This window comes from Conger conger, chromosome 13 (assembly GCF_963514075.1).
Source record: "Conger conger chromosome 13, fConCon1.1, whole genome shotgun sequence".
In the NCBI taxonomy this organism is placed as follows: domain Eukaryota; kingdom Metazoa; phylum Chordata; class Actinopteri; order Anguilliformes; family Congridae; genus Conger; species Conger conger.
In genome coordinates, this window is record NC_083772.1 from 12,233,549 (window position 1) to 12,355,444 (window position 121,896).

The 121,896-nt window shown below is 42.7% G+C and overlaps 9 protein-coding genes and 1 pseudogene across 10 annotated transcripts; 9 read left to right on the forward strand and 1 right to left on the reverse strand.

Moving 5' to 3' along the window:
• The first annotated feature begins 1,959 nt into the window (after positions 1 to 1,959).
• On the forward strand, positions 1,960 to 2,922 carry LOC133107340 (odorant receptor 131-2-like). Its single transcript, XM_061216329.1, has one exon. It carries the CDS (start codon positions 1,960 to 1,962, stop codon positions 2,920 to 2,922), a length of 963 nt encoding a protein of 320 aa, XP_061072313.1.
• Positions 2,923 to 7,771: 4,849 nt separating this feature from the next.
• LOC133107341 (odorant receptor 131-2-like) lies at positions 7,772 to 8,734 on the forward strand. The gene has a single exon (XM_061216330.1). It carries the CDS (start codon positions 7,772 to 7,774, stop codon positions 8,732 to 8,734), a length of 963 nt encoding a protein of 320 aa, XP_061072314.1.
• A 3,512-nt stretch (positions 8,735 to 12,246) lies between these two features.
• On the forward strand, positions 12,247 to 13,209 carry LOC133107342 (odorant receptor 131-2-like). Its single transcript, XM_061216331.1, has one exon. It carries the CDS (start codon positions 12,247 to 12,249, stop codon positions 13,207 to 13,209), a length of 963 nt encoding a protein of 320 aa, XP_061072315.1.
• Positions 13,210 to 14,825: 1,616 nt separating this feature from the next.
• On the forward strand, positions 14,826 to 16,977 carry LOC133107343 (odorant receptor 131-2-like; annotated as a pseudogene).
• A 3,080-nt stretch (positions 16,978 to 20,057) lies between these two features.
• LOC133107344 (odorant receptor 131-2-like) lies at positions 20,058 to 26,786 on the forward strand. Its single transcript, XM_061216333.1, has 3 exons — positions 20,058 to 20,967; positions 23,462 to 23,484; positions 26,661 to 26,786. Exons 1-3 carry the CDS (start codon positions 20,058 to 20,060, stop codon positions 26,784 to 26,786), a joined length of 1,059 nt encoding a protein of 352 aa, XP_061072317.1.
• Positions 26,787 to 30,966: 4,180 nt separating this feature from the next.
• Positions 30,967 to 31,929, forward strand: LOC133107345 (odorant receptor 131-2-like). The gene has a single exon (XM_061216334.1). The coding sequence runs from the start codon at positions 30,967 to 30,969 to the stop codon at positions 31,927 to 31,929; it is 963 nt and encodes a 320-aa protein (XP_061072318.1).
• A 17,419-nt stretch (positions 31,930 to 49,348) lies between these two features.
• p4ha3 (prolyl 4-hydroxylase, alpha polypeptide III) lies at positions 49,349 to 62,018 on the forward strand. The gene is made up of 13 exons (XM_061217658.1): positions 49,349 to 49,580; positions 50,243 to 50,397; positions 50,530 to 50,753; positions 52,342 to 52,491; positions 52,713 to 52,764; positions 53,172 to 53,335; positions 53,928 to 54,104; positions 56,576 to 56,640; positions 57,904 to 58,063; positions 58,367 to 58,429; positions 58,759 to 58,827; positions 59,948 to 60,044; positions 61,948 to 62,018. The coding sequence occupies exons 1-13, from the start codon at positions 49,363 to 49,365 to the stop codon at positions 62,016 to 62,018; spliced, it is 1,665 nt and encodes a 554-aa protein (XP_061073642.1). The 5' UTR covers positions 49,349 to 49,362.
• A 6,258-nt stretch (positions 62,019 to 68,276) lies between these two features.
• On the reverse strand, positions 68,277 to 79,027 carry ppme1 (protein phosphatase methylesterase 1). Its single transcript, XM_061216745.1, has 14 exons — positions 78,760 to 79,027; positions 76,339 to 76,433; positions 75,518 to 75,609; positions 74,630 to 74,687; positions 74,240 to 74,291; positions 73,651 to 73,805; positions 73,272 to 73,362; positions 72,927 to 72,992; positions 72,713 to 72,842; positions 71,922 to 72,051; positions 71,537 to 71,581; positions 70,095 to 70,159; positions 69,943 to 70,010; positions 68,277 to 69,113 (listed from the first exon to the last, which is right to left on the reverse strand). Exons 1-14 carry the CDS (start codon positions 78,843 to 78,845, stop codon positions 69,095 to 69,097), a joined length of 1,152 nt encoding a protein of 383 aa, XP_061072729.1. The 5' UTR covers positions 78,846 to 79,027; the 3' UTR covers positions 68,277 to 69,094.
• Positions 79,028 to 80,114: 1,087 nt separating this feature from the next.
• Positions 80,115 to 110,774, forward strand: c2cd3 (C2 domain containing 3 centriole elongation regulator). Its single transcript, XM_061216744.1, has 33 exons — positions 80,115 to 80,343; positions 81,105 to 81,374; positions 81,473 to 81,630; positions 82,006 to 82,220; positions 82,997 to 83,190; positions 83,587 to 83,722; positions 83,920 to 84,075; positions 84,328 to 84,469; positions 85,135 to 85,277; positions 85,569 to 85,775; positions 85,908 to 86,020; positions 86,158 to 86,276; positions 87,350 to 87,481; positions 87,586 to 88,140; positions 88,920 to 89,068; positions 89,552 to 89,795; positions 90,163 to 90,346; positions 90,742 to 90,925; positions 91,112 to 91,284; positions 92,077 to 92,212; positions 93,332 to 93,600; positions 94,138 to 94,218; positions 95,037 to 95,639; positions 95,896 to 96,258; positions 97,473 to 97,611; positions 97,781 to 97,845; positions 97,989 to 98,194; positions 99,429 to 99,562; positions 100,081 to 100,224; positions 102,210 to 102,400; positions 102,769 to 103,624; positions 105,399 to 105,507; positions 110,372 to 110,774. Exons 1-33 carry the CDS (start codon positions 80,292 to 80,294, stop codon positions 110,513 to 110,515), a joined length of 6,966 nt encoding a protein of 2,321 aa, XP_061072728.1. The 5' UTR covers positions 80,115 to 80,291; the 3' UTR covers positions 110,516 to 110,774.
• Positions 110,775 to 113,261: 2,487 nt separating this feature from the next.
• On the forward strand, positions 113,262 to 118,200 carry LOC133108110 (mitochondrial uncoupling protein 2-like). 2 transcript variants are annotated; one of them, XM_061217535.1, is made up of 8 exons: positions 113,262 to 113,412; positions 113,690 to 113,877; positions 113,982 to 114,134; positions 115,051 to 115,258; positions 115,509 to 115,706; positions 115,917 to 116,018; positions 116,375 to 116,555; positions 116,665 to 118,200. In XM_061217535.1, the coding sequence occupies exons 2-8, from the start codon at positions 113,872 to 113,874 to the stop codon at positions 116,777 to 116,779; spliced, it is 963 nt and encodes a 320-aa protein (XP_061073519.1). In that variant the 5' UTR covers positions 113,262 to 113,412; positions 113,690 to 113,871; the 3' UTR covers positions 116,780 to 118,200. The 2 variants fall into 2 exon arrangements, with proteins under 2 accessions (XP_061073519.1, XP_061073520.1); XM_061217536.1 differs by lacking the exon at positions 113,982 to 114,134.
• The last annotated feature ends 3,696 nt before the right edge of the window (positions 118,201 to 121,896 follow it).

Consider the following 121,896-nt stretch of genomic DNA (forward strand, 5'->3'; position numbering starts at 1 on the left):
ACAGCCACTTTACGTTTGTTTCTTCATTGTGAGGGATTTCTTTTTGTCACTTTATTCAAAACATAGTGTTTTCGTTCTCACCATAGATTAGTGTCGGTTATTGTACGTATTGCACTAAGGCTATACACCAGGGGTGTCAAACTGAATTCCCAGGGGGCCGCAGAGTCTGCAGGTTTTTGGGATTTCCTTCCAATCAGCTGTCAATGAAGGCCTTGAGAACAAGGTGTGTGGATTCTGTAGCCAATCAGTGAATGAACCACAGGTGCCGAGAACATCCCAAAAACCAGCAGACACTGCGGCCCTCCAGGACTCAAGTTTGACACCTGTACTATACATCATTGCCTCAGCGGGTCCTCCAGATGAGGGACCCGTGCAGCCTATTATGCCCAGCATCATCTGTGTGCTGGAGCCACCAACGCCAGGAAGCCTGGTGTTTGACCCTGGGGGTGGCTTCCATGGAACATAACTCCCTTCCTGCAATTAATTATCGCTTCCTCCCAGAGCTCAAAGCTAGGGGGGTAATATTAAGGTGCTGTCCACCAGGTGGCCTACAGACAGGTATAGCCACAGCTGTGATTGATTGTAATCACCGTAGCTGTGGCCAATTATCTCATTATAGGGCTTTAAGAGGCTTGGGTTTTTCAGTTGAGACCGGTTCGGGTTTGGAAGAATTGGGGTTGTATGGACTGCTGCATGAGCTGACTTTTGGGGCGATTACTTTTGTAATTTCTTTGGTTTGGGTTGCTGGTGTTTGCCGTGCTTTGTTTTATTAACTTTTTACAAAAAAAGGCTTCAAGTCAACCCTTCTTCTGAGCATTTTAATGTAGCTGAGCTGTCCTAACCCCTCATCTCTGCGATGGGTCTGGTTGCCCGGCCTGCAAAAAAAAAAAAAACACCTGTGATGATGCACACTGCCTGCATCAGAAGCCAGAACATTTGGGAACTTGTGTCATGGCCTATCTTGTTTTGGTTTGGTTTGTTCTCTTTGGCCTTTTAAACACCTGATTAAATGAGCTTCTTGTACTTTGTGTACTATTAGATCAGCAGTTTCTTGAGATGTTCAAACCACCCTGTCTGGCACAAACAACCATTCTGCGGTCACTTAGATCAAATTTTTTCCCCATTCTGATGGTTTATGTGAACATTAAGTGAAGCTCCTGCTGCCAAACAATTGGTTGGATTAGATAATCGCATGAATAAGTAGGCGTAATATGTGATAAGGCGACAAGGCATGCCAACATCAATTTGCATTTGCTCTTTATTCAGCCATATTGGCAGCCAAATACCATCAAATCTTCTCCTTCCATAATGGGGTTAGTGTAAAAAAAGTGCATCACATTGGAACTTCCAAGCAGCTGTTAAATTAAGTTCCTTCTGTGGGAATTACAGAACAACTTGAGAATTACAGAACAACCTTAAAAAAAAAAGAGAAAATCCCTCTGAGAACTAATGAATGAAAGTCTAATGGCAAACAATTATATAAAAGCAACAATTCCTTCTGCAACAAAGCATTAGTCAATTGACTCTGACAGGGTAAGTGCATTATGATTTACATGTTTACATGCAATATGATTCTTTTAAACTGAATGAAGATTTATTATTGTGTTTTTTTAATTAATAGATTTTCAATATTTCACAAAACATTGTGCTTAGGCTCTCTAAATACCATTATTTTTAAATCAAAAGCCTTTACTTTATTTTTCTAATTGTCTCTTCTACTTCAGAAATTCTTCTACAAGGTGATAGATAATGTTTACAATGATATTGAACTACTGGTTAAAAGAAAGATTAAAAACTGTTATTTTTTTATCTACTTTATGATATGTCTTGGTTAGCACATTCAAATTTAATTTACTGTGTGAATTAAGATGTTTGCATTTTACATTTGATTTGTTTTTATTGTTTTTATTTTATAAGGTTCCTTCAAGTGCTTCCAATTTCTCACTGCCCCACTAAATGATGCAAAATCTGACAGAGTATCCAGGAAACTCAACATTCAACATGGTCCAAATAACAGCAATGAAAATATGTCTTCTCATCCCACTTTTTTGCATCTTCCTCTACTTCATTGTCCTGATGCTGCACACCCTGGCATCACACAGGCAGTTCTGGGAGAACCCACGCTACATCCTTTTTGGCTACATGCTGATCAACGATACCCTGCTGGTGGTGTGCTCCGTCCTGCTTTATGTTTTCTTCAAGGCCCAGTTACACCTTTCCATCATCCTCTGCATGTCCATTATCTTCATCACCACCGTCACCTTCCTCAACACTCCGTTTATTCTGGCGACCATGTCACTTGAGCGCTACGTTGCCATATTCTACCCCCTGCGTCGGCCCGCTGCCTGGCGTGCAGATTGCATTTGGGCCGTCATCCTGCCCACACTGCTGATCAGCCTGGCGTTCCCCACCATCGAGCTGGGCCTGGGGAGCCGGTACCCTGGCTCCAGTGCCTTCACCACCATGGTGATCTGCAGGAGCAAAGACCTCCACAACTCGCCTCTCATGACACTGGTCAAGGTCTGCCTGTACGGAATGTTCTTTGTGGCGACGGCCCTCACCATCCTCTTCACTTATGGTCGCATCCTGCAGAAGGCGCGGACGATGCGTCGGGACGAGGCGGTGGGCAAGGCCCTGTACACGGTGCTGCTGCACGGGCTGCAGCTCTTGCTCTGCGTCATGTCCTTCACCCAACCTGTCACAGAACAACTCATCGTAGTGCACTCACGGTGGCTCGAGGAGGAGATTCCCTTCTTAAACTATTTATTTTTCGCCCTGCTACCCCGCTTCCTCAGCCCGCTCATCTACGGGGTGCGGGATGAGGGTCTCAGGGCCCATTTGAAGAGGGCCATCCTGTGCTGCTCCCCCAAAATGACCCCTCAGCAAATGGGTAAACCTCTAAGATCAGTGAGGGCAGGGTAAATTAAATTTCCTGAAGGGCCTCATCAGCTTACCTCGAACTGGAGGTCTTTTACCACCCTTCTGTAACATTTTGAGAATTCACTGCCGTGAAGGATTAATATTTTTACATACTTGACTTGCATATACACTCAGTGAGCCCTTCATAAGGTACATCAGCTTGTTAAGGCAATCATGCGGCAGCAACTAAATGCATAAAAGCATGCAGACATGGTCAAGAGGTTCAGCTGTTTTTCAAAATGGGAAAGGAATGGGATCTAAGTGACTTTGACCATGTTATGATTATTGGTGCCAGACAGGGTGGTTTGAGTATCTCAGTAACCGCTGATCACCTGGGATTTTCACGCACAACAGTCTCTAGAGTTCGCAGTGAATGGTGCGAAAAACAAAAAACATTCAGTGAGCAGCAGTTCTGCGGGCAAAAACATGTTATTAATGCGAGAGGTCAGAGGAGAAGGACCAGACTGGTCAATGCCCACAGGTATATAGTATGTCTATATACCTACATATACCTATATATACCTATATACCACCAGATATAAAATACTAGATTCATGACAGTCCAAGTTAATGTTAATCAATTAAAAATAAAATTAGTTTTATCTTTTCTCCTCAAAACTGACATCAGCAATAAGGAATTCCATAAAACAAATATGGTTGTATAATCTACAGATTAACCAGAAAATGTTGTTTGGAGATGTTAAAATTTGTAATTAATGAAATAATATGTATGTCAAACGTAAAATACTCTTTCTTTGCATATGTCACACAAATATGTCACAAAATTGCCTCAGAGGAGACTGGGTACCATTATTTAGCATTTTCATCTAATTTACTTATGATGACTGGACCTCTGGATTCCCTTGGCAATAGTGCTCCCTAGGTGTGAATGTACATCCATCTTTGCAGGAATTGGTCAATATGCTGTAGGAATCTTTCATTAATAACAGTGAACAGGAAAATACAAATGTATTGTTGCATATGCCTGTAAACTACAAAAAATGTTTGAATAGAAATTTTTGGGTTTAAATTTACAAAAATATTACATTCTCCACATTGTAAATAGCTATATTGTAAATATTACAGTTTTGGAAAATACAGAAAGTTGACTCCCAGGAATTGGTTGTGTTAAACATGTATTGAAGCATTTCAGAAGAGAATAAATAGTTTAATAGGGGGAATAATGCTATGTTCAAATGTTAGTATGTTCTAATTATAGGTGGAGAGACAAAGCAGGAGAATTAAAAATAACATCTGTTTGTAGGACGGTGATTTGATTCTGTGTATTGTTTTTTAATTATTGGAAATTGTTCATCATAACCGATGATGCAGTATCAACTTTGGGGATCATACTGTATATCATCCAACTGATTATGCTTTTATGCAAAAACAAAAAAAAATTGCTAGCAAATGTCAAGAAAATAACATGGGCAATATAGAAGATAAAATGCTGTCATGCAAAATCATTAATAAATTAAATTACAGTAATAAATAATGTTTAATGAATTCTGCATTTTTGCAGGAAGGCCGTTTTTTTCTCCTAAACATCTTGTGTGAAAACCTTACTTGTCAAATAGAGCAGCCTAGACCAGTTTAGACCAGTTTGCAGATAAATGTCTACACCTTTCTCAGCAGAGAGCTTGGTGTGCAGCAGAAGCTGCATAAGAGGAGGTGACCTGGAACGTGAGCAGTGCTAGGATTTCACACTCAGGGCATGAATCTTAAATATTCCAGACAGAGAGAACATGAGAGACACACTTTAATATTGTGAGTTGTGACTGAGACGACCGCAACCACTGACATCCAATGACATAAACCTGGAACTAAATTCCTTGCTTAGTGTGTGCTTATTCTTATTCTCATGGGTCTGCCCTCTTAAGTACTAGACAAATAATGGCCCTTATTATATAGTGCAGGGCAGTGGGCGGGACATCTCACAAACCAGACATGATGTTGTGAATGAGACGCAACAAGCTGTTTCTGTGCTGCACTGTCCATTATTCAATAATTAATAAATTAAGGGGAGCCAATGAAAACTCAAAAATAAAAAAAAACAAAAAAACTATTTCAGCGATGTGCACAAACACACACAAACACAGCAATTGTCTCCTGTACACTGAGCCTTCATCAGTAGCCACTACGCAATGATATTTTTACTCATTTAAAACATCTGAAAAAGCATCCATCTGTGACATACAGTAGCAAGAGAGGAGAAAAGTTTCCTGGTCAATAGCTTTTCATATCAGCAGAAAAATGTATTTCTTTTGTACTATATTATTTTTCTATATTACTATATTACTAACAAGAAAAGTGACATACTCTGAATGCATACCAAAGGTCATTGAAACAAAGACAAACAGATCAATTCTGAAAAGATATCAGCTATCCATAGCCATGAACACCACATCTAGCTAACTCAGTAAAGCTATACCTAAGTCTAGTTTGAAGTGAGGCATGATTAGAAGAAATATGATAAAATAACTACTGGGTCAAGTTTAAGACACAGGTGCAACATGAAAGTACAAGAATACCAAGATATAAGATACAAGTGTGGGCCTATGTGAAAGGGATACTACTTCATAGAAGTGAGTAGAGCCTGATAGTGGAGTGGATAACAGAAAAATCTGCCCGATTGGCCACTTGAAAATCCAAAATGGCAGCCATTTTTCAAGATGGCCACTAAATTGGCCTACCGAAGTTGTTCTTTTTCACAGAAATGCGTGTAGTTGGCCGATATTAATGATTTTGGTGTCAATTTTTATGTTTTAAGAGATAGATCGATAGATAAATACATCAAAAACAACAAAAAAGATTGCCAATATAACTCGCCAAGTAACAAAAACGAACACCAACATAACAGTATTGATCTGATCTGATATGAAGAGACATATCACCACAGAAAATGGGCAGTTGTTAGTTGTCCTCCATTCTCATATCCTAAATAAAGCCTCAATGTTACAGTGATGTTCCAAAAATAGTATAAAATTATTTTTTTACCTTAATGATAGTTTATAGCTTTGGATTTTTTGTTTATTTGATTTGTATTTGTTTTTTGGGGGGATGGGGCGTTACTGTTTCATCTAAAATCTGAAGATCTGAAACAGCAACATACAACAGCAGTTCAGCAATTATTCAGTGGAGACATTACAGCAATATGGAGATCAAAAATAAAAGATAAATTAAAGAATTAACAGAGTTTGGCATTTCCATGAATTAAGTTTTTCAGTTGAGACCGGTTCGGGTTTGGAAGAATTGGGGTTGTATGGACTGCTGCATGAGCTGACTTTTGGGGCGATTACTTTTGTAATTTCTTTTGGGTTTGGGTTGCTGGTGTTTGCCGTGCTTTGTTTTATTAACTTTTTACAAAAAAAGGCTTCAAGTCAACCCTTCTTTTGAGCATTTTAATGTAGCTGAGCTGTCCTAACCCCTCATCTCTGCGATGGGTCTGGTTGCCCGGCCTGCAAAAAAAAGAAACACCTGTGATGATGCACACTGCCTGCATCAGAATCCAGAACATTTGGGAACTTGTGTCATGACCTATCTTGTTTTGGTTTGGTTTGTTCTCTTTGGCCTTTTAAACACCTGATTAAATGAGCTTCTTGTACTTTGTGTACTCTATTAGATCAGCAGTTTCTTGAGATGTTCAAACCACCCTGTCTGGCACAAACAACCATTCCGCGGTCAAAGTCACTTAGATCAAATTTTTTCCCCATTCTGATGGTTTATGTGAACATTAAGTGAAGCTCCTGACCCGTATACATGATTGTATACATTACACTGCTGCCAAACAATTGGTTGGATTAGATAATCGCATGAATAAGTAGGCGTAATAAAGAAAAAATGTTCCTAATACAGTGCTTGGTAAGTGTATAGTTTAATAAGAATCCAACTTTGCTCTCGGATGTTATTTGCCTTTATGTGATAAGGCGACAAGGCATGCCAACATCAATTTGCATTTGCTCTTTATTCAGCCATATTGGCAGCCAAATACCATCAAATCTTCTCCTTCCATAATGGGGTTAGTGTAAAAAAAGTGCATCACATTGGAACTTCCAAGCAGCTGTTAAATTAAGTTCCTTCTGTGGGAATTACAGAACAACCTTAAAAAAAAGAGAAAATCCCTCTGAGAACTAATGAATGAAAGTCTAATGGCAAACAATTATATAAAAGCAACAATTCCTTCTGCAACAAAGCATTAGTCAACTGACTCTGACAGGGTAAGTGCATTATGATTTACATGTTTACATGCAATATGATTTTTTTAAACTGCATGAAGATTTATTATTGTGTGTTTTTTTAATTAATAGATTTTCAATATTTCACAAAACATTGTGCTTAGGCTCTCTAAATACCATTACTCTCTTTTTAAATCAAAAGCCATTACTTTATTTTTCTAATTGTCTCTTCTACTTCAGAAATTCTTCTACAAGGTGATAGATAATGTTTGCAATGATATTGAACTGCTGGTTAAAAGAAAGATTCAAGGGGTGTCTCGGTGGCGCAGCCTGTAGAGCACTGACCGCATGCTCATTGCGAGCCGAATCCGACCGTCCGACATTTGTTGCATGTCTTCCCCTCTCTCTCGCTCCAATTCTTCCTGTCTCTCTATACTATATACTGTCCAATAAAGCTGAAAAAGGCCTAAAAAATATCTTAAAAAAAAAAAAGAAAGATTCAAAACAGTTATTTTTTTATTTTTTTTATCTACTTTATGATATGTCTTGGTTAGCACATTCAAATTTAATTTACTGTGTGAATTAAGATGTTTGTTTTTACATTTGATTTGTTTTTATTGTTTTTATTTCATAAGGTTCCTTCAAGTGCTTCCAATTTCTCACTGCCCCACTAAATGATGCAAAATCTGACAGAGTATCCAGGAAACTCAACATTCAACATGGTCCAAATAACAGCAATGAAAATATGTCTTCTCATCCCACTTTTTTGCATCTTCCTCTACTTCATTGTCCTGATGCTGCACACCCTGGCATCACACAGGCAGTTCTGGGAGAACCCACGCTACATCCTTTTTGGCTACATGCTGATCAATGATGCCCTGCTGGTGGTGTGCTCCGTCCTGCTTTATGTTTTCTTCAAGGCCCAGTTACACCTTTCCATCATCCTCTGCATGTCCATGATCTTCGTCTCCACCGCCACCTTCCTCAACACTCCGTTTATTCTGGCAACCATGTCACTTGAGCGCTACGTTGCCATATTCTACCCCCTACACCGGCCCGCTGCCTGGCGTGCAGACTGCATTTGGGCCGCCATCCTGCCCACACTGCTGATCAGCCTGGCGATCCCCACCATCGAGCTGTGCCTGGGGAGGCAGTACCCTGGCTCCAGTGCCTTCACCACCATGGTGCTCTGCAGGAGCAAAGACCTCCACAACTCGCCTCTCATGACACTGGTCAAGGTCTCCCTGTACGGGATGTTCTTTGTGGCGACGGCCCTCACCATCCTCTTCACTTATGGTCGCATCCTGCAGAAGGCGCGGACGATGCGTCGGGACGAGGCGGTGGGCAAGGCCCTGTACACGGTGCTGCTGCACGGGCTGCAGCTCTTGCTCTGCATCATGACCTTCACGCAACCTGTCACAGAACAACTCATCGTAGTGCACTCACGGTGGCTCGAGGAGCAGATTCCCTTCTTAAACTATTTATTTTTCGCCCTGCTACCCCGCTTCCTCAGCCCCCTCATTTACGGGGTGCGGGATGAGAGTCTCAGGGCCCATTTGAAGACGGCCATCCTGTGCTGCTCTCCGAACATTACACCTCAGCAAATGGGTAAACCTCCAAGATCAGTGAAGGCAGGATAAATTTTACTTCCTGAAGGCCCCCAACAGAGTTTGTTTGATTTTAGACGACATCTATCTTTGCAGGAATTGGTCAATATTCTGTTTGAATCTTGATTTAATACTGGTGAACAGGAAAAGAAGAATATATGATAAATGTCTGCATTGTTGCTTATGTCCATATTAAACTGCAAACATTTTTAGCAAAGACATTTTTGCATTTATATTTTCTTTTCAAAATGTTTATCATGATCCTATTAATGTACATACAGGCATAAACTGTACACTCAGTTAGCACTTAATTAAGTATTAGACTTATTTTTTAGAGCTGCTGCTGCCCCACGGTTGGCTGATCAAATATTTGCATTAACAAGCAGGTGTACAGATCTACCTAATAGTGGTCACAGAGTATACATTGTAAATAACTACGATTTCATTTCAAATGTTAAGCAGGAGAATAAAAACGGACTTCTGTACGTAGGCCAGTGATTGCATTTCTTTTTTTCTTTTCTTTTTGGGGGGGGGGGGGGGGGGATTGTTCATTGTTACCACTAAAGTCACTGCATTTGTTTTATTCATTAAACCCTATTCCACATCAGTGATTCTGTAGCATTATTGTCCAAGACAAAAAAGCTTTGGGGATCATATTTTCTCCTTGATTGTGCTTTTACGCAAAAACACCGAAAATGGCTTGTAAATGTCAAGGAAAATATATAGTACTTAGAAGATAAAAATGTATCAATAACCTAAATTACAGTAATGAATAATAAAAAAGTAAAATGAATTCTGCATTTTTGCAGAAAGTCTGTTTTTTTTCTCATCTTTTGCAAAACACTACACAGCCTCTATTCCTCTTCTAATTAATCTGCATAAGAGGAGGTGACATGGCACATGAGCAGTGCTATGATATCACTGCATGAATCCTAAAGATCCAATAAAGAGACAACACTAGAGACACAATTTATTTTCTTAGTAGTTCTGCCTGAGACAACCATAATCACTGACATCTAATGAGGTAGACCTGGAACTAAATACCTTGCTTAGTGTGTGCTCTAAGATTCATGCTGGGAAATCCAGGATATTCTTACTCGTGGGTCTGCCCTCTTAAGTACTAGACAATGAATTCCTCTGTTAATGTATAGTTAATGTATAGACCTCTCACAGGCTTAATGTTATGAATGAGCCAAAATCAATCAATTTTTATTTGTATAGCACTTTTAACAAAGGGGCTTTGTCATAAAGCAGCTTTACAGAGAACCGGCCCCCAAGAGTACGCCTAGGACAACAGAGGAAAGGAAAAACTCCCTGGCTAAGAGGAAGAAACCTTGAGCAAAACCTGACTCAGTAGCAGAACACATCTGCCTCTGGATGACAAATATGACCAGAGGCATATCGGGCTGTAAATATAAACAGAATTGTTTATATTGTTTCCAAGGCTGACAGCCACTTTACGTTTGTTTCTTCATTGTGAGGGATTTCTTTTTGTCACTTTATTCAAAACATAGTGTTTTCGTTCTCACCATAGATTAGTGTCGGTTATTGTACGTATTGCACTAAGGCTATACACCAGGGTTGTCAAACTGAATTCCCAGGGGGCCGCAGTGTCTGCAGGTTTTTGGGATTTCCTTCCAATCAGCTGTCAATGAAGGCCTTGAGAACAAGGTGTGTGGATTCTGTAGCCAATCGGTGAATTAACCACAGGTGCCGAGAACATCCCAAAAACCAGCAGACACTGCGGCCCTCCAGGACTCGAGTTTGACACCTGTGCTATACATCATTGCCTCAGCGGGCCCTCCAGATGAGGGACCCGTGCAGCCTATTATGCCCAGCATCATCTGTGTGCTGGAGCCACTAACACCAGGAAGCCTGGTGTTTGACCCTGGGGGTGGCTTCCATGGAACATAACTCCCTTCCTGCAATTAATTATCACTTGCTCCCAGAGCCCAAAGCTAGGGGGGTAATATTAAGGTGCTGTCCACCAGGTGGCCTACAGACAGGTATGGCCACAGCTGTGATTGATTGTAATCACCGTAGCTGTGGCCAATTACCTCATTATAGGGTAATGGTTTGGGTAGGCTTGGGTTTTTCAGTTGAGACCGGTTCGGGTTTGGAAGAATTGGGGTTGTATGGACTGCTGCATGAGCTGACTTTTGGGGCGATTACTTTTGTAATTTCTTCGGTTTGGGTTGCTGGTGTTTGCCGTGCTTTGTTTTATTAACCTTTTACAAAAAAAGGCTTCAAGTCAACCCTTCTTTTGAGCATTTTAATGTAGCTGAGCTGTCCTAACCCCTCATCTCTGCGATGGGTCTGGTTGCCCGGCCTGCAAAAAAAAAAAACACCTGTGATGATGCACACTGCCTGCATCAGAAGCCAGAACATTTGGGAACTTGTGTCATGGCCTATCTTGTTTTGGTTTGGTTTGTTCTCTTTGGCCTTTTAAACACCTGATTAAATGAGCTTCTTGTACTTTGTGTACTCTATTAGATCAGCAGTTTCTTGAGATGTTCAAACCACCCTGTCTGGCACAAACAACCATTCCGCGGTCAAAGTCACTTAGATCAAATTTTTTCCACATTCTGATGGTTTATGTGAACATTAAGTGAAGCTCCTGACCCGTATACATGATTGTAGACATTACACAGCTGCCAAACAATTGGTTGGATTAGATAATCGCATGAATAAGTAGGCGTAATAAAGAAAAAATGTTCCTAATACAGTGCTTGGTAAGTGTATAGTCTAATAAGAATCCAACTTGGTTGGTTGCTCTCGGATGTTATTTGCCTTTATGTGATAAGGCGACAAGGCATGCCAACATCAATTTGCATTTGCTCTTTATTCAGCCATATTGGCAGCCAAATACCATCAAATCTTCTCCTTCCATAATGGGGTTAGTGTAAAAAAAGTGCATCACATTGGAACTTCCAAGCAGCTGTTAAATTAAGTTCCTTCTGTGGGAATTACAGAACAACTTGAGAATTACAGAACCTTAAAAAAAAAAAGAGAAAATCCCTCTGAGAACTAATGAATGAAAGTCTAATGGCAAACAATTATATAAAAGCAACAATTCCTTCTGCAACAAAGCATTAGTCAACTGACTCTGACAGGGTAAGTGCATTATGATTTACATGTTTACATGCAATATGATTTTTTTAAACTGAATGAAGATTTATTATTGTGTTTTTTTAATTAATAGATTTTCAATATTTCACAAAACATTGTGCTTAGGCTCTCTAAATACCATTACTCTCTTTTTAAATCAAAAGCCATTACTTTATTTTTCTAATTGTCTCTTCGACTTCAGAAATTCTTCTACAAGGTGATAGATAATGTTTACAATGATATTGAACTGCTGGTTAAAAGAAAGATTCAAAACTGTTATTTTTTTATCTACTTTATGATATGTCTTGGTTAGCACATTCAAATTTAATTTACTGTGTGAATTAAGATGTTTGCATTTTACATTTGATTTGTTTTTATTGTTTTTATTTCATAAGGTTCCTTCAAGTGCTTCCAATTTCTCACTGCCCCACTAAATGATGCAAAATCTGACAGAGTATCCAGGAAACTCAACATTCAACATGGTCCAAATAACAGCAATGAAAATATGTCTTCTCATCCCACTTTTTTGCATCTTCCTCTACTTCATTGTCCTGATGCTGCACACCCTGGCATCACACAGGCAGTTCTGGGAGAACCCACGCTACATCCTTTTTGGCTACATGCTGATCAACGATACCCTGCTGGTGGTGTGCTCCGCCCTGCTTTATGTTTTCTTCAAGGCCCAGTTACACCTTTCCATCATCCTCTGCATGTCCATGATCTTCATCACCACCGTCACCTTCCTCAACACTCCGTTTATTCTGGCGACCATGTCACTTGAGCGCTACGTTGCCATATTCTACCCCCTGCGTCGGCCCGCTGCCTGGCGTGCAGACTGCATTTGGGCCGTCATCCTGCCCACGCTGCTGATCAGCCTGGCGTTCCCCACCATCGAGATGGGCCTGGGGAGGCAGTACCCCGGCTCCAGTGCCTTCACCACCATGGTGATCTGCAGGGGTAAAGACCTCCACAACTCGCCTCTCATGACACTGGTCAAGGTCTCCCTGTACGGGATGTTCTTTGTGGCGACGGCCCTCACCATCCTCTTCACTTATGGTCGCATCCTGCAGAAGGCGCGGACGATGCGTCGGGATGAGGCGGTGGGCAAGGCCCTGTACACGGTGCTGCTGCACGGGCTGCAGCTCTTGCTCTGCGTCATGTCCTTCACCCAACCTGTCACAGAACAACTCATTGTGGTGCACTCGCGGTGGCTCAAGGAGCAGATTCCCTTCTTAAACTATTTATTTTTCGCCCTGCTACCCCGCTTCCTCAGCCCGCTCATCTACGGGGTGCGGGATGAGGGTCTCAGGGCCCATTTGAAGAGGGCCATCCTGTGCTGCTCCCCCAAAATGACCCCTCAGCAAATGGGTAAACCTCTAAGATCAGTGAGGGCAGGGTAAATTACATTTCCTGAAGGGCCTCATCAGCTTACCTCGAACTGGAGGTCTTTTACCACCCTTCTGTAACATTTTGAGAATTCACTGCCGTGAAGGATTAATATTTTTACATACTTGACTTGCATATACACTCAGTGAGCCCTTCATAAGGTACATCACCTTGTTAAGGCAATCATGCCAATCATGTGGCAGCAACTAAATGCATAAAAGCATGCAGACATGGTCAAGAGGTTCAGCTGTTTTTCAGAATGGGGAAGGAATGGGATCTAAGTGACTTTGACCATGTTATGATTATTGGTGCCAGACAGGGTGGTTTGAGTATCTCAGAAACCGCTGATCACCTGGGATTTTCACGCACAACAGTCTCTAGAGTTTGCAGTGAATGGTGCGAAAAACAAAAAACATTCAGTGAGCAGCAGTTCTGCGGGCAAAAACATGTTATTAATGCGAGAGGTCAGAGGAGAAGGACCAGACTGGTCAATGCCCACAGGTATATAGTATGTCTATATACCTACATATACCTATATATATCTATATACCACCAGATATAAAATACTAGATTCATGACAGTCCAAGTTAATGTTAATCAATTAAAAATAAAATTAGTTTTATCTTTTCTCCTCAAAACTGACATCAGCAATAAGGAATTCCATAAAACAAATATGGTTATATAATCTACAGATTAACCAGAAAATGTTGTTTGGAGATGTTAAAATTTGTAATTAATGAAATAATATGTATGTCAAACGCAAAATACTCTTTGTTTGCGTATGTCACACAAATATGTCACAAAATTGCCTCAGAGGAGACTGGGTACCATTATTTAGCATTTTCATCTAATTTACTTGTGATGACTGGACCTCCGGATTCCCTTGGCAATAGTGCTCCCTAGGTGTGAATGTACATCCATCTTTGCAGGAATTGGTCAATATGCTGTAGGAATCTTTCATTAATAACAGTGAACAGGAAAATACAAACGTATTGTTGCATATGCCTGTAAACTACAAAAATTGTTTGAATAGAAATTTTTGGGTTTAAATTTACAAAAATATTACATTCTCCACATTGTCAATAGCTATATTGTAAATATTAGTTTTGGAAAATACAGAAAGTTGACTCCCAGGAATTGGTTGTGTTAAACATGTATTGAAGCATTTCAGAAGAGAATAAATAGTTTAATAGGGGGAATAATGCTATGTTCAAATGTTAGTATGTTCTAATTATAGGTGGAGAGACAAAGCAGGAGAATAAAAAATAACATCTGTTTGTAGGACGGTGATTTGATTCTGTGTATTGTTTTTTAATTATTGGAAATTGTTCATCATAACCGATGATGCAGTATCAACTTTGGGGATCATACTGTATATCATCCAACTGATTATGCTTTTATGCAAAAACAAAAAAAATTGCTAGCAAATGTCAAGAAAATAACATGGGCAATATAGAAGATAAAATGCTGTCATGCAAAATCATTAATAAATTAAATTACAGTAATAAATAATGTTTAATGAATTCTGCATTTTTGCAGGAAGGCCGTTTTTTTCTCCTAAACATCTTGTGTGAAAACCCGACTTGTCAAATAGAGCAGCCTAGACCAGTTTAGACCAGTTTGCAGATAAATGTCTACACCTTTCTCAGCAGAGAGCTTGGTGTGCAGCAGAAGCTGCATAAGAGGAGGTGACCTGGAACGTGAGCAGTGCTAGGATTTCACACTCAGGGCATGAATCTTAAATATTCCAGACAGAGAGAACATGAGAGACACACTTTAATATTGTGAGTTGTGACTGAGACGACCGCAACCACTGACATCCAATGACATAAACCTGGAACTAAATTCCTTGCTTAGTGTGTGCTTATTCTTATTCTCATGGGTCTGCCCTCTTAAGTACTAGACAAATAATGGCCCTTATTATATAGTTTGAGCACTGCAGGGCAGTGGGCAGGACATCTCACAAACCAGACATGATGTTGTGAATGAGACGCAACAAGCTGTTTCTGTGCTGCACTGTCCATTATTCAATAATTAATAAATTAAGGGGAGCCAATGAAAACTCAAAAATTAAAAAAAACGAAAAAAACTATTTCAGCGATGTGCACAAACACACACAAACACACAGCAATTGTCTCCTGTACACTGAGCCTTCATCAGTAGCCACTATGCAATGATATTTTTACTCATTTAAAACATCTGAAAAAGCATCCATCTGTTACATACAGTAGCAAGAGAAGAGAAAAGTTTCCTGGTCAATAGCTTTTCATATCAGCAGAAAATTTTATTTATTTTGTACTATATTATTTTTCTATATTACTATATTACTAACAAGAAAAGTGACATACTCTGAATGCATACCAAAGGTCATTGAAACAAAGACAAACAGATCAATTCTGAAAAGATATCAGCTATCCCTAGCCATCCACACCACATCTAGCTAACTCAGTAAAGCTATACCTAAGTCTAAAGTTTGAAGTGAGGGATAAAGGGATACTACTTCATAGAAGTGAGTAGAGCCTGATAGTGGAGTGGATGACAGAAAAATCTGCCCGATTGGCCACTTGAAAATCCAATATGGCAGCCATTTTTCAAGATGGCCACTAAATTGGCCTCCCGAAGTTGTTCTTTTTCACAGAAATGCGTGTAGTTGGCCGATTTTAATGATCTTGGTGTCAATTTTTATGTTTTAAGAGATAGATCGATAGATAAATACATCAAAAACAACAAAAAAGATTGCCAATATAACTCGCTAAGTAACAAAAACGAACACCAACATAACAGTATTGATCTGATCTGATATGAAGAGACATATCACCACAGAAAATGGGCAGTTGTTAGTTGTCCTCCATTCTCATATCCTAAATAAAGCTTCAATATTACAGTGATGTTCCAAAAATAGTATAAAATTATTTTTTTACCTTAATGATATAGTTTATAGCTTTGGATTTTTTGTTTATTTTATTTGTATTTGTTTTTTGGGGGGATGGGGGCGCTACCGTTTCATCTAAAATCTGAAGATCTGAAACAGCAACATACAACAGCAGTTCAGCAATTATTCAGTGGAGACATTACAGCAATATGGAGATCAGAAATAAAAGATAAATTAAAGAATTAACAGAGTTTGGCATTTCCATGAATTGTTATACTTCTAAGTGGCGACCATGTCACTTGAGCGCTACGTTGCCATATTCTACCCCCCTGCGTCGGCCCGCTGCCTGGCGTGCAGACTGCATTTGGGCCGTCATCCTGCCCACACTGCTGATCAGCCTGGCGAGCTGGGCCTGGGGAGGCAGTACCCCGGCTCCAGTGGCTTCACCACCATGGTGCTCTGCAGGAGCAAAGACCTCCACAACTCGCCTCTCATGACACTGGTCAAGGTCTGCCTGTACGGAATGTTCTTTGTGGCGACGGCCCTCACCATCCTCTTCACCTACGGTCGCATCCTGCAGAAGGCGCGGACGATGCGTCGGGATGAGGCGGTGGGCAAGGCCCTGTACACGGTGCTGCTGCACGGGCTGCAGCTCTTGCTCTGCATCATGTCCTTCACCCAACCTGTCACAGAACAACTCATCGTGGTGCAGTCGCGTTTGCTCAAGGAGCAGATTCCCTTCTTAAACTATTTATTTTTTGCCCTCCTACCCCGCTCCCTCAGCCCCCTCATCTACGGGGTGCGGGATGAGAGTCTCAGGGCCCATTTGAAGAGGGCCATCCTGTGCTGCTCCTCCAAAATGACCCCTCAGGAAATGGGTAAACCTCAAAGATCAGTGAAGGCAGGGTAAATTACACTTCCTGAAGGCCCCCAACAAAGTTTTATTTTGGCTGTACCCCCTAGGTGTGAATGTACATTTATCTTTGCAGGAATTGTTCAATATGCTGTTTGAATCTTGATTTAATAGGCTACCAGTTAACAGGAAAAGAAGAATGTATGATAAATGTCTGCATTGTGGCCTATGTCCATATTAAACTACAAACATTTTTAGCAAAGACATTTTTGCATTTATATTTTCTTTTTAAATCATGATCCTATTAACAATGTACATACAGACTTAAACTGTACACTAAAGTTAGCACTTTAAAAAAAAAAAACTGTACACTAAAGTTAGCACTTTCTAATAAATACTTGAGTTATTGGTCTTCTACTGCTGCTGCCCCACGATTATTAATCGTTAATATTTCCATTAACAAGCAGGTGTACAGCTCTACCTAATAGTTGTCACAGAGTATACATTGTAAATAACTACTATTGTAACAATTCCACTAATTCCAATTTTGGAAATGACAGAAACTAGACTCCCAAGAATTTTATGATTTTATACTGTATTGACACATTTCAGAAGATAATAAATTATTTAATGGGAGAATCATTGTTATATTGGCGGCACGGATGGTGCAGTGGGTAGCACTGCCACCTCACAGCAAGGAGGTCCTGGGTTCGAATCCTGGTCGGCCGGGGCCTCTCTGTGTGGAGTTTGTGTGGGTTTCCTCCGGGTACTCCGGTTTCCTCCCACAGTCCAAAGACATGCAGGTTAGGCTGATTGGAGAGTCTAAATTGCCCGTGGGTATGAGTGTGTGAGTGAATGGTGTGTGTGCCCTGTGATGGACTGGCGACCTGTCCAGGGTGTACTCCTGCCTTTCTCCCAATGTATGCTGGGATAGCCTCCAGCCCCCCTGCGACCCTGTTCAGAATAAGCGGGTTAAGATAATGGATGGTTGGATAATTGGTATATTCAAATATTAGTCATTTCTCATGAAAGATGGAGAAACAAAGCAGGAGAATAAAAAAATGAAATCTGTATGTAGGCCACTGATTTGATTCTATTGTCTTTCAAAGTGTATTCTTTCTTATTTTTATTGATTGAATTTTTTTGGGGAAAATTGTTCATTGTTACCACTAATGTCACTGCATTTGTTTTTATTCATTAAACCCTATTCCACATCAGTGATTCTGTCGCATTATTGTCCAAGAAAAAAAAAATGTGGGGATCATATTTTCTACTTGATTGTGCTTTCATGCAAAAACACTGAAAATTGCATGTAAATGTCAAGAAATAATATAAGGGCAATATGTAGTATTAGGAGAAAAATGTATTGATAAATTAAATTATTATGAGCCAGAACTAGCTATTTCTAATTGCAAAGTTCACATCAGAAACCAGCTACAACGTGGAAGGTGTCATTAGCCTTAGTTAATGGGATATTCGAAATAGCACTTTTATGGCAGTTAGAGAGAAAAAGCTTTTTTAAAAAAGGTAATTCATTGTGACTAAAGCCATTCCAGCTTTTAGCTTAGACACTTGGTCACAAAGCAGCTTTGCAGAAAACTGGCCCCCAAAAGTATGCCGAGGGCAACAGTGGCAAGGGAAAACAAACCTTGAGCAGAACCTGACTCAGTGGGGGAACCCATCTGCCTCTGGTTGACACTGGTTTGTGATAAAAATGATGGTAAATATAAACAGATGAATTTTAGCATATAAATGTCCAGTCTGAATTAATTAAGTCCAAGCGTGTTGCAGGCAGTCCCTGCAATGTCCATTATGAATCAATTCTCGCTTTTGGAATTTTTTCCACCTCACAGAACTAGCTCTTCACTCAACCTGAACTGGTCTGTCCTCTAAAACATTCCCCCTGTGACCACCTCAGACAAAATGACCCACCAAAATAACTCATAGCATTCTTCCGCGAAAGCGGCATCTCCCTCATAAAACCTTCAGTAACACAATACGTAGAGCTTATAGACCTAGCTAGTGATCTAATTATAATTCAGAAAAGTTCATGTGTGGATATGTTTGTAATGGGTTACCTTGCTGATTTGGGCATAATTACATTACATTACATTACAAGGCATTTAGCAGACGCTCTGATCCAGAGTTACGTACAAGTGCAGATCGAACACAGGAACAAGTGACTGAAGACCCCAGAATACCTCAATGCTACCAGGAGAAAAAGTTCTGGTGTGGCAGTGTGGGGCGCGGGACTGGGGTTGGCAAACTATTGGAAAGTTAAGCCATATTTTATAGTTAGCCAACCAAACATAGACCTTCCAGTGTATGTGATGAGGCCAGAATAGGGGAGGGCCCAGAGACATGGAGGGTTATTTAGGCACATTTGTCCTCCAGGCAGAGACACAAATCGTGATATAAAGATCGACAGCAGTTCAAAGACAGTGAGCGATACATGTGTTTAAGTACTCAAAAGTTTATACTTTACTGTAGTGCCTTCTACTGGCCTATTCTCACTTTCTGTTCTGTTTCTTTTCTTAAAGTTCTTTCTGTAGCTCAGAGATTGTTCAAAGCATGCGTTGTGACAATGCTATATTAATTTACCCCTTGAGAGTTACAAAACAACCTTTAGAATAAGGAGCAAAACAGAAAATCCCTCCGAGAACTAATTAATAAAATTCTAATGGCAAACAATTATATAAAAGCAACAATTCCTTCTGCAACAAAGCATTAGTCAACTGACTCTGACAGGGTAAGTAAGTGACAGCTTACATGAAATATGATTTTTTTAAACTGCATGGAGATTTACTATTGTGTGTTTTTAAAATTAATCGATTTCTTATAATTCACTAAACATTGTGCTTGGGCTTTACTTTAAAACCAATTACTTTATTTTTCTAATTGTCTACTTTCTACTTCAGAAATTATTCTACAAGGTGATAATGTTTACAATGATATTCATATGTTGGTTACAAGACAGATTTAAATATTTTTTGGGGGGGTTTCAACTTATGACTTCTTGTTTTGCACGTTCAAATTTAATTTACTGTGTGCATTCAGATGTTTGTATTTTACACTTTATTTATTTTTATTGCAAGGTTGCTTCAAGTGCTTACAATTTTTCACTGCCCCACTGAATGATGCAGAATCTGACAGACTATCCAGGAAACTCAACATCCAACACGGGCCCGATAATAGCACTGAAAATATGTATTGTCGTCCCACTTTTTTGCATCTTCCTCTACTTCATTGTCCTGATGCTGCACACCCTGGCATCACATAGGCAGTTCTGGGAGAACCCACGCTACATCCTTTTTGGCTACATGCTGATCAACGACTCCCTTCTGGTGGGGTGCTCCGTCCTGCTTTTCGTCTTCTTTTTGACCCAGTTCTGGCTTTCTGTCATCCTCTGCATGTCCATGATTTTTGTCTCCACCTTCACCTTCCTCAACACTCCGTTTATTCTGGCGACCATGTCACTTGAGCGCTACGTTGCCATATTCTACCCCCTACACCGGCCCGCTGCCTGGCGTGCAGACTGCATTTGGGCCGTCATGCTGCCCACACTGCTGATCAGCCTGGCGTTCCCCACCATCGAGCTGTGCCTGGGGAGGCAGTACCCCGGCTCCAGTGCCTTCACCACCATGGTGCTCTGCAGGAGCAAAGACTTCCACAATTCACCTCTCATGACGCTGGTCAAGGTCTCCCTGTATGGGATGTTCTTTGTGGCGACGGCCCTCACCATCCTCTTCACTTATGTTCGCATCCTGCAGAAGGCGCGGACGATGCGTCGGGATGAGGCGGTGGGCAAGGCCCTGTACACGGTGCTGCTGCACGGGCTGCAGCTCTTGCTCTGCATCATGTCCTTCACCCAACCTGTCACAGAACAACTCATCGTAGTGCACTCACATTGGCTCAAGGAGCAGATTCCCTTCTTAAACTATTTCTTTTTTGCCCTCCTACCCCGCTTCCTCAGCCCCCTCATTTACGGGGTGCGGGATGAGAGTCTCAGGGCCCATTTGAAGAGAGCCATCCTGTGCTGCTCCCCCAACATTACACCTCAGCAAATGGGTAAACCTCTCAGATCAGTGAAGGCAGGGTAAATTAAACATCCTGAAGGTCCCTACCTGGAGCTCTTTCATAACCGTTCTGTAACATTCCAAGAATATACTGCTGTCAAGGATCAATATGCACTTGGTTAATATCCTACTCATACTTGTAGGATTAATAAATATTTGAATGTACTAAATGTACATACTATATCTACGCATGTCTGACATTGACCTAACTGCACCAGATTAAAATACTAGATGTATTACAGAGAGGCAAAACACTTCAAGTTAATGTTAATGTTTTTTGTTCATTTAATTATTTTCTCCTCCAAAGTGACCTGAGGAACAGGGTTATCCATGAAGCAAACATGATTTTAGTATACAATGTGCAGATGAACCAGAAAATGTTGTTTGGAGATGAAGTTAATATCACCCAATAAATCAGATATACACTCACCGAGCACTTTATTAGGAACATTTTTACTTTATTACACCTATTTATTTATTCATTCATTCATTCCTTCATTCATGCATTATCCTAACCCGCTTATCCTGAACAGGGTCACAGGGAGGCTGGAGCCTATCCCAGCATACATTGGGCAAAAGGCAGGAATACACCATGGACAGGTTGCCAGTCCATCGCAGGGCACACACACAATTCACTCACACACTCATACCTATGGGCAATTTAGACTCTCCAATCAGCCTAACCTGCATGTCTTTGGACTGTGGGAGGAAACCCACGCAGACACGGGGAGAACATGCAAACTCTGCACAGAGAGGCCCCGGCCGACGGGGATTCGAACCCACAACCTCCTTGCTGTGAGGCGCCAGTGCTACAATCATGTAGATACTGGCCAGGAGCTTCAGTTAATGCTCACATCAACCATCAGAATCATCAAATGTAATCTAAGTGGACTTTGACCGTGGAATGATTGTTGGTGGCAGGGTGGTTTGAGTATCTGCTGATCTCCTGGTATTTTCACGCAGTCTCTAGAGTTTGCATAGAATGGTGCAAAAAACATTCCCATGAACAATGCATACAGGGATATAGATTGTAAATAGCTAAATTGTAAATATTCCACTAATTATAGTGTTGAAAATGACAGAAAGTAGACTCCAGATAATTGGTTGTGTTTATCCTGTATTGAAGCATTTCAGAAGAAACAAAGCTGGAGAATAAAAAATAATATGTTCTGTAGGCTGGTAATTTCATTCTGTTGTCTTTTTCTGTGTATTATTTTTCTTTTTTATGAATACATTTTGGGAAATTGGTCATCATTACCACAAATGTCACCTAATTTGTTTTTATTCAATAATCCCTATTCCACATCAGTGATTCTGAAGCATTATTTTCCAAGACATAAAAGCTTTGGGGATGATATACTTTCCAAACACAGAAGATTGCTTGCAAATGTCAAGAAAATAACAAGGGCAATGTAGTACATAGAAGATAAAATGCTGTCTGGCTAAATCATCAATAAATAAAATTACAGTAATAAACTAGAGATGTGAAGAAAATGAGGAGTGCAATTGTGGCAAATTGGTGGACTACTACTGCTAATACTGTGGTGATTAAATACTACCATTTACAAGCTGGTGTACAGGTGCCCCTAATAAAGTGGTCACTGAGTGTATTTGAACGGTGCTAGAGGGCAGAGGCTATTGTGACATCACAGTAAATCGGTGGACTATAGCCAGTACGGCTAATACTATGGTTTAAATATTTGGATTTACAAGCTGGTGTAAAGGTGTACCTAATAAAGTGGTCACTGATTTTAAATGAACATTTTGATGTATAATATATTTATGTTGTGCAACAATTGCGAGAGTAAGGGCAGTTTAAACAACGTTTCAAAAAAATATGAATTCTAACTGCCACCACGGTAGAAACTGAATTCCTCCATTCATTCCTACGGGACCTGAAAAACCTTAAATATTTCAGAAATTAATTGGAATATCAAAAAAAAATAAACAAGCACACCTTTCGGAACCAAGCCAGACATTTTCCAGTGAGTTTGGTATCGATAGCTCAAAAAAAAATTTTTTTTTCTACTAACATCTCTTGCAAAAACACAAATAAAGCAGCCTCTATCAAGTTTAGATAAATGTCTACACTTTCCCAGCAGAGAGCTTGGTGCGCAGCAGAAGCTGCATAAGAGGAGATGACCTGGCATGTGAGCAGTGCTAGGATTTCACACTCATGACATGAATCATAAAGATCCCAAACAGAGAGAACACAAGAGACACTTTTTTCTTGGCAGTTGTGACTGAGATGACCGTAACGGCTGACATCCAATGAGGGGGAGCTAAATGCGTTGCTTATTATTGCACAGCAGGACCTCTCACAGACAAGGTGTGGTGTTGTGATGAGCCAAAGCGAGCAATTTCTGTATTAATTGCTGAGTTTAATCAGAAACCAGCAACAATTGGAAGGTGCCATTCGGCATAGTTAATGGCATGTTAGAAATAGCACTTTTATGGCAGTTAGTGAGAAAAGCCATTTTTTAAAAAGGTAATTAAATTAGACTAAACCATTACAGTGTCAAGCATGCTATATAGGCAGTCCCTGTCCATTGGTCCTCTGTCAATTATTCAATAATTAAGTCGAGCCAATGAAAATTTGTCTTTAAAAAACCATTTCACGAACCCTTATTGGCCAATTCGTGATGGGCTGTCCTATGAAAGCTGGAATGAAAGTGGTGGTTTAAGGCAGGAAAAAAAATATATATTCTTAAACCGGTTGATCCAACTCCGGTTGATCCCCCCCAACTGTACAAGTAGAAATGGTCCCGACTGTGGAAGTAGCCAGAGCAGAAGCGGAGGAAGCTTCTGAGGCTGAGATGACCCTAGTGCAGGATCCAGAGGATCCTAAAGCCTTATCGCTCCAAGAGCATAAAGAGTTGCTTCAATTTCCGACAGATGCAAGAGCTTGTGAAAATACGGTTGCGAGCTGAACAGACTTGTGAAGAGAAGAAATTGGACAGTGCCTTAGAGCATGATAGATTTCTTGAAACTAAGGGAGATTGGGACTAAGGGGTATCGGGACACTGTAAACGGAAGGATGCTACGGGGCGGCCCGTAGTGTAGTGGTTAAGGTAAATGACTGGGACACGCAAGGTTGGTGGTTCTAATCCCGGTGTAGCCACAATAAGATCTGCACAGCCGTTGGGCCCTTGAGCAAGGCCCTTAACCCTGCATTGCTCCAGGGGAGGATTGTCTCCTGCTTAGTCTAATCAACTGTACGTCGCTCTGGATAAGAGCGTCTGCCAAATGCCAGTAATGTAATGTAATGTAATGTAATACTAAAAATGCTTGTGAGTTAGAAGCTCAACTGAAGCAAGAACTAGCTCAAGAGGCTAAAAAGCTTGAGTTAGACGCTAAACTAGGGGATAGGTTCAATGAAGCTAAAACTGCTCGTGAAGAGAAGCTAGCTCAGGAGAATAAAAAACTTGAAGATGCTAAATTAGCTCACGAGTTAGCCAATAAATTAGGGCATGCTAAACTTGAAGATGCTAAACACGCTAGTGAATTAGAAGATAACCTAGGACAGGGCTGCCCAATCCAGTTCCTGGAGATCTACCATCTTCTATGTTTTCTCTTCAACCCTAATGTGACACAACTGATTCTACTAATAAGGAGCTCAACAAGCTGGTGAATATGATGTGCTTTATTATGGTTGGAATGAAAACCTACAGGACGGTAGATCTCCAGAAATGGGGTTGGGCAGCCCTGGTATAAATGATATCTGATTGACTGTCAAAATAAGTAAGATTATGATTACTGATTCATATTTATATTTTAGCAGGGACTGTGATTGGACTTTTTAATCCTAATGTTTGGACAATTCACACAGATAATTATAATAATGAGGATTAGGATTATGACAACAACAACAATAATAATAATTATAATAATAATAATTATAATAATAATAATAATAATAATAATAATAATACAGCATAACTGCCCAACCCCATTTCTGGAGATCTACCGTCCTGTAGGTTTTCATTCCAACCCTCATAAAGCACATCATATTCACCAGCTTGTTAAGCTCCTAATTAGTAGAATCAGGTGTGTCACATTAGGGTTGAAGTGAAAACATAGAGGATGGTAGATCTCCAGGAACTGGATTGGGCAGCCCTGACCTAGAACGTGATAAACTAGCTTGATAAACTAGCTTAAACTAGCGTGATTTTGAGGATAGACAACTCGTTGTTGAACACGAGAAACTAGCCCTTGAAAGGCTGAAACTAGACATAAGTACATGCCAAATAACACTGGACAAGGAAAACGCCCAGTTTATGAGCCAACGACTTCAATCTAGTGATGAAGCTCCTGGGGGAGATGAATTCGCAAAACTTACTTGTGATCGTCGCCTGTTACCTAAGTTTACTGAACGAGACCCTGAGTTGTTCTTTGTCCTTTTCGAGTGAGCCACAAGAACTTGTTTTGTGGCTGGTCAGAAAAATCCCAGGTGCTTATGCTTCAAACGGTGTGGACTGGTAAAGCGCAGGAAGCATATTCTGTGCTAACCGAGGAACAGACAAGTTCCTACAAAACTGTCAAAGCCGCCAGATTGAAGGTTTACGAGCATGTACCTGAGTTTTATAGAAATAGATTCCGTACTTGGAAGCGACTGGAAAGTAAGACTCATGTCGACTTCGGTCGCAAGATGCTACTTCACTTTGACCGGTGGTGTCAATCTCTGGGGGTCGCAACGTTTGAGACCATGTGTGATTTGGTAACCCTCGAACTATTTTTCATTTATCCGTCTCGGAAGACATTTCTGTCTAAATCGATGAACATAAAGTTTGTACGGTTTCCAAGGCCACGGTGCTGGCGGACAAGCTTGCGTTGATTCACAGAAAGGGAACAAGTTCTGGTCTGCGTTCTAACTTTCGCTGGAGTACAGTTCAAAGTAAAGGGGAAGGCAAATCTTCCCCATTTCCTGATAAACCTGTGATTACTAGCCCAGGTACTCAGCGAAAGGGAGCGCCTATCATTGACAGAAAGTCCTCATTTTGTAGTATATGCAACAGTAAGGGTCATTGGCGGCGTTACTGCCTTCATTAATGTAATCGATAATGAAATTGAGAACACCGGTCGGGTTCCCGAAGTCTCTGATGCCGAAAGTGAAACTTCCGAAACAGACAACTTTTTCTCCTTTCATCACTAAGGGGGTAGTTTCCATAGGAAACACTAAGAAATCAGTAAAAGTGTTACGGGATACCGGCTCCTCCCAGAGCCTAATTCTAGAAGGCATGTTGCCCTTCTCAGCTGACACGTATACCGGCCGTAACATCATCATTAAGACTGTGGTGGGGTGTACGGTTATTCCCCTGCATAGCTTCTCGTTGTCTTCAGATGCAATCAAGGGGAAAGTTATCATGGGGGTTTGTTCTAGTATCCCCGTGTTTTGAGAGTGACAGCACTCCTAGCAGGGCGGCGAGTAGGTAATGAGTGTGTACCAATAATTACCAAAAACCCTCACCAGGGCTATTACCAAGTGGGTGAGCAGTTCCCTGCTGTATTTACTTTGTGTGCAGTTACGCGATCCATGACTCAACAGGCAGTCCTAAAGGACGCCTCTATCAGTTATGCCTAAAATGGATAGCTTTGGCAATTTATATTTTGATAAAATAGAGCAGGATGCCTCTATTACACTGATTCGCCTGTCTGTCTCGGCAGCAGCAAAAAAGACCGGTGGTTGTCGAACTTGACATGGGTAATGAAAGCCAGCTTTCTGATACCAAGGTAGTGTCCCTGCTGGGAATCTCACGGGACAAGTTCCTGCAGGAGCAGATTCCGGTTTAAAACCCTTGTTTGAGCAGGCGGCGAACTATGGTGCCTTGGAAAACGTGTGGATGGGTTATTTTGTACGAGATGAGTTACTATGCCGAAAATGGGCTATACGTTCAGATACGTTCAAGGGTGATCAAGTGTCACAAATTGTGCTTCCCGGTGCTTAAACTGGCCCACAATGAAAAACCTCTGGACATATAGGCATTCACAAAACCTATGACAGAGTGATGCGTAGGTTCTTCTGGCCTCGTTTGAAAAGTGATGTGGTACATTACATCAAAACGTGTCACACATGTCAGGTCAAGGGTAAGCCCAATCAGAGCTTGCCTATGGCTCTGCTGTACCCTATTCCCACTGTGTCTACGCCCTGGCAGACCATGTGGGTCCTTTGCCCGGTTCTAAAGCAGGACATGAGTACCTTTTGACTCTGATGTGCCAGAGTACCCATTACCCTGAGGCCTATCCGCTACGTATGATTACCACATGCTCAATATTAAAGGCTTTGACCACCTTCATGTCCCAGGAGTCATTCAGATAAACCAAGGGTCTAACTTTATGTCTCGACATTTCAGCTTGCCTTGAAACAACTGAAAATACAGCACAATATATCCTCAGCTTATCACCCACAGAGCCAAGGAGCCCTGGAGTTGCGTTCGTATTGTATCGAGCTAGGTGCTGATTGGGAGGAAGGTTTGCCGTGGTTATTGTTGGCTATTCATGAGGGGACGCAAGAGAGCTTAGGGTTTTGTCCCAATGAGCTCGTTTTCAGACATGAAGTGACATGAGGTCCCATTGCGATCTTGGCCGAAACTTGGTCCGCCAAGGAACCTCATGACAATGTATTGAACTACTACGCCGGTTTCCAGTATCAGTTGTACCAAGCGGGTGTAGCGGCCTTGAATACTAAACAGACCAAAATGAAGCGACTGTTTCATTGAAGAGCCAAGGTTCGCAGCTTCTAACCGGGTGACTACGTCTTGGCATTGTTGCCTTTGCCTGGTAACACTTTCAAAGCAAAGTTCATGGGTCCGAACAAGGTCAAAGAGCGAATCTTGAATCTTAACTACCTAATTATAACTCCTGATCGGCGAAAGCCAGTACAAGTTTGTCATGGCAACTAGCTTAAAAAATACCACTCTTCAGAAGGTCCATCTAGCAGACTTCCCGTACTGACCGTCACTGACCAGCCTGAAGCTGTGGTTTCAGAGCTGTCTGAAGAAAGCGAGGAGATCGAGGAGGACGTAGAGGAATGTCTTACTCAGCGACGCCTTAATAATTTTGCTTATTTACAATGTCTAGACGAATGTCTAGACCATCTGCCTAAGGAAAAAAGTTCCAGAGTGAAACGACTTATTTGTAAGTACGTTCGCCTGTTTCCTGATACTCCTGGCAGAACAAACTAACTCAGGACACAGACGTCGGAGAGGCGGAGCCTATTAAGCAACGGTGCCCCTGCCAAACTCAACCGCGAGATAGATTACATGATAGAGAACGTCATAGCCCGGACCTCTTATTCAGAGTGGTCACAGTGTATCCTAGTGATGATGGGTTGCTTCAACTTTGTACCAACTTTCGCAAAGTAAGTGCTGTAACCAAGACCGTCAGCTTCCCTTTGCCGTGCATTGAGGATTGTATTGACCAAATAGGTTCCGCCTACTCCGAACGGCCTGTTGTCGTACTCGGTGATGCCCATTGGGCTAAAAAAATGTTCCTTGTACTTTTCAGATTAATGAATCGGGGACTGTATGGGCTACCGGGTTGCACGGCCTATATGGATGACGTGGTGGTGTGTTTGCACACCTGGCCTCAGCATTTGCGTTGGCTGAAAGCCCTGTTTGATCGCTTAGCCTAGGCCAACCTAACTGTCAACCTGGCTAAGTGTGAGTTCGCCAGAGGGACAATTACGTACCTTGGGAAAATAGTCGGACAAGGGAAAGTACTCCCCTGTGGCTGCCAAAGTCTCCACTATCAGGCTTTTTCTACTCCTACTACACGTAAAGACGTCATGTGCTTCCTTGGTATGGTGGGGTACTACTGGGGTTTTTGTGAAAACCTCCCCATACTGGTCAGGCTATTGACTGATTTACTCAAGAAAAAAGTACCCTCTATTTGGACTGATTTCTGTACGAAATCCTTTGAGCAGGCTAAAGCATTGCTTTGCAATGCCCCCATACTGGCCGCCCCAAACTGCTACACAATTATACATATTTTTTGTTCAAAACATCTGGAAAAGCATCCAACTGTGACATAGCAAGAAAGTAGAAAAGTTCCCTTTTCAATAATGATAGTAAAATTGTATTTCTTTTGAACTATATTATTTGTCTTAGTTCTCCATTAAACTACATTTTATTTGGCATAATAAGTCTAGAAGTGAGGTATGATTATAAGAGATATGATGAAATATGAAGTGCAAGATCAAGATAAGATACAAGTTTGGCCTATATGAAAGGAATACTACTTCAGAGAATTGATTGGGGCCTGAAGAGATATGTCACAGCAGACATTTGACAGCTGTTAATTGTCCTCCATTCTCATATCTGAAATAAAGCTTCAATATTCCAGTGATGCTCCAAAAAAGTTTAAAAACAAAGTTTCTCACCTTGAATACAAATAAAAAGACAGCGTTGATTTAGTTTTGTTTTGATTGATTTGATTGTTTGTATCATTTGTTTTTTGGGGGGATGGGGGTTATTTTTCATCTAAAATCTGAAAATCTGAAACAAAACTTTTACAGTTCAGCGATTCACTCAATATTGGCAGAGAGATGTCAGATTGTAGCCTTCTGTAGAATCACATTCTGCACTCAGGTACGGAATTTGGTAAGGATCAGACAAAGCGTTCATACATTATGTATGATTTACTAAAAAATGGCCACACGCACAAAAATTGAATGTGTGACGGCCATATTGATCTTTCTATACCTTTTATGTAACAAACTCCTTCTAACCTAATTTGACGAAGGGCCAAATGGCCCAAGACTAGTTCACAACCTGTTTGTTTTTTCTTAAAATGTTAAATGGCGGAAAATCAAAATGGCTGCTGATAATGGCCCAAGAGTCAAAATTGTTTGGGTGAAGGAGGAAAATGTAGTGATGTACATGCTTTTCCAATAACCATAGCCAAATATACACTCTTTGAAAACCGACATATTTGCTATGATGCCCCCTAATGGCTGATTGATTCCAAATATTACTAGGACCAAGCCAAGAGGTCCATATATACATACCAAGTTTCATGATGATTGGCTTTTGCTAAGTATGTCAAATGTATATGCTGTTGATGTAGTATGCTGCTGATAGCGGATTTCCTGTTGAAGGCCATGTTTTAACATCTTTTGGACCTTGGAAACACTGGTAGGGTCGAGAACAGAGATGCAGTATACAAAATTTCAATCTGATTGGAAACTATTTATAAGCATATAGCTAAGCATTTTTATAAGCATTCAGTTTATAGCTAAAACAAAGGAATTGGCCTTGCTGTCCCAATACTTTTGGAGGAGACTGTATGTCTAACCCCCATAAACTTTTCACCACCTTCTCTTCCCTCCTGATCCAAAAGTACATCACATTGGAACTTCCAAGCAGCTGTTAAACTAAGTTCCTTCTGTGGCTCACAAATTGCTCAAAGCATGCATTGTGACAACATGCCATGAAATTAATTTACCCCTTGAGAATTACAGAACAACCTTAAAAAAAAGTGCCAAAAGAGAAAATCCCTCTGAGAACTAATGAATGAAAGTCTTATGGCAAACATTTATATAAAAGCATCAATTCCGTCTGCAACAAACCATTTGTCAACTGACTCTGACAGGGTAAGTGTGCGACAATGGGATTCAATGTGATTTTTTTAACTGCATGGAGATTTACTATTGTGTCATTTTTTAATAATAGGGTTCTCTAAATACCATTACTCTTTTTAAATCAAAAGGCATTCATTTATTTTTCTAATTGTCACCTCTTCTTCAGAAATTGTTCTCCAAGGTGATAATGCTTACAATGATATTGATATGTTGGTTACAAGAAAGTTCAAAAGTGTTCTTTTATTTTTGTTTGAAGCTACTTTGATAGGTCTTGTTTTGCACATTCAAATATAATTCACTGTGTATTCATCAGATGTTTGCATTTTACATTGTATTTGTTTTTATTAAAAGGTTGCTTCAAGTGCTTACAATTTTTCACTGCCCCACTGAATGATGCAGAATCTGACAGACTATTCAGGAAACTCAACATCCAACACGGGCCCGATAATAGCACTGAAAATATGTATTGTCGTCCCACTTTTTTGCATCTTCCTCTACTTCATTGTCCTGATGCTGCACACCCTGGCATCACACAGGCAGTTCTGGGAGAACCCACGCTACATCCTTTTTGGCTACATGCTGATCAACGACTCCCTGCTGCTGGTGTGCTCCGTCCTGCTTTTCGTCTTCTTTTTGGCCCAGTTACGCCTTTCCATCATCCTCTGCATGTCCATGATCTTCATCACCACCGTCACCTTCCTCAACACTCCGTTTATTCTGGCGACCATGTCACTTGAGCGCTACGTTGCCATATTCTACCCCCTGCGCCGGCCCGCTGCCTGGCGTGCAGACTGCATTTGGGCCGCCATCCTGCCCACTCTGCTGATCAGCCTGGCATTCCCCACCATCGAGCTGGGCCTGGGGAGGCAGTACCCCGGCTCCAGTGCCTTCACCACCATGGTGCTCTGCAAGAGCAAAGACCTCCACAACTCGCCTCTCATGACGCTGGTCAAGGTCTCCCTGTACGGGATGTTCTTTGTGGCGACGGCCCTCACCATCCTCTTCACTTATGTTCGCATCCTGCAGAAGGCGCGGACCATGCGTCGGAACGAGGCGGTGGGCAAGGCCCTGTACACGGTGCTGCTGCACGGGCTGCAGCTTTTGCTCTGCATCATGACATTCACCCACCCTATCACAGAGCGGGTCATTGTTGTGCACTCGCCTTGGCTCAAGGAGCAGATTCCCTTCTTAAACTATTTCTTTTTTGCCCTCCTACCCCGCTTCCTCAGCCCCCTCATCTACGGGGTGCGGGATGAGAGTCTCAGGGCCCATTTGAAGAGGGCCATCCTGTCTGGCTCCCCCAAAATTACACCTCAGCAAATGGGTAAACCTCTCAGTGAGGGCAGGGTAAATTAAACATCCTGAAGGCCCCCAACTGGAGCTCTTTCACAACTGTTCTGCATTCCGAGAGTATATTGCTGTGATGGACTAATATGCACTTGGTTAATAGGCAGTATACTCGTATTGTGTGTTCAGAGATGCTCTTCTGCATACCACTATTGTAATGTGTGGCTATTTGTGTTCGTGTCACCTTCCTGTCAGCTTTGACCAGTCTGGCCCTTCTCCACTGACCCATGTCATTAACAAGGTATTTTTATCCGCAGAACTGCAACTCGCTGGATATTTTTAGTTTTTCACACCAATGTCTGCAAACTCTAGAGACTGTTTCTAAGATATTCAAACCACCCTGTCTGGCGCAAAAAATCATTCCACGGTCAAAGTCACTTAGATCACATTTCTCTTGACCATTTCTACATGCTTTATGCATTTAGTTGCTGCCACATGATTGCCTGATTAAATATTTGCATTAACAAGCTGGTGTACAGGTCTACCTCAATGTGCTCAATGAGTGTATGTCAAACACAGAATATGTCTTGGAACAAAATTGCGTCATCAGAGGAGACTGGGTAACATTAGGCCTAAATGTTTTCCTCTAAACTCTTTATGTCTGCATCTCTGGATTCCCTTGGCAACAGTGCCCTGTAGGTGTAAATGTACATCTATTTTTGCAGGAATTCGTCAATATTCTGTATGAATCTTGACTTAATACCAGTGAACGGAAAAGGAGGAATGTATGATAAATGTCTGGATTGTTGCTTATGCTTACAAATACATTTTTGGGTTTAAATTCACAACAATACAAGATAAAGAGGCCATGGATAAAGAGGATAATGGAGCCATGAACAATGTACATACAGGCATAGGGTATACATTGTAAATAGGTAAATAGTAAATATTCCACCAAGTATAGTGTTAGAAAAGACTGTAGACACCCAGGAATTGGTTGTGTTTATACTGTATTGATGCATTTCAGAAGAGATGTTAGCAAGTTCTTATTAAAGGTGGAGAAGCAAAGAATAAAAAATTACATCTGTATGTAGGCTGGTAATTTAATGCTGTTGTCTTTCTCTGTATATTATTTTTTTGTTTTTTCAAGCTGCATAAGAGGAGGTGACCTGGCACATGAGCAGTACTATGAAGATTTATTTCTTTGCAGTTGTGACTGAAATTACCATAACAACTGACATCCAATGAGGTGGAACTAAATGCGCTGCTTTGCGTGTGCTCTAAGATTCATGCTGGGAAATCCAGGATAGTCTTACCCTGCCCTCTGCAGTACGAGACAATGAATTCCTCTGTTACTGTACAGTTTTTAGGCAGAACCTCCCACAGACAAGGCGTGATGTGAATGAGCCAAAACAAGCAATTTCTGTACTAATAGCTAAGTTCACATCAGAAACCAGCTACAATGTGGAAGGTGCCATTAGCCTTAGTTAATGGCATGTTGTAGCACTTTTATAAAAAGTCATTTTTTCAATGTAATTAGGCTAATTTAGACAAAACCATTATGGGTTTCAGCTCAGAAAATCTGTCAAGCATCCTATTGGCAGTCCCTGCTCTGCCAGTCATTCAATAACAGACAAATTGTGAGGATCAGACAAGGCATTCATAAGTTATATCTGATTTAGTAAAAATTGCCACATCCACAAAAATGGAATGTGTGGCGGTCACATTGTTCTGAAAAAATCAATTTCAAAATCAAAATCAAAAATTCAATGTTATTTTGCTGTCTTTTGTGTAGCAGACTCTTTCTAGCCTAATTTGGTGACGAAGGGCCAAATGGCCCAAGACTGGTTCACAATAGTAGGCTTTGTGAAAATCAAAATGGTCCTAGAGTCAAAGTTGTTTGGGTGAATGAGGAAAATGTAGTGATGTACGTGATATGATTTTACAATTACCATAGGCAAATATACACTCTTTGCATATTTGTTATGATGGCTGATTGATTCCAAAATTAACGAACTACTAGTACCAATCAAGCGGTCAATATACATGCCAAGTTTCATGATGATCGGCTTTTGTTCGGCATGTCTTGGACAGAGATGCAATATAGAAAATTTCAATCCAATCGGTGAAACGATTTATAAGCATTTAGACGTTTTTGCCACCGATTGGTGGAGAGGCACCATAATTTGCCTGTTTTCACTATTGTACCAAAATCTAGTGAGGATCGGTCAAAGCATTCACAAGTTATAGCCATTTTAGTAAAAATGGTCAGAAACACTAATTTAAAGGGGCACTATCACGATTTTTTTTAGTTGAGCTTATTTGGATGAAATGCTTAAATTAAATGATGCTGGTTCAGTCCTGTACTTGAGCAACAGACTCGTAAATTACTGATTTTGGTATTGGTTGTGCCGTTTCTGTGTTATGGATACCCTTAAATTGCTAATTGCATAAAACATTAAGAGTTTTCTGAGCTGCACTCCTTCGTCAGGGGCGTCTACCTTAGGTAATGTATGCAGCTAGGGTTGCCACATTTGATTTGTGAAAAACCGGGACATATGACGCGCAACGCGGGGCGTTAAATCATATTTGCAAATATACTGTTAACAGTTGTAAGACTCCCTCTTACCTCTATTTGTCCGGACGAACCAGAGGGGGAATCAGGGAGATGTGCATATAATTTGTATATCGTTGTTTTTTTTTGTTGTTGTTTTTTTTTGCTGCTGGTTGCTTGTCTGATTTTGTTCTCGCGTCCTCCTCGTCCGTCTCTCTCCAGAGTATTAGGCGATTACCTCTAGGCTAGTAGCTAGCTGAACTTTCCCACGGTGGGGTCGCTGAAGTAAATGCGCGGGACAGACTGACAGCCGTGCAGCAGTTGCTAGGTGATAAGGTAAACTTTCGTATTCCTGCTACCAATCAAAAAGAAGTATTGGCATATGGCCATTCGTCATACATTACTCATTTTTACCTGTTTACAGACACGGGATTGGATGTCTAAACGTAAAGAGGAAAAAACAGAATAGCATCCGGTTTTATTTGGAACTCTGACAGTTAGAAGTTCAAAAAAACCGGGACAATTCGTGTCTCGTGAGGACAGAATAGTAATAGTAAAACTTTTTTTTTTTTTTTTTTTTTAAGGGACAACAAATGATATCCCCCTTAACCCTATATGTAGCTAGCTATAAACAGTATTCTATTGACGTAATTGACATGCCAGTCGCCATTTTGTTGACATAGAGGCAACAAAAAAGGGTGTTCAGACCATATTAGCGAGTAAAGCTAAAAGTACGGGGTATCCGTTTTCCCGACCTGCACTGTATGAAATTAAACTCAAACGAATTCAACATCCCACTAGCCAGCTCAGTGAGATAACAGTGCCAGCTGCCTAGCTAGTCAGATAATAACGTATTTTTCTGTAGCTAGAATAATCAATGTTACTGTAGGCTACAGCTCTAGCTCAATGTAACCGCTAACTCTAACGTTAGCTAACGGCATTGGGTGTGATCTGGGGTGACTACGGTTATCTTTTCAGCAGGACTTTCGTGGCTAGCTCGTGTCTAGCTAGATTAGATAACTATCTATAACGTGATATGCCCAGCACCTACAGCGAAGCAACATAGTCTAATAAATGTTCCCCTTCATAATTAGTTTGGGTTGTCCTAATTGTGTGAGCTAGCTTCAACTATAATAAATTGGTCTTGTTCAACTAGCCAATACCAATGTGTTTCAATCATTTTTTACGAGTAACGTACATCGTATCTAGTAAGTAACTGTTAACAGCCATTCTACCTATTGTCTAAGCTAAATGTTTGGTGTTTGATTTAGCTCCAGAGTGATACACATTCTATATAGCCAGGGGTGCACAACTTCGGTCCTGGAGGGCTGGTCTGCGAGCTGGTCTTTGTTCCAACCAATTACCTTAAATTTATTTTTCTGACAGCTCTAGAAATGATGCCGGTTCAGCCCTGTACTTGAGCACAGTAAAATCTTTGGAATATTTGTATATGCACCAGATACAGTCTGTGGCTGTATCTGGTGCGTATACAAATGTCTGATCATATTATTTAGCTAACATTAATTAAGTCATTAAGAGCAGAAGTTGGCATTACCCATTTCGTTGCATAGCTGAATAAGAACAGGAGGCCGGCTGTGCTTTTCCGGTCCCATATTTTAATTAATTAATTAATTAATTAATTTTAACATTCATACACACACTCACACCGATGGCGATTCATTTACCCATTCATACACACACTCACACATCGACGGCAACTGGCCGCCACGCAAGGCGCCGACCAGCTCGTCAGAAACATTTGGGGTGTCTTGCTCAGGGACACTTCGACACAGCCCGGGCGGGGGATCGAGCCGGCAATCCTCCGACTGCTCTTGCTGCCTGAGCCATGTCGCCCCCCTTCCGGTCCCATATTGATTCCGATGGGAGCTGCTCAATGACGCCAGAATCAAATTCATGGAGGCGGCCATGTTTGACTATGCGGCAGTGGGTACCTAAATGTTAAGGATCACGGTAAACACAGAGTAATGACGTGAGCCTCGGGGACACGCTCTGAGAAGTAGAAGTTAAATTGCTTGCTTGCTCACTCACTCACACAACAGTTCTCCATGCACATGTAGGGGAGACCGGGGCTTGTTGTCACATGGGTAAGTTGTCACACTGTTAATATTTTCACAACCAGAGGGCGCTACTTAAAAGTGGAATACTAGTTTTGTGCCTCTATATGGTCATGTCATATCCTGTCTGGGAAAACCAGAGCACACTGTAAAGTGAGGTGAGCACATATTTCCCATTTTTCACATTGAAAAGTAAAAAATATCAACTTGATATGTTTTGTAATAATCTTCTTCTAGTTAAAAATCTTAACAATTATACATTTGCACTTGTTGGAGGAGAGAATAGTGTGTCTTGTTATACTTTAGCTATTGTCCTGCTTTAAGCTAATTTTAAGATATTGCTAACATTAGCAAACATGGCAGTTTGGGGCAACTTGTCTCAGTGATTTTGGAGCAAGTTGCCCCCCAAAGTTGCCAATAGGCTATACGTAGACACAGAGGGTCTGAGACAGCCATCCCAACTACGGTGGTTGGGTATAAATCTCCATGGCAGGTTTTTAGCCCAGAGTTGGAGCTGCAGCTTGAGAAGTACCTTATAAGATCAGCTGACATCTATTTTGGTTTGTCGCCAGCTGAGGTGAGAAAGCTGGCATACGAATTTGCAGTGGCACGGGAGCTGCAGTTTCCACCAGCTTGGGCTGAAAAAGAAAAAGCCAGCAGTGAGTGGTTTACACGCTTCTTAAAGCGGCACCCTACACTCTCTCTCAGAAAGCCAAAGGCAACTAGCCTTGCCAGGGCAAGTGCCTTTAACAAGGAAAATATCAAGTCTTTCTTTGACAATTTGGAGAAGGTGTTAGCCAGACATTCCCAGTCTCAGCAACAGGGAACAGTATTCCCCCCTACTTCATATTCCCTCGGGTGCACTTTCGCGATCACTTCCTCAACAATGTGACCACTTGAACATGCCAAGTGTTCAATGAAAAAACCATGCTTACTCCTCCTGGACAACCATTGCTCCCATCTTTCCATTGATGGCCTCAATTTTGCCAAAGCAAATGGCATCATTATGCTGTCCTTCCCACCCCATTGTTCACATAGGCTGCAACCTTTGGACAGAAGCGTTTATGGGCCGCTGAAAAACCACATAAACTCTGTGTCTGATTCCTGGATGAGGAACAACCCAGGAAAAACTATCACAATCTATGACATTCCTGGGATTGTGGCAATTGCTTATCTGCTGGCTGCAACCCCACTGAATATCCAGGCCGGCTTTCGGGTGACAGGGGTTCAACCTTACAACAGGGATGTGTTTGTGGAGACAGAATTTGCACCATCTTATGTCTCAGATCGGCCCTTTTAGGACCCAGCCCTTCCAGGGCCCAGCACTGACCCAGCCCTTCCAGGCCCCAGCACTGACCTAGTCCTTCCAGGCCCCAGCACTGACCCAGCCCTTCCAGGCCCCAGCACTGACCCAGCCCTTCCAGGCCCCAGCACTGACCTAGCCCTTCCAGGCCCCAGCACTGACCTAGCCCTTCCAGGCCCCAGCACTGACCTAGCCCTTCCAGGCCGCAGCACTGACCTAGCCCTTCCAGGCCCCAGCACTGACCCAGCCCTTCCAGGGCCCAGCACTGACCCAGCCCTTCCAGGCCCCAGCACTGACCTAGCCCTTCCAGGCCCCAGCACTGACCCAGCCCTTCCAGGCCCCAGCACTGACCCAGCCCTTCCAGGCCCCAGCACTGACCTAGCCCTTCCAGGCCCCAGCACTGACCTAGCCCTTCCAGGACCCAGCACTGACCCAGCCCTTCCAGGACCCAGCACTGACCCAGCCCTTCCAGGCCCCAGCACTGACCTAGCCCTTCCAGGGCCCAGCACTGACCTAGCCCTTCCAGGCCCCAGCACTGACCTAGCCCTTCCAGGCCCTAACTCCAATCCAGCCCTTCCAAGCCCCTGCAAGCCAGCCCTGCCCAGTCAGTGAATCACTCAGCCAGCTGTTGATCTCCTCTGCCCCCTTCAGCTTCTACGCCTCACAGCTACACTGCAGCGTGGAGGAGCTGGTTGTGCTCAGGTGGCAACAGCATGTCCGATCTGCCATATGTCAGATGTACTTCCTGCTCATGTTCATCATTACATTACATTACATTATTGGCATTTGGCAGACGCTCTTATCCAGAGCAAACAGAGCAAAAGTGACCAAAGTTAATTATCCAAACACTGCTTACCTAGCCAACTAAAAATACCGATACACAAAGCAAGTCACAGAGACAACAATTAAGGTTCACAGGGAGGTAGGGAGGGATGGGGAGAGGTGCTGCTTGAAGAGGTGTGTCTTCAGCTTGCGCTTGAAGGTGGGGAGAGATTCTACAGTTCTGACCTCAACGGGGAGTTTGTTCCACCACCGTGGAGCCAGAACAGACAGTAGTCGTGAGCGTGAGGTGGAGGTTCGGAGAGGGGGAGGTGCCAAGCGGCCTGTGGAGGCTGAACGAAGAGGTCTGGCAGGGGTGTAGGGTCTGATGATTATCATTCATCACAATAGCCTTCACCTACTTCAAAATCATGTTGGCTGCCAGGATGGCCTCCTCAGATGATAAAAAGTCCAGCTCCAAGGGTCTCCGTACTGTGGTTCTTCATGCCTTCCAGTTGTTCCTTTGCCTGATCATGTTTTGGTTGCCGTTTATTGAGACGGCGGTTCGTGAAGTGGACTTCAATGCATTCTTGAAGCTGAGATTTTTTGACTTTGTCACCTTCATTATTGCACCGCGGTGTCTCAGCCTTTTGGAATATGGCTTGAGGGATGAAAATTTTTTCCTGGTTTTGAAAAACTATGCAATTTGTAGATGTTACAAGATATTTCCCCCCATTAAAATACATTTCATTTCAGAAAAGTCTTAGAGAACAGATATACTTGCTTAGCAGGAATTTTGCTGGGTTCTAAGTGCTATTTGTAAATTTTAGTTGATCTTCATTAATTCATGGTAAAGAGTTATAACAAGATTATTTGTCATAGAATATTAACAGTGTGGCTAATAGTAGAAAAGCTGATCATAATTTTTGGCTCAAAGGTACAGAAACCAAATAAGACTAATGTATATGTATGTTTACTGAGACTTTGCCAAATCTGATTCTATGCAGAACATAACCTGCATTTAAAAGATGAAAGTTAATCAAAAGGGGGAAATTATTTTAGAGCATATTTGTTCAAACACTGCCGGTTTCTTTCCTGTTCTAAATTAATCTGACCATTCATTGCATGTGTTGCATGAATACTAGGGCATGCAGACTGTGGAATGGCATTGGCAAGGACAGGAGGTTCCTAAGAGAATCTCCACAGAGTTACGTTGTTCAACAAAAGATGGCAAACAGGATGGTGTAATTAGACTCATGTCTACAGGGTCATCTGTTAATAATGAATGAATGTTTATTGCTGAACAGTAGAAGTGGCTTAACTCTCTCTAAGTGCACTCTAGAGCTTTCTGGCAGTAAACCACGACACTCCACAGAAGCATGGTGCGCACAAGTTTTTTTGCAAACAGCATTTGCAATCATTCTCCGGATTTCATCATCACATGAAGTGTGTATGCATTTTATTCATTCAGCACTTCAGTTTACACTCCAGCGCCCCAATGCATGACGCAAAACAAGAGCAGTTATGAAAAATGCTAACAAATGATGCATAAGCAACAATAGTAACATAAGATGCAATAACATTTATAAACATATTGAAATGTTGTAAATGACTTTCCTGTTAGTTTTCCTTTTTCTCCTGTTTTATTGCACTTCACATACTGCCTGTATACTGTCATTTGTCCAAACAATATAATAATAATAAAGATCATTTGATGCCACAGCAGTCTGATTTTACCTAATTATACTTTCAGATTATGTCACTTTAATACATTTTTCCTCCCCTTAAATGGAGAAAATGTGTATAAAAATAGTTAATAATAATATATATAATTGCTACATGGATCACCAATATGCAATACCCTAAAATTAATGCTAATTTCATTTTAACCTCTTTTTTATTTTAACCATTTTAACCTCATATTCATTGTTTTACTTCAAATCCTGTTTGCTGGATTACATAGCTAAATCAACAAAAATGTATATGGGGTTTCCAATCTTTAGCCCATTGTACCTTATACCTTGAACCTTTCAATTTGTATTTGTCTTGGTACTGTAGTTCCTCAAGTTGTAATTTTCTTGGTTGTCTTCGTATGTTAGTTACACACTTGGTTTATCTACCTTCTGTACTGGACATACAGTCAGGTCTATCAATATTTGGACATTGTTATTTTAGCAGTCTACCACAGGATGTTGGAGTTGGAAGTAAATAATGAATATGCTGATACAGTATAGAACACATTTGCTGGCTAAATGGCTTTAAGTCATCAAGGGTCCAAGGTATCAAATGAGCCTCAAACCGTCATGCTGCTGCTAGATATGCAGTATATATGGATGGATCACTTCAAGGGTTGTTTCTCCTGAATAATTTTACCATTGGGTTCAGTAGGACAATTTTACCATTGGCTTTACGACTTAAAGCCATTTAGCCAACAAATGTGTTCTATACTGTATCAGCATGATTTAGAGTTGAATCTAGTCTAGTCCCCCCCCCCAATTCCCATAGAGATTCAAATGCAAAGAGATATAGTATTGCTTGTAAGACAACCTGAGAATACGATCCAGATGATGTTGATAGGTCACAGACATCAGGACGTCATGGCCTGCAAAGGATATGCAACTAAGTATACAAAAATGACAATTTAATCTATGATTATGTTAATTTATCCAATTATTTTTGAGCCTGTAAAATTGGGGGGGACTATGTATAAAAAGGGCTTACGACGCTTCATGGCCTTATGACCAGTCATATAGGAATTGTACCTTATCTGACATGTTCAGTTGTTTGTTGTATAACCTTGATATGTGCTGTCCTGTATGTCTTAATGTGAGTTTTCTTGGTCCTGCGATGGTCCTGAGTGTCTCAATATTTGCCTGTTTGCCTGTAACTCGCTTTCTGATTATATTTCTGTTCATGTTTCAGTAGGCCATATATTCTAATTAAACACAATTTATCAATACATGTTTGCTGTCATACACAACTGATATTTTATGAGGCTCAGTTTTTATGGATATAAAAATCCTACGTAGCCCTCATTATACACTGAATGACTTTAAACATAAAAAAAGAAGAAATTATTAGTATTTTATTTTCTGTGTTAATATTAAATTAAAGATGAAGGAAGATGAAACATTAAACAGAAAGTTTAAACTGGCACCCCTGACTGGCAATACACAAAACATGCTTCAAAAAAAGAAACAATATGATTATTGAGATAAATTCAAAAAAGCAACCAAAATACTGTACTTTATTTCAATGGAACCGACCAAATTTAGCCAGCAGCCATACCATCATGCACCCTGCTCCTGTTGAATGGCTGAAGCTAAGTGGGTGAGGGCTTGCTTAGAACTTGGATGGGAGACCTCCTAGACAATCTAAGTTGCTGCTGGAAGAGGTGTTGGTGGGCCAGTAGGGGGTGATCCCTCTGCTCAAGTAAAATTCCAATGCCCCAGAGACACTGGTATAGGAGACGCCGTCTTTCGGATAAGACGTTAAACTGAGTTCCTGACTTGCTGTGGTCATTAAAGATCCCATGACAAAGAGTAGGGGGTTCCCCAGTGTCCTGGCTAAATTCCAAACCTGGCTCACTGAACCTGCCTCCTAATCACCCCCCTCACTGATTCTCAACCTGTGCCCTTGACCCTATCCCCTCTTCTCTTCTCCAGACTATCACACCTGACATCCTCCCATTTGTCACCTCCCTTGTCAACCCTGTCTTCTGGCTGTTTTCCAGCATCCTCCATGCGGGCCCACATCACTCCGCTGCTAAAAAAGCCAACTCTGGATCCCTCCTCTCTTCTCTTCTTCCTTTTCTTTCTAAAACCATAGAACGAGCCGCTTCTACTCAACTTTCTTATTTCTTTTCTAACAACAACCTGCTCGACCCCCATCAGTCTGGCTTCAGATCTGGCCAATCGACAGAGACCGCGCCCTTCTCCGTCAGTGAATCACTCCATGCCGCACACGCAGCCTCCCTCTCTTCTGTCCTCATTCTTCTAGATCTCTCTACTGCCTTCGACACTGTGGATCACTCCATCCTCCTGTCCGCCCTGTCAGCAACGGGCATCTGTGGCACAGCCCTGGACTGGATTGAGTCCTACCTCTCTGATCGCTCCATCCAGGTTGCCTGGGCTGGTACGGAATCGACACCTCGGCCCCTTGCCACAGGAGTTCCCCAGGGCTCAGTCCTAGGCCCGCTTCTTTTTTCTCTTTACACTCGTTCCCTTGGCCCTGTAATCACTGCACATGGGCTATCCTACCACTGCTATGCGGACGATACCCAACTCTTCATCTCGTTCCCACCATCTGATACACAGGTTTCAGCCCGTATCTCTGCTTGCCTGAGTGACATCCAGAGCTGGATGGACAACCACCATCTAAAGCTCAACCCAGGTAAGACTGAAATGATATTCATCCCTGCTAATACCTCTCCCCATCTGGATCTCTCCATTTCCCTCGGGGATACCACACTCAAGCCATCACCCAGTGCAAGGAACCTCGGCGTGGTGATGGACAGCAGACTGTCCCTCTCCGAGAACATTGCAGCGGTGACCCGGTCATGCAGGTTCTTCCTATACAACATACGGAGAATCCGCCCCTTTCTCACCCCCTACTCGACCCAGCTCCTGGTCCAAGCGATGGTTCTGTCCCGCCTGGACTACTGCAATTCCCTCTTGGCTGGCCTCCCAGCATCCGCCATCAGACCCCTCCAACTTATCCAGAATGCAGCAGCTCGTCTGGTCTTCAACCTTCCCAAATACTAGCATGTCACCCCCCTGCTTACTTCCCTCCACTGGCTGCCTGTCATGGCTCGCATCAAATTCAAAACATTGGTGCTAGCCTTCCAAGCAGTTAAGGGGTCAGAAAATACAGATTTAGTCTAACTCATGCAGTGGAAACACTGAAGAACCATAGTTTTATATTTTTGTATATGACTTATGAACCTTATTCTAGGATTGGCATTAAATGTGCCATTTTTCCAAAAAATGTTGGGCTGGGGTCCCAAACTCTGGAGCTGGAAATAGTGATTGTTTGATTTCAGTTTTTTTCTTTATTTTTTTATACAGTGATCAGTTCTGATCAAATATACTAGGTGATTTGACTGGAATCAACAGCAGGATCTGTGGAACTCCAGGGCCACGATTGGAGACCACAGGTTTCCAAATGTGTTATCTTTGTCCCCTGATAAAACTTCTAACCAATGACTGCTGTGGCTTATTTTCATACTCTGAAGCAATTGGCCATAACTATCACCAGGGCCTTTTTGTTACCAGTCACTTGCAAGAAAAGAAGAAGAAAAAGAGAACCTGCATCCCCTAAAGGACCTGGCTCAGCAATGGGCTTCAGGCAAGGTATAAAACTTGCTGTTGCTTTTGTCATAGTTGCTTTGAAGAGACTGGTTAAAGGTACTGTAAGACTTGACGATTTTCAGACTAGAGAGCAATAAATAATGCAAGGGTTATCTGTATTGAAACCATTCTTTCAGCATAGGATCAGTTAATTTTGCATTTCATACATCTATCAATATTTTAGCACTGTTTCACATTATATTTTATGTCAATACTTTTGGCATAGTAATAGCAAATTGCAAAAAGCTGACTAAAAAATTGAGAAATTTGTCTAGAAACAATTTTGTGGCAGAATGTTTAGGATAAATGTATTTACAGTGATTCAGTATTTCCTAAAGCAACAGGTTTTCTTTTCTTTTCTCTAGACATGGCAAGAAACACCACGCAAGGTGGCCGAGGTGCAACTGCACAGCTGGTGTTCGTGCAGGTGTTATCGGGGATCTTCCTCTCTGTGAACTGTGTCATGATCTTCACCTTCTTCAAGAAGGAGGCCTTCCGTTGTAATGTTCGCTACATCCTCTTTGCACACACTTTGTTTTGTGACGCACTGTTCCTAGTCATATCAGACAGCCTTCTCATCATGATGATCATCAGGACCACAATACCTGCCTGGCTGTGTATGCTCATATATGGCGTTAGCGGCATCCTTAACTTTGCTACGCCTCTGACCCTCACAGCCATGTGTCTGGAACGTTATGTGGCCATCTGTATGCCGCTGAGACACGCGGAGATCACCTCTCCCCGCCGAGCAGCCAGCTGCATATTTGTTGTCCACGCTTTCAGCTCAGTAATGCAGATCATCAATTTCTCCATGTTGATCTCCTCTGCCCCCGTCAGCTTCTACGCCTCACAGCTACACTGCAGCGTGGAGGAGCTGGTTGTGCTCAGGTGGCAACAGCATGTCCGATCTGCCATATGTCAGATGTACTTCCTGCTCATGTTCATCACAATAGCCTTCACCTACTTCAAAATCATGTTGGCTGCCAGGATGGCCTCCTCAGATGATAAAAAGTCCAGCTCCAAGGGTCTCCGTACTGTGGTTCTTCATGCCTTCCAGTTGTTCCTTTGCCTGATCATGTTTTGGTTGCCGTTTATTGAGACGGCGGTTCGTGAAGTGGACTTCAATGCATTCTTGAAGCTGAGATTTTTTGACTTTGTCACCTTCATTATTGCACCGCGGTGTCTCAGCCCTCTAGTATATGGCTTGAGGGATGAAAATTTTTTCCTGGTTTTGAAAAACTATGCAATTTGTAGATGTTACAAGATATTTCCCCCCATTAAAATACATTTCATTTCAGAAAAGTCTTAGAGAACACATATACTTGCTTAGCAGGAATTTTGCTGGGTTCTAAGTGCTATTTGTAAATTTTAGTTTATCTTCATTAATTCATGGTAAAGAGTTATAACAAGATTATTTGTCATAGAATATTAACAGTGTGGCTAATAGTAATTGTAGTAGTAATTGACTTTGCCAAATCTGATTCTATGCAGAACATAACCTGCATTTAAAAGATGAAAGTTAATCAAAAGGGGGAAATTATTTTAGAGCATATTTGTTCAAACACTGTCGGTTTCTTTCCTGTTCTAAATTAATCTGACCATTCATTGCATGTGTTGCATGAATACTAGGGCAAGCAGGCTGTGGAATGGCATTGGCAAGGACAGGAGGTTGCTAAGAGAATCTCCACAGAGTTACGTTGTTTGTTCAACAAAAGATGGCAAACAGGATGGTGTAATTAGACTCATGTCTACAGGGTCATCTGTTAATAATTAATGAGTGTTTATCGCTGAACAGTAGAAGTGGCTTAACTCTCTCTAAGTGCACTCTAGAGCTTTCTGGCAGTAAACCACTACACTCCACAGAAGCATGGTGCACACAAGTCTGCAGAACCAAAATTAGCAAACAACATTTGCAATCATTCTCCAGATTTCATCATCACATGAATTGTATATGCATTTTATTCATTCAGCACTTCAGTTTACACTCCAGCGCCCCAATGCATGACGCAAAACAAGAGCAGTTATGAAAAATGCAAACAAATGATGCATATGCAACAATAGTAACAAAAGATGCAATAACATTTATAAACATATTGAAATGTTGTAAATGATTTTCCTGTTAGTTTTCCTTTTTCTCCTGTTTTACCTTCACCTACTGCCTGTATACTGTCATTTGTCCAAACAATATAATAATAATAATAATAATAATAATAATAATCTTTTTATGTGTTTTGTTTATATTTATGTAGGCATGTATGCTCAAACAAAAGCATACTGATACCTTAGGATTATCTTTGGTGTCTTTCATCTACATTACACTGTAAAAGGCAGTAAAAGCTGTTGTTTTTGTGGTCTCATATTGCCCTCTAGTGGATTCACCAAAAATTGTGGAAACTTCTGTGTGGTTGTATCCCAAGGTTGTATCAGATTTCCATACCTGACAGTAGGAAAGGGTTTTTAGAGTATTGATTCATTTGTTTCATATATTCATATATGACATTCAGATCAAATAAACTTAAAATGAGTTTGTGAATTTCCAGATGTGGTGTGGATGGGGGGGGGGGGGATAAAGTGATCATTTCATGCCACAGCAGTCTGATTTTACCTAATTATACTTTCAGATTATGTCACTTTAATAAATTTTGCTCCCCTAAAATGGAGAAAATGTGTATAAAAATAGTTAATAATAATATATATAATTGCTACATGGATCACCCACCTAAAATTAACGCTAATTTCATTTTAACCACTTTTTTATTTTAACCATTTTAACCTCATATTCACTGTTTTACTTCAAATCCTGTTTGCTGGATTACATAGCTAAATCAACAAAAATGTATATGGGGTTTCCAATCTTTAGCCCATTGTACCTTATACCTTGAACCTACAATTTGTATTTGTCTTGGTACTGTAGTTCCTAGTTGTAATTTTCTTGGTTGTCTTCGTATGTTAGTTACACACTTGGTATCTACCTTTTGTACTGGACATACAGTCAGGTCTATCAATATTTGGACATTGTTATTTTAGCAGTCTACCACAGGATGTTGGAGTTGGAAGTAAATAATGAATATGCTGATACAGTATAGAACACATTTGCTGGCTCAATGGCTTCAATGGGTCCAAGGTATCAAATGAGCCTCAAACCGTCATGCTGCTGCTAGATATGCAGTACATATGGGTGGATCACTTCAAGGGTTGTTTCTCCTGAATAATTTTACCATTGGGTTCAGTAGGACAATTTTACCATTGGCTTTACAACTTAAAGCCATTTAGCCAACAAATGTGTTCTATACTGTATCAGCATGATTTAGAGTTGAATCTAGTCCCACCCCCCAATTCCCGTAGAGATTCAAATGCAAAGAGATATAGTATCGCTTGTAAGACAACCTGAGAATACGATCCAGACTCTGATGATGTTGATAGGTCACAGACATCAGGAAGTCATGGCCTGCAAAGGATATGCAACTAAGTATACAAAAATGACAATTTAATCTATGATTATGTTAATTTATCCAATTATTTTTGAGCCTGTAAAATTGGGGGGGGGACTATGTATAAAAAGGGCTTACGACGCTTCATGGCCTTATGACCAGTCATGTAGGAATTGTACCTTATCTGACATGTTCAGTTGTTTGTTGTATAACCTTGATATGTGCTGTCCTGTATGTCGCTTTGGATAAAAGCGCCTGCTAAATAAAATGTAATGCGACAAATCTGATTCAGTACTATCAGGATGTTCTGTGTATATGTGCTGTCCCGGAGACGTTTATGAAAATAGGCCTAATTTCACAAAATACACCTGCTCTTGGCATGTTTGTGCAGGGCCTATGAATATTGCTGGGCTGCAGATTCATGCAAGTGTATATAGATGGTGCTGAAACCTATTTTCAAATATGTTTAATGTGAGTTTTCTTGGTCCTGCAATGGTCCTGAGTGTCTAAATGTTTGCCTGTTTGCCTGTAACTCGCTTTCTGATTATATTTCTGTTCATGTTTCAGTAGGCCATATATTCTAATTAAACACAATTTATCAATACATGTTTGCTGTCATACACAACTGATATTTTATGGTGCTCAGTTTTTATGGATATAAAAATCCTACGTAGCCCTCATTACACTGAATGACTTTAAACATTAAAAAAAGAAGAAATTGTTAGTATTTTATTTAAGATGAAGGAAGATGAAACATTAAACAGAAAGTTTAAACTGGCACCCCTGACTGGCAATACACAAAACATGCTTCAAAAAAAGACAATATGATTATTGAGATTAAAGCCAACCAAAAATACTGTACTTTATTTCAATGGAACGGACCAAATTTAGCCAGCAGCCATACCATCATGCACCCTGCTCCTGTTGAATGGCTGAAGCTAAGTGGGTGAGGGCTTGCTTAGAACTTGGATGGGAGACCTCCTAGACAATCTAAGTTGCTGCTGGAAGAGGTGTTGGTGGGCCAGTAGGGGGTGATCCCTCTGCTCAAGTAAAATTCCAATGCCCCAGAGACACTGGTATAGGAGACGCCGTCTTTCGGATAAGACGTTAAACTGAGTTCCTAACTTGCTGTGGTCATTAAAGATCTCATTATTATTATTAAAATTAAACATGAATTTCACCAAAATAGACATTCCACCCCTGGGTTAGTACTTGGTGCAGTACTTTTATTTTAGTTGGTTCCATGGTTCCATGGAAACATTAATAAAGTACAGTATTTTTCACGTTTTAATTTAGAGTTTATCTCAATAATTACGTAGCTTATTTTTTTCAAGAATATTTTGTGCGTTGGAAGTCCGGATAGCCAATAATTCTGGAGCCCATTGTTTATTGCCAGTTATTCGTATTTTTCATTCAGCAAACATGGTTCTTAATGCACTTATGTTTTCCCTACACCCTACATTCTAAATTTCTGGGATGAGAGCAAAAAGAGCGATTAAGCTAATAGTTGGCTGAATATTGAGAAAACTGAATTCTGGACTCAAATCCCGTCCCTCAGAACAAAGTCATTCGTTTAATACATTCCCTTGGAAGTCCCATTCTAGTTAATTGTACCGAATTTGCTAATCCCCATATTGAGAAAAGGCTAATCTCTGTTGACATGGTTAAGAACGCCATATAATACAATATTGATATTAGGTATATAGGGACTTCGACGTTGAAATCAGATTTTTAAAACCAATCAGTCTACTCTACGCTCAATGCTGCAAAACGTGAAATCTTCAGCAAGTAGAAGAGCCAGCCCTCTTGTGTCTCAGAAGGACGCGCTCGCATTTCTATCTGCATGTACGCTTAAACAGGACTACGGTCAAAGCACGGTACGTGTCGTGTAATGCACAAAATTTGGAGTAATGAAAAATCAAGGTCTTCTCGGTTTAGAATTTTCTTTGCTTGGAGATAACTGCGGTAAGACGTACACATTTACAGTTTACATTAAACTTTAATCCAAGCACTATATGTGTTTTAAGAAATTATGTCAGTGATGTGGATTGAACCGGGTACAATATCGATTGATTGGAAAATAATCACAGTATGGTCGGTGATCAATTTATTTTTTGTGCCACCGTTATTTGGTGAAATGTACACCTCTGTGAAGAATATGCAGCAAGCTATTTCTGTTGAAAAAGAGCTTCTAAACCATCTAAGAACATATATCCAGGATGAAACATTACGACTGAATGACATAAAGAGGTAAGTAACAATACTTAATCTTGGAATAATAATGGTTGTTCGAGACTGAAAATATATTAACCAGTAATAATATTTTTTTTCTGCATAAATATGTTACAGTCTAATTAATTTACCGTCACTACGATTTCTGTAAAACGGGCGACAAGAGAAAGGGGAAGTCGGGTGCACCCTCCTCCTGTACCTAGTCGCCCCTCATCCTTATGTATGCAAATGTGCGACTTGGATCAGTAGCTTAAGGACTACATTAATTAGCCAAAGTACCTATCAGCGCTTGCCATGCCAACACCCCCAAGAAAGTTGACTGTCATTGTTGCTGACAGCATTATTCCACAATGACTCCTTGGCTACAGGGAGTGGAATTTGCTCATCATTCTTTATTAGGTCACTACATTACCAGTTACCATGGAATTTTATTTCATTGGGCGGTTTGGGCAAAGGGAGGTCTCCATTTTGCATCAATTCCCAGCTGGGTCTAAAGGCAGAGGTCATTCACAAAGCTATTAATCAGAACCTTTCCCCCATGCTGGGAGCTTTCCCACAAGATTTGTAGCACATGGAAATGTTGAATTAATGTTGTTGTAGGATGAAGGGCATGAAGAGGGGTTGACAGGGAAAGTGGAATTTTGTCAGTTCTCCAGGTTATTTATTTATTTTCTTTACAGATTCTATGCGAAGATTTCCGATTTGCACAGTGAGGTATACAGTGGTCCAGAGACCGCAATGGCGAACCCCTTGGTGGCATTCACACTGATCAAGCGACTGCAGTCTGAGTGGATGAACGTTGTTTATAGCAACGAGGCCAAAGAGAATGTACAAGGTGATCTGTTCTAAATCACAACTGCAACACTGAAGTCAGACCCCTTAAGAAATGCTCCACTCCCCCTCTCCCAAATCTCCTCTTTTGTTCCCTTTCCTCCCACTCCTCTCCATTCATTGTTTTTTACTTTAGCCTTCAGGGCTGGCTATGAGAAAGAGGAGAGCAGACTGCCCAAATTTGAGGATCTTCAGGGTGCAGCCAAGGGTTTGATGAGGCTACAGGACGTGTACTCCCTACACATGGACGGGCTTGTGAATGGCCACTTCCAGACGGCCACAGACGGGGCCACCATAGATATCTACAAGCCAGCTGTGTCCATGCCCCTCTCCGGGGATGACTGCTTCCTGGTGGGGAAGGTGAGCCTCTACATATGCTGTTACTTCCAACATGTCCATGGACATTATTTTACAACAAAAAAGCCATATAACTATTCAACTGTTTTTTTTTTTTCTCCTTCTTTTTTTGAGTTGGATTGAATGTGACCCTTTGATGAATCTCAATGCAGTAGTCAGGAAAGAAACTGTTTGTAAACATGCCCTTTTGCCACAATGAGTGGATTCCCACAACTGAGGAGGTAATTAAGAGAAATTCTACACCTCTGCCCTCTTAACTGCCCCAGCAGGAGGGCTGTGGGAGCAGGTCTCAGGGAGGTGAAGGGTAGGAGGTGACTTGGCAAATATGAAGTGTTGTGATTTCACATTGGGAAACTCCTGGCCTGACTGATTCAGATTCCATACACTAAAGATGACAGAGATACATTTTCCTTTGTGCTTGAGGATTCCTGCTGGGAAATTCCAAGATATTCTCCCTCTTGGATTTTAAAGTCTGCTGTTTATTTTAAGATTCTATACAATAAATATTACAGAGACATTTTGTTTTTTGCTTGAAAATTCATGCTGGGAAGTTCAAGATATTCTCTCTCTTGGATTTTAAAGTCTGCCGTTTATTGTAAGATTCTATACAATAAATATGACAGAGACATTTTGTTCTTAGCAGCTCTGACTGAGACAAACATAACAACTCACATTTAGCAAGGACGACTGGGGAACAAACGCCTTTTCTTGATGTGTGCTTGAAGATTCATTCTGGGAAGTTCAAGATATTATCCCTCTTGGATTTTAATGTCTGCTCTCTGAAGTAAAGGATAATTAATTCTGCTGTTATTGTACAGTTTTACCACTGCATGGCGGTGAGCAAGACCAGCAATGCACAATAAATCAGAGACCAGCTACACTGTAGAAGGGGCTGTTAGGGAACTTATGTGACGGCATGTTAGAAATGACAGGTTTTATGGCAGTCAAGGGGTGAAAAAAGGAAATGAATGTTGACTAGCCAATCACTGGTGACCAGCCATTTGTCTAAATAAAATCCACCAAGCGTGCCGGCGATTCTTTGGGTGTGTACAAATATATTCTGAACTACAAATGTTCTCCTAGATGATTCAGGAAGAGACCATTGAGTCAGTGTGTGTCATACTGTGCTGTCATAAATATAATTGTTAGAAATAAACGTAACGGCCACATTGTAAATGCTCCAAAGGTTTTCAGTTCTGCTTTTCTGTGTTAATCTCTAGGCCCAAATATGCATACTATCTTTATGCAATGCATGTATTTTAACCCAAAGTCTGGGTATGTAGACAACCTGAGGCTTAGTTGTCCATGTTGTGAAAACAGCAGCAGCCTAGATAATGATACCTTATCTTGAATGCCATTGGTTTAACGGCAGTATTATCAGTACCCATGAATATGAGGTGTGTAAAAGCTGTCAATTAGGAAGTAAAAAATGTTCAGACACACCCACATTTTCAGTTTTTTGGTAGAAATTCACTTTTTCCACATATTCCACTGAAGAACCCTTACCCTACCCCACGTTACTGAGCGTGTTGTGAGGGTTTTAGGCTCGTTCTACTGTTCCACCCCGAACCCCACGGCTGTGTTCTTCTAGGTGGCCTACGAACAGGAGGACTACTACCACTCCGTGCAGTGGCTGGAGGAAGCGGCGCGGCTTTTCCGAAGAGAGGGGGGGGAGTGGGTCCCGGAGAACGAGGGGACTATAGAAGATACCCTGGATCATCTCGCCTTCTCCCACTTCAAGGTCTTCTTTCGTTTCTCTGTGCTTCTTACGTTTCTCTGTGACTTTACCATGACCGGGCATCTGGCTCTAATTCAGTTTCAAGACAGACTGCTTGTTCTCAATTGTGTTTATTAGATTAAATATTTTATGAGCTGTTTTTTAACGAGCACAGGCACAAGCCTATTGCTCGGCCTGCTATCTGATTCTAAATGTTGCTCAGCTGTATTCTCTCTTTTTTTCAGACAGGAAACGTCTCCTATGCATTGAGCCTTTCTCAGGAGCTGCTACGCTATGGTACATTTTTCCATTCGGCTCATCTGAAAAAGCATCTAACTGGGACATAGCAAGAGTCAGGAAAAGCTGTCTGGTCAACAGCTGCTTCTCATATTAGCAGGAAAAGGACAATTTTGCTTAAATTGTACTATATTATCTAATGCTGTTCCTCCATTCTTATATCCTGGATAATGTTTTTTTTTTTTCAGACGACGTGGTATTAATAGAAAAAACTTACATTTGAACATAATTCCCTTGGGATAATGTGCCCATATGATATATGCATAGATACATTGTGTGTCCTTTTTATCTTTCTCTGTAGACATAATCCACTTGATTTACTGGTGTGTAAACATGGCCTGAGACGGCATGTCAAAGAACAACACACGTGTCACAGCCTCTCCTGCATGACTTTCTCTTTCTCAAAGACCCCTCGAACATAAGGGTTCTGCGCAATGTGGAAAAGTACGAGAATCTATTGGTCACGTCTCCGACCCTGGACAGCCCAGAAGCTGTGCTACAGAGACCCAACACCACCTACCTGATTACACGAAACACATACGAGTGGCTCTGTCAGACACGTGGCTCACAGGTAACTGTTCATATAATTACTGAACACGTGTAGTAGTTATAAGCAGTCAGTAGTGTAATGTTGCTGTTGTTTTTAAAGATAAAAAATAATTTCATAATGGGCATTTTTGTACAGTGGTTTTTATTTACGTGAGAGGATTATTTCCATGTATTCCAAGGCTCTGTTCAGCACCCAGTAGTCTTACCCCCTCTCATGCAACTTTAATATAATGGGCCCCTGTTTTACAATAAGCCATAATATAATATGAACCATAATGATGTTAAATATGAAACAGCTTGCTATTTGAGTTGGTTGGCATCTTCTGAAAACTTTCTTGAAATAATATGTCCTAATGCATCTGTTTTGTTTCCTGAGAAATAGAAGCGGAGAAGTAGAAATCCTATTTAAATTTGAAGGGGCATTGGCTGTGGCCTTTTATTGAGGGGAATATGTAGAATGCAAGTTTTGAAAAAGAGGCCAGAGTGAAACAGGGGAGGGAGAGAGAGGGACAGACAGAGAGAGAGAGAGAGCAATAGAGAGAGAAACAGTGGTGGCCTTTTGTTTCTTGTTTCCTCCTTGGTAATGAACTTCAGATGCCGCTCTGTCCCCTCAGCCAAAGCACTACGAGAACGCCAGGCTGTTCTGCGACTATTTCACAAATGGCAGCCCCAGCCTCCTCTTGAAGCCAATGCGACGAGAGGTCGTGAGCACCCAGCCCTACGTGGTCCTGTTCCACAGCTTTGTTACCAACGGTGAGGCGAAGAGCATCAGAGAGCTTGCCCAGCCAGGGGTGAGTGTCCAGTCCTGTCATTCCAATCATATTCCTGTACATTCCTGTTGAAATTCAAACATTTTCTTCTAAAAATATTTGGACTTGAAATGAAATTGAAGACAGAGAAGCAGCGGGAGCTATGCCATGTTAAAACAGCATACCATATCAGCACACATGTGCAAAGCTTCAACAATAATCACGGTAAATGGGCTGCATACTGAATTGGGGGCTAAAACTACACTGTGTGTTCTGGGGTGGAGAGTATCATTTTTCTCTTGTCTGAGTCTGTGGCCTCCTGCATTGCAAATATGAAAGTTTTTATGGGTAGACTGGGCAGTTTGTGGGGGATGGGGGTTGGAGGAGGGGTGCAGAAGGATCATGAGGTATCACTGGATACTGGGGTTTTAAAAAAGAAAGTGAAAAACACTGCACAGGGTCAGTCAAACAGAGACCACCCACCAAAATTCATAAGTGAAACATTGCCACCATTATGACCACAGTGGCGAAGTTGACCTCAACCTATGGAATTGCATTTTCTTATGCATTGCAAGCTTCTTTGTTTGCTTGTTTATTTCCTTGTTTTATTTTATACTTTCTTGCCATCTGTATTGGGTATTGTATTCTATAATTTGGCAGCAATGCAGCTTTGGCTGATTTGGCTCGGTACTCCAGGAGACACAAACAGAATCCAAAATCCCACACCTAGAATCAACACTAGACATTTTGTTTGCTTTCTTGTGCATGACCTAATGATGCAAAGGCACACAGTTGGACAAGAAACAGCTGCACAGCCAACTGTTCAATTACATTTGCTGCACCAAAGGCTGTAATTCCTGCATAGAACATCTGAGATGGAAGTGAATGCCCTCAAATTAGAACTGCCAGTCTTCCCTTTAACCACATGTTAAATCCAAATCCATTGAGCTTCAGTGCATACTTACACACTGCAGTGTATATAAGTAGGCTATAATCAACCTGAGGCAGGATGCCCACGATGCACAATATCAGATATTCCTGCCCATTTACTTCACGGATATGGAAAACTTGTTTTCTGTCTATGTGGAACAAAATTGGCCATTGCTGCCCCTTACAGAATTATTTTAAACACATCTAAGATAGGGGAAACTACAAAAACTATGTTACTACAAAAACTATGACCCCCTTTCCACATGCTCACACAAGTTATTTTAAGACCGCAGCAATTTGTTAATTGCAGGCACCAGCAGGTGTGCAACTGGCCTTTCTCAGTCACTCATTGAGACTATCAGCAGCTCAAGGCATACTGTAATTATAACAATGTGTTTGAAAGACATAGGCATGTTCCCAAATAACATTAAAACATTTCAAGCATAACACCAATTTATAGTGAAGAGGTCTCCCTCTTTCACAGTGGCTGCACATTATGCTCTGAGTCTGGTAGTTGAACATTGTTATATATGCAGACTGTACTGTCAGAAAGAATGAATAGCGGTTAGCCACACATATGACACGAGGAGACCAAAAGCCTGTGAAAGTGACATGCAGTGGATCTGTTGTGTCTGGGGAACTACTTAAATTACCCATGATGCCTGTGCAGTCTTCCTATAGTAACCGGGAGAATGTTAAACAATGTCCTGGAAATTGTACAACTCTTAATCCCCGTTGGAAGATTTTTTTGACCTGGCGCCAAACAATCGGAATGATTTACAGTATGGACCGACACATACAGGGTATTGCTCCCAACCTCCCCACCCCTCTACATACACCAATTATTGCAGCTCTCTGGGAAGGACTCGGATTTGGCAGATTGCCTCTCATCGACATGGCTGATGGAAAATGTTCACATACTGTGTGTGATGGAAGCACATACAGAACAGAAGCCCTTTGTCCGTAGGCTGCTTGTGCTGAATGTGTCATGTCGGAGGGGTACCACAAAAGATGCCATCTGGAGAGTAGGGCGATGAGACGCATTTTCCATTTCTTCATCTGAATAAAAACCTTCCCTGTTATTTAATCATCTGATGGCATTACGGAAAGCAGATTCAAAACAGACCCAGAAAATTATTCATCAGAGCCTGTCCTCTGCTGAAAACTTATAGTTTAAATTTGTTCACTCTTGGCGCTGGTATTAACTGTCTGGTCTCCAGACATTTAAAATATGGTGCAGAGAAATGGCAAACAAATTACTTCCTTTAAAAACTATTGTTCTTGCCAGTTGTTAAGTCTTCATGCACACCATGTTCTTTTACTTTGTCATCAGTCACAGGGAGACGATGTGAATGTTATTGTAAGCTTATAGGTTCATTAACTCTAAATGATACTGCATGGAACTACTGAATTCATGATATTTATATATATATATATATATATATATATATATATATGTGTTTTCTTCTTTTTCTGAGTCTTTTGTTTCTCTTTATGCCGAGTTAATACCTTTTGTTATTAATCTTTGATGTTGGTATTTTACCTGAATGCTGAATACACAGTAACTGCTCTCCCTCCATCAGCTGAGCAGATCGGTCGTTGCATCAGGAGAGAAGCAGGCCACCGCAGAGTATCGCATCAGCAAGAGGTACGATGTAGAAAATGTCACATTTTTACCAGAATCATAGTATGGTCGGCAGAAAGGCCATTGTCCTGCACCACGCTCCCCTCCCCCCTTGCTTTATTTGGGTGGGGGTCAATGCAGTCACTGACTTTAGCGTTTTGAAATGTGCCGCTGTGTTTGGGGCATAACCTGAGTGCGAACTTTTCATGCGAATTTACGGCTCACAAACCTTCCCTGCTGCAGCTGGCCTTTTCTGTAAACATCTGGCTTTTATGGGCGTTTCCTGGTCTTAGATCAAATCTAACTGAGAATGACAGCAATAAAGGCACATCAGCAACCTCCTCCAGGCCAGGCATGAACGCCTCTCTCTTAGTATAATAAAATGCATCGACTGATTTCACGGTGTTCATATTGCATTCAATTTTATTGGTTTATCTAATAATAATTTAATTCCATTGGTGTTCCTTCAGGACATGGGTTTTGTTAAAAAGTGTGTGGTAATTTTGGCAAGTTCTGTTGCTGTAATAGATTCCCTGAAAACACAGCAGGCTACTATGGCAACTCAGAAACACAAGACTGCAGCAGCTGTAAAAATGTGTTTATAGATGTGGTTTCTTTACATCATGAATACAGCCTACCATTAAGAATTAACAATCTTTGGTCTTACATGGGCTCAACAACTGAGAGTCTATAACTATGCATAGTGTCGAGTGACACTGCAGATTTTATTACTCGAGACTCCGGGTGATCTGTCTGTCCTGATTTTAGAACACCTATTGGATCCTCCTTTCTTTAGCTGGCTTATAGCGCGTTGGGTATGTCCCTTTCTACTGCAGACATTATCACAACAGATTTTGTTGTCCTTATGTTGTGTGTATGTTTGGTAATGGTTCCATTTAGTGCAAAATCAAGATTTATTATTTTTTCATGTTAGTATGAAGGTACATTACACAAATGTCCTTGACCATAGTCCACTTTATTAGGTAAATGCATAAAAACTGCTGATCTCCTGGGAAATGTAAGTCTCTAGACTTTGAAGAGAATCCGAAAAACCGAAAACATCCAGTGAGCAGCAGTTCTGCGGGGATAAATGCATTGTTAATGAGAGGAGGAGGGCCAGACTGGTTGAAGCTGACAGGAAGGTGACAGTAACGCAAATAACCACACATTACAACAGTGATATGCAGAAGAGTGGATAGGCTATAGCCGCAGACCAAAAGGCCTAAGAAATAAGTCTAATAAATATCTAATAAAGTGCTCACTGAGTGTATATGTTCTATTGTTTAGTGCTTGGTTGAAGGAGACAGCGCACCCTGTTGTTGGGAGGGTGGACCAACGTATCACTGCACTGACCGGGCTGAACCTGCAACCACCGTATGCCGAATATCTGCAGGTGGTGAATTATGGGATAGGCGGCCACTATGAGCCTCACTTCGACCATGCCACGGTGAGAAACTGTGATTTCTTTCATGCTACCGTGGTCTAGACCCTGGAGGAAGTGCTGGCTCCATAGCATACAGTTTTAAATAACGCCTTGGTATTTCATTTCTGAGTTTTTGGACTTGTAGATTCAAATCCTTGTTTTTTTCCTGCATATACTGTTTAATTGCAGAAGGCTACACAATATTGGCTCCTCAGGCCCATCTGTCAATCAGCTTTATTGTGCCTGGAAGTGATGTATACAGTGGACATTCTTCACAGGATTTTGAAGTGCTCATTAACTTTGCACCATACTCTTATCTGTCTCCAGTCTGCATCAAGCCCTCTGTATAGACTCAAAACTGGGAACCGCGTAGCAACATTTATGATATACGTGAGTACTCTGCTTTTTAAGGTTTAATTCTCTCCTGTCACCTGTCATTTTCTTTTATAGTAATATATCTGTTTCACGACTGACTCTGACTTCAAAAAACATAGTTCAATTACATGTCTGCCTTATCTATATGAACCTGACCCCTGTGCTAAAATTGCCTCATGGCTGTGCATGAGAAAGCATTCCCCCACTCACAATTGCTTTAAGTCAATTTCTTTAGCCCAAGGATAATATTCCAGCCAGAGCTTAAATGAAAACGAATGTTGGCTTGTGAGCGTTGGCAGAGTTCCTGCGGTATTCAGTGAGAATTTTGACGTCATTGTCTACAGCTCAGCTCCGTGGCGGCAGGTGGATCCACAGCCTTCATCCACGCCAATTTCAGCATTCCTGTTGTGGAGGTAAATGCCTGGACTTATTCCTCCTTTGCGTTGCTCTTAAAATTTACTTCAAGACCAAACATGCCCGTGATTTCTATTCAAGCTCAATGCTCAAAAGGGAAGAGTTAGGAAGGAGGTCCTCTCTTCTTTCCAAAGACAATATTATCTCTTTTTTTTTTTTTTTTTTTGCTTTCAGTGGTTTTCCTTGTTCCACTTGACATTGTGGACATTATGTGTGAGGTCGAGAGCTTGTTTGCCTTTAGAAATGAATTTCTGACGAAATGGCGCGGAACCTAGCCTGGGGAATTAACCCTATGACCCCAAGGTGACCGTGGGCTGAAATGTAGCGCCCTTGCCTCCAAACCACAACATTAATGACATGAGCTTTCTCATTCAATCAGCCAATATTCTACCAAAAACTGTATATGGTGCATTTCAGTTTTACCCGCACTTACATATCAATCCAAGTTACATTTTCCTTTGTGGAAAATGGATATTAATTGATATATCCACTGTCAACAGCTTTTACGGGTGTAAGGTATTTGTTTAAAACTGTGCTAGCTGAACTCACACTTCTGCGTGGAATTAACTTGCTGTAGACACATTGGCTGTGTTTCCAAAGGTGAATCTATATTTAGTCTTTCATTGTTTAACAGAATATACTAACAGAGAAAAAAAAAAAAAGTACCACAAACACTCATGTAGTATTGCTCAAAATAAATTATATGGTAATGTAGACTAAAGAAAATGTTATTTACTATTTCATGGCTAGTTTCAAAAAGGAATACAACTATCAAAGACATGTTACAGTGACCTTTACATTCAGAGAAAAATAGAGTCTGAAATAATTATGAGGATTCAGTATTCTGTGGGAGTGGTCATGTTGAATCAGCATTGATTGCCCAGGATGAATACAGCTGTTGGCCTGAAAGCTTGGTCAACAGCAGCCATTAGCATTTTCCTGTCCCACATTGCATGCCTGTTGAGGAAAAATCTCTCTAGTGCGGCATTTCTGAAACGAGTGTACTTTGTGTCCCGATAAGTGATTTATTATTTGGGTCCAGACTCCAGATATTAAAAAGATTCAGAACCAGTGCTCTAATGGAATGTTTTTTTTGTTATGGTGGCCTACCTGTTCCAGAACGCTGCCCTCTTCTGGTGGAACTTGCACAGAAACGGACGGGGGGATGGGGACACACTCCACGCTGGCTGCCCTGTCTTGATCGGGGACAAATGGGGTGAGAGACCATGCACATTGTGAGGCCATGCATATTAGACCTGATGGAGTAGAGACCTCAGCACTGCTGACATGGTTCCCTACCACAGGAGCAACAGGAAAGAGAAGGGGGGAATTTAAAATTATTACATTTTAAATAAATTAAATTGTTTCACCTCTGCATCTACACACCTGCATAACCAGGAGGGACACAGCTCTGTCATGTTGAGAAAAGGTAGATGTCAAAGGATGGCTGTAATTTCCGTTCAGCAGATGAGGCTTGCACCTGTGTGTCTGGGGCAAGATGAATGGGAATTTAATCTGCAACTATCAATCAGACCTGGGTCAAATACATATTTCATTTGGATTCAAATATTTTATATGCTTGACTGAGCTTTTCTGGTCTATTGGAACCTATGAAATGCTCTCAAAAGGTTCAGACCCTGCATGCTGGTCCTCTTGGCAGGCTCAGTTACCAATTTGTCTTTGACCCAGATCTGCCATCAATCACAGCCCACTGTTGACAGTAACCATGAATGGTACAGGGAAATTATGGCCACCATAGCCGCTTTCCGGTTCATCTGTTGAATCTTCCAGGTATCTGGACTCGCGGTCAGGTCACATCTGTGCACTATTACACGGGACCGTCAGGGTGAGATGCAAAGCAGGTGTGGTACCGAGTTGCATACCAAGATGTCAAGCGAATGCAGCCTCCATTCTGTGCCATTGAACACCATATGGGAAGCAGTAACAAATGGGGGAAATATTGGCTGAGCCACAGTAAGATGGCAAGTAAGATGGCAAGATGGTGAGGAAGAAGCAGGCTCCAAGTTGATTAATGTTACACTTTTTTTGATTGTTTTAAAGGTAAAACAAGGTGAATTTGATTTCCCCCCCCCGTAAGTGGTATTTCAGGACAAAGCTAAGCAATATTCCAGACGTCTGCATAAGTATGGGTTTGAGTGTTCTCTTCCATTTAAAAGCGGCAGTGTACCTCATAAATCATTACCCTGCCAAAGGAGCATTGCAGCTGGTGGCACTCACTCACAGGAGAGTGATTACTTTCCACACAGTACTACAGGAGGGTTAGTGCCAGAATGGGTCTCATTGATGAATACTGAACTGCTATTCTGGGCGTGTTTGGTGGGACAAGCTAATTCAGTAACCAGAGCAACCCTGTACAATTCATGCACACTGGATGAAACCAGTTGTGTCCAATTTGGTCATATTTAGCTTATGACATAGGCCAAATAGACATAGACTCAAACCTAGGATGTTTGTTTAGGCTGGTTTGCATTTGAGGTGAATACATTGTCCAACTGAACTCTGAAGCAAGCATGGCACGTTAAAAAAGGCTCTCTTTTAGTAGGCAAAGAGCATCTATGCCATATAATTAAGTGGCAAAGTTTAAAACAAAAGCCTTTTCTGTGCTCTTCACACCGTGCTTCTTTTCCCATTGCCAATGCCAGTGTCTTAGAACTGGCAGGTAAACAACTTGGGATGTTTAAACATCTCCTGAACAGTCTGCCGGACATAAGGTAGAGCAGAATCAAATTTGAAAGCCTTTCTCACAAACCATGAAGAGGTAAATTAAATGTTAATCTCAACAACTGTAACTCGATAATTCCAGCTATGAAAGATGGTTTTGTTTACACTGTGGCACTTATATTACCTTCTTGAGGCGCTAAGGAAACAAACCATTTCATAATGTAAATGACAAATCACGGAAGTGGCCCCAAGGGAAAAAAGCAAAAACTCTGGCCGGCAGTTGTACTGGCTACCTCTTCTTTTTTTGGATTCCAACATCTATTTAGCTTTTTCTTGGTCCCTTCCTCTATGTTCTGCTCTGTCTCTCTGGCAGGTTTAAACCGTCAGCCACATGACCCCTGAACTCTGGCCAACTGTATTCTCCTTCTCTGTTCCAGTGGCCAACAAATGGGTCCACGAGCACGGACAGGAGTTCCAGCGGCGCTGCAGCCCCAACCCCGAAGAGTGAGGGGTTGGGGGGGGAGGGGAGGGGCGCTCGGGACCGTTTGGAGTACAAGAGTCAGCCTCTACAATGGAGCAGCGCAGCGCGACTGGGAGGAGCCAGGGAACCTGGGGCCAGCCTGCACCCGTGGTCGGAGATTCCACTTGGAAGTTTTGAGGTGGTGAGGGGCTGCCTGGATCATTTTGGAGGAGTGTGGAGGGGAGGGGGTAAGGGGCGGGGGGAGAGGAGGTGTGATCTGGCAAGCAGCCACACTTGCGAGCTGGCCTCTTTTCCCAAATCACTGTGGACCTGGAGAGGCCTCTACCTTCACACACTGAGCTGGTTTCAGTCACCAACACTCTGGAAGAATGTTTGTCCCGAGTATCAGTTTGTTTTAAAAAAAAAGAAGCGGGGGCTGGGGGGGGGGGGGGGGGGGGAGGGCACAGTGGCAGCCTTTGAAAACTGAAGCTGCAGATACTGACTGGCTGTGATAAACCCCGGCACATTTTATTTTTGTTGAGGAAATATATTTTTGAATTCCGTGCAGTGGAAATGAACGACCTGAAGATTCCAACGTTCTCTTGGATCATAATGCCGAATTTTAAAACTGGAATATTGTAAACTGCATGTGAGCTCCCCCGCTCTGCTCCCCAGGACACACGGATGTGGGTGATGTCACACAGTTGTCTGTCTTCACACTGTGAGCCTGCTACCCACTGCCTAGTCACCAGCAGGATATTTATGAGCTAACTAAGCCAGCCTCTCATCACAGATCAGAGACTTTGTGTCATGCGCCGTAACCCAGATAATGGGGAAAACGTGGTTTTAATGCTTTCCTCTTGTACAAATGCAGGGGTTCTGTCTCTGCATAAAGGTCAAAATGATTCAGAAGGGTTTTTTTTTTTTTTTTTTTACTTTATTGGTAAATATTATAAGTGTTTACCTGCAGACGACAGGAAAGAGCAGGACTACTTTCCCATGTTGTGCTTGAGGACACGGACAAACACACACACACACACACACAGACACACACTCCCTCGATATTTTGGGGCTGGAGGTTCCAAGGGGCTCCTCTGCAGAGATGATTTGGTGGGCTAGCCAGTTGTGGAATACTGGGGGGAGGGAGTACGGAGCATATCTGCATATCTGCTTTAAGGAGACTATGGGCTCACTTCAGTTCTGTGCCTGCCCCCACACACACACACACACACACCGCCACACATACGCACACATAAATGTGCCTAAAAACAAATACGCATGCACAAAAACAATACACACAGTACATATGTGCACAAATGCAAATACACACGCACACATGTACAAAAACATATACATGCACACACACACAAATGCAGAAACACATGCACAAATGTGTACACACATGCATAAACATGCACACATGCACACAGATGCATAAATACACAGGAGCACACACATGCAGAAACACACACGTGTGCACACACATGCAGAAAGACATATTTATGTGCACACACATGCAGAAACACACACGTGCACACACATACAGAAACACACAGATATGTGCACACACATGCAGAAACACACACATATGTGCACACACATGCAGAAACACACACACACACACACACACACACACACACACGTGCACACACATACAGAAACACACAGATATGTGCACACATGCAGAAACACACACATATGTGCACACACATGCAGAAACACACACACACACACACACACACACACACGTTCACACACATGCAGAAACACACACATATGTGCACACACACGCAGAAACACACATATGTGCACACACATGCAGAAACACACAAACATATGCACGCACATGCAGAAACACACACACATATGTGTACAAACATGCAGAAACACACATATATGTGCACACATGCAGAAAAACACCCATATACACACATGCAGAAACACACACTCATGTGCATACACATGCAGAAACACACAGAGATATGTACACACACATGCAGAAACACACACTCATGTGCATACACATGCAGAAACACACACAGAGATATGTACACACACATGCAGAAACACACACGCACATATGCAGAAACACACACACACACATGCAGAAACACACACACATATATACACATATGCAGAAACACACACACGTGCACACACATGCAGAAACACACGTACACATGCAGAAACGCACACACGTGCACACACATGCAGAAACACAGATATGTATACACACATGCAGAAACACACACATGTGCACACACATGCAGAAACACACACACGTGCACACATGCAGAAACACACACGTGCACACACATGCAGAAACACACATGCCCCAGTGCTGCAGGAATGCTCCATGCTCTCAGCTGCATTCCTAAACTGCGGCCCCTGATTGTTCCCTATATCTCACATAGGAGGCCCCTGCTTGACATATTTCTACCTGGGGGGGGTAAGAGAGGTCCACCACCCCTCAAAATATGAAAGCTTTTTCTGCAAGAAATTCCTTCTTGGTACAAGAAGGTATTAACCCTTGCAGTATGCATCTATACCTACCTCTCCTAGAATGTGCAATGTAAGTTGATGGTTGATGTTGATGCCAAAGGAATAAAGCTTGCAATGGCAATGTCAGAAAGAGATTATCATTATTCAAACAGTGTCTTGGCTTAGAGCCATCAGTTGCAGTACACTTATGAAACAGTCAGGCAGGAAGCCATACAAAGAGGATTTTTTGTTAGCCGTCTTGTCAAGACTGGGATACCAGAAACATTGAAACTTGAAAGATACTAATAAATACCGTTTTGTATTTCACGTTTCCGCGTGTGTGAACAGAAATGCGCGAGTGAATGCTGAAAGGACGCCCTGGGCTGGTTAGTACTGCACACCGTGTTCCCAGGGTCTCCCCGCCTCCACTGCAGGGGTCAATGACCGTTCTGTTCTCCGTCCGTCCTGCGCCCCTCGTTCGCTCCAGAGGTCAGGCAGGACGGTGGCACGTACAGCCCAGAGTGCAGGGCGTGTGGCCAGGAGCCCTGCCTGCGCGGAGGTCCCCCCTGCAGGCTCCCCGTCTGCGCCCAGGGTCCGATTCCACCCGCCCCCCCCTGCACAGACCTCACCCCCACGTGCACGAGAAGGGTTCCAGAGTCTGCACGATTTTCTACCACTCATCATAATGCACAATAAAAAGCTTCGGCAGGCTTGACCACTTAAAATGCAACCTCCTTAAATGCGTGCATGTGTTCGACGGAAACGGGGAAGTTCAATGAGTGCAGGGCTGTGGCCTCGTAACTGAAATACCTGTAAGTGGGCAAACGTGCAGACTGACGCTTGAGTCAGTCCTTAGGAAGGGGACAGGGATCTTTTCCATTATGAACTTTTGACAGTAGTAAAAACTAGCTTGCTTGCAGACTTTGTTAAAAAGGTTGTGCTGTGGCATTGCTCAGAAAGTTTACCTTAAATCACTTATAATATCTGACATGTCTCTGCAAAGGTCAAGCCTTTTAAACAGATTTGTAAAAATCCACTGCATTGGTTAGGAGAGGGCATCAACTAAAATAAAGGAGTTATTAATTTGCACATGGATTCTTTATCCAAAAAAAAGGGAGAAAAAGCAAGGTGGCACACTGGCCACCCAGCTGAGGACAGGGTCTCAGCTTTAACACCAGACTGCTGAGTGACACAGGAACTTACAATTGCAGAGAGGTCAAAGGTGACACCTCTTCTGCGCTGCAAGAATTCCACAGACTTCCCAGAAAGCTCTTTGTTGCTTCAGATCACCACAACAAACTTCACTGCAGAAGACTGTTGCTAAGTGCAGGGAATTCCCTCACGAGTTCCCTTTCATTTCAGAGTTTTGACCAGCAGGTCTTCGTTCACGCTAGTAGAAACAGCACAACTACACCGGTTTTGAGGCAGAATGGGTGCTGGAGATTTTCAACTGCAAGTTCAAACAATACTAACACATGAAGATGCTTAGGAAGGTCAACCCGGGCCATAATGTGGAGTGTGATGTGACATTATTTGTGACAGTATGAAACAATCATACATGACATTTCGACCATATCACCCAGCCCTACAAACAGCTCATATTAATATATATATATACACATACACACACACACACACACACACACAGTGCATCCGGAAAGTATTCACAGCGCTTCACTTTTCCCACATTTTGTTATGTTACAGCCTTATTCCAAATTTTTGCACATTTATTATAAATAAAAAACTAAGAAATCACATGTACATAAGTATTCACAGCCTTTGCTCAATACTTTGTTGATGCACCTTTGGCAGCAATTACAGCCTCAAGTCTTTTGGAATATGATGCCACAAGCTTGGCACACCTATCTTTGGGCAGTTTTGCCCATTCCTCTTTGCAGCACCTCTCAAGCTCCATCAGGTTGGATGGGGAGCGTTGGTGCACAGCCATTTTCAGATCTCTCCAGAGATGTTCAATCGGATTCAAGTCTGGGCTCTGGCTGGGCCACTCAAGGACATTCACAGAGTTGTCCTGAAGCCACTCCTTTGATATCTTGACTGTGTGCTTAGGGTCGTTGTCCTGCTGAAAAATGAACCGTCGCCCCAGTCTGAGGTCAAGAGCGCTCTGGAACAGGTTTTCATCCAGGATGTCTCTGTACATTGCTGCAATGGCAATGTCAGAAAGAGACTAGTCTCCCAGTTCCTGCCGCTGAAAAACAACCCCACAGCATGATGCTGCCACCACCATGCTTCACTGTAGGGATGGTATTGGCCAGGTGATGAGCGGTGCCTGGTTTCCTCCAAACACGACGCCTGGCATTCACGCCAAAGAGTTCAATCTTTGTCTCATCAGACCATAGAATTATGCTTCTCATGGTCTGAGAGTCCTTCAGGTGCCTTTTGGCAAACTCCAGGCGTGCTGCCATGTGCCTTTTACTAAAGAGTGGCTTCCGTCTGGCCACTCTACCATACAGGCCTGATTGGTGGATTGCTGCAGAGAGGGTTGTCCTTCTGGAAGGTTCTCCTCTCTCCACAGAGGAACGCTGGAACTCTGACAGAGTGAACATTTACATTTACATTTTTACATTTTAGTCATTTGGCAGACGCTTTTAATCCAAAGCGACTTACAAGTGCATAGGTTCTACCATAAGTCAGAGCATCACATCCAGAAACTAGCAAAATACACAGGAAATGCTGTTCTAAACATAGTTGTCATCAGAATTATTTTTTTTTATTTATTTTTTTTGGGGGGGGTTAGACAAGGATAGGGATATCAGAAAGGAGGGGCAGGGGAAGTCAGGAGGGAGGACTAAGGTAGAGTTTGAAAAGGTGGGTTTTGAGTCTGCGTCGAAATAGGAGGAGGGATTCTGCTGTTCTGACAGTGGTAGGCAGGTCATTCCACCACTGAGGAACCAGAACGGAAAACAGGCGTGAACGTGCAGCTCGACCGCCAGGTGCACGTAGAGACAGGCCAGGTGCAACATCGGGTTCTTCCTCCCTGACTAATGCTCCCCCGATTGCTCAGTTTAGACGGGCGGCCAGCTCTAGGAAGAGTCCTGGTGGTTCCAAACTTCTTCCATTTACGGATGATGGAGGTCACTGTGCTCATTGGGACCTTCAAAGCAGCAGAAATTTTTCTGTACCCTTCCCCAGATTTGTGCCTCGAGAGAATCCTGTCTCGGCAGTCTACAGACAATTCCTTTGACTTCATGCTTGGTTTGTGCTCTGACATGCACTGTCAACTGTGGGACCTTATATAGACAGGTGTGTGCCTTTCCAAATCATGTCCAATCAACTGAATTTACCACAGGTGGACTCCAATTAAGCTGTAGAAACATCTCAAGGTTGATCAGTTTAAACAGGATGCACCTGAGCTCAATTTTGAGCTTCATGGCAAAGGCTGTGAATACTTATGTACATGTGATTTCTTAGTTTTTTATTTTTAATAAATTAGCAAAAATCTCAAAAAAACTTTTTTCACATTGTCATTATGGGGTATTGGGTGTAGAATTTGGAGGAAAAAAATGAATTTAATCAATTTTGGAATAAGGCTGTAACATAAAATGTGGAAAAAGTGAAGCGCTGTGAATACTTTCCGGATGTGCTGTATATATATATATATATATATATATATATATATATATATATATATATATATATATATATATATATATATATATATATATATATACACATCAGCAAAAACATGGTTAATGTAGATATTTGTGGTCACACAGGCTGTATACACTTCTTTTACAGGGTGAGAGTTGCAATGCAAACTCCTATCATACCTTAAATAAATATGAATGAGATTGCAACAGCTTTCAGTCAGGGATAAATAATTTTTAATAACCATAATTATATTTGTCAGTCAACAGCATCAAGGTGATGTCATTGGCCAATAAATTGATAAATTATCTTATTTAAAGAAAAAAAAAGAAAAGAAAAAAAAAATGAAATAAAATTCTGCACTTTATGAAGAGTTCTGTATGCAATAACCCATAAAGGAAAACTACATCAGTAACAAAGAGCAGTGCTGCCCTCTGCTGGTGAAAATACTGCAACTGCTAAAAACTTTGCTAACCGTAATACTACTGCAACAAACATTCAAGACACCATTGGCTCAGAGTCAGGCTGCAAGCGGATGACTGCATTTTTACACAGCTGATTTAATGTTTATTTTTCATTATCATTCTTAAAAACCAACCATGAGAAACACATTGGACACGCCACACTGCTGTCGCTCAAAACTAATCAGAAACGGGCAAGGCAACACAAGAAAGATGACAAAATAAAAACTTTAAAAAGGAGAGCTGTGAAAAAGCTGAAAAAGAAAAGTCCCTGCATTCATGAAGGGCAAAACCTTCAGCAAGGTAATGGCATCGCAAGGTCTCTCGTCACAATACCAACGATAATGTCATTATGCATAATAATAACAACAATAACAAAAACATGGTATAACCAGAATTCAAGAGCAAAGCATGTCTTGTAACAGAGTTGTCAGCAATGTCCATCAGTCAGGCAAAGAGGCATAAGATGACAGTTCCAAAGTCCGAGCTCTTCTGCGAGATGGAGACAAGGTGACTCAGGGGACGTCACAGTGGCGTCTGGCACTGCTTATTTACAGAGAGAGAACTCAGGGCCTATTAGCAAGCTGGAAAGACGCTGCAACAAACAAACACGAACAAAGCTGATCTGGCTAGATTCCCAATTCAGCTCATGATCATTCTACCAATCTAATCAACCCCCCCCCCCCCACCCAAAACTTAACAGGCTAAATAACTCAATCCCTCTCCAGCTCGGCTATTGGGTAGTGAATGTTCTTGTGCAAATTGGCCGCTGTACACTACCCAGTGGGAGCTACGCATTGGTACCGGGTGCGGTCAACCTCTCACCTTCACTATAACAGTGTTTCAGAACACTGAAAGGGGCTATATGAATGCAGACTTTTATTATTCATACAGTCTCTGCTGTACAAGTTTGTGTCAAAGCTAATATATTCTATTCACTCCAACACCAGATTACCAAAAGATAGGTATGTTTAAAATTAAACTTGCCAAAGCGGACAGCATTTTCTTGAATCTGCCATGTAATTGTCAATGTATAAACTGTCCTGTTTCTCTTACTGTTACACACTCATTTCATTCATCAACGGGCCACCCAGTAGAGGAAGGGCTGCCTCTGCATAGCCAGCTTCCTCCAGAGATTTCGTCCAATCAGAGAGTTTCTTCTCGCCACTGAGTGCCTTTTCCTCCTACTTGGGAGTGTTTTCTTTTTTAGGGTTAGGGTTAATTGCTTGCCTTTGGGGGCTTCAGAGCTCTGCGAAGCATCTTTGTTACAGTGTCTCAGTGCTATATAAATAGTGCCTCATTGTGTTACATTCTCTCAGCGTGTGGAGAACAGAAAACCAATGTTGTGTTTAAAATTTGGCAGTCAGCATTTAGCCTGATCTGAAGCGTTCAAATAAACGAGACGGGAAGCCGGCGGGTCTCACCACTGGAAGCCCTCTTTTGCTTCTGTGAACTTGTGACGGACCATGAAGGTGGCGATGGCCTCTGCTACCTGTGGGGAGCAGGAACAGGGCGCTGAGCACAGACAGCTGACATGGACACGCCTATTTTTTCGCACCAAGACGAGCCCACTCACTTTTTCAGGAGCGTCTTCATGCACTGCGTGGCCACACTGCGGGAGGACCTGCATCTGGAACTTTCCTGGAAAAAAATACCAGTGTAAACATGGCACTAATGTGTCACATAGAACTGCCAGTGACATTCACAAGTCGTTTCACTTGAACACAATTTCATGCCTTTTCTCCCAAACTTTGGAACGTCCAATTATATGAATATCCTCTCCTCATTACTACAGCACCCTCCACTGATAGAATAGCTTTATTGTCATTGCACAGTACAGAGCAACGAAATTACAGTTGACAGTTTCATCCTGTCCAAGAAACATACAGAGGCCATTTTGTGGCCAACATGGGGAGGGAGACGGGAGCAGGAGAACTATCATTAGATAAGAAAGAAACAATGGGGGGAGATGAGGGAAAAAAATACAACTCCCCAAACTGGGCTCCTTTAGCGGGGCCCAGTGTGGGATTAGAAAAAAAAAAACCTCGGCACATAAGCAAACAATTAAACATCACAACAAGAAAACTCGAGACATGCACATTTTGGTATTGGGAAAGGTCAGGGAGGGGAGGTGTCACAGCTCAGACACTAGGGGGAGCGCGCAGCCACATGGCGCAACGCTCAACTCCCCAGCAGACTGCTCTATGATAGGGAAAGACTCGAGGGGGCCGACTAAGGCGTTGAATCCAAGGGTGTGTGTGAGTGTGTCTTTGTGTATGTGTATGTGTGAGCCTCTGTACTTCGTCACCGCCCAGGCCAACAGTGTTCTCTATTATCTGATTTGGAACAGTGCAGACGAGCACTCGTCCTGTGAAGCGCCTGCTGTCAGCTGCCATTTATTTTCACTTCACCATCGAGCAGCTGAGCAGTGGCCATGGTGCAGGAGTGCTTTCATAAGCAACTGACGCAGACAAACTGCAACTGGGCCAACGGGACAAAATGACGCAGTCACGCCTCTCCAGGGAAACGCTCCGGCCAATAAGGCGGCGCCCTGCGGTGCTTCTGGGCACGATCGTAACTGGCAAGGTCAGGATATGACATCATACGAATGTGTCACTGCCCCGAAAGCCAATGAAACGGTACACTGCTCCAGAAATCAGCCAAGACCTGACAGTGTCCAACGCTGCGGAAGCGGATGACAGGAACCATCCTGCCTCTAAATGGTAAATGGTTGGCATTTATATAGCGCCTTTATCCAAAGCGCTGTACAATTGATGCTTCTCATTCACCCATTCATACACACACTCAGACACTGACGGCGCTTGGCTGCCATGCAAGGCGCCGACCAGCTCGTCAGGAGCATTTGAGGGTTAGGGGTCTTGCTCAGGGACACTTCGACACAGCCCGGGGCGGGGGATCGAACCGGCAACCCTCCGACTGCCAGACGACTGCTCTTACTGCCTGAGCCATGTCGCCCCTCTACAGCCTACAGTTTCCCATCTTTTACGCTTTGCTTACCTTGCATCTGCCCAATTGTGAGCTCTTTATCCAGTCTGTCAACACCTGCAACAAGAAGGCGGGTTAAAGCTTGGTTCACTTTAACCAAATTATAATTTATTTTTCTTGAATTATGCATAGTGTCTCCTTTAACAATAACTGTATAATAATCTGCAAGCTTTGTGATTCACATGCATGAGCGTGTCCACCATTCAACCAACAAAAAAAAAAAAAAGAGAGATCCATCAAACTTATTAAAAACCATACTTTGGTTACCTAAACACTTCCATCGCTCATGGGAGATGTGCATGAGAGAGAATAAAAACCCGAAGCTGCGCCAAAATGAAATGAAATGAAATGAAATGAATGAATGTCTGCGTGTCCTTGGTTACTTCTGCTCTCTCACCTGCCAGCAGGAGCAGTTTGGGGATGGAGCAGCTGAGGAACAGGGCCGAGAGGCCTCTGAACCAGCCGTCCCAGTACTTCTCCGTCTTAGCCAGCTCGATCCTCCAGGTGAACAGGCTCTCCTTTTTAACCTGAGGCGCAGAGGAGTCACCATCACATGACCAGTTATCCTAAATCACATAGATCTCAGACTTCCTTCTGCTTACAATGAGCATTACCTTGCTTTAGTCTGGAGATTAAAATTATCGTATATACACTCAGTGACCACTTTCTTAGGAAGACCTATACACCAGCATGTTAATGCAAATATTTAATCAGCCAATCATGTGGCACCAACTATATGACCATGTATGCATGCTTTTATGCATACATGGTCAAGAGGTTCAGATGTAGGGGAAGACTTTGACCGTGGAATGATTGTTGGTGCCAGATGGTTTGAGTATTTTAATCTGCTGATCTCCTGGAAGTTTCACACACAAAAGTCCCTAGAGTTTGCAGAGAATGGTGCAAAAAACAAAAAACATCCAGTGAGCACCAGTTCTGTGGGAAAAAACGCGTTGTTAATGAGAGAGGTCAGTGGAGAAGGGCCAGACTGGTCAAAGCTGACAGGAAGGTGACAGTAACACAAATAGCCACACATTACAACAGTGGTATGCAGAAGAGCATCTCTGAACACACAACACGTAAAACCTCTACGGGGATAGGCAATTGCAGCATATGTCTAATAAATACCTAATAAAGTGCTCACTGAGTGTATAATGATGCATGTGCTGTATAGGGTGCAGTCTCTACCTCTACATCGTCCTCTTTCTTCCTTTTATGATTGGACTCCCCCTCTTCATCTTCGTCTTCCTCCTCTTCCTCAATAATCCCTTCTCCAATGCACTTTGATATTCCAGGGCTGCTCAAAGGCTCCTCACACCTGCAGAGAGGGGCCAGTCAAAACATGTTTGGAAAGCTCAACCACCAGCCACACAGCTCTTGCCTGTCGGAATCGCAGACTTACTTTTTCACTTGGCCAACCATGGAGACACGTGCAGACTCGATGTTTCTGATTTGTCCACTTTTTACACTACCAGAAAAAAACCAACATTAATACTGATTATAGCAAATGATCTTGGAAACTATTTTCTCAAATAGCTGTAAGCTGAGTATTTGTGCAAGAACATTTGTACATGGAACAGGCAGTGAACATTATACCAATATTAACTTCCCAATGTAAAAAGCAGGGCCTGGCCTGCATATTACCAAAACATATCCTGATGCAAGTGCTAAAATGCATGACTTTACTGCATGACAGGGTACAACCCCCATCAGATTTGAGAAAAAACATAATATGGTCCCGTCTTACCTCCACTCTATAGCATTCTCCACTGACTTGAAGGTTTTTGGTCGACTCCGCAAGAAATTTTGCATGCTGTTCAAAGCGTCCATTGCAGTCCCTGCAAAGTGAATTCAGAAGTGCCTTGACCTCAGCTTGACTGAACCAATTCATCTTCAGGCAAGAGCGGTTTTTATTGTTACTTTTTATGTTACAATTTATGTTTCTGGATTTTGCAATGATTAAAAAAAAAAAAAAAATGCCATTAGGTTTACAAAGGACAAAAACAATGTACTTGGTACATCTTCTCAAAAGTAAAAATAAATAAATAAATAAAATCAGGCAAATGCATAAACCCCAATACAAATGTATCCAGTTGTAGTTTGGAAGTTGTAGAAATTGAGGTTACCTTCCACCACATCAATCACACCGAGTCCCAGTAAAGACGGCACCAGATTGGCTGCGGCAGTGTGAACTGCTATTGCCCCTCCCATGCTGTGACCAATCATTACAATTGGCGGAGCGTTTTCGCCATAAAGAGCTTCGACCACCTTCCCGACATCCCTAGAAGAGTCCACACAGAGCGGTTACAATAATGACGCAGTTAATCGAAACGCTGCAATCCCATTCACAGAAAAACAGACTGCATAACAGTTGACATGGCCTTGCTTGACTGCATTGCTGCCTGGGCTTTGGGTGTAAACAAGGCTATTTTTGGTTGCGATGAATGAGTGTAAACCATGGGGGAACAGGAACATTATGGAACCATGATAAACCGACAGCAGATGGCTTCTCAGGCAGGTTCCTGGCCCGCAGTGACAATAAGAGAATTTCAGTGTCAAAACCAGCGTTAACAGAAATATGTTTAACGTTAACATAACAGCTGACACCAGCGCTTAATGTAGCCATCTTTTTCCAAAGTTGCCTTCACAACATAAAGTAATTGTATAAATAAATAAATAAATAAATAAATAAATACAAAATAAAAGAAAGCTTACTTGGCCATCGTTTCTGCTGAAAGGTCTTCACAACTCTTAACTTTTGTGTCACCTAAAAAACAATTAGTAATCATAGAATATGTCATATGTTGTGTTACCTTGCGCAATCACTTAAAAACATTTTTTCAACATTTTAAGCAGTAATAAGTCAAGATAATTGTGTAACACGTGGCACAAGAGAAAAGTTTATCTTTGTGCCATATTAATGAATCTCTTTCAATACTGTACTGATACTGCCATTCCAGCTGAGGTTGAGAAAGCCCAATACCCCATTGGCTACTGCGTAAGAGGCTTCTGTGCCATCCAATCAGGGCCCAGCTCCCAGCGGTCATGTCTGGGTCAGCTCTGAAGGTGGGGGCAATAGTGCAGGGCAAAGAGGGAGTCTCTCACCGTGTCCCCGGAGGTCCAAAGCCACCACCCTGCAGTCTATCCGGTTGCATATCACTGCCTGGGAAGACACAACACAAGGGTGTCAAACGCTGTCTTTGCATTCGTCTGGTCCCAGTACTCAGACTCACAGTGCATTTTGCAATAGGACCACATACAGATGGACTTTCTCCATTACAATATAGTACAGTATTATAGTAGTCTCTGCATATGCATTGAGCAAGGCCCTTAACCCTGCATTGCTCCAGGGGAGGATTGTCTCCTACTTAGTCTAATCAACTCTACGTCGCTCTGGATAAGAGCGTCTGCCAAATGGCAATAATGTAATGTAATGTAATGCATAAGCTCTGCACTTTATTTATTTGTATTATTCCCATTAGCATCAATGTATCAGGTGGCAAGGTACAAGTAATCATGCGAGATCCAAGATGCAGAAATACATGCATGTGCATACACATGCACTCGCACTCACACTCACACTCACAAGGCTGGCACTGTCTGACAGAGGGCCAGTTAAAGAGGCACTGCTTACACTGACACATTTTCCAGTGGGCCCATGCTGTCTGTCCAGAAATAGACTCCCTCTGCTCTGCTTGTAACAGCAGAGTGGTTCCCAAGCCTTTCAAACTGCATGATACCCATACACACCCCTCAACATTATCTTTCACATTTTACAAAAAGCAAAACTTAGAACACTAATGTAATGTCAATATTCCCATTTCCAGAGATGTCATTTAGAGAAACAAGCTACTGACCAGATTATAGAGCCTCTATTTTAGGAACTACAGAAGTGAAATTCATCCGGACAACCTGGAATGGTTGGCAACAGGTCTCTCATTTATTTCATTTCTATCCAAATTCATGAAAATGATCAAAGACAGGGTAACTCACAGTGAAAACGGCCCACGAGAGAGCAGAGTGACCACCCCCATGCAAGAGGAGAAGAACGGGCCCATGGGATCCACTGCTGTAAATTCTAAAAGTGTGTGAAAAAGTCAAGGTGACAAAACAAAATTTTGTTCATTTTTATGGCGGTGGAGTTGTCCTTAATGCCCATAGGGCCAGTTTGAATGCAGATTCTCTATACAAAACTCAATTTAGTCCAGGACTAAGCTTAATCTGTGTCCGTGAAGCCTGCCCTTATTGACCTTTATGTTGGAAGTTGAATGTCGATGTCATGATCATTTGGCTTTGATTAAAAACTCAAACATCTAAAACCAATTAAGGGCTCAAAATTAAGGGCCAGTTTCACAGACACAGATTAGGCTCAATCCTGGACTAAACTTGGAGAATCTGAATTTAAAATTGAATTTAGTCCACAAAGCAGGATCACCGAGCCAGATAACTGCATAAAGTAAAACCCAGAACAGCTATTACAGATATAGATTTAGACACCGTCCAGGATTTACTCAGTGCAGTTATCCATTCAGCTCAGTAATCCAGCTTTGTGGAACAGGTCCCTGGACTAGGTTTAATCAGTGTCTGGAAAACTGGCCCTAAAACATGACTGACTCCTGACTGCCAAAGTAATGACAAGCCAGACCAAACACAAAAACAGAGGCGAGTTGTGCTTGCTGCACGCATAATTCTTTTTAAATTAACAGATAAGTCAGAGGAGTTGACACACATCAGATCAGAAACCATCGCACTCTGAACATAAGCATGGCTGAGGGAGGAAATGGCATCACTTCTGTTTCAGAAGATAAAGGATATGTCCTTGCTGTTGTCATTTTTTACTTCAACGTCTTCCATCGTTTCAAAGTAATGGCTCCATGGCAGGGGTGAAAAGTCTCGCTTTCTGCCAGGTCTGTAAGACAGGTGAAAACCATGATCAGTTGGAGAAGGCTTTCTAAGATGCAGACTATGACTACTGTACTGGAGTATGTATGATGGAAATTAAAGTAGTATTATTATTACAAACTTAAACTGAGATGGACTTGATCTCATATTTTTAAATCTAAAAACACAGCCAGGCTTGCAAAGTTTCATTCATTTGTTTGTATACTCCTATACACTTGTGTAACTGTATACAGGTTATGAAAGGGGGACCACTGCCTCCGACCTAATGCCTAGTAGAGAATAATGTCACAGAAGATGCCCTTCCAAGAGGAGATGCGTCGCTGAGGTTATTAAAGGAGTAACATGGCAGTAGAATGCGACACTTGCCAGTTGTCTTTAGGCAACAATAAAACAAATGCGTATAATTGTATTTATTATTCAGACATTTAAATGTATTTTAAAACATATTTTTCTAAGCCTAAATGTCCCACTATATAAGTTCACCCGTCTGTCTGGGTGTGGTAATGAGAACTGGCCATTAGCTATGCCGTACCCCCACTTTCCTGTAGGCCAGCGGCGCAAAATGGGGGTCACGAGTTATCAGGGAGGGATAAGCGAAGTAGTTATCCTTGTGTGACGTACTACTAGAGAACATTCTCAACCGGTTGAAAATAGGACGATAACTTTAAAATGCTTATGTCTCCAAAACTGAAGAATGGACACATTGAATACTTTCATTGTGTTTCTTGAAAAGCACCTAATTGAGAAAACACAGGGGGTCCCCAAGATCAAGGTTGTAAACCACTGCTGTGGAGGGCAGTGTATGCTGGTTTTTATTCCAGCCTCAGATATTGATGATAAAATTAGTCAAATATTTGCTGCAGGTTTGCACGTATTGTATATAAAGTGAAAAGTGTTGTTTGTATTGTCTAAATAACAACTGTTGCTTATATTATGTGCATAAATGCAGTTAAATGCATATAGCGGATTTAATAATTGCAATCAATTAAGGCAGCATTAATTGGTTGGAATGAAAACCCACATACACACAGCTCTCCATAGCAATGAGTTCGAGACCACTGTGGTTTTCAAACCTGGCCCCAGGGAACCAGGTGTATGCTGGTTTTTGTTCCAACAACAACTGCAATAAAACAGTTAACAGTTTTCACAAGCTGTTAATTTGTCTTAATAACACGTTTCATGTTTTGAGGTATGACTTACCCTCTTTAGTAATATTATGTAAGAAATTATAATAATAGTAATAGTCAGGCATGTCATAAAGAACAAGTCCTACATTCACATATCGCAAATGATTACATGGAGAGACAATCTTGGGAAAATGAACAGGCATCTAATTGGTGAATGTGTGGATGCATGACCACTAAAACTAGCCATGTGGGTGATAATGAAGAATTCAAAGACAAATTAAGTATTAAAGAACACAATCCAGGTTTATATTACTATCATTTAGGAGCCAAATGATTCACTTCACTCTAATTTAAGACATTAACCTCTTTATGTAATCTCTTTCAATCTAGCACTATGTGAATATGGAACATTTATTCTTTGTGGTATAAACCATGACATAATGTTGCTACAGAGGGCAAAACAGTAATTAAAGACAAATTAACAGTTTGTTAAAACTATGGGATTGCAGTTGTGGTTGAAACAAAAACCCACAGGGATCCTCTGGACCACTTGGCTATCCTGCGCCAAAGAAAAGGTCGGGGCACGTTAAAGTTTGTGCACAAGATGTTATGCATGGTATGCAAGCACAAACGGCACAATGTCAATATAACCTGGTTGCCTAGCTAAATACAGACAGGTTGTCATTCACTACTGCTAACTGAGATGGCTGAATATATGTTGTGGTGTTACAGTTACAGTTTTGCCACAATGAGACATGTAACGACCAAGCAAATTAACTCACGAAATGGTAGCAAACCAAACACAATACTTATCTAGCTAACGTTAGTTAGCCAGACAACAAGTTATGCTGCAAGGCAACTACAGTACTGCACTTGTAGCTGTAGCTCAAAGATATGAGACAACTGATCATTTAATTACCCCATCGCATGAAGTTACAGTAACAGTTAACGTTAGATGAACGCCCACCCTAGTTACGTTCCTAATTCAAGCGTTAGCTAATAGATAGCTCGATAACCTTACCTAAGATCGCTTGCTAGCTACTGTCACGATCTAACGTTACGTTAAGATAATGGTCGCTAGCTACGTCGTTTCCATTCCGACCTAGCCAGCTAGTTACCAGAAAGTTCGCTGTTTTAAGAACTAGTTAGGTATAATATAAATTGCATATTTTGCATGCTATCTCGCATTAGTATAGTGGAACTCACCCCATTCTCATTTTAGACCCAGACTGCACACCTCCTGGCATTGGAGGTCTGGATGCTAGCAAATTCAAATGCAATTGCTTCTCCATTAGCTGTGCTAAATTAAGGACTACGTCTTTTCAGACACAGTATTTGTGATATGTAATGTCCTATATATTATCCTTAGATAATACTAGGTGACGTCTCTTGTCTTCACGAGCCAAATCTTCCGCAGTTCGAGTTTCAACTGAGATTAAATGTTCCGTATACAGGGACGGTCTCATCGCACGACTCTAAAATATTGTGCTGGTGCATTCTGGGTAATGTATTTATTAATCAAAGGTACCCAAGCAGAAACAAAGAAGCAGGGATTTTATATTCACTACAGTTACCAGAATGCTTTGTAAAGCGTTCTGTTTAAAAGAGGACGACTTGAAAAAGGTGACGTAATGCTTTTATAAAGTGGAGAACACTGGGGGTGAACATTGGGGGGTCACTTTCGCTGAAGCTGGTGCAACTTGTAGGCGATGACATCAGTCGTGATTTTCAGCCTTTTAGCAAACCGTTTTGATTCATCATCCTCTTAACCTGCTTTTGTAGTTAAATTATTTAAAAACACATTACTAGGGCCGTAATTGTTTAGCATAACAAATTAATCATCACTTAAAAGTAGCAGCTCAAAATAACACGCATGGTTGTAGCAGGGGCATATTAATTGGTCGTTCTGTAGTGATCAATTTATATATCAATGAAATCATCTAACACTGGACCACAAAATCAGGGGTATCTGCAGGTATCCAAGGGGGGCTCTCCTTCAAAGTCGCATGACGTCATACACGTTCGGCTCATTTGCAAAGCTGTCCAATTCGCCTCCAGCTCACTGTCAGGTGGGACATAACCTGAAGAATATCTGCACGAGGCTTATTGTACAACACCATTTACAATCATTTTAAACAACAGTTTATGCCAATTATTTCGAAAATAAGGAGCGTTTTTTAAACTAATTAAACCAGTGCTAAATGCGTGTGTGTAAACTGTTACATCTGCTGCATTCGTTTGTACTTTTGTGCATTTTGTGCAGGACCACAGAATACTGAAAGTAAACAGTGCACCAGCAAAATAACGCGGTATAATACATTGACACAAAACTAAATCTGTTCAAAAAAGAAGCTTGTATCATATGTACTTCCATAATCATCCATATGAAGCTCCTAAAAATATACACTTTGTTCCATCTTTCCGCCCCATTCGTGTACAAAATATTTTAATCGATTCGCTCCTTTCGGCGCAGACTGGTCACGAACACGAAAAGATACAAATTGCAATTTTGACGTTACTGTTAGTCCTCCTGTATCCCATAATGCCGTGGGTACCAGCAGCGGCAGTTGCACGTTGACGGCGGGACAGAAGAAAGTGTCGTGTACGTTGTTGTTGCTCAGAGACAGATTATGTACTCAGTTTTAGCGATAATCAATCTGTCAGATTGCGAGGACATGGTTTCGTTAAAATGCTGCTGAAGAACACGGATTTTTGGTGGTCAGGGGTGCACAGACGGAATGAAGAATAAAAAACCAAAGGGTACCAAAGTGGGGAACAAGAGAAAGAAAGGTATCAATTAATATACATCTTGCGTTGTTTGCGATGTATTGCTTTTGTTAGCCAACATGCTAGCTCTCTAGTGAACAGTTAGGTAGCTACATATAACTATTTTACGGTGTCTGCTAATCATTAGCTAACCATCGCGGGCTGTGGTCTTTACGTTAACGTTTAGCTTACAAATCAGCGCCAACACCTACCTGTTGAATTGCTACACGATTATTATAGCAGGTTGCTAACTTGAGAATTACGTTAAAGAATCGAGACAGCTTAAACATTTTATTCGCTAGTATTACTTTAGCTAACGTTAACGACATATGTTAGCTACCTCCCTTCTAAATTCAGTTAGAAAAGTTCGCTAAATTACTAAATGTGCTTTAATATAACTTGCAAGAAACTCCGTACTGAACGTAATCATGGGTTTTGTTTTGTAGTTAGCTGACTTAATTTAGCTAGCTAGTGAAAACAGCTAACGTTACATTTTCCTCTGGAAAATACATAAGTTCAATTTATTTTCAAATTGCATTATAGTTGGCTAACGTTACCTACTGAAATCCTAAATTGACAATTACATTTATCTACCACTTACTTGGCTAGCTAGTTTCCTTACATTCAGACACTAGCTAACTGTTGACTAACTATACTTTGATAGCTTGGTAACTTAAAGTTTATAGCTACGTTAACTAACGTTAGCTATCTTCAAACACTCAGAAGAAATATTGTAATTCAGAGTAGAAGGCAATTTGATGACTAACTCACAAATCGTGTTTCAGTCCCCAGTGATATTTCGCCATCTACAAGTCTGCCTCCACTGGTGGAGGGGCAGGTGCGATGCTTTCTCAGAGTGACAGTTGGCAGGGTTCTATGGACCATTCCGAAACCACCGGCGGTACCTCTGGTCAGGTTGCGGTGGTGGGGAGAGTCGTCCAGTGGAACCCATTTTCGCCCACGGGACGGGTCTACTACAGACCAGAGAGGAGCCAAGACAACAGTCCGATTTGCCATCCGCTGCGGACCGAAGCAATTCACCTCTTACTTGACAGGTACTTGACAAGGACATGCAGTTTTCCCTCTTTTACGTAGACCGTTTCGCATTGAATCGTTTTGGTAAAATCTACATTTTTGTCTGGTCTATTTGCAGATATGGGAGTTTTGGTGTTGGACGTTTTGACAAACCCAGACCATTTACCATTTGGTCGAGTCCAGGTTTCTGGAATTGCCCGACTCTCTCTGTCCCAGTCTATTAGTGGATTCTTCACGTTGGTGTCCCCAACCTCTGAAAAGCTGGGAGAGTTGCAGGTATGATGGACATGAATCTTTGTGCAACTCAATAGGAAAGTAAGATTCCCACACACTTGTTTGCATGTGTAGTTGCTTTGCTGCTTATTGTAGATAGATAGATAGATAGATAGATAGATACTTTATTCATCCTGAGGGAAATTTTAGGTATTGTATTGTAGATCGTCTTCAAATTTCCTCTCCTGATTAAAAATAGTCACAGCAACCTTCAGCATATAGGATCCCTCCAGCTCAGAGGTTCTACTGTAGGTAACATCTATCCACTGCTCACACAGACACAACCTTACTTTAAAATCCATAAAAGATGACAAGCTAGATGTGAAAGGACATCAGTTTGCTGCAGTTCTCACGTGGAATGTTAACTTCGTACCGCAGGTTTCTCTCAATCTGGAGCCCCTGCTGGAAGCGTACGACAGCTGCAGTTCCGTTCACACCACGGACGCCAGCGTGGACACAGCGCTGTCCGTGCCAGCCCCCCTATCCAAAGCCCCACCTCACCAGGAGGTGCTGGTGGTGCCGGCTCTGTCCCGCCCCCTGACCACCAACGGCGGGAGAGAATCGGTGGCTAGCAGCACGGCTAACACACCCAGGTAGAACAGAGTCTCGCATATCTCTCACTGTTCATGGTCTGCACGGTGTACCTCTTTTTTACTGTTTGGTGTCACTGCTGGTATCTGCATTTATAAGCCTGAATTTGAACTGCTCTTTGGGGAATAATAAAGTGAAATTGCCGTGAATTGTATCGTATCATTCACCTCATAGTGGGGCACTCCAGGCATCATCACAGGGTGTGTAGGGTATTTAGTGTATAATTTAATTACTGTAAACATGGAACCTTGTTCTGTCAGGAAAGGCTGTATATGTACGTATGTCTGTTTGCCCTCCTATGCATGTCATGCAAATGAGAGGAAGCATGTTTGGTTTTTTCTTGCTCTCCCCTTTTTAAACCCCAATTGGAATCTCTGCTATTTATTTATGCGAGTGCAGGAAAGCACACTGTTCTTGTGCATGTTTTGCCAAGTGCCTGTTACCACACTACAGCTGAGATGAGTTGCAGTAAGACTCATCTCTGTGCCGTTAACCAATGAACAGGTGCCCAGTTGACCAGTTGACCATTGCTAGACAGCGATGAGATGCAAATCCCTGCCCAATGATCCTTCCCTAAACCTCCCGTGCATCACTCAGCCGGGCTACTCATCACAGTTAGCGCTGGCACAGTCATTATTCGATCCCTTAGCGTGAGAGCCCAACCATCCACTAAAGCAAGAACGGAGCCTTAACCAGATTAGCCACCCAGCAGCCCCTGGAGAGCCTATCATTAATTACACTCTCTGATTGATACTATGTTTGCGCCAAACATTTTCAGAGGGAAAGATCACTTGTACTTCCAAGAGACAATTAATGGCCAAGTGGGGTCCAGTTCAGCAGCTCCAAGGACTGTGGCCTTCCCTGGGAATGGGCATCCAGTCTCTCAGTATGAAGAAGAAGAAATGAAAAACAGAGATCAAGTGTCAAGGCAAGAGTCTGCAAACGGCCAGAACTCCAAGGACATCCTTTCAGGTTTGGCACTATTGTTCATGATATTAATGGAATGTAATTACAGAGTGCCATGGCTGCTGCTGAAACTAATAATAATAAACCTGACTTAACTAGAGTGCTTGGTTTACTCAGTACATATACAGTGTCACTTCATAAACTCCATAATGGGTGGAACTACAATGCATTATCAATCACTGACTTGTGCAAACAAGTGAAAAGAAGTTGTTCGCCATAACACTCTTTGGTGTATGCAATTAAGTGAGTCACTGATAATGCATGTTAGTGCCACTCAATTAGGGGTTCATGAATCAATGGGTTATAGGATACAGGGCATGGAAATACTGAGAAGATTCTGCTATGAGTGAAGCACGTTTGCATACATGTGATTTGTGAGTTTCTGAGTTCCCTTTTCCTCAGTTCTCTTAGACCGCGGCAGCAAGCTTAGAAATGCCATGGTGGTTTCGGCTCTGAAGTCTAACCTGGATTCTGACCTGACTCTGAAGGACATCCCACTTCCTGTGTCGAAAGACAACATCATCACACCGCCTTTGTTGTGTGTATACTGTAAACCCTAACTAACAGCTTAAATGTGTTGGAGACAGTTATGGTCTCCAACTCACTAGTTAATGTCATAGGAACATTTGCGATTGTTAGAATCAATGCCTGTGTTTGGGTGATTAATAATACATCACTGAATGAATTCATGCCTGCAAATGATGTAATATAACACTGTGCCTCTTGTGACTGAAGGCAGCCCAGGCCCTCCTCTGGGAAGTTACTGGAGAATCTTCTTCACTCTGAGCCCAGTGTGTTTCCCAGCTCTGGTGGACTGCACTCACCCAAGCACCCAAACACGGACCTCTTCGCTGACGCGGAGAACAGGGCGGTCGAGCTGCTCATGGGCAGGTAACCCACTCCACATTTTACTGCCGGGCTTTAAGTGAAAATGTTTTTATTTTACTTCAGTGTTCAGTTGATCCATTTGTCCATACCTGTACATTTAAAGACGAGGAGTTGTATAGCTAGGCATATGAACGCTTTTCACGAACACCAAACACACTCAGCCTGAAGACTGTAGTGTAATGTAAGCCTGGGTTAATGTTTAAATTGTTGTTAAATACAGAGTTGTTTCGTCTGTTTGGTTGCTGTTATTTCCAGCGTGGATGGGTCGAGCTTATGGGACCGGGACAGCTCCCCGTTGGAGTTCCTCTCTGGGGGCAGCAGTGTGTTGGCGGACAGTGAGCTGAATGACCCGCTCCATGACGAGAGCCTGCTGGAGACCCTGTTCTACAAATCTGCTGTGAGTGCTATGACTACAGCCACATTACAGCATTACAGCCCCATAACCAGGGATAAGTGCGCTGAAAGACCCTAGAGGGAAGTACAATCTCAACTGCATTACAGTCTTATTACAGCACATAGCAGAGGAATAGATTAAATCAGAATGTTTGTCAACAAAGGTCGCTAAGATTCTTCCGGGTGGCTATTCACATTCACATCACCCGGAAGTCAGTTCTTTGCTGTTGTGACGTCACGCCGATTTCATTTGTAGAAAACAGGCCATTCCGTATCCTGGATATCCAGCACTGTGTCAAGCCTGGATTTGAACACCCCAAGCTAAGCTTATTACTGTGACTTCACGACAAATCAGTGCACTTTCACTCACAACCACAACCGTGTATCCCTCAGTATGCACACGTGGACCAATGTTTAGCCAAATTAAAGTCATGTATCTTTGCATGTAACAGACCAGGATGGGGGTTCTCTCCGTACAGTATATCTGGGGGTTCTGATGGTTCCTAATGCCCTAAGATGCTCAGACTTCCATAATAAAATGTGGGGGTTTTATCTAGTGCGAAGTTGGTAGTCTGCATGCTAGTACTTCAATGCCACTTGGCTTATTGGTTAATGAAGACTGGTGCGTGTTTTCAATTGTTTCAAAATGGCGTATCTGTTGACATTTAGAAACCTGATGGCAGTCAGAGTGACTTCACTGCAGATGAAGATGATGGCCTGCCCATGAAGAAGAAACAGAGGAAGACGCATGCTACAGGAAAGCATGAGGATGAGCAGGAACCAAGGTGTTCTGGCATGATGAAGAGTGGCAGGTGAGTTTTCTTAAGATTTAAAAAATATCACCCTCAAGCTCTTTGTCAACTACCTGTAAAACTAGGTCAACTGTACGGAGCATGCAGTTAAATTTGCTATGTTTTCATATGTATGTCTATGCAACAGCAAGAAATGGGCACAGTCTTATGAGAATATATATTTTTTTAACTTGATCAATGTTGTATAAAACGTATAAAGGCTGTTCATTTTCAGTACCTTTGGAGTCCTACTGTTAAGACTGACATTAGGATAGTACTAACAACAGTGATGTTCCCTTTGCTTGCGAACAGCCTGAGTCTGCGAGACTCCAAGCGGACTCCAGAGGAGCGCAGCACCCTGGCTGATCTGAGTGCAGACCGCATCGCTGCACTGGGCCGAATCCACCTGGCCAGGGTGCTCATCCACTCTCTCACCGTCCCCGCTGACAGCACCCCTGCCACGCCCCACAAGGCCCTCGGCAAGGGCAAACCACCCCGTCCGCACCCCCCCAGGAAATGGTACGGTCCATACCGCTCTGTGTGTTTTTCTTCACTGTAGCTAATTCCGTTGATCCGCCTGCCTGCAGCCTAGCTACTGGACCTATCTAACTAAAACTTCTGTTATGCTGCTGTTGTTTCTCTCTCCCTCAGCTCATATTTTGTGGAGTATTCGTTTCCAGTAGCGCCTTCTAGACATGATGCCAAACAGGTAGCCGTGGGATCGGAAGTGACTCGAGTAGCCTCCTGTAAAGTTTCTGGAGGGGGTAAGGCTGTGCTCATCCCCCCCCACACACATACAAGCATCTGATTGGATCAACTAATATTTTTACTTTGCATATATATTTTTAAATTGTTGTAAAGGGTTAACAAACACATTAATTTCTGCTCCTGTTCATTGCAGTTGTGAAGTTCCAGCAGCGGACTGTTTTCCCAGTTCAGTTTAGTGAGGCCGCTATCAAACACTGGTGGGGCACCGATCTCACCTTCAAGATCTACTCCCGAGAAAGGTTCCAAAAGAAAGTAAGCAGGGGGATTTTTCTAAATGAACATGATTTTAACATAAAATTGCTGTTTTCAAATGAAAAATGTCATTTTCAGAACTCATCAGCATGACCTGAATGAAATATGAATTGGTGCACCTACGTTAAATTATTCCCCTTTTGTATTGTCCCTTTTCCCTGTGCAGTTATGTAAATTTGGTTAATAGTAGCAGTCTAAATGCTGCTGTAAAGAATGGGATATTTAAAGTGGAGAAATATAATGAAGTTGGCTAGGAACCCGGCACACACTGCTTTGTAAAACACTGTCAACCTGACATGTTCAATGTTTAAAGGAAGCTTGAGGGAGAAGTTAATAGTTCATAATTGACATTTATCTAATCGTTTACTATGAAAAGAATAATGCTTCTCATGAGAAGCTTTATAAAAAATGAACGAGGACGAAGTGAAATGGAAAGTCAGGCTCACAAACCGTTTGTCCTCTATCCCCTGTCCCTGAGTGGTTATCCGCTGTGTCTGCATGAATTGAGTGGTTATCCGCTGTGTTTGTTTGAATTGAGTGGTTATCCTCTGTGTCTGTTTGAATTAAGTGGTTATCCGCTGTGTCTGTTTGAATTGAGTGGTTATCCGCTGTGTCTGTTTGAATTGAGTGGTTATCCGCTGTGTCTGTTTGAATTGAGCGGTTATCCTCTGTGCCTGTTTGAATTGAGTGGTTATCCTCTGTGCCTGTTTGAATTGAATGGTTATCCTCTGTGTCTGTTTGAATTGAGTGGTTATCCGCTGTGTCTGTTTGAATTGAGTGGTTATCCTCTGTGTCTGTTTGAATTGAGTGGTTATCCGCTGTGTCTGTTTGAATTGAGCGGTTATCCTCTGTGCCTGTTTGAATTGAGTTGTTATCCTCTGTGTCTGTTTGAATTGAGTGGTTATCCTCTGTGTCTGTTTTAATTGAGTGGTTATCCTCTGTGCCTGTTTGAATTGAGTGGTTATCCTCTGTGTCTGTTTGAATTGAGTTGTTATCCTCTGTGTCTGTTTGAATTGAGTTGTTATCCTCTGTGTCTGTTTGAATTGAGTGGTTACCCTCTGTGCCTGTTGCAGCCCGTAGCCTATGGCAGAGCGGTGTTCCCCCTGCTCTCTCTGCTGAGCAGCGAGCAGCTGAGCCAGGCCAAAGCCTTGCCCGTCCTGTCCCTGGAGGGGGGCAGAGAGGAAGAGGAAGTGGGGAAGCTCAAGGTAAGGTGCAGTTTTTCGCCCCGTATAATACCGCTTAATCCAGGATGTTATTAGCTATTTTTCGCTGCAGCATTTGCTTGAGGAAGCCTTTCCCGCTTTTAAAGGTGTCGTTGGAGCTCGGTGCAGTCAGCAAAGATTTCTCCCCAGCCAAAGCCAGAGGCAGCAGTCAAAGTGGCACAGAGCCCTCGAATGCCGCCCCTAACCCCCCGAGGACAGCCACGCCCACGGACGACATCATCAGCACCCAACCGCCGAGGTGGGACAGGGACAGGGAAGAGCCCCCTGTGGGAGGAATTGAGTGGGAGGGGGGGCGCCCTGCTTCTGCTGCGCCTGCCCCTGCGGGAGGAATCGAGAGGGAGGGGGGCACCCCTGCTTCTGCTGCCTGGGGGGTCCAGGACAGCGAGGTAGTGAGGCGCCCTCCGCCCTCCCACCCCCCGGCCCCCCTGAGCTCTCCAGGCAGGAGGCAGCCGCAGCGGCCGGCTGAGACAGAGGGCGGGGCGCTGCTGCACACCCTGCTCCTGGTGCCCGACGGGAGGGAGTTCACCTGCAGCCCCACGCCGCCCAACGTCTACCTCAACTGCAAGATGTTCGGCTCTGACGAGACCACGAGATCAGCGGTCAGCTGGGGCCACAGCCATCCCACTTTTAACTTCAGCCAGGTATAACGGACCCTTCTGTCACCGCCTGAAGTACCACGTCACAATACGTATTTCAAGTTCTGAGTGTTTGTGAGTTTGTGTTTGCTGGTTCTGTGTATGTGTGTGTTGTCTGTCTGTGTTGGCGTGTTGCAGGTTTCATGGATGTGTTTGTTCTGCAGGTTTGTGTGTGTGTGTGTGTGTGTGTGTGTGTGTCCTGCATGTTTATGTGTTTGTCTGTTCTGCATGTTTATGTATGTCTGTATATGTGTGTCTGTTTTGCAGGTTTGTGTATGTGTGTATATGTGTGTATGTTCTGCATGTTTATGTATGTGTGTGTATGTCTGTCTGTTCTGCATGTTTATGTGTGTGTATATGTGTGTTTGTTCTGCGTGTTTATGTGTGTGTGTCTGTTCTACAGGTTTATGTATGTGTGTGTATATGTATGTGTGTTCTGCATGTTCATGTGTGTGTGTCTGTTCTGCATGTTTATATATGTGTGTATGTTCTACATGTTTATGTATGTGTGCGTGTGTTCTGCAGGTTTATGTATATGTGTGTATGTGTATGTGTGTTCTGCGTGTTTATGTGTGTGTGTGTATGTTCTGCATGTTTACGTATGTGTGCGTGTGTTCTGCAGGTTTATGTATATGTGTGTATGTGTATGTGTGTTCTGCGTGTTTATGTGTGTGTGTCTGTTCTGCATGTTTATGTATGTGTGCGTGTGTTCTGCAGGTTTATGTATATGTGTGTATGTGTATGTGTGTTCTGCGTGTTTATGTGTGTGTGTGTATGTTCTGCAGGTGGCTCCAGTCGTCCTGTCCCCCAGACTGCTGGAGAGGATGAGGAATAACGTGATGGTGATTGAGGTGTGGCAGAAGGGTGGTTTGGGGCAGGATCAGCTCCTGGGCCTGGTCAAAATGCCCCTGCAGCAGTTTTACATGTCCTTCAGGTGAGACTGGCACTATGGTCTTACAGCCCGGTATGGTGGACAAACAGCCACTGGTTAACAGATGGCTCTGGCTTCTGGCATCTGGCTAGGACATACCCTATTGTACGCTTGGCTAAAGTACCACTTCACTTTAATTTATTTATTAAATGCCGGAGAATACTTTTTCTTTTTTTTCTGTTTTTTTTTTTTTTTTACAAAAGTGTGTACCCGTGTAGGTTGCTCTTTATTAGAATGATCTAAATAAATATAATTTAAAATGCCCTTCATTCACAATAGTTCAAACGCCAATTGTCTACCCCTGTCCAGGAGATGGCGCTGTTGCTCATATTCCAGCATGTGCTCATGTGCATCCCTGCTGACTTCAAAAGATGACCTTTGGAAAATACTTCTGTCTTTGAAGGAGTAATCATGAAAGCCTTGAGACCTGGGGGCAGTTGTTATTTAAAGTATCTGGGGATTAATGTTGTTTCTTCTTTTTAACAGAGATCCAAAGATTTCCCAACTGTTGCTGGGAGTGCAGTACCCTGTGGTGGCGGTGGACAGCTACATGCCTGTCATCGACGTGTTTTCAGGCAGCACCCGGGGCAGCCTTCGCGTCCTTCTGGCCATGGGGCTCGCAGAGCAAATCGTGTCCTTGCAGCGGATGAGGGATGAAGACCATGTATCAGTGCCTCACCCTCCAAGACCAGCGCACACACTGGACCAGAGGCAGCAAGTGGAGCCAAAGGTTATTTACGCATGCTATAGGAACATGAGTCCATGAGTTCTGTTCTGCACCAGACACAGTGCCCCCCCCCCCACTTTGTTTCCAAAAGCGGACTTGCATCTGTGGTACATGGGCTCAAAGAGGACAAAGTTCACTACTAAAAATCTACGGTTAAATTTGTGTTTACAGTGTGCATAGGTAGTACGGTACTTTTAATTGCACCAGGTATTACAGATGTGAATCCCATTTCCCCTTGTCTTTTCCCAATGGGAAGCCCCACTGCTCAGTGAGCTGGGCTGCCATTCCGCGGTCCTCACAGCGCCCTCTGCTGGCGGTGCTTGGGCGTGACACGGGTGAGGGTGAAGCTGTGTGTGTCGTGCCCCCGCAGGTGAGCGAGCCACAGGAGGAGACCACGATGGAGCACGTGTTCGAGATGACGGTGGAGAGGGTGAAGGGTCTGACCCCCCTGCAGTCTACTGTGTGGGGGGAGGCTGACTGCTACGTACAGTACTCCTTTCCCACGCAGGAGGAGGACCCCACCGGAGCCCTGGACTCACACACCATAGAGAGCAGTAGGCCATTCCCCCATTACTGCACTGTACACCAGTAAGAGAAAGCAGTCTGCTAGTGTTTGGACAGGGACATAAGGGTTGCTATTCCTACACCATATGGATGTAAACACCGTCATTAAAGCTGACTGCCTGCACTTTATTTTGAGTGTATTTACATTACAGTCCAAATACTTACAGACTGAACTGTATATTAATTTCCTGGAAACCCTTGAAGGCTGGTTGTGTTTCAGGTTGGGTTTGTGTGTTCAAGGCTGGGTTTGTCATCTGGCGAGAACGGGACGTGCCATGCTGTGTATATTGCAAAACTAACAAGTATGCGGTTACGAACGCAGCCGGTTTGACGTGTGGGTAGGGTTCGGGGTCAGAGGTCATCTCTAACCTCCCTCTTCCTGCAGGTGTGTGCCTGAGGCAGTTCCGCACGGGCACCGCGCTATGCGTGCCCGACCCCGTGTTCAGCCACAGCCAGAGCCACGCCCTGCTGGCCCCGGCGGGGGTGCCAGTGCAGAGGCTCCTGCTCAGCTCCTGCTCCAGCCAGGGCCCCTCCGCCAGAGGAGGAATCCCCTTCCAGGTCTGGTGCAGGTGAGCGTGCAGGTCTTCACCTAACCAGCAGAGGGCAGCAGTGAATACAGAGTACTAAGTTGGCCCGTTTTCAAAAAGAAAATGAAACGGTGTATTTCCAGTTAGTTAAAAAAAAAAAAGAAATGTTATGAGATTGCTGTTAGTCTGGCATTAAGTAATGGTGTGATATTTGATGAACTTGGGCAGGTATTACTACCCCAATGTCAGAGACCAGCTGGTGGCCAAAGGGCTGCTTCCCCTGTCCAAGCTGTGCGCCATGGTGACGATGCAGACACACGAGCAGACAGGACCCCAGGTGTTCTCCCTCCCGCTCCTGCCCCAAACTGAGATTCTCGCAGGGCACCACCCTCAGCCGTCAGGTATCTCGCCGCTCTCCCCGTCTCTCTCTCTCTCTCCCTCCCTCCATCCCTCCCTCCCTCCTTTGCAATTCAAAAATGTACTATTATCTATCACTGGCAAAAACAATGGGTGTGGTAGCACTAAAGCACACAGGTAATTAAAATGAAGCCTGCGGAATGGGGCAAGAGCCAAAGGAAAGAGAAGAAATGACAAACTAAGGAATGATAAATGAAAACAAATCATTCAATATTTATTTGTTATTTTTCTATTTCTCATCTCTCTGACACACACATGCAGTCTGTGAGTACTTTATTAGGTTTACCTGTACACCAGCTTGTTAATGCAAATATTGAATCAGCCAATCGTGTAGCAGCAAGTAAATGTGTAAAAAGCATGCAGATGTGGTCAAGAGGTTCAGCTGTTGTTCAGACCAAAGACCAAAGTTCTGCAGGCAAAAACATGTTGTTAATGAGAGCGGTCAGATGATCAGGGCCAGACCGGTAAAATAACCGCACATTACAACAGTGGTAAGCAGAAGAGCATCTGAACACATAACACCTCAAACCTCTAAATGGAAAGGCTACAACAACAGCAGAAGTAAGTAAAAAAAAAAAAAAAAAAAAAAAAAAATGTAATGAATACCTAATAAAGTGCTCACTGAGTGTACATGCACACACTTAGTACCTTCATCAGTTCTTAAGGCTGTCTGTCACAGCACACATGGAAACATTTCTCTTTGCTTGGCCTAGTAATGTGAATATAATTAGGTAACTGTGGACATGTTTCTGGTCTCTGTCGCTGTGCCGTCCCAGGGCTGCTGGATGTGTGTGTCCGTTACAAGCCCCAGCCAATGAGAGCCCACGGTCTGAAGGATGGGGCGGTGGCATCCCGGGTAATAGCCCTGGCAGTTCAGGTCCACCGAGCAACAGGTCTCCAGGCAGCAGCACGGTACGCGCCCCACATTCCTACATACCGCCCCAGCAGGTTTCAGTACATCTCAGCAGCGCCCTGCAATAACTGTAAACAAACCGTAGCGAGAGAGTTTTTGCAATGACATCCGTACAAGCAATGGCTTGATATGACAGCCATTTTTTTTTGTAAGAGCTCATGAAAACGCATTTAAAAACGAGAGTAAGCTTACATTTATGTTTGACTTATAAAACTGATAAAACTTCTGAAAATGAGTAACATTTGTAACTTTAAACGAAGACCGCAATCTACGTGATCGAAAGGAAACCTGAACTCTACATGGTACAGATTTAAACATGAGACCCTTTTTTTAAAGCAAGATTGCTTTTTATATTGATTTTTGACAGTTTATAAATGATAAAAAAGGGAAAGGGCCCTGTGCAAACGTTTGGGAACCTTTTTGGAATATTCTTTGTCACTTTTTAAAAAGATGATTACTAAGGCCCAGACCCAGCTGATTTACTCTATAAGGCTTCAATTAGTCCGATGAATATAATTCCAAGGCTGAACTTTTTATAGGTAACTCCATGCCTTCTAAAGTATCCAACTGCAATGACAATAATCCAAAGCGTACCTCGAAATCAACCATGAAGTACCGCCAGGAAAGATGGATGACTGTTTTGGAATGGCCACCACAGTCCCCAGACTTGAATATTATTGAAAATCTGGAGAAATCTCAAACATGCCGTACAGGCCGAAGAATGTTTCTAGCTAGAGGTCTTCTGCCAGGAAGACTGTGGGAAAAATTCCAAAAGCAAGAATTGAAAGACACTGGTTAAAAAGTGTTTACAAGCTGTTCTAGTTGCCTGAGGCGGACTAACAAATTATTAACTGGCAGGGTTCCCAACGTTTGCATAGGGAATTTTCCTTTTTTTTAAATTATTTTGAAATGGTAAAAAAAATAAAAAGTAATCTTGCTTTCAAATGTGAAGAAATGTTTCATGTGTAACTTTGTCAGGTTCACTTCTATGAATATTCGAAGATATTCATTGTAAGAGGCTTTTTGACCAGCGGTGCCCACATCTCTTGACTGCTGTAGTACCTTCAATAGAGGCCTTGGTGTGCGACCCTCAGTCAGCGACGTCTTGCCCCCCTCAGGATGCTGGCGAGGCGGGACGAGTCTCTCCGCTACCACGCCGACGTGGGGGTGAACGCCTACGTGACGGCGCAGCTCTCCTTCCTCCCGGAGAGGGAGAGGAGGAGCACGCGCGTGGTGGCCCGCTCCTTCTGCCCCGAGTTCGACCACCACACGGAGTTCCCCTGCAACCTGCTGGTGCAGAGCGGGGGAGGGGGGAGCCGGAGCCTGGCCGAGCTGCTGGAGGGGGCTAACGCCGTCTTCACCGTCTGCCACCGCAGCAGCAGGAAGGGTGAGGGCTCACGCCTGCCCAAATATCTGTCGTACTTTAACCCTTTTTTTTTAAATATATACACAGTTATTTAGTTGACTGTTTTATCCAAAGCGACTTACACTTGATTAGACTTAGAAAGGGACAATCCCGCCTTAAGCAATGTGGGATTAAGGACCTTGCTCAAGGGCCCAACAGCTGTGTAGATTTTATCGTGGCTACGTCAAGGCTTGAACCACCAATCATTTGGGTCGTACACCGTGTACCTTAACCTAGAAATTGTTCTCATTCATGCCGTATAGCTCCTTTGTAGTGCGCTTGGTACTCTAGGAAATGTCACGTTTGCTACTCTCAGTACAGGTGTACGCAGGCTCGATCCAGACCTGGTAAAATTTACTTGTGATGCAACTCCCATGGAGTTTAGAGACTTATGATGCGTAAAATGAAATCCAGACGGCAGACACTTCAAAAGATTGACACATCACACATGGCCCTGTCAAAGCCCATCTCTGTACAGCACCTGGTCAACATCTTCTGTGTCTGTTTTTGATGTCATAGGCACGGATAGCACAGCATCAAAGGACACTGTACTGGGTACTGTCGCAATTCAGCTGGGAGACCTGATTCATAAAAGGACAGGTATGAGGACCAATGAACTTATATTTTAAAATGTTGCAGTAATTCAGTGCCGACTATCAGTTGTAAGGACTGTATATTAAACTGTATTTGTAGGAAGGTCTGTTTTGTGGAAGTAAACCTGGTACTTGAATGGAGCTGGTGTGTCACTGTGTCAGTTTGGCAGTTGAATGTGGCTGGGTTTTTGTGTTGAAGGCTGGTTGTGTTGACTGTTGGGATTTTGTGTTAAAGGCTGGTTGTGTTGAAGGCTGTTTGTGTGTTGAAGGCTGGTTGTGTTGAAGGCTGGTTCTGTGTGTTGAAGGCAGGTTGTGTTGAAGGCTGGGTTTGTGTGTTGAAGGCTGGTTGTGTTGAAGGCTGTTTGTGTGTTGAAGGCTGGTTGTGTTGAAGGCTGGGTCTGTGTGTTGAAGGCTGGTTGTGTTGAAGGCTGGGTTTGTGTGTTGAAGGCTGGTTGTGTTGAAGGCTGGGTTTGTGTGTTAAAGGCTGGTTGTGTGTTGAAGGCTGGTTGTGTTGAAGGCTGTTTGTGTGTTGAAGGCTGGTTGTGTTGAAGGCTGGGTCTGTGTGTTGAAGGCTGGTTGTGTTGAAGGCTGGGTTTGTGTGTTGAAGGCTGGGTTTGTGTGTTGAAGGCTGGTTGTGTTGAAGGCTGTTTGTGTGTTGAAGGCTGGTTGTGTTGAAGGCTGGGTCTGTGTGTTGAAGGCTGGTTGTGTTGAAGGCTGGGTTTGTGTGTTGAAGGCTGGGTTTGTGTGTTGAAGGCTGGTTGTGTTGAAGGCTGGGTTTGTGTGTTGAAGGCTGGTTGTGTTACAGGCTGGGTTTGTGTGTTGAAGGAATCTCCGGCTGGTTCCCGGTCAGTCTGTCCCAGGACCCTGGGTCTCCCGGGGCTCCCCCTGCCCTGGCGGGGGGGCTGGAGGTCTCGGTTGGCTTCGCTCACCACGCCGACCGCGAGAGGGTGATCAGCGCCGCCCGCGGCCTGGGCTGGGAGACGGGCGGGGAGGAGAAAGAGGAAGAGGAGGATGAGGAGGAGGAGAGCGGGGGGACGGTCACGCTGTCTCTGGCCACACCCAGGCTGTGGCTCCCCCTGCACTGCCTGCTCCTGCCGGGACACCGAGCCCTGGAGCGCTCCACCTACTGCTACCTGCGCTACCGGCTGTACGAGGAGCCGGCCTACTGCTCCCCCCTGCGCCACCCCTCCGCGGGGGAGGACCGGGGCGTGGCCACGGTGGCGTTCGGGGACCCCCGGGCCGTGGAGCTGCGGCGCTCGCTGCCCCTGCGCTGGTACCTGCGCGAGGAGAGGCTGGAGCTCCAGGTGTGGGTGGCCTTCGGGAAGGACAGGAGGGCCAGGCCCCACGACACCGACCGGCTGGTGGGCTCCGCCTACGTGGACCTCTCCCCTCTGGCCAGGAGGACCAGGAGCAAGCTGAGCGTCAGCGGTGAGTGACCCTCGAAATGTCGGCGTACAAAGCGTTGTGAGCGGGTTTCTTCCTGGAGATGGAAGCGGCTTGTTCTTGAAGGTGTTTAAAAACAAGACTTGTTCAATAGGTTTAAGCCGAATAGTCTTTGTTGCCGTTTACTTGTAGCGTCAGTGTGATTGTTGCAGTTTCTTCTTAATCCCAAGTGCTGCTTCTTGCTGCTCCATTTGCCTTTATGTGATGGTTGTGTGTGTGTGTGTGTGTGTGTGTGTTGCAGGTGTGTACCCTCTTTTCAGACGCTCGTCTCCTGACCTGGATGGCGCGGCCCTGAGGGTGCACATCACTCTGACCCCCACGCGGGACACTGCCCTCTCTGAGCCGCCCCTCCCCCGTAGCGACAGCGAGGATGAGCGGGGGAGACCAGGGGCGCTCTACTCCGCTGAGGAGGAGGAGGAGGAGGAGGAGGAGGAAGGGCCCCCGCCCCAGGTCGCAGCTGCCTCCCGCCAGTCCGGCTCCCACAGCCGACACCGGACAAAGTGGACCGTGAGCCCCGAGGCCCTGCCCTCTCAGGACGCCAGCGCAGAGGACACGTTCGCAGTGACCGTGACCGTCGACAGGGCCATGCACCTGAGCCTGAAAGGTAAGCGCCAGCTTGACCGTGACCTCTGCGCAAACGTGACCAAACTGACTGTTTATTGGTTAAATTGACTGAATGTACTGCCTTACCTCTGGCTATAATAATGTCCGTGTCCACAAAAACGACACCGCATCCCCCATCCTTACAATAAACATTTTAATCCTGGATCATTTATGTCTAAAGTTAGCTCTGTAGCTTGTTTGAAGCACATGGCTATGTGTTTACAACGTGTCATGGGATGAGGTGGGGTTTGAGTTATCTTCGCACACACACAAATACACACACAAACGCACACGCACACGCACACACACACTAATCTAATGAGAAAATTCGTTCTTCTGATTTTGCACTATTTAATGTAAGACTCATCTTTGCGAAATATTGATTTATCCACGGCGTAGGGGTCAACACCGCCAGTAAGATGAATATTTTCTTTGCATCTCCTATTTGCTGACCCTATTATATTTGCCATATGTATTAGTCATCTGTTGGAGGAAAAACTTTTCTCTACTATAACCATTCAATGACTAAAATGGCTGCGGTCAACTACTTCTGGGTTTTGTGAATACTAACTTGTACAATACATGTATTGGTAGCAACCCGAAACATACACCTGATGAGGTTTGGTCAGGAACACCCAGTGACTATAATTCCTACCAGAGGTGCGTTCAAGACGGCAAACTTTCATAGCGGACAGTTTTAAATGAACATTCCGTTTACTTCAACGCATTTTGGATACAAATGCATGCCATATCTAACAATGCCAGCTAGCGGATTCGTTGCTCATCTGTGATTTATTTTTTAAGGTTTGAATCTGTTCGCTCACGTTTGCGGTCTTGAACGCACCTTTGGTCACACTATGACAAGACACTAGTTAAGTAGTTAACTAGTTATATCCTTAATCCACGATCGGGACAAGTTCACACAACAGTCTCTTGACATGCTGACGGGAGAAGTGAGGAAAATAGCAGGCAGTCATTTTTACTAATCTAAGGGGGAGCTACTGCAGCCAATGTAAAAAATAAACAAATAAAGCAGGCCAATTCTCTGATCACGGGTAATGGTCGAAATACTTGTACACTAGTGATCGGGGAAAAAGTTAATAATCGTTATGGGTACTCATCTAAAACAAGTACTTGGATCACTATGTCTCAGTACAGTATTAGAGTGTGCTCTGCCCCCTTGCTTGGGTGACGGGTGGTGTGCGCCCCCTGCAGGTAGCCCCCTGGCAGAGCGCAGCGGAGGGATGCCCAGTTGCTGTGTGTCCTTCGCGACAGCCGACGCTGAAACTCCCGTCACCACGCCCGTGGTGCCGGATAACAGCTGCCCAGTGTGGGACCACCAGTGGGTGGGCAGGTAATGCTCCCAAACCGTCCTGTCCTTTCAGCTGTCCCACACGCACCACCCCTCCCACACCACCATGAGTTCTGCTTTCTAAATGTCACACAACTACTGTGTACTGCGTCTGTGTGTGTTGTGTTTGCTAATTCCCTCCTTCCCTCTGCCCCCCCCCCCCAAACGGCAGACTTTCACAGGAGGTCCTTGTGGATCCGCAGCAGACGATGGTTTTCAAAGTTTGGCACAAAGGAGGTAATACAATGATTGCTGACTGTTTTGCATGTAGCTAAAAGCCAGTCACCGGCAAGCGTATTGAGAAGGCACGTAATACTTGATGTATAATGCCTATTAACGGAATGACGTCCCGCCCCGCCCCCCTCCCGTTCTCTCTGCAGACATGGAGCGGGTCATTGGGTTCGCGTCCGTGGACCTGTCCCCACTGCTGTCCGGGTTTCAGTCAGTGTGCGGCTGGTACAACATCACAGACTTCAACGGGCAGTGCCAGGGGCAGCTAAAAGTGGCCGTCTCCCCCATGAAAGGGGTCCGGAACCTCAGGGGACAGAGGCAGGCAGCTCACGAGGATGGTGCCAAGGACCCAACGGTGAGTTTCCTGCAGCTATGTTAAAACAAAATATTTTACAATATACACATATATATCATTTATATAGCAACTGTAGGTTTTTATCCTTTATCACGGAGTGAATGGAGATTCAAATTTATGAAATTCCCAAAGTCAATGAGTAATCGGTGGCCTGTAGCATAGTGGTTAGGGTACATGACTGGGACCCGCGAGGTCGGTGGTTCAATCCCCGGTGTAGCCACAATAAGATCCACACAGCCGTTGCATTGCTCCAGGGGAGGATTGTCTCCCGATTACTCTAATCAACTGTACATCGCTCTGGATAAGAGCTTCTGCCAAATGCCATTAATGTAATATAATGTAATCGTATTAAATAATCGTGATCTCAATATTGACCAAAATAATCATGATTATGGTTTTTGCCATAATCGAGCAGCCCTAGTACATGGTGCGTGTGTCTGTTTGTGTTTCTATGTCTGTGTTTGTATGTATGATGACTTTTTCGTCACAACTCAAGTTGTAAAGCACCACCTGAAGTTGAAGCTGACATTTTGTGTCGTTATTCAATATTTTTCCAGTCCAACGGTTCTTTTAAGTGCAGCTTTCCTAGAATAAGCAACAGTGAGAAACTACAGCCAGAAACTGCACAGACTAACGCCTTAAGTGATATTTTATCCAAAGCCAGCAGTGGTTTTGAGTTTGCCAGAATGTCACTCATATGTTATTGATCCTGGGCAGAAAAACACTGAGACACTGAGTTTCAACAGAACCAACATTCCTAAAGCCAAACTCATTCCAACTTGTTCTTTCAAGTCGCAGAAGCTGTTGCGGAAATACTGCAGCAGTGTCTCATTATCAGTGAAACATACCGTCCCTACCACATTGCTTTCCTGGTCCTTTCAACAATCATCTGTCGTTACCTTACACTGTTCTTGTTTTTCTCAAGATGTCATCTGCTGTGGTGTTATGACTGGGTTTTTGTTCCAGGATGCATTGCCACATAATCTGTAAAAATGCAATGTGAGACATTACATTACATTAAATGAATGGCATTTGGCAGACGCTCTTACCCAGAGCGACGTACAACAAAGTGCAAAGTGCATACCCATAACCAGGGATAAGTGCGCTGAAAGACCCTAGAGGGAAGTACAATTTCAATGTTACGAGATGGAGAGACCCTGAAAAGCATATGTAAATTGCACATTTGCCTCTCATGTCGGTGTTTATGGTTTGTGGCCTGGTTCTGTGTTGACAGTCTCTGTTCCAGAACCTTCCCATGTGCTACCACACCTCAGCCATGTACACGAGATTCCCGGCCCACCTCGCCCGCTACCCCGAGCAGAAGATCAACACCTCTCCTGAGCAGGTGGAGGCGCTGTTGTCAGGAAGGTAATGTGATTATTGTGGCCATTTTGCACCATACAGTCCAGGCAGGGGTACTACAGGGGCGAGCTTGCGCCAGTAGGAGGAGAGGTGTGTCTTTCACTGGTGGACTGGGGCCTGGTAAGTTTTAGAGACAAATTAATTTTGCAGTCATCTAACAAACGCTGAATGGCTTCGACTCCCATTCTACTGGTGAGGCCAGTTGTGTTCCATCATTGGAAACTCTCGATGACTGACTGACGACACAACCGTGATGCATTCCCGGGTCAGATACTTTGACCAACTTTAACCTGTTTAGTTCAACGACGCCAGTAACTTTGAAACAACTGTCCGTTTTCGCAAATGCTCAGAAGAAAATTCATATTACATGCGATTGCACATTTTACAATGTTGTTAACAGTCCTGCAGTTCTCTGAGAATTTTTCACATTTTATGTCTGATGTCTGAAGCAGTTGAAGTATTTCAGTAATGTGCTGGATGACGTGTGTGGAGTGTAATTTGTCTCTCTCTGGCCGGTCCGGCAGGTCCAGTGTGAGTGACCGCCTTGAGGAGCACGTCCGCAATGTGCGCGTTTTCCACCAGAGTCTGCAGAACGGAGAGCGGGCCCCCCACAGCGCTGCCCCCGCTGACCTCCCACCCTCCAGCTCCACACTCTTCTCAGCGCTGAGGTACTGCACATTACAGGAAGTGGCATCGTCCCATAAGAACCACACTACTTTTCACCCATCCACATCCAGAAGGTGTTGTGTTGGGGGAAGGGATTTGCATTTCAAATTATCTTTTTGTCATTTACCCATTCAGATATTCTGCTCTGAAACATTGGAAAAATGCAAATAAAGTTCTGTTCAAGGAGCAGTTTCAAACTGTTGCTGGGTGAATGATGACTGTTCTCTCGTACCTTCAGGCTGTAAAACAGCAAATCAATAAATAATTTAATGCTGGACTTTCAGACTCTTCTTGAATAACGCAGGGTTCTTGCACAATATGGAAAAGTTTGGAATTTTCTTTTCGTAATTAAGTATGGAAAAATAAAAAGTATTTATATATTCGTTCCACACTATTGCTCCATTCTGTTTCTGAAAATACAATTTAGAATTTACAGAAATAAATTAATCATGCATACAGTTTTTTTTTAAATGCATTTGGAGCCGCCAGCATAGCTAGAATGTTTACGATGGAAGTATGAATTGTGTAGAAACCGTATCTGTAGTGAAACCCGTACAGCGCGTGCTAAATGATGACGGAACGCGATTAGGCTTCATGACGTTCTGTCTGTTCTGATCCATGCAAAGAAATGACTTGTTTGTCCGGTTTTCAAATTATTTCTTCAGGTCCTTTTCTGTGGCCTCGACCAGATATGAGGTCTGCATTTTAAAAAAATGAATTTGCATGTCAACCACCAAAAAAACCCCACAAGGTGCTTATAGCGACAGCCAATGATAGGACGTCAAGACTTTATTTTTCTTGTAGGGGTTGTACAGTTACAGAACAAAAACTAATCTTTGTTTTTAGCATTGCTGTTAGAATAAAATGATATGCATTGAACATGTCTTGGCTTGGTTTGGCTTGTTTGCATGTGTTCCTGTACATGCTCCAATCATATGGCCCATTTTGCAACATTATGCCATACTTAGTCAGAATGTAACAAACCTACCCAACAACTGTTCAACTGCTCCTCTGTTCTAACAGTTCAACAAAAGGAACTGCAAATGCCTGCCAATAGTATGGGACTATACGACTGCTTTCTATCTGTATAGACCCGGACGTGCTTGTGGCCTGTATAGCCTACAATGATACACTTCTGTATCTTGTGACGGCACTAGTTTATAGGCGAGTGACAATGGGGTGCAGGCATCCTAGGCTGTCTATGTCTGTTAGGACTCTAAAATGCTAAGTGTGCAGTGGTGTGAGTCAAGGATGTAGATTCAAATTAATACAATTTATTGAACAATGTGCATTGCAGAAATAGAATTACATAAAAATGTGTTATAGAATTACAAGGTGTAATATGAATGGCTATACACGAATGGTGCGCAGAAGGTCGTATTAGCGAGTCTCCTCGAACCATTCCACGCTTCCCTCTATATACCCAGGGTTTACAGGAAAAACAACAAATCATCAAGTAAAGTCACAAGACGGCGGTAACAACAATAGTCCTGCTGATGTTATCTCTGTATGTCTAACAAACCTGCTTAACCTTTGTACCACTGCTGGATGCTGACTCACAGGTAACTTGTATTACCTGTGGTTTATTTCTAAATGATGTTAAGATCTTTGTTCAGCAACTAGTGTACTACACCACCAATGATACCAAACTATTTCCCACCACATTAGCTATCTAAAAATACCAAACACTGTATGTGGAAAACCCATGGTCTATACTATTTCAACTTCTGGGAGGCAGCACAATGATGGGAGCAATAGTCCTGTATTGACGAGCACTGTCTTCATCAAACCTTGCTGACCCTGTGTCAGCGCCATCAACACAGTCTGTTTTGGGGGTCTGCCCTACACAAGCACCAAATACTCACAAGCAACCTCAAAGTAGGACATATATGAACAATGTCAGTTTGTTACAACTGGCAGTGATGTCAGTAATCCCGTGTTTGTAGAACCAAAATGTCTTTTTTTGTGCTGTGCTTTCTGCGAGCAGGAAAAACCTGAGCGAGCTGGATGATATTCAGCGCTACTTCAGCCGAAAGCTGACCACGCCCACATTCCCCAGCCTCCCCGAGCAGGCCCCGCCTCCCAGGCCGGACGAGCACAGAGACTCCGAGACGGACAGCGCTCAGCTGCTGCTCCGGTCCAGTCGGCTGGTCGGAGAGGTGAACAGCCTGATCGGCGGTGAGCCACTGTCCCTGCACGTGCCTGTACACACTCATGCATGTGGATCTGTGGTTTCGCTGTAACCAAACGGCTTCCCTTTTCAGAGGTTTTTATGCAGTTCTGTGTTGAAGTAACTCGGGTTCATGCATTGCCCATTTCTTGCAAAAAATACACACAGCGCTCAGTTGCCGTGGGGCCTGGGAGGCCCTGAAGACACACTGGGGTAGAGTGTATTTAGAGGCACACTGAATGTGTATGGAGCTTTATGACCATAAAAAGACTGAGGAGAAAAATAAAAACAATAATGCTACAAAAACTGCACACAATGGGCCAGGACACTGTTTCTTATGACAGAGCAGTTATGATTCCCTGTCTCCACACTCCAGATCTCCATGGACACCACCACAGTGGCCCCCGTGAGAATTCCCAGGGCATCTCCGGTCTGGCCAACACACTTGAGCACCACTTACTGTCGAACTGGAACCGCTTTTCAGCGGTCAAGCAGACTGAAGCCCAACACGGCCCGAGTGAAGGGCTGGAGACTCCTGAGGACAGAGGGCCCCCCTCCTGCTCCCCCGTCCCGCAGGGCAGGGACGAACCCAGCGACGTGCAGGGAGGCGCAGAGGAGGTCCGCCGCGAACACGGCAGCCTGTCGTCCGACGAGGGCGAGCGCTGGTGCGGAGACCTGGAGGAAGACGAGGGAGAGGAGGAGCGGGAGTACGAGGAGACCGTGATCGAGCCCAGAACGCTGAACGAGGTCACCGTGGCCACGGACAGGACCAGCCCGTGGACGAGCCTTCTGTCCGAACCCGACCTGGGCTCCCTGCAGAGCCTGGAGGACCTGGAGGAGCAGCCCGGCCCAAGCCAAGAGGCGGAGGGCAGGGGAGGAGGTGCTGAGGAGGTGGAGATCAGTAGAGGAGGTGTCCAGCAGGCAGAACCCTTGTATGACAGGAGTTGTGAGGAGCTCCTGGGCGTCACTCCGGAGGAGGATCCGCACACGGACCACACGCTTTCGGACGAGTCCGATCCGGACGAGGCCAGAGTGAGACACCTAGGCCCGCGGACTTCTGCCGCTCCTCCCCAGGATCTGTCACCAGGCGACGAGGAGGCCCCGAACGAGGGCGAAGATTCAGAGGAGGAGAGGGACACTGCCTCACCTGCTCCACAAAATCTTTGGGAAGAGAGGGACAGCCGTCCGTCGGAAAAGGAAAACTCCAGTGCAGAGGACAAGGAGAGCAAGCGGTATCCTTAAACCTCCCTCTTGGGTCATTCTGCGTCTAATTAGATAAGGTTGTTGCAGCATCTTCTCAGATTTTGTTCAAACCTTGTCCATATCATGAATAGGTCCCAAAACCAAGGCCTGTAAAATATTTCTGTTCAAATCCTATGTTTTTATTTATTATTATTTAATTAGCCTCAAAACAGCCTTCTCTGGGAAGCCATGATTGGGCATTAGGCTAATATATTGACATGTATTGTTCCTGGCCTCACCAAACTTTGTAGGATGGAAGACGAACATGTTTTCTGTATTCCAAAACCATGAAAGTGATATTGAGGCTACTACAAACCCACTTTTTTGCACCAATGTGATATCAATAATATATTTTTTTATCTATCTTTTATTCATTTTGTGCCAATATTTGAAGTCTCTACTATCAATGGACATATGAAATATTTTGATAAAACCTCTGGTATAAGGAGGAGTAAGTGGTATCCTCTCAAGCTCCAGTGGGTAGATCTAAATGTGCTTCCACCTAAAAGGTTTGATGTGTTTATACATGTAATTTTATAGTGTGCATCTTAGAAAGCTATGTATGGAAATTGTACTGATACGCATGTTGAAACATGTCCACTCAGTGCAATCATCAGTATATGCCCCTATTGAGTGTCTCATTCTTTTTTCAATATGGGATATAAAATTTTATATTTAATATAGCATCTATCTATCAGAGGTAATGCCTTTTTCTATTATGAGGCCCTGTTAGTAAAGAATATAGCTTGCATTAATGGCCTATAGTACAATGAGCCAACAGAACGCATTCATTTCTTTACTCCAATCAATATTTCAGAGCCTGGGACACACATAAGTAGAGATAATAAGGGAAGACCCAGTTTGTTCAGTATGGACGTTTTCTTTCCTAGAGGTAAAATAATACCTTTAACTATGTGTATTTATCTCTGAAGGGAACATGGAACACACTTTGTACATTAAATTACTTTACATTAAGCCATTTCCAAATAAATGTTCATGTGCCTACTAGCTACCCCACATACCATTTTGGTCCAAAGAAAATGACTGAAAAATGCTACCACGCCTTGTTTTATTATTAATATCTTTGTGTCCATTAGTGGTAGAGACTTCAGATATTGGCACAAAATTAATAATTAATTTGTATTTGTATTTGGAGAAAAAATGATTGATACCATATGGGTGCAAAGAAATGATAATATGATACCCTCAATATCACTCATTTTTTCCAAATCTAGGGCCTTATAGAAAATCAATAACTTTTAATGGTCATACTGGTCATGTTTGTCTTCCATTCTACAAAGTTTGGTGAGGCTAGGAATAATACCTTTTAAGATATTAATTGCCAAACATGGCTTCCCAGATAAGGCATTTTAAAATATCAAGGGCCAAAAAATATAAAAACATTGGAAATGAACAATAATATTTTACAGGCCTTGTTTTTTGGACCCAAACATTACATAGACAAACTTTGAACAAAATCTGAGACGGTGCTGCAACCACTTTCTTGGATTCTGAGTCTGATTTGACCCTCTTCCCTCTTTGGGAGACCAAGGTATTTGGTGATAACACTTCATTACAGATTCAGTTCTCATAACGTGCTAACACAGTAACAAGTCATGTATTAATGTAAATCTTGTCCCAAGCTGCCTTTGATCCAGTAATATTGATCTTGTATATAATTTAAAGCATATGTAGTCAGTCATGGCTTTCTCATTTGTTCCAGGGTACTATGATTCCTATTCCTCCTTAATGTGATTTCCTCAGTCCTGATCCTGTTGATATCCCAAATTTCTTCCTCTCAGCCCAGCACCTGGAGGCCTCGATGCGGGCCATGCGTTTGGCTCCCGTTTTCCCCAGGCCCCTCACTGACACTGTAAGTACAGCCCCCACACGTACCCCTCACGCGCCTGGGAAAGCTGCCGCCACACCATGGCACGGGTGCCAATAGGATTTCCCCCCCCCCCCCCCCCCCAAGCAGCTAGTGTGCTGTACAGTAATTGAGGCAAGCCAGATATGGAAACATAATGAAAAGTGAAGCTGTTGAATAACCTGCCTCTCTCACCGTTTGTGTCACATGAAATGATCACTTTGAATAATGTTTTCATTTCCAGTTCCACAAATGAAACGGATACAGGCTAGTACGAGTAGAAGGAAGAAATATGTATGACGTTCTTGTACGAGTAATTTTGTGAATGTGCTTTTGTGAATTTGTAGAGGGTGGGATTTTCTAGCCAGCAATAACGTAATAATGTGTTTAGTTAGAGTGGCTTCAGAAAGTGATCCAACCCCTTCACTTTTTGCACACTATTGTGTTGCAGATTTAATTTTAAATGGATAAAATAGCTATTTTTGCCTGACAAGCTACACTCAGTAACCCAAAATTAAGTTGACATGTTTTTAGAACATTTTTTAATTTAAAAAATAAAAAACTGAAATCTCTCATTTATATAAGCATTTCGACCTGTAATTTAGTACATTGTAGAAGCCCCTTTGGCAGCAATTACAGTCTTCTAGGGCAAGACTCAACAAGCTTTGCACACCCCGATTTGGGCAATTTATCCCATTCTTCCAGGCAGATCCACTCAAGCTCCATCAGATTGTAAGCATCTGTGACCTGCCCTCCTCAGGTCTCTCCACAGATGTTCTATGGGGTTTAAGTCTGGGCTTTGGCTGGTCCACTCAAGGACAGTCAGAGATTTATCCCAGCCACTCCAGCGTTGTCTTTTTGACCGTATGCTTCAGGTCATTGTCGAGCTGAAAGGTGAACCGTGAAGGTTGGGCGAAAATGGCAATTTTATTCTACAACTCAATAAAGTGTGCAAAAAGTGAAGGGGTTTGAATACTTTCTGAAGCCACACTATGTTCACAACTCACAACAAATAATGCACCAAATGCAGAGTCATAAGGACAACTTCTTGTAAAAGAGAGGAGTTGAATGGAAATTGGGGACGTGCTGCTGATGTAAGCACTTGGATCCCAAGGCTGGGCAAATGCCAATAGCCTCCAATACTGATTTATTTGGTAACCAGGGTCAAATATACTTTTTCCAAGAGGAATGACTGGTTTTGTTTCAATACTGAATTTGCATTCCTTGCAATAACAAAACTGATATGGCACACTGATCACACGATATCCAGCAACACCCAGCAACACCTCAACCTGCCTCTCCCTCGAGAATTCTTTTCAGTATTTTTTAAGCTTGTGTGACATCACTCCATCATAGCCTGAGGACTGTACAGATCCGTGCACTGAAGAAAAAGGTGTGCTTCAGCGCTATTGTAAAGATTGCCTTAGTATAATTTTGGGCTGCTGTATTTGCCTTTGTGTACTTTTCAGATATTAAAAGAAGCAACCGTTAAGTTATTTTTAAATGTTAATCCGGTACAGGAATTTGTCTTGATCCTGCAAGATACACTATGCAGTTTCGGTGTGTACAATGCAAGTTACAGAATGTTCCGGAATAGGTATACTTGTCCATGGTTTAGACTAGCGCGTAAGAGAATTCCTATAAATGGTAGTTAACTTGTATTCCTGTGTTAGTTAGGTTTCTATGTACACTATACAATAATAAACCTCCCAGCTCTCCCTGACACAACCTTGTGTTCCTCAACTTTAAACACATTCTGTCCTCTGTATGTCTGGGTTTCCTCTTCCTTAGGAAAGCCTTGTCTTCCTGGAATACCCAACCTCTCTTCGACTTCAATGTCTGGCCTGACCTTCGAACATTAGCCTGTAGAATTTTTTGATAATTTGTGGAATCCATTCTACCTACCACTCGCTCTTTTGCAGTGATGTATGGGTTCTTCTGAGCATTTCTCACCAGGTCTAGGGCTATTCTATTGGTCTTCCAGACCTTGCCTTGACATCAACTGTTCCATTTATCTTCCATTTTCTAATAATGTTTCTGACAGTGGAAATAGTTAGTTCTTCTTATTGTGGAAATGAACCATCTTCATTCTGACATCCTTGGACAACTGTTTAGCGGAACCCATGGTTGTTAATACCAAACTTTTACACTGGGCCCTTTTCCTTTTTTTATCATTTATAAACAGTAAAAAAATGAAAAGCAATCTTGCTTTAGAATTTGCAGAAAGGTCTCATGTTTAACCATTTAGAGCTCAGGTTTGCTTTTGATCATGTACAAATTCATTGTAATAGACATTTAAAGCATGGGTGCTCAAATCTTTGCACCCCACTGTAGTAGTGTCCATTGAGTGGAATGAGTGAATGTGCTAGGGGTACAATTTGAGAACCTGATAGGTGGCTTCACAAAAATAGATACATTGTTATACCACACAATACCACACAACCTTTTAATCAATTTCTTTTATCTGAATAGATATGCTTAAATTATTTTGCATACGTTGACAGTATAATCTAATTTTATCATCATTCCCTAAGATGAAGCCTGATTGGATCTAAGTGCTCATACTTTAGTTGCCTCTCATTTTACAGTGAAACAAGATCTGAGTTCATTTCAAAGGTTGCATCTCTGTGTGCTTGCATTTGCCAATGTTATCAGTCTACCAGACATGGTTCCATACAAATAATTTTCTTACTTAATTTAACAAATTAATTTCTAGTTCAAAAATTAAAACGTATGACAAGGCTTGATGAACAGGAGAAGGAAAATAGCTTTTCTCTAATAAATGTCGTGCACAAGTGCCATAGAGAAAGGCAAGTATACCGGTATAACTGCAGTGGGAAAATAGTGTGGCAAAATCAAAAGATTGCAGCACAGCCATATTTCAGCTCAAGCTCAGTAAGTTCAGCCGCATCCCAGTTGTGCAAGATGCCCATGGTTATTCTGTAAGAGATTAAATATAATCACGTCTCTCATAATTGGGCAAAGCAAGAAGCTGTCTGCCCCTTTCTGCCGCAGAGTGTCTGGGGTGTGGGACTGGCGGCAGGGGATTGTGTACAGCTTCTCGGAGATGGCGGAGTCAGGGAAACGGCAGGGTTTCCTCGTCCGGCTGGCCTCGGTCTGACCGGGAGATCAACACGCCGGACGTCTCGTGAGGTGGGGGGGTGTGGCGGGTCAACATGTCCATGGCACCACGTCATGGAATTATACAAACAAGGACACAGTCTTAAATAACCGGTTCACTGAGGGTGCCACCCTGGGAATTTGGCCGAGCATCTTTGGCCCACAGCATTTCTGCAGCACTGTCACTGAGACGGTACACATTGGTTTCGTGGAAAGAAAAACACCAAATAAATTTACTGCTCTCCTGGAAGGGAACAGGAAATAATATTACCTTGTGCCTGTTTATTTGTCTCCAAATCGTCTCTTCATTTTGAGGGTTTGTTTGCAACCCAGTTAATATTTGTAATTGATTAATTGATTAGTTGATTCATTTGCCTTGAACCGGCTTCAACGTGTGACATTCAGCTCTCACTCACTCAAGTCCAGGCTACTTGTCTCAGAACACAAACTCCAAAATATTTAGAGTCCGTAATCCCTGTATATTATTTAAGGTTTGCATTTATTTACGAACAAAATGGCTCCAGTCACTCAAATTTTCATTAAAGAATAGATTTTTGATTACAGTTTATGAAGGGATTGTATACCTTCATAGACTACTGCAGCAGTGTATCAACTGAATCTCTTGATTCTGCTTACTGATGCTATATTTTTCTATTGCTATTTAACTTAAATTAACTTGGCCTTTTGTGGGGCTGGCTAGATGTGTTTGCGTCAATCTGTTAAATACCCATCTCCAGTTTCAGGTTTGGAGGGTTGGTGGAGCGCGTGCAGTTGTTTATTGGGGAAAATGTGTACAAAGGTCAGAGAAGCTCCGGGGTAAACTGGTTATGACTGGCTGCACCGCACCATGTGATGAGGCAGAAGGGCACAGAGGTGTCAGCAGGCTCCTTTAACAGGCTGCTGGAGCTGTTCCTAATTCAGGAGGCCTCCTCTCCATGTGCCATTCACCCAGTCTTGGGTTTCATCACGTTGGGCGGCACGCTCTGTTCCCACTCCCTTACAAGAAGCCAGTGAGACTGTATGTGTATTTGGGTCATCATTCGGTAGCAAACAGGATAGGTTTTCCTCATCTCTCGGAAAGATCTAGATCTGTTTTCCCTCGTGTAGCAAGGGGTCTCCTGGGTTTTATGAGTGAAGATGCAGAGCCCATAGCTACCGACTCTGATTATGCTTTTTATTAGTTAACCCCTGAAGTAGTATCGCCCCTTTTCTTGACACAAGCTTACAAATGACATACCCAGAATAAAATGGTTGCTATTCTTGAACCCTTGACTACAGGCGTAATGGACACGTAATGTCATTAGCTGAAATGCTTTTTAGTTGTCACCTCTATACCGTTCTCGTAGTCGGTTGTTTGATGAGCTGAACTTAATTTTCTTACACATGGTATGGGGGGGGGGGGGGTAATACTTTCTAAAGTAACCTGTTATGTGTGTCTGTCCCATGCAAGGGTTACATTTTAAACCGGATTATTGGGCTATACAATGCAGAATGACCTGTTCACATTATTGAAGTGTTGTGTGAGTGTGGCAGCACACCTTGTTTTGAATAGAGTGAGGGAGTTTCCCATTCAGTGTTTAATAAATCTGACATTTTTGAACCAGTAGTTCCTGTACTGAGCAAGCTGTCAGTATTTTCACGTACGTGGTCCTTATAAAAGCCTCTGTTTAACTGCTAAAAAAATACTACATTTATCATGGTAAATAAATAATACAAAAATTAAGATGCAAAATATATATTTTTTTTCCAGGGAAAGAAGTCTGGTCAGCAGGGGATTTCATTAACGAAAGCCCCACGGCCACGACCCAGCATACCTCCCCCCTCCGCTATGAACCGAGAGGAAGCAAGAAGGATCGCCAAGATCTTTTCATCCCGTTTTACAGAGGAGAAATAGCACTTTTAAACCACTTTTGTTTCTTTCTCTGAATGTATAGTGTGTTTGTATATAATGTTGGCAGTATATTATTTGCCAAGTCTGATCTGAAGTCTCCCATGCTTATTTTACTTGTCTGATTATGTTCAGATTCCATCTTTGTACAGTAATTTTTAAATAATGTAAAGGGTATAAATAGGTAAATTTATTTTGTTCATGCAGTATTTCTGTTTTTTTGTTTTTTTTAATATAAATTAAAATAAAACGGTTTGCTGTGAAATGCTTGGAATTACATTATTCCTGTATGAGTAATTGCAGTAACAGGAACAGAAGGAAATAACATCACCTACAGCTGCTATTGGTGCTGATTAGTAATTATTGTTTCTTTGTGATACAGTATTTATGTGCTGGTATTTAGTTTAACCATGTATTGCTGGTGTGATTAGTTTTATTTGAATTGGTCCCGATTTAACCACTTTCCAGTCCTTCGTTAGTACTCTTGAATCTTTCTCATGGTTAGAGACTGCAAAATCAACAATTTATTTTACTTTTTGTCTGATTTCTTCTTGTCCGTGTGCAAAAGTTGGAACATTTTATTTCAGTAGACACTAGCTGGAATTAGGAAGACCTGTGGCATTATTCAGCAGAAAATGAAGCTTTTTTTTCTTTCTTTTTTTAAGACGAGCCTGTAACCGAGTCCCTAGTATTCCCTCCCTCTGTACACGCCCCCACTTCTGTCAAGCAATGTCTTGATGTACGCCAGCCGGTCCAGACTGGTATCTGTACTTCATGTTTGAGGCTCTTAATGCCATGCAGGTGCTAACACACTCCCCTTTAGCTGCAGGTATGATTGGCTCGAGCCGTGCCGTTTCCTCCTACAAGAGTCACACAGCACAACGTTACATAAATTTAACGGCTCTCGGCGGGACGAGAGAGTAGTGTTCGGCATGCTGCGGAGTCTCGGTCTGCTCTGCTGACGTCATGTTCCATACCGTACCGGACGTAACGAGCGTCCTCAAAGGCTGACCGTCCTGTGAACATGTATTGTATGCCAGCGATGCGTGCAATCTTATTCCACATCACGAGGCTGTGCGTTATCACTCCATAGATTGCAAATTATGGGGCTGAATGAGAATCCAGGATAACTGGATTTCAAAAAATCCTACTCCACTATGCTATATTCCCAGTACAGATTAATGTACATTTTTTTCAAGAATTGACATTATTCTTTGTAAATGTAAATGTGTTCTGTGTAAATCATTTCAACGTATAGTATCAAATTGGAGGTAGCAAAGGTAGAAAATATGCATCAAAGATCATAATCATTGAAAATTCTGTTATAATCTCCAATACAAGTTACTGTAATTAGGACTGTGCTCGTGATGGTAAATTAAAGTCCCATAGGTTCTGAGTGCTATTCACAAAATACAGTTTACAACACATTTCTTTCGTTTTTTCTTTGCACTAAATTGATGTATTCTTTAACGTTTTTGTACAGAAGATGCCGCAGGGCATCCTGTCCAGAGATTTCAACTATTGTGACCCTGACACCATAACGCCCTGTGCAATTTATAAACTAGGGCGGGTTGGACGAGCCCTCGCGTTGGATTGGTCGACAGTCTTCTGCCCGCCTCGGTCAGGACACACCAGCTGAGCTCGACTTCTGAGAGGGGGGGGGGGGGATTTTGAGGAGTCGGGGGAAGGTTCCTTTACGAATGCCAGTGTTGAATGAACACGTGCCGCTAATCATAGGTTTACTTCAGGTTATGTTCCACCGAAAATCACCAGTACCCAATAGCAATTTTTGTAGAAATTTGGGATTTAGAAGAATTATGAAATTTCAGATCTAATAATGAGATTTGTGACAAGAAAATAATTGTCTCACAACACTCACCTGGATATGGAGTAAAGGTTTGCAAAATTGTATGATGATAGGACTGTGCACTGAGTCCTGCAATATCGTCCAAAATCAGAAATATAGAAATAAATTAAATAAGTTTCGGCCTACTAATTTCACTATACACATGGTGTAAAAAGGTGATATTACCCTGAAAGTTGAATAGTTGAGGGATGATTTGCAGTAGTAAACAGAAAAAGTTCAATTTGACTGAAATTTATTTTTTCAGTGGAACAGATCCTTAAGTCTTTCACGTATCATACGCGAAGGCGCAGTTACAGAGATACTCAACCATCCGTGTTCGCTTTTACATTCATATAAATAGGCTACATCTTACTCCACTCTTTATAAAACCATTAATATAGGCGTAGGTTTGGAGGGGACACGGGGATACATGTCACCCCCAATATTTCATAATTGTCCCTTCGCTATGCCTGTGAGTCTTGACGTAGTGGTCCAGTTATGCGTCACCCCCAAATGCGAAATTAATCGTTTGTGCGGCAGAATAATTGCTCAAGTAGTCAATGTCACCACTGAGCACTAACCAAGGGTCAGCGAGGCTACGCAAACCCAAATCCATCACCAAATCATGTTTTGCGCACTGTCAGGGCTGTTAAGAATCGTAATGCACATTTCTTAGTTATTAGCCAACTATGAAATAATTAAACCCACGTGTTTATTTTGAATACTATTTTGTCCATACCACTAAGCAAACTACGAATAGCTATAGTTTTTTTTTTTAAACGTATGAATTGAGCTATTGACTATGTTTCGTGATACTTTTAAGGAGAAAACTTGTAAACACCTTTGGAGGAATACTCAGCTGCCCGGGGCACGGATGACAGGGTATGCTCGTCACGTCAGAGGACGAGTATAAATTGGGGAGGGTTTCTTCGCACAGCCTGAACACTCCACGTGACACCTGTAAGAACTCAGCAATTGCTCCGTGGAATAATCCACGGGATCATTTCTTCTGCATTTTGAATCAGAAACATTGGATTATATCACATAATTCCATCAGGTAATAATAATACGTCGATTAGTAGATTCATTTATTTTACTTCAACAGAACTTACTTAAATTTCATCGTACTTTTGAAATGCACACATGCTCATTGTTCACATTTTACAGTTAAAATGTGTTATACTGCATTTGTGACAGTTTAAATTGTAAGACGTTCAATGCATTGCTTGGATTTGTATTACGTTTTAACATATAGCCTACCTACCGTAAATTAGTAGATTGACCATTAACAGTCTGATTTCAATTAATTCCTCGTATTATTTGTTGTTTTACAGGCAGGAAGTGGTATGTTGCATTCGCATCGTACCTTAAGCAGTTGTATGGCTAAAGACGATATAGTTGACCAACACTCTCAACGGATACACTTCTCACTGCCCGAAACCTGAGTGTCAGAAAACTCCAAAGGATTCATTAAAACGAGGATCAGTATAAAGACTTTTCTCCTGTCATCCACAAAATGCAGGTTTCTATGGCTGAGTTTTACCCCCTGCTCAGATAGAAGTGTACCACAGATGAGCGTTCGTTGACATTACAAAGTCGGCGAGACGGTTGTTTTTGTTGTTTTAGATTTTCTATTACTGCCCCGGTTTAGTCATGGTTGGAATGAGGCCCACAGACCTGCCCCCCACGGCAACTGTCAAGTTCTTTGGGGCTGGAATGGCAGCCTGCGTCGCAGATTTGGCCACTTTCCCTTTAGACACAGCCAAAGTCAGGCTTCAGGTGAGGAAAGGCAAATGTATTTAAAAACATGCAAAACATAAACCTGACTACCTACCTACACATAATGAAAACAGGCCATTCAGCCCAACAACGCTCAACATTTTCCTATCACTAAATGGGAGGGGAGAACCGGCACAATTTAAACATTTTTCTCATGCGATCAAAAGCGGTAAACTTTAACCGCAAAGAGCATAAACTTGTCTGCTTGAGTACAATCATACGAAGTTTGAGGAGATGAACAAACGGTTCGTGTTCATTTGTAAGGTGTGTGCGACATTTGTAACGGAGGTGCGGCACAATTGTAACGACAAATAACTGCATAAATCGTCAATATCTGTATTACTTTCTAGGACAAAACACTTGTAACACGTGTTACAACTGTGCCTCATAGGATACACCTGCTGTTTCATTGCTTTTTAATTTATGCGAGTAAGCAATACAAGTCAAACATATACCTTGGAACCAGGACATGAATGATCAACATGGTCTGCGTTTTGGTTTAATGAGCACAAACGTAAGAGCAAACAAAAAACCACAACTAATTAATTCATTTACTTAAGAGGGTGAAAATCTTTTTTTTAAATAGCTTGCTCAGAGTTTAATGCACTGATCTCAGACTTGCACTCACATATATGAACGCGTTTTCGCATCCGTGATTATATTGTATGAGAAAATGCTTTTTGTTACACTTGTGCCAGTTCTCCCCTACATAAAGCTCACTGTTTACTTACAAATGCACAAATTATTTTCCTGATTTGGAATAATCGACTCATAAATCACTTTGGACATACAATTCCACAATCCTAGGTGGGTCTCACAATCCTATAATCTCACAGATAGGCCACATTATATATCCACATTTTAGCAGTGTTCCCCGTGACCCTTACCTAGTTTTTTGTGCGTCTGTTTGTTCCAGATTCAGGGAGAGGCCCAGTTTGCCGAGGGGGCCAGCGGGATGAGGTACAGGGGTGTGTTTGGTACCATCACCACCATGGTGAGGACGGAGGGGCCCAGGAGCCTGTACAACGGGCTGGTGGCCGGGTTGCAGAGGCAGATGAGCTTCGCCTCTGTGCGCATTGGCCTGTACGACTCCATGAAGCAGTTCTACACCCGGGGATCAGAGAGTAAGTCCTCTCAATATCGACCCTCTTCCACCACCAGCAGAACTACTGCCAGGGCTGCTGAGCTATCACTCTTAATAATAGGGAATTTATTTATTTTACGGAGGGCCATTTGTGGAAACGTTTTATTGTGATTATGAGTGTGTGTGTGTGTGTGTGTGTGTGTGAGATGGAGAGAGTGAGTGAGCGTGTGTGCCTGCCCGTATGCGTCTGCTTCTCTAAATCAGGCCATGCCGTCGCCCTCTCCGTCCAGATGCAGGCATCGTCAGTCGGCTGATGGCCGGCTGCACTACGGGGGCGATGGCGGTGGCCTTCGCCCAGCCCACGGACGTGGTGAAAGTGCGGTTCCAGGCCCAGGTGCGCGTGGCTGACGGCGTGAAGAGGTACAACGGCACCATGGATGCCTACAGGACCATCGCACGGAACGAGGGTGTCAGAGGCCTCTGGAAAGGTATTGGACCTGCTCACCATCAACCAATTTACCTGAAGTCATGTGACATTCAAGATACCTTTCCACCATCAGTTTGACTAACCTATTACCACACTGTTGGATAAACATTACTCTTTACATAAAATATTCAATGTAGTCTATTTTAACCAACTGAAATAAAATTACAAGCTCAAAATGTAAATTTATTTGTGTATTGTCTCACTGTCTCAGGTTGCCTGCCCAACATAACACGCAATGCAATTGTGAACTGTGCAGAACTGGTCACCTATGATATCATCAAAGAACTCATCTTAAAGCATGACCTCATGACAGGTAAGCCACCTGAGGGAATAACAACTGCGAGAGATTTTACATATGTAAATATTTACAGTGTATTCTGCACATTTCAGGGTACATGACATTGTTATTCGCAATGGCACCATGGACGCCTACTTTGTTGTACATCACTTTGGATTAGACCATTTGCCTATAATGTAATTGAATGTGCAAATTATTCGGTAATAACTGTATGCAGAAAATGTTGCTGGGGTCAAAATCAAATATTTCAATGACATACAATGTACAAAACCCAGAAAAAGAGCTCTGGATACTGCACTGCCGAGAAGCAGAGCTGCTACGTTGTATAACCTCAGGTAGCGTCCAGCGTTAATGCGGCGCGCATTTTACAGACAACCTGCCGTGCCACTTCACCGCGGCGTTCGGCGCGGGCTTCTGCACCACCATCGTGGCGTCTCCGGTGGACGTGGTGAAGACGCGCTTCATGAACTCCTCCCCGGGACAGTACAGCAGCGCCATCAACTGTGCCGTCACCATGCTGACCAAGGAAGGCCCCACTGCTTTTTATAAGGGGTGGGTGCAAGTAGGATCGACCGGTTACAGGCACTCTCGTTCTGTTCTTTAAATGAGTTTATCCTTCTTTTTTGGTTCTTTACTGATTTCCGTCCTCTTCCTCGTCCAGGTTCATGCCGTCTTTCCTGCGCCTGGGCTCGTGGAACATCGTGATGTTTGTCTCCTATGAGCAAATTAAGAGAGCCATGATGAGGACCCAGCTGTCCTGGGAGTCCCCAGTTTGAGCTACCCCCCCTTGGACAGTGGACATCCTTTGATCTTAATTTGATGGTGGGGTTTGAGCCCTGCAGACACGGAGGGAGTAGAGCTCACCTTAGTGTACATACCGCCATGCGCCATCTGCCAGCGATAGGCACAGTTCCCCCGACTGGACAACGCGTTAGCCTAGCGCTGGGTTGATGACCCAATATTCCGTCTCCATGGGAACGAAGCGGAGAGAGCACCGGTATGATTGTGGCGGAGAGGAGCTGGACTGCCGCCAGAAGGAGCACTCTTTGAAACATGCTCACTCAGGGTTAAATCTCATTTGACGACTCAGTCTTATAAGCTTGCTTTTTTGTTGGGTTTAAATTGTAAAAGTTTTTTTAAAGTTTATTTTTAGTTTTCTTTCTATTGTCTGTATATGCCCAGTCCTGCTTCTTGTAATGTCAAATAGTTTATATCAATTTTTTATTGTTTGTATTTTCGTGATTTTATTTTTCACGCCTGATCTTAAATTTGTCCATCAACATACATTTTCTTATTTTTACCTTTCCATTAAATGTCTGTAAAGCACTGTGTGCTGTATTACTTGAAGAATATTATATCAATTGCAAAAATTTCTAAGCAGAATTGAAACAGAAGAATTATCAATTATCATGGTTTTTGCCCATTGTGCTCTGGTGTTGTTAGACAAATTGCTGGTCAAAGTGATTCCTAGGGAAAAAGTCAAATGTTTATAAATGGTCAATGTTGAAACACTTGTTGAATTTTTTGAGCTGATCAGGGGCCACCAGTATAACATCTCACTGTGTAAATCCCTCGTATGCAAGCAGCTGTGGATAAGAGCCTCAACTAAATGTCAAATTAAATGTATGAAATGTAGGGAGAGGTGCTACAGTTTCTCCTTCTCTGTAGATGCCTACATAGAATGAGATTGACAATTATGTTACAGGGTTGCTAAATGTTGTCTGTATTTGCACTGCCAAGATTTGATACCAGACCAAAGGGCATTTCACTTCAACACCGAAAGTATAGGCTTTCAGTGTAGTGAGTGAAATATGCCTTTGGTTTGGTACTAAATCTTGGCTATGCAGGCATCTACAGACTGTCAGGTCCAGCTTTGTATGAAGGACATTCCTCTAGCCTAAGGAAAGAGCAAATAAGAATGTGTGTTTGTCTTACTCTTCTTGGCATAAATCAATAAATGATCAGTTAGAAAAGAAAAGCAGCCAAACTACTGGCCAGCTCTCAGTGTTAACACTCTGACAATACTGTCTTTGACATGTGGTGTGTTGATTCTTACGTACCCTTACATATCATTGCCCATGTTCCCAGGATCTGCACAAACCCCCATTTGCACAAATGGGTCAGGGAATAAGTAAACAGAATTTTGTCTGAAGTTGGTTGTTTATTTTCTGGTATAAAACATTGTGGGTTTTAAAAACTTTGTATGCTGGTTTTTGTTCCACAGTTACAATCCCATAATCCCACGACAATCTGTATATTTTTCTTAATTAGGTCATGTCCAGAGGGATCATTACCTACACCTGCCACATTATGTCAGAAATAGCTAAGCATCCCATGAAGAATAGCAGTCTGATATTCATGTTGCGCCAATTATGCTATATTTCACTAAAGATAACAAAGAAAACTTTAAACTGATGAAATGAAAGACGGTGGTGAATCAATAGGCTCCTAATTGATGAAAGTGTGGGCACATGACCACTAAAACTAGCAATTTGGTAGAGAATGAAGAATTCAAAGGCAAAGTCAATGATGATGATCCAAACCTGCATTGTGAACAAACTGAAACTTGTGTTGAGAAACCTAACTTAATTATCGTTTCATCTAATTTGATGAGGTTTTGCAGTGTGGCATAAGCACAATATGAGCAATGGGCTTCATGCCATACATACTGCAGCTAATTCTGACATATGCCTAAAGAGGTTAATAATTAGTCTAAACACAAAAACCAGCTATTAACAGCTTGTTGAAATTCTGGCATAGCAACTCCAGCATACACAGGGTTCCCAGGAGCTGGGTTTGGGAATGGGACCCACTGAACTAAGCTGACTGAATGCTATGTAGAAAACACTAATTTGTGAATACTTTCCCCACTTAATATCACCAACCCAATATTACAACTGTACACTGCTGTTCTACCAAAAGCCTGCAGAATGTGAACTATGGGCAAGCTTACCAAAGTCACTGGAGATTTTAAAAAGAAAAGAAACACGAGGCCCATTCATATTCTTCTCAACGGTACTAGTTTCTACTGTCCAAAAAAAAAAAAAACTGGATTTCCACTCTTTCTAACTAGCCCTGAAAAGAATAAATGACGGGTCCAAGAATGAAGAGCTACATGTGTTTATACATGGATGCCCCCATTACACACTGCTTCAGAATAACATGTCCAGAAAGTTTGCGATTATTCTCTTTTGATCTTTTTACATAATCCAAATATCACCATGTAGCCTACTCAAAGTATGAAGGGAGGTGAAAGGTCACAGACCCCTTCATCTGCGTGCAGTCGTGGAACAGTACCATGTAAAAGAAGCCAGATACCCAGATGGCAGAAGGCATGCTGCTGGAACGATGGAAGTTAAACTGACCCAGGAGTCACGGCGCCACAAGCAAAAAAAAAACAAAAAAACGATTTGACAAACAAACAATCTAATAATATTTATGTGTGGACACATGATAACTTTCAATTAAAATTGGCTGAAAATGATGATTCTAAAACAATCAATAGGCTATAATGTATCTATGCAACTACACCCAGGTGACAACTCTCCCCCCCCCCCCCCTTGGTTGCAGTTTTGAAAAAGTAGCCCCAGGTCATCTTTTGAAAAAGCAACGGTTCTAAACACACATTAAAACAAATGGAACAAAGTGCATATCTGTATTTTGTTTGTGCTTTGTGCACCAAAGGTACATTGAAGGTACATTGAAAATACATTGAAAATACTGTAGTTATTCTATTCAAAGTACTCTGTGTAGCTCACACAAAACACCATCTGTAAATAGTTACAAATGCGGGCACGGTACACATGGCAACAAAAAGTGAATGCAGAGTACCCTCTACTGGCAAAAAATAAGCAATACAAGACCTGAAAGTATTTTAAACAAGAAAAAGTAGGCCTGCTGCTTGCTGATTTTAAACAAAAACAAGTAGGCCGACATGCTTATATGGTGTGTTGGTGTTGAGCAACTATGGCAGTAAACTTACTGCTCCCCTCAGTACTGCATTTTTAGCATGAGATGCACCGCCTGTGTAAAAAATCTAAATGTGCGTGAGACAGAACCTGAAAGGGTGAGTCTCACACCAAAAGTGCGAGAGTTGGAAATTCTGTTCTGTACCGAGCCTTAGGGAAAATCAAGTTTTTACATGATCTTTGGTATTGAGGCTGTACATCAGGGATGATCACATCGAGCCCTTGCATCCAAATCCAGATTGCATTTATTTTCCTCCTGAGTAATTAACTGAACTAATGCGACTGATTGGCCAGACCGTCTTAAGCCCTTTCTCCCAGGAGGGTGGAAAACCAGCAGGGTGACATTCTGGCCCGAGAAAATGTAGCAAAATGTTTATTTAAACATTATTTATACTGTGGCACATTGAACACTATGCTGAAAACCGTGGTTTGCTATGATGGCGTCTGAGAAGGCGTCTGAGAAGGCTATTCTGGCTTTACTTCATTATTGACAAACATACCTCAAAGCCTGTCGCAAAATGCTGCACACTGTTGGGAGGAAATACACAGTTCAACCCAGAAACCGTAGCAAAATGTTTTCTGATTGAACCTGCCCCAGTTCTCAGCCCTTGAGGATCATGATCCCTTTGCACAAGCAATTGAACACAGAGGACAGTGCCAGCTGTTTAATTTAGGGAGTGTCCAATTTTACCCAAAAAAATTCCACACTGGATGCAAGTTATTTTATTTTAGCCCAGCACTACAACACCTGATTCAACTAATTAACTAATCATGATCTTGAGTCAAGACTTAAGTAGAATCAGCTGTCTTAGTGCTGGCCTAAAATAAAAAAAAGTAAAAAAAACATGTCCCTGCAGTGAATAGAAGACACAACGAGACTATTTGCTATTTCAAATGTTTAAAAAAATAAATTCTAATAAATCAAATCAAAATAGAATCGCATATCCCATCTACTGCCATAGTGCACGTGTGGCTTGCATGGGTGCAAGAGAGAAGGCAAGGGAAGGGGGAGGTTGAAAGAGAGACAGAAAGGTACAGAGTTCTCCCACGGGTTCTGTTCACGCCTGCCGAACACACTGACGGGCTGTCCTCACGAATGCTGCCGCATATCTTAATCAGCCCTGACAGCTTTCACAACAGTTCATCGACTGCAGTGACTGCTGTCTGCGACCTTACACGCGCAGTCCTGCTCTCCCTGGGTGCTTCTGTTCAACACGCGGGCCATTTGTCACAAGCTCTGCGTGGCACTGCCTCTGAGGACCTTATCCTGACACAGCTAGATGCACCTGCATGCCCCCCCCCCCCTATTGCTACATCACTCTCTGAGTAGCGTGACTGAATCCCCTGTCAAGAGGGTAGGTAAAGTTAATTGGATGTGGCAGTTGGGACGCTGTAACTTCGGAGAAAAAAAAAAAAGGATGATAGGATCACAGCACAGTTGCAAATAACACGGGGTTCTATGGCAGCAATGAATAATTTTCTCTACATTTCGCATGCTGAGAAGCTTTGAAAGCTTGAGGTGGCTCACAAATTAGACACAGCGCTGCAAATCCAGCTGAAGGGTTTCGCTTATCCGGCCATTTTCACGTGATTAATTTTATCTGGGAAATTAATCTGTCGAACTGCTCGATTTGTTCTGAGCATGAGCAGAGCTTTTTTGTGAAAGACTTCTTGTCACTGTATCTCTGAGATCTTTATCTTTTAATTGTATAATCTTACTACTTCAAACTCTACTGAACCACAATAGCAATGTCACTGGTAGTATAAAAAAGATGAATCGCTCCGCTCAACATTTCTAAAGATGTTTTAGAGGAGACACTCTTGCATTGATGATGACCTTCATCTATTTAACAACAGAAGACCTGAAATAGGAGGCTCCTCTTCTAAACAGTTATCAGCATTGATGCTGCCCAAGATGGGGTGGG

What these genes read in the sequence shown, in the direction of transcription:
- LOC133107344 (XM_061216333.1), top strand. Translation starts at nt 20,058, where the DNA reads ATGCAGAATCTGACAGACTATCCAGGAAACTCAACATCCAACACGGGC. An exon ending in CATCCTGTGCTGCTCCCCCA is followed by an intron (nt 20,968 to 23,461) that starts ACATTACACCTC and finishes ATGGCAGTTAGT; the next exon opens with GAGAAAAGCCATTTTTTAAA. An exon ending in AAAAGCCATTTTTTAAAAAG is followed by an intron (nt 23,485 to 26,660) that starts GTAATTAAATTA and finishes CTGTCTCGGCAG; the next exon opens with CAGCAAAAAAGACCGGTGGT.
- c2cd3 (XM_061216744.1), top strand. Translation starts at nt 80,292, where the DNA reads ATGAAGAATAAAAAACCAAAGGGTACCAAAGTGGGGAACAAGAGAAAG. An exon ending in CAGTTTTACATGTCCTTCAG is followed by an intron (nt 89,069 to 89,551) that starts GTGAGACTGGCA and finishes TCTTTTTAACAG; the next exon opens with AGATCCAAAGATTTCCCAAC. An exon ending in GAGCAAGCTGAGCGTCAGCG is followed by an intron (nt 95,640 to 95,895) that starts GTGAGTGACCCT and finishes TGTGTGTTGCAG; the next exon opens with GTGTGTACCCTCTTTTCAGA.
- p4ha3 (XM_061217658.1), top strand. Translation starts at nt 49,363, where the DNA reads ATGTCAGTGATGTGGATTGAACCGGGTACAATATCGATTGATTGGAAA. An exon ending in CGACTGAATGACATAAAGAG is followed by an intron (nt 49,581 to 50,242) that starts GTAAGTAACAAT and finishes TTTTCTTTACAG; the next exon opens with ATTCTATGCGAAGATTTCCG. An exon ending in GGCCAAAGAGAATGTACAAG is followed by an intron (nt 50,398 to 50,529) that starts GTGATCTGTTCT and finishes TTTTTACTTTAG; the next exon opens with CCTTCAGGGCTGGCTATGAG.
- LOC133108110 (XM_061217535.1), top strand. An exon ending in CTACACCCGGGGATCAGAGA is followed by an intron (nt 115,259 to 115,508) that starts GTAAGTCCTCTC and finishes CTCTCCGTCCAG; the next exon opens with ATGCAGGCATCGTCAGTCGG. An exon ending in AAAGCATGACCTCATGACAG is followed by an intron (nt 116,019 to 116,374) that starts GTAAGCCACCTG and finishes CGCATTTTACAG; the next exon opens with ACAACCTGCCGTGCCACTTC.
- LOC133107345 (XM_061216334.1), top strand. Translation starts at nt 30,967, where the DNA reads ATGCAGAATCTGACAGACTATTCAGGAAACTCAACATCCAACACGGGC.
- ppme1 (XM_061216745.1), bottom strand. Translation starts at nt 78,845, where the DNA reads ATGGAGAAGCAATTGCATTTGAATTTGCTAGCATCCAGACCTCCAATG. An exon ending in TCTCGTGGGCCGTTTTCACT is followed by an intron (nt 74,688 to 75,517) that starts GTGAGTTACCCT and finishes GTGTCTTCCCAG; the next exon opens with GCAGTGATATGCAACCGGAT. An exon ending in GAGAATGCTATAGAGTGGAG is followed by an intron (nt 72,993 to 73,271) that starts GTAAGACGGGAC and finishes TTTTTCTGGTAG; the next exon opens with TGTAAAAAGTGGACAAATCA.
- LOC133107342 (XM_061216331.1), top strand. Translation starts at nt 12,247, where the DNA reads ATGCAAAATCTGACAGAGTATCCAGGAAACTCAACATTCAACATGGTC.
- LOC133107341 (XM_061216330.1), top strand. Translation starts at nt 7,772, where the DNA reads ATGCAAAATCTGACAGAGTATCCAGGAAACTCAACATTCAACATGGTC.
- LOC133107340 (XM_061216329.1), top strand. Translation starts at nt 1,960, where the DNA reads ATGCAAAATCTGACAGAGTATCCAGGAAACTCAACATTCAACATGGTC.